Source organism: Pholcus phalangioides, unplaced genomic scaffold, assembly GCF_987345545.1.
Source record: "Pholcus phalangioides strain wild (caught in Gottingen) unplaced genomic scaffold, Ppha-v1.0 ptg000007l_1, whole genome shotgun sequence".
Classification (NCBI taxonomy): domain Eukaryota; kingdom Metazoa; phylum Arthropoda; class Arachnida; order Araneae; family Pholcidae; genus Pholcus; species Pholcus phalangioides.
In genome coordinates this window covers 8,084,110-8,206,005 of record NW_028301600.1, presented here as the reverse complement: position 1 = coordinate 8,206,005, position 121,896 = coordinate 8,084,110, and the positions used below count along the sequence as shown (strand labels likewise).

General features: G+C 35.1%; 1 protein-coding gene across 1 annotated transcript; it reads left to right on the top strand.

The window, feature by feature from the left end:
* Positions 1–571: 571 nt before the first annotated feature.
* On the top strand, positions 572–102,721 carry LOC149084886 (fragile X messenger ribonucleoprotein 1 homolog A-like). The gene is made up of 14 exons (XM_089232621.1): positions 572–771; positions 14,707–14,759; positions 20,590–20,686; positions 39,456–39,610; positions 45,826–45,891; positions 47,614–47,707; positions 54,961–55,077; positions 66,162–66,335; positions 75,659–75,737; positions 88,825–88,934; positions 94,920–95,000; positions 95,430–95,664; positions 96,068–96,214; positions 101,831–102,721. The coding sequence occupies exons 1-14, from the start codon at positions 661–663 to the stop codon at positions 102,187–102,189; spliced, it is 1,878 nt and encodes a 625-aa protein (XP_089088747.1). The 5' UTR covers positions 572–660; the 3' UTR covers positions 102,190–102,721.
* Positions 102,722–121,896: the final 19,175 nt, after the last annotated feature.

Sequence of the window (121,896 nt, the reverse complement as noted above, 5' to 3'; positions counted from 1 at the left end):
TCTTTAAAGAATAAGGAGTGTTGTTCTGGTGAATTGATGTGCTTTTTTTTGTTAATAACTGTATTCTGAATATTCGATGTGTATGTTTTCTTTTGTTAATAACTGTATGTGGAAATAAATATTCTTTCTTGTAGTCATAATTGTCGTAATGTAATTTCTGAGTTGAGAAAATAGTTTTATTCGTTGGTTTGAAAAATAAAAAGTCAAGTTTGCTTCGTTGAAAATACGTGGAAAACCGGGACACTTCTGCAAGGAAGTACAGCGGGAAAAAACGTGAATGTCCTTAAAAATACGGGACCTAGGGTCATCATAGCTTTAATTTGCAATTTCGTTGTAATTTAGCGACTGCTTGTAGATAATTGACAATGTCCCATATTTTTCGGTGTTTGCGAACCGATTCCCTCTTTTTTTTCCTCGAATAAATATAGCTTGTCTAGCCATGGATGGAAAAAAAGGACCGATCTTCCTATCCGGTCTCATCTCGATGAATATGGTCACGTGATGTTCAACACAAAACAGATCGGAACTACAACTTTATACAGGGCTGTAACTGACTGGACCATTTCCTATCCAAATTATACGTTGTGTTGTGAAGAACGGGTCTGAGTGAACGATCCATCTCTGGCATGTGTATACAAATTTGTATATATATGGAATACAATGGATGAGGTTTCCATGGAGGAGCTTTCTTCCAACAGCCAGTCCTCTGTTGATAAGATGGATGAAGAGTTGTCAGTTGAAGTTTGCGGAGAGAATGGCGCATATTACAAGGTATATAGAAACAAAATTTCCAAATGATATTACAGTATATATACTAAGAGACCATTGGTTCACTGTAATTTGTTAATTAAGACAGCAATTTTCGTAAATATTGCTTTGAATAGTTTAGGAATTTTTCAATTTTCATCATTTCTATAATCTAAGAAAAAACCGAAAATATCAATACGTTTCAAAGATAACTTCAATTCGATATATAACCAAGTGTATGGTAAATTATACATGCATGCATATTCATTAGTACTTTAGAAACTTATTTTCGAATGGGAACATTTTCATTTTTTCCCTTTGAAATTCACTTTTCAATAGTTTCTAAATCTTTGGGATGAGCTCCGTCAGATTATACAACCGGGCTTATTCCAACTGGAAAGATTTAGTAGAAATCGGTGTAAAAATAGTTGTTTTTATCAAAACCGAATATATCCACCTCGTTCGTTTGCTTTGGTATAACAAAGCAGTTGTCCGACTTGCATTAAAGGATTTTTTTTTTTTTTAAAAACACATTTTCAGTAGTGCATCCAAAGCCACATTTTAGAATGATTAAGTTTTTTATGCTATTAGCGAGAGGACAGTAAAAGTACCTTACTTGGCTAGGTGAAACTTTCTGTAGTTAATAGAAAGGTGGCATATAAATTTCTACTTTTTAAAGTAAATCAGCTCCAATTTTGGAAGAGCTATGGTATAATCCAGTGATTGACGATTTTAGACTCGCTAATCCAGCACATATCAGACCAGGGTATGCCAGATTGCTGAAATCACCGGATTACTGGAAGTCAGTTAAGAATATATACTCGGGCCATTTATAAAGAATATAAACTCTTTCAAAGACATTCAGTCATGTTTTTTTCTTCTGTGATCTAAGAAAACCTACCTAAAAAAACATGTGATCACTATCAAAATTATTAAAAGTATAAAATAAAATAAAAAATTATACAGTGAAACCTCGATATAATGATACTCTTTGGATAAAAAAGAAATATCATTGTAAAGGGATTATCATTATAATTTCAACAGAAGTTGAAAAATTATCATTGCTGAGAAAATTATCGTTATATCGAGCATTGTAACAAGGTTTCACTCTACAACCTGTTGTGTGTAGCCAATTTTTTTCTTTGCAAGAAAAATGCCAGAAAGCATAAAGAGAAGTCACAAAAATTGAAACGGAGTCATGCTTTCGGACGTTTTTCTTGCCCAAAAAAAAATTATCAACACATCACCAAAAAATGAATAATACTATGACTGTTAAAAAAAAAAAGATGATAGTGACAAAAAAAATAAACGTGCAATCTTGTTAGCATCTAGATTGAACGTCAGTTGACATTTCACCCTATTTAAAATGCAGAAACCATCCATACACTAGAGTTTTATCCGTAGTAGCATCACCATAAGCTTTCTCTAACATCCCAACAGTTTCTGCTTCTTTTTTTTTCTGGAGCAGGAAGCAAAATTTCTTAGACCTGCATTGTTCACGTAAGTCTGCCATGACAAAGAAAGGAACGGGCTAAACAGCTTCTACAAAAAAATTTACGTACGCCAAACACAACCTTTCCAAGCAATGCCACTTGGCACATTGACTCAGGATGAGTTGTTTTACACTTACCTAGTGTGAGAAACATGTACTACATATGCTCCGCTTGTCGTAAGGAGATTCCGATCACCCTCATAACATACTGGAGAAACAGTACTACAATACAATGTATACCGAACAAAAAAAAAAGCTCCTGAGAAATGTAATGCTAATGGACTTGTATAATTCAAACACTGCTCTAAAGCCTATTACAGTAAAACCCCTGTTAACGGTCACCCCTCAGATGCAGTCACCCCTGTTTTACGACCAAATAGAAATATCCCAGCAGAAATCTATTTAAATAATGTATTTCGAATCCGTGTTTAACAGTCACTGAAAGATAAACCACCCAGAAGGGGCCTCTCTCCCCCGACGACGTTCCAGGAAGAGGCTACCCACACTCTTTAGGGAGTCAGTCAACTTCTCAGAAACAAAAGTTTAAGCTTCCAATACTTGTGTTGAAAACATTCGGTGGTGATCCTAGAGACTACTTGGCGTTTTGGTCTCAATTCGTAAAAATTCACGAAGATGATGACATCGCACAAGAAGATAAATTCCAGTATTTGCTACAAGCTGTTGTTCCGGAGTCAAAAGCTGCACGTCTTGTACAGAGCTTTCCACCGACCAAAGAGAATTATGCAAAAGCTATTTCGCAGTTGAAGGACAGATTTGGAAGGGACGATTTGTTGGTCCAAATATACGTCAGAGACCTTCTTCAAATGGTCATGAGTTTTGCAACTTCAGGAAGAAACAAGGCAGATCTTGCAGAGCTTTACGACAACTTGGAAAGCAAATTGATGGCATTGGAAAGTTTAGAAAAAACAAAGGAGAAGTTTGCTGATTTTCTGGAGCCACTCGTAGAATCGTGTCTGCTGGAATCTATTCTCCGAGCATGGGAAAGAAACTGCTCTAGTAAAGATGCATCGGAAAGTGGTAGTGTGCGCTCACTAAATAAACTGATGCAGTTTCTTCAAAGAGAAGTTAGAAGTGAAGAGATGATTGCTCTAGCTCGCACGGGACTGGGTATGCAGAAAACGTTTGTGCCACAGAAACAGGAACCCCAACCACCCACCATTGCTGCGTTAGTTAACGCTAATTCTGATAACGGAGGTAAGCGAAATTTTACTTGTATATTTTGCATGAAAAACCATAAGTCGGCAGAGTGTCTCAAGGTTAAAAAAATGACACTCAGTGAACGGAAAAATATACTTGTCAAAAATTGAGCATGTTTTCGTTGTTTGAAAGTGGGACATTTATCTCGCAACTGTAAGATTAAAGTTAAATGCTTAAAGTGTGATAAATCCCATTTAGAGATTATGTGTCCAAATGAAGATACTAATAATGTTAGCTTGGATAATTCTAACAGTGTATTAAACACCACTGCGTTATCCAATCACTCCTTAACAGAGAATGCCTATTTGCAAACTCTTGCAGTGAAAATTTGTTACAATGACAAAGATATATTAGTCAGAGCACTATTAGACTCTGGGTCTCAGCGCCTATTACTCAGAGGATCATTGATAGCTTGAAGTTGCAATGGGCATCAATGGGGGGGGGGGAAAGGAGACAAGAAAAAGGTCTTGACATATTAGATTTGCAGGTGGGCGAGTATGAAATTGATTTGTTATTGGGAGCTGATGCAATCGGAAATATTGTAACAGGAAATTCTGTTGAATTAAATTGTGGTTTAATGGTAATTGAAACCAAGTTAGGTTGTACTCTAATTGGAAAGCAAAACCTTGCAGAAAATCGTTTCAGTGGTAGAGTGGCAACATCGTTACTTTCAATGAACTTAGATGTAAATGAATTGTGGAATGTTGAAACATTAGGCATTCGAGACCCTATAGAAAAAATGAAGGTAAACGAGGAGGTAGATAAAATAGTTGAAAATTTCAAATGTACTTTGTAAACACTTGACGAAGGCAGATTAGAAATAGATTTGCCATTCAAAATTGATCCTTCACAATTATTAAATAACAAAGATTTGACGCGTAACAGATTAATAAGTATGTGTAAATTCGCCGAGAAACATAATATGCTAATTGAATACCAATCCGTTTTCCAGGAATGGGTAAAAATGAAATTTATAGAAAAGGTTCCAGTAAACGAAATTGAGAATAAAAATTGTCATTATTTGCCTCATAGACCTGTTGTGAGAACAGATAGTGAAACAATGAAAATTAGACCGGTGTTTGATGCAACGTCCAGAGAGAAAGGGCAATTATCATTAAATGATTGTTTGTATACTGGCCCTAACATGATTGAATTAATAACGGACATTTTGGATTGGTTCAGATTTTATCCCATAGGTTTGTCTGCCGATATAGAGAAAGCATTCCTTCAATTGAGTGTTTCTTCCCGAAACTGGGATTATTTTCGTTTTTTCTTTCCTTCTAGCAATGAAGAAATAATTTACAGACATTGTCGAGTTGTATTTGGTGTTTCTTCAAGTCCATTCCTTCTTGCTGCATCTATAAATCATCTCCTCAATGATACGCAATCAGAATTCGCAGACGTTGCGCGACAGTTAAAACATTCATTTTATGTTGATAATTGTATAACTGGAGTGAATAGCCTACAGCAGCAAGAAAAATTCATTGAACAGGCTTCACAATTAATGTCGCGAGGCTGTTTTAATTTGAAAGGTTGGGAGAGCAACGTTCCCAATAAATTAGTATCTAAGTGTTCAGGAATCACGTTGGTTCTGGGTATTTTGTGGGACCTGAATAGAGACACGGTATCATACGAGTGAGGACTCGAATAACTGAACACGTAGACAAACCCTCATTCATATCGCCTATCTTGTTACCTGATAAATGTCCATTTACTCGTCGGCTAATTGAATATTACCATAGAGAAAACTGCCATGCAGGGACCCAAATTCTTCTAAGTATTCTAAGAGAAAAATTCTGGATATTCAGAGGGGTTGTAGGTTCATAAGAAGCGTCTTGAAAGATTGGGCTAGATGTAAACGATTTCAGGCTAAATCACTTAACAGTGATCCCGTATCACTTCCATTGGATAGGGTACAGGATGCTTCGGTATTCAAAGTTGTGGATTTGGCAGGACCCTTGTATGTTAAGAAGGGGGAAAAGGCCTGGATAGTTTTGTTTACATGCTCAATATATAGAGCTGTACATCTGGAATTAGTTTCTGCTCTATCGACCGATGCTTTCCTTCTGTCACTGTGACGATTCATAGCAAGGAGGGGAAGACCGAGGGTAATATATTCCGATAATGGTACTAACTTCAGGGGTGCTGACAATAGTTTCAGTACTATAGACCTGGAGAAAATAGCTAAATACGTGGCTGGTGGGAAAGGCTAGTACGCACACTGAAAGAATTGCTCAGGCGAACCTTGGGAAGAGCTGTTCTTTCTCTAGAAGAGCTGTCAACAGTGTTGTGTGACTGTGAGTCTGTCATCAATTCAAGACCCCTTACTTATGTGTCGGAAAGTACAGAAGATTTAACCCCCATAACACCCGCGATGTTTCTAAACCAAAACATGGTTTACGATGTGCAAGACGTTGATGAGTGCGAAGCTACCAGCCTCAGAAAGAGAGTCCGATACTGACAGAAAATGTCAAACAATTTACGACAGCAGTTTCGTAAAGAATATCTGGGTCTACTAATTCAAAGAAAGAAGAAACTATCATCAACCCAGTTGAAAGTTGGGGATGTCGTCCTAGTTGGGGACGATTCCAAAAAAAGAATGGATTGGCCTTTGGCAAGAATCACTCAGCTGATTCCGGGGAGAGATAGAAAAATAAGAACTGTCATAGTGAAGTCTTAATCCGGAACATTTTTGCATCCAATACAAAGAATTTTTCCATTGGAAATGCACGATAATGCACCTTCTAATTTGTTCTCTTGTAGTGACAAATCTTTTTCAGATCCTGATCTTCCCATCGACAACAACATTTACGCAGGACCAACATCCAGATTCGGTCGGGCACTCAAAGCTCCTAAAAGATTGGTCTTGAACTAGGTAGAAGCTGTTTTGAAGACTTCACTGCAAAACACTGGGGAGGATGAAAGATAAACCACCCAGAAGGGGCCTCTCTCCCCCGACGACGTTCCAGGAAGAGGCCACCCACACTCTTTAGTTTTAGTTTCAGTTCCTCTCTTTTTTTCTCCTTTTACTCTGTCTGTTTATACGTATATGTGTGTGCTTGTTGTAGACGAGTACGGGCATGCAGAATCATCCTCCTTACATAGATGAATTAAATATCAGTTAATTGTTATATGATTCAATACTTTCCTTATTGAGAATCTTCTTCCTATTGAAAGAAATCTCTATCAGTTACCCTCAGATTCTGTCACGGACACCATTTTCGTCATTCATTCCATTGGACTAAACCCATATACAGACACCAATAGCTGTAATTTTGGTTTATATCATGCTAATTGAATGACAGCACAAGCTCTAATATTTTGACCACTTTTTGTCTAATTTTCAATGAAATTTTTGCCTGAAGTTTTTGTTAATGTTTGTTAACTTTGATGCCAAGTTTGCTGGTTGTGCTTGTGTATTTTACATAATTTCACACTGTTTAATATACATGGCTATCTCTAATAATACTTGCTCTCTCTCATTGAGAGAAGAGATTCCGTAGAGAAAAAATTGATGCCATCATATATCTACAGTGCAAAACGTAAAATAGGAGTTCGGGCTGTTGCAAATGAATTCAATGTCTGGAGGACACGTATATGTTCCGTTTTGAAGCAAAAGGAATACTGGCAAGAAGAACAGCTGAAAAATAGAAAGCAAGCTAGAAAAAATAAATTTCTGAAGAGACAAGAACCTGCTATAGACACAGTTGTGTATGATAGGTTTGTTTCCGCAAGAAAAAAATATGTATTTCCGACCCGATTCTACAAGAAAGAACTTGAGTAGCTACTAGAATTAAATGACACATACACTTCATCTACATTCCTCTGCAGAAAGTCTAATGAATTGGTACATGCTGGAATGTGCATGTACCATTGTAGGCCTGTTGCTCTCTGTGGTGAAACTTTTTAACGGGTCGATTGGCTCGCATTCGTGCCTCAAAGTTGGGAACCTCACAAAACTAACTTCAGCCAACAGCCACTGTGGCAGCAGTGAGGTTTGAACCCGAATCCTTGCGATGGGAGTCTATCACTATGAACACTCGACCACCACAGTGGCAGCTCGAGAAGCTGCAGAACTTGGACTCGTCAGCTTTGACGCTGCAGAAGAACTTGGACACATCTACTTCCAAAGCTAGAAATGGTTGGTTGGATCGTTTTCTTGTGTGTCACAAAATTGTGCGGTGCTGATGATGAAGTATGCGAAGAATGAAGTAAAAAATTGCCTAACATTATAGGGGTTGCCAACAGCTAGTCCGCAGGTCGCATGCAGCCAATTTTTGAAAAAGAGTTAGAATACTCACTAAACATCAATTGATCATTTCTCCAAATGATGTAAATTCAGGTAATTTATGATGATATATATATATATATATATATACATACACACACTCTGTATAATATTTCTTTTGTAATTTTAATTTTGTATCCTATGTTGTTTTTTTTGTCCTATCAGTGCCCGTGAAAAAGGGCATTATTGTATAACTACTGATCTCTAGGAGGTGACATCACCTTCAGACGATAACCAACAGTAGGCAGCCTAAGGAAATAATAATAGCAGATAGAAAAAACTGCACACGGAAGAAAAAGAGCCAACAGGCTAGAAAGGAAATCACTGAAAAATGTTGCCAAAAGAAAAAGTTATTATATACTGTAGCTGTTCCGAAAATAAAATACTGTAAATTATACGCCTTTGATCTCAAATAATATTACATTGAGAGTTTGACAACATATTTCACTTTGAGACTAACTAATAATTTGTCATGAAAATTTGCCTAATTGTTGAAAAGATTCTGTGTGATAGCCTATAGATCGATAATATTTCTCATGTAAAGTGATTTATATCTTTCATGAATTATTGAAATAAATTCTTCCTACTGGGTCCAATGATTTCTCTTTATTTGAATGAATTTTTATGTTGAAAATAAAAGTTTTATGCATATAGAAATGTCTTGATTATATTGGAAAATCTTTCACAGTTTAACTATAAGAATTCCTCTCAGAATTTCATGTAAGGAACACTCATAAAATAGCGATGATACTGAATATTTAGATGATAGTTTGATATATCAATAAATACTGCTAAAACAGTTGTGATTTGGTAGTCATAATCACCATTTCGTCTCACTTGTCATCCTTGAAAATGATTGAAGAGACTGAGCACATCAATTTCATTGTGTTTGTATTTTTACTATATAGCTACCAGTCATTGGTGAGATTGTGTAAGTGGCTGTGTTGGGGTCTAAAAATATCTGAATTGTGAATGGTATCACTATTCTTTGATTGTTCTCGTGTAATTCAGCCGACATCATTATGTCCCTTCCTTATCACCGAATGAAAAAGATCAACTCTTATACTTTATTTGAGGCGTCAGTACAAAGAAAACAGGAAAAAATTCGACAAGGAACTATCTATAGTTGGTTGTCTTCTACATGTGACTCAAGGGTTTGAATGGGAAGGAGAGGTGCATTTTACAATATTTATGTTCATGAATTATTAAGAGGATTCATCCCCTTTAAAACTTAGGGGACTCGGGTACTTAATCCTTTTCACTGTTCAAGAGCTTACGCTGTATCTTTGTTATATTGCTAGGGGGTAAACCATGTCTCTTGACATTGTGATATTGTAATAATTTTCACTTTAATTTATAAATCTCAGTGATATCATAGATGCCCAATAATATATTGAATATCCAAAATTTTGTAAATGGATGCATAAAAGTTCAATTCATAGATCATACTATTGCATGCATCTCATAAACATTTCTCTGGGTAATTTCCAACAAATTCGTTTGCGAGAATATGATGTGCGTGTGCAAATTGTCAGACTTGTATTTTTTGTGCTATACTAGTGCTGCCATCTGGCTTCCACATTTTATAGTGAAAATGACAAATGTCTTGAGTTTTCATGGTGTATAAGTATTGCCTTAGTCGTGAACCTATATATATTGTATACTGTTCTGGTTAATGTCTCACATAAGTCCTTGAAATGAGCAGAGGATGAAACAAAATGCAGGACGTCACAGAACAGCAATTTTTAGTTATTCACAAGCAAAGATACGCACTAACCAAAGAGTGACCTACAGATTAGAGTTCTCGCATTGAGGATAAAGTCTAACTAAATTGACCACCCTCTTGTGATGGCATCACTTTTTATAGGTATGGTAGAAGCTTCGAGAAAAAGAGAGATTAGAAAAAATTCTGTTTCATAGTACTAAATTAATGGCACCACTTGACAGGCAGAAAATTAACCTTCGAGAAGAATGTGGATGTTTCGCATTGCACCTTCACATTTCTCCTTTGACAAAAGGGCATTACTGACTTAGAGGGGTTTTCAACAAAATGCACTTTTGATTGTGTAAATTGTGATTTTTTTTCACCTGTAAATAATCTTCGTAACACTGCCCCCTCCTTTAAAATAGGCAGGCTATACTTTGTCACTCACTGTGGTAGGGAGTCAGTCTGTTGAAGTGTGCCTAGTGATGCAGTGGTAAGATGCTTGTCTCTTCCACTACAAAGGTTACCGTCAAGGTACATGAGTCTGAATCCGGAAAAGACATCAGAAACAAGTTCTTTACCTACCGAGCCTGTGGCAACTACCGATGGATGGCGACTTTGTTCTCCATCCAACTCCACTGGTTGGAAATTGCTGTATGGCGATATATAACCAGAGTTGGTGTGCTGTAAAGTAGTCTGTTGAGGTGAACCTGGCCACCTTGCACTTTGACGATGGAGACCTTTGAATTCTAACTACTGTAACATTACCATTTAGGCCCCCGTGGAAATGGTCCTTATTCTAGTTATTTTTAATAGATTTTAATTTGTTTTACGTTATATTGTTTCCTGGATCAATCGGTGGGATCATGTGTCTGCCGATCGGCCGCTGTCTTTAATTTGGTTGCCAGATTCTGTGTTATATTTGTTACAATATTTTCTTTTCTCTCATGAAGTTATGTAAATTAGATGCAAGCTCAATACCACACCTTTGATCTTGGGATTGGTTCTGTCATGAAGCATTGTGGGAACGCTCTTGTATAAAAACCAGATAGAGATGTGCACGACTACTACTTCTTCCAACTTATTTCCTGTCTTCATTACTAAGGCGTCACGTCCTGTTGAGGCGCGAGCCAGATCGTCTCTCAGTTGAAACAATGTGTTAAATTTGGGAAGGTGTGCCTTTGGCATCTTACCCCTACTTCACCAAACACCAACTCTGGCCATATCGCTATATTGCAATTTACTGCCATTAGTGAGATGGGTTGGAAGTGAAGGCGCTGTCTATCGGTGGTCACCTCGAGTTCGTTAGGGAAATTAACTTATCTATTTCCTCCCTTGGGTTTGAACCCGGGACTCTGACAACAACCTTCACGATGGTAGATGAGCATCTTACCCGTCTCATTGCTTGACCTCATGTGATAATCAAACATCGTTGTGATCCCATCACCTGCGGATTGATTAGTGGCCAGACCGGCTACCCTTGGACTTCTCTTGATGTCCGCCACAAGTTTTCTACGCAATGGCTGACCTATAGTCTCAAAGGATATTTCAAGACACAAAATCGTCCAAACCTGGTATCAGGGTTTCTCCTACCATGGTGTATTGAAGACCACAGATTGACGGAGACATCTTGGAGTGTCCTGTGGACGATGTGAACTAATACGTGAATACCTGGACATAGCAGAGAGACCGTTCTATTTTATTGTCTCATTGTAATATTTGAGAGAAAAGGCTAACTGTGCTGTGATAATTATTTGGAAAAATGTTGTACTAATTATTAATAGTTAATAGAATAAATGTTTATAATTTAACTAAAGTCTTGTCCCATTCATTATTGTCATCCATTCAATGATCACTGGGGTTAAATTAATAAAGAACCCGGAAATGCAAGACAAACATTGCACTACCACATCATTCAGTTTCTTAACGACTCTGTAGGGTCCTTCACAAGTTGTCTGGAGTTTCGGGCAAAGTTCTTTCTTGCGCTTCGGGTTTCAGAGCCAGAAAAAGTATTTTTCCTTGAGGTCGTGCAATGGGGCCTTCACGTCATAGCAGTTCATCTTTTCAGAGCTGATGTTTATCCTGTCTCTGGCAATTCGATGAACATCCTCGAGGCGTTCCTGGAGTGCCTCGATGTATTCTTCCGGTGGAAAAGGAGCATTTGACAGTTGCCTAAACAGCAGGTCACCTGGCAGCCAAAGATCTCGTCTCATGAACATCTGTGCTTGTGAAAATCCGGTGCTCTCGTGGATGGCAGTTTGGTAGGCTAACAAGTGGTAACTTTGAGTCCCAATCTTGTTGGTTCTGCAACATGAAGAGCGAGAAGTGGTTCATGATGGCTCTGTTGAATCTCCAGACAATCCCTTCAGATTCTTGATGGAGCAGCGTAGTTAGTGTCTTTTCCATTCCTAAAAGCTTGCACATGCCACCGAAAACTGCTGAAGTGAAGTCTTTTCCCTGATCGGAATGGATCAGCAAGGGACTCCGAATCGAGACACCCAATTTTGCCCTAAAATTTCAGCTAGCGTCACTGCTTCTTGATCAGGAACAAGATACGCTTCCAGCCACTTGGTAAAATAGTCCATCACCACAAGTATGTACTTGTGGCCATTGTGAGTTCTGGGTAATGGTCTTAGGATGTCCAGGGCAATTCTCTCGAATGACGTACCAATGTTGTAGCATTGAAGGTGGGCTCAGGTGCACTTCATAGAACCTTTGCGAACGGCATAGGTGTCACAACTCCTATACCATTTTTCCGCATCGTTCCTCTCTCTCTCTGGATTTGTTGCAATAGAATCTTTTCACAGACCTTCTGGAGAGTCTTGGTTATGCCAAAATGTCAACCAGTCAGGCTTCTGTGCTACTCTTTCAAAACTTCTTCCACTCGGCCTATTGGTAGGATTAGTCTCTATCTGAACGTCTTTCCATCCTCTTGACTCCCATTTGTAGTACAGCATGCCATATTTCAGCTACAGAGTCCCATAGTGCCCAGTATCTTTTCATCGTCAGACTAGAAGAGGTGACGTCTTGTTGCATTGGTTTATTCTCGGTGGATTCCATTAAGTCAATTATTGGTTGAATGTCAGGATCTTTTAGTTGAGCCTTCCTGTTGTTCTTGCCGCTCCAAGGATCGTTACTTGAGATTTTCTTTCTCACTGTAGGGTTAAAAAAAAGGTTTCTGAATGCAATATTCACAGAGATATTCAAATTCCAAAGACAGAGGAAAGTTGGGGAAAAAACAGTGTTGAATGTGGATAAACTGTTTTAACTCATTTAATGCTGTTTTTCCCCGACTTTTCTCCGTTTTAGGAATTTGAATATCTCGGTGAATATTTCACTTAGAAACATGGTATATATATTTTTTTACATCAAGAGAGACAGAGCAACAACTTTCTAACTGGGTTTTGAGCACACGGGGACTGTATAAAATGTTAATTTTTTTATTTTAAAAACTAAAGCCCATTGAAACATGAATGACATGTCTGAGTACCATACGTTATTTGGAAACTTTTCTATTTGGGAGTATACTTCTAGAAACAATGGTTCGCCAGTAAAATGCCATACCCCCTGTATATTTTTCTTTAAAAAAAAATCTTTGGGTTTCTTGCTGTATTTCACTTATTTTCATTTTTTTAAAATTGCATTGATCTTTATTGTGATGGTAAATTTGTATATGCGTGTGAGACAACTTGAGAGAAGACAAGCTCAGCCGCAGTTCATGATCATTCCTTCCAGCGACCGTACGTATATAGTAAGATAAGCGTTCTCCTTTCCTTCATGCATCTCCTACACACAAGTACTCCTCTGGAAGGTTAGGGGAATGGCGAACGTACGATCCAGTTTGACATAAGAGTATAACGATAGGGTGAATAAAATCTGAAAGTATAAGGAATATATATATATATGAAATCCGTCCTCCGGAAGGGCTCGTGGTTAGTCTCAGTCTCTATGTCTGGTAAAGGTGGTAGTGGTATTGGATACACCTGCTGCACTACTCAATGCCCAAAAGCACACAAAAAGTTCTTTTCGCGGTTAAAATACCCCGCGCTGTTGGTTAAAAACAGTTTTTTTTGGGCAGTTCAGTGCGTCAGGTCTGGACCCGGGTTTCTTTGCACAGATATTGCCAATCAAGCCTGCAGAACTTATTACGGAGAGCATGTTTCACATAGTAGGTGCTCTGATGCGAAGAAAACGGGGGACTCTAGGGTTGCTAGATGTTAGTATACAACCCACAAGGGCATATGACGGGTGGGATTGCATTGAATTTTATGAATTACTAAGGAACTCGGCGAATTCACAAAGTTGCATGGGAAAGAGAGGGCTTGTGAGGCCTAAGCCCTTTGGTTTTGGGGCCTATGAGGTGCTGTATGATGAACATTCAATTGATATTTTTTTTAAAATAAACAAATTAATTTTTGAATTTTGTTTACCGGGCTATAATTGTTCTGGGGGTACCCCTCCCCATTTAAAGCTCAACATGCATCACTACTGAGAGGCTTCATGCCAATGTTGGCATGTCTGCATCCCCGATTCCAGATACAGTTGTAAGTTTTCTTCTCCTCTGTCAATCAACTGCTGGTGGGCAGAGTTAGCTTTTGTTCAAAGTCTGATAACAGAAGAGAAAAAAATGTTTTTCTTTTCCCTTTTTTAAGGTAGTTATATGATTAAGCTTACAGCATAAATAACAGAATAATTATAGTTTTCTTTTGTTTTATTTTCGTTTTTGGGGTGGGGCATTTATCAGAAAAAAATATTTTTTTTGAAAATTAGGTGGCAATTTCTAGAAGGTCAAATGATTTCCACTGTCGCAGTTATAATGTGATCAAGAAAGTTTTAAAAACTGCTTAAAGGGTTAAGTGAATGTTGCGAATGCTTAAGAATATAATTTTGCTATTGTCATTGCACATAATCACTGAGTCTTGATTAATCCCAGGTGCCAGGTCACCATGGCCACTATAAAATTGGTGATAGCACCTGAAATTTTATGTTTTGTGATTAATAAATTGGTTTGATGACAGCACAAAAATTCTATAAATTATGTCAATGCGTCTATTTACGTGGAAAGAGGTAACTTAGTGCTGGAAAAATAAGAAAAGCGCTAGTTTGAATAGTTTTTCTCAAAAAAAAAAATTTGCTTTGTTCCTTTGGCAGACGCATAAATGTTTTTTTGATTTGTCATGCCCCGATAGTCACAAATGTATGTAATTTTGGTATAGTATATAAGCTAGCTATTTTTCATAATTTTCTTTGTTACAGGCTGTTATTACAGATGTGTTAGAAGATGAAGTTGCTGTGAAATTTGAAAATGAGTAAGAATTAGAAATTTTATTTGAAAGATGAGACATGTTAAACATCCCTTTTGAAATTTGTTTAGTTTGAATTTTCTGATCCTAATATTTTTACTCATGAATGACAGTAAAATAATCTATTTAAACAAAAATATCTTATGGTCAAAGCATGATGTGGCTATTTTGCAGAAGTTTGTGGTTTTCAGCTGCATAAAGTGAAATATTGTTCCATCAATATTTAGAATTTTTTGATAATAAAGGCAGGAGGACCACTTGAAGTCTAAAGGTACAATACTTATATACAGTGGAACTTCGGTTAATGAGCGATTTGCATAATGAGCAAAAAGTTTTAACAAATTTTGATTTGATTAATGAGCAATGATTCACATTAGGAGAAAAAATTTTACACTTTGTTTATTTAATTTCACGTTATCACAACTGAGCTGAGAGTTTTTCCATCTTTCATCCACACATGTACTGTGAAATTGTGGGTAATATTCTCCCCTAGTCTTCGGTAGATATATAAAATTCTCGAGAATAATCTTTCGGAGGACTACTATTATAAATAACTTGAGAATATTCTTATAAATTCTTGATGAAAATATTCTCCTCTTATTCATAATATAGTTACGTATAATATCCTTGAGAATATTCTCTGGTAGGACTACTTGCATAAATTACTGGGGAATATTCGTATGGAAAATAATAAGAATTATTCTGAAGTTATTTATAATAATAGTGCTTCCTGAGAATATTCTCAAATACCCTCCTCGATGAGAATATTCTTCAGTTACCGAAAAATCTTTCCAGAGTATTATCAAGAATATATGCAATAACGTGTATTATAATAAATAACTTGAGAATAATTATATTTTCGATAAGAATATATATTCTCTAGTAATTTATAATACAGTAGACTCTCGGTAACTTGACACCCTAAAACTGTTGACAAACATGTCGACTTAAGCGGATGTCGAGTTAGCAGGGTTTCGCTCTAAATTTTTGTCCGATCATTTTTGTGTACGTAATTATACGCATTCAAAAAATTCGATTAAATAAAATGCTAATTCTCTCATTAATTTTAATTTGGGGTTGTTTCATAATAGAATCAAAACATATAAAAAAATTAACCTCATGAAAAATAATCAAGTATATTTGTTTGTTTTTCTTTCCGCAGAGAAAACAAAAATTCCACACTGTTCAGTTTATCCCGCGATTGTTCGGCTTTTTCCTGAGTGCGTAGGAATCGACGTATCACATCTACAGCTTTCAATGCATCATGGCGAGATGATGTAGATACTTCATCTGAACTGCAGTTTTTTGATTTTCCGATAAAACTAACGGTTTCAATTTTTCTATAGTTTGCAGCCAAAAGAACTGTCAAACGTGTGTTTTTACCTCCTTTACTTTTTTCGCCTTCGAAGGCAAGCGTTTGGTTAGGCGAAAAAATGAACCTGTCTCATCACAATTAAACACATCTGCATCTTTATACCCTTCTATCATTGGCTTCAGAATATCATTCTTCCAATTTTCAACAGTTTCTTGAGATGCAGATGTGCTCTCTCTGCAAACTTTCCTATAAACAATGTGATGGCGCTCTTTTAATCAGGTCAACCATCCACTGCTCGCTGTAAAATACCTTGATTGAGATTTTTTGCGAAATCCTTTGCTTTCTCTTGAATTAATGGTCCAGGTAATGGGATTGAGTGAGACCGAGTGGATTCAAACCACAAAAGAGTTGCTTCTACGTCACTGAAGTCTGATTTTCTTATGCGTTTTCTGCTTGGTTCATAAGATTCAAATACTCACAAAGAAATTTTCTTATTTTTGGCAAATGTTGAAATAGTGTTCCGTGCAACTCCATATTCTTTGGCGAGTTCACTCTGAGTTTTACCCGATTCTAGTTTTTTAATTTAAACTTTTGATTTTAAACTTAAAGTGTGATGTTTGCGTACAGCCATTGTATTCACGGCCATCGATAATCAAGATGACAACCAAATGACATATTCAGCGTCTAACTAGGCTTTAGCTCTTTTTCTTTTACTCTTTTTCCAAGAAATCGTGAAACTGAGTACCACCGAAAACATTCTTCACAACAGACGATATCAAAACTCCCAATAGATAAGATTTTAATCTAATTTTGGATGCGGACAATATCCACACGTTTTTTTGACCGTGAAAAGAATGAAAGACCTTTTTTGGAAACTCCACTAAAATGATAAGCAAGCCAACAGATTTCAAATATTCATTCTTCACATACACGCCCCCAATGCAAAAAAGGGACCCATCATAGAGAACAAAGGATTCTTAAAGTACCCCTGAACAATGTCAAAAAATTCTTATAACTGATAATAGAAGGCCAATTATAAAAACCAGTCGTGGTGAAGGGATAAAAATCGTAGTCGACTTAAGCGGAGTTAAGCCAAACATGTGTCGAGTTAGAGAGGTTTTCCTACATTGAAATTAGTATTGTACCAACCAAGGGAATAAGAGATGTCGAGTTATCCACGTGTCGAGTTACCGAGAGTCTACTGTAGTAGTCCTTTGAGAGAATAGTCTCAAGAATATTCCCTGTCCCCATATCTCTTCCCATCAAGAAAATAGAAACATTGGAGTTTATAGACCACAATATTAAAGTTTGAAAGCAAGAAAAGTAAACCAACATGGGGCTGAATTGCACAACTTTTAAAGAAATGTGAGTGATACAGAATTTAAGTGTGTGTGCATTGAAGAAAACAACAGTTCTGTATCTTACAATGAAAATGATTGTATAAGAATAGCTTCCTTTATCAATCAACTTTGGTTCAATTTCTTTTGTTGTGAACTTATTTCTGAAAATTTATCTAATTTTAAAATAATTTTTTAAGAAGGTTTCTAAAACCTTTATAACCAAACTTTTAAAACCTCTCGTCATGACCTGGAGAATATTCTCAAATTAAAAGTTGTCATTGGGGGTGATTATACCAAAAATTGTTTTGTTGTAAATGTTTTAGACAATGAAAACTGATTTATATTACACAGTATAAACAAAATTAGTAGAAAAAATTAAATTATTTAAAAGAAAAATGAATATTCTCGATTATTCTCCAATTTTTACATCCAGGAGAAAATGAATATTCTCATTCTCCGAGAATATTCTCACCTCACATCTCAAGTCTTCTGTCAGCGTGCTTAACTCGAAAAATGAACACCCCCCTACGAATGTGACTTTCGATATGAAACTAGATACATTGTAACCACGCGTATGTGTGCTTAAAGCATTTTTTTAATTGTACTTGGAGAAAACTTAATAAATTAATAACCTAATCTATTTTTAAACACCTCACTAGTTTTTAATACAAATACAAACACAAAGGCCACAACAGGCAAATTCCTCTGCAAAGTGGCAGAAAAAAGATGCCCATAGAAAATATGGATATCAAATATAACCAAAATATAGCAACCTAACATAAAAGCATGTATTATGAAAGAAAACGACTAATAAATAATGCTATAGGCTATAATATACTGCCCATAAAAAATATTATGGTTGTCTTAATCTAAGTATGAATAGCTTCTTGATTTATTCCACTATGTTAATCATACTTCTTTTTAAATGTGTCAATTGTGTTAGAATTCACAATCTCCAGAGGTAAGTTATTCCATTTATTAACAACCTTTGTGGCCACATCGCAATCATGAAAATGAAACTGAACTCATGACGTCATGTTATAAGATCTATAAAAGGCAGTGTGCCGATTCAGTTTTGCTCACGTTTGCTATCTCACTCACGATGCACTAAGTTGAGCACTAATCGTTGATTTTATGTTTATCTAAAAAGTGGTTAGATCCAGTTGTTATCTGCCGATAAAAAAATGCTATATAAAATAATTATTTAGTTGCATGTTGATTCTGTGGAACCACAACCCTATTAGAGTAGTATTGTTCTATTTGCCCTACTTATGAGTCTTGATATTTTGTATTGCCTGCCTCAGAGTTATTAATTCAATTTCAATTGTTGCTAATTTCTGTGTAACATAAAAGTGAAGTGCAGTAAACCCCCCTTCATTGTGAAAATACTCAAACTAACGACTCAGACTGATAGAAAATAATATTACGAGAGACTTACCATAATATGACCCATGATTCATTGCTTTCTATTTAAGTTATCAAATTTGTTGAATTAAGTTTTAACAAAAATCAGTAGTTGCAAGTTGTATTCATCTAACTGCTGATTATTTTCACTTTTCCTTACAAATTCTAATGAGCTTTCTGTCTTGGAATTTATTGGTTTTTCTTGGATGTTTACATCACCAGTAGTTTCAAATTTTTTTCCTGAAATTAGAAGTGACACCGGCCAACATCAAGTCAATGCAGGACCCTAACTTTAGGGGACACGCTGTTGGATATCTCTTATTATATATGACAGAGTACCCAAAAGTAACAGGAATTTATTTGTTTACAATTTTTTTCTAAAAATTCTTCAATTCTCTTGAAAGTACTACTTAGAGCTAAATACATTTGTTGAGTCTTTTCATCTATTGTTCAAAACATTTTTTAAATTCATCTGTTGTGATGCCAGGGAACGCTTCCATTGTTTTTGCTTTCACCTCATCCATGTTCACAAAACACTGTCTTTTTGGTCCCTCTTCATCAGGAATAAAGAAAAGTCACACAGAGCTAAGTCAAGTGAATAGGCCGGGTGGCACACTGCAATCATACTGTTTCTTGTTGGCGCACTGTGAAGAAAGTTTGAAATGGAGCATACTCATGATGCAAAAACCAGTCGCCCATCTCTCACAAATCTAGCCTTTTTTGCACATACTGTTGTGCAATCTTCTCAGCGACTAGCTTGGTTGTCAGTTGACATTTCACTTTCTTTGATATGCGAAAACCATCCATACACTAGAGTTTTATCCATAGCAGCATAACCGTAATCTTTCTCTTTTTTTTTCTGTAGCAGGAAGCAAAACTTCACAGACCCACACTGTTCACATAAGTCTGTCATGAACAAAAATAAAGAACAAGCTAAACATTTTCCACGGAAAAATTCATCCCGCACACAACTTTCCCAGGCTATGCCACTTGACACATTGGTTCAGAAGGAGTGGCTTTATGCTTACTTAATGAGAGAACCATGTACTAATGATACTCTGGTTACTCTAAGGCATGCCCGAGTAGCGCAGTGGTAAGATGCTCATCTTCCACTGTGAATGTTACCATCAAGGTCCATGGGTTCGAATCCAGGCATAGAACGTCAGAAGCAAGTTATCTACAGAGCTTGGGCGACCATTGATGGAGGGAGCCTTCATTTCCCATCCAACTCCACTGGTTGGAATTGCTGTGTGGCAATATATGACTGGAGTTGGTATGTGGTAAAGTAGTTACTGTAAGGCAATTTCGGTTACTCTTGGGTACGCCCCTATACTATGAAAGATACAGGATACAAAGATACCTTAAATATGTTTTTTTGCAGAATTCATTTTTGTAATTGAATGGAATATTAAATGTTTAAAAGGTGTTATAGCAATTTAAAAATTATTGCATAGTTTTGATCAGGAGTAGTATAGTGTGTGTGTGTATATATATATTTTTTTTATCCCGCAGAATATTGTTATATTGAGATATCACTGATTTTGGAAGATCTTGTAAACTCAGTTTTAATGCCTATATGATGAAAGGCGTCACTCTCCCTTGTTAATATGACAGATGTTGTTAATATGTGATGACAGGATGAATTTTCCTTTCCTGAAACATCAATATCTCCTCACTCAGCCAGTGTTATGTATTTATTCTGTTAATGCCTATAGTCTTTACGGCCTTTCTCTAAAAACTAGCAGTATTATGTGATGTATTTTAAAATATTTTTCAGTTGGCAACCAGCAACCAAATTCACATTTTCTCGTATTCGGTTACCACCAATGACAAAAGAGAATGAAAAAGAATTTCAAGAAAATCAAGAAGTGGAGGTAAGTTTTTTTGTACTTCAAATATTAACAAAATTCATGTAAAATACTGGAAAAACTTTAATCAAAAGATGATGATGATATATAGGATTCTCAGGAATTAAAATAAATTTCTTCAAATTTAAATATTTATATAGATGTTAATAGAAGTTTACTTTCTTGAACATACATTTGTGGCCTGTTATTAAAAACATTTTTTGTTGTATATTTCTGTTATTTAGTTACACAAATTTTTTATACCTTTTCGACAGTGGTGAAGCATCCAGCCATCTATAGATATGGCTATAACTAAGCAAAATAAGAATGTCAAATAAAATATTTTTATTATAAATCTGTAAATTTTGTTTATTTTTTTTTCTTTTTACTACGAAGATATTGTGAACGTGCTTTCATGTCACTGATTCATTTCATTCCCGATAGATGAAGATGATTGAAGCATCTTGAGTATTGAAAGACATGTATGGTTACCAGTCATTCTCATTTCAGGACATGTCCTCAACTTTGATAATATTTAAAGCATACTTATTCTTATACGTTTTTGGAAATGTCTCCTTTTTACAGGAATCTTCTTAGCTGTCATTGAGGGGTTGGTTCCAAAAATATGAATTGAAATAATTAAGAGCGGTGGCTCTCAACCTTTGCTCCATGCAGCCATGTGTACCTTTGGGGCTGCTCCAGGGAAAAAGTAATGAATTGGTTAATTCAATTAATAAATAAGGCTTACAGGGCTCCGCCATAGAAATTACATACTAAAAGGGGCTTTGCATAAAGGTTGAGACCTGCTGAATTAGAGGCTGGTTTTTTTTCCTTTTAACCTTTTAAGTGGCAATGACAAGATATCGCACCTCAATAAAAGCCCCTTAGCATTGACAAGCCCAAATATTTTGTGAAGTTGATTTCTCAGTGGAAAACTTTTCCCTAAACCTCTTAATTCCTTAATTTGCACCTGCTAAAAATCGGAAGAAAGCGTATTTCATTAAAAAAGGATTTGGCATTTTGATGGGGGGGGGGGGGTTTGGTCATTTCTAATTCCCGCTTAAAAAGTTGATGCTGCTCAGAGTTACTTGTTTGAGATTCACCGGAAAGTGAAATCCTCTAATAATTTTGTTACCAGGGTTGATAAGAATCTTGATTTAAAAAAAATCGAATTTTTTTAATTTAAATCAGATTTATTGGATAAGATTTCTTTTTTTATTTAAATGAGATTTATTATTATTACTTTTTTTCAAATTTTCACCTTAAAATATTAACTTATGAAGAACAAAACATAATCTAATTTTTATTTTATTAACAGTTAGTGGTTTAAATATTGTCTTTTTAAAAATATGTCTGAACAATATTAAATTCTTAAGATAAATGTACCTTTTAAGTACAGTAGAACATAGATTATCCGAACCAATCGGGACCGAAGGGTGTTCGGTAAAGTTAAAAAGTTCAAAAAATATATTTCAAAACTTAATTCGATAACGCAAAGGAATAAATTGAAATTCAGCAATAAAAACCTTAAAATAAAATTTAACTGACTTACACTGCTTTTTTCATTTAATTTTCAGAATATCACAAAATAAAAAAATAAAATGGTAAAACACAAATACATACATGCATGATAAATAACGCCTTCAAACCATTAAAAAAATGAATCTATCTTTAATTGCTTCAACTTGCTTATATGACATTTTGCAGCCTAATCCTGTAATAGTTTTAACATTAACAATTCAAGCAGGTCAGCGTTAGGCTGCGATTCTAACCATGCAAGACATTTTGTGAAACACACTGTTATGCCTCACTGCGTGTTCTTACATCTGTCGTTGGTTCATTTTCATCACTTTCACAGTCATCGTAATCAACTTAATCGTTTGTTTTTGTAAATATTTATCTATCATCCAAAAAATGATATCCTGCATCGTTACTATCAATTTTCAACCACTGAGACACATCGTCTTCATCACAGGACTGGAATACAAGGAGTTCCTTAAGTATATTTAAGCATTCTTTCGAATCTGAAAGACTTTGATCATTTTCAGTGGTTGCGTTAAAACCTTGGAAATACGGGCATAACTTCCTAAAACTTTGTTATATAGTGACCCGAGGAAGAGGATTCCAAGCTTCTGCCACCATGTAACAGCAGTCTTTCACATTCAGTGCTTTCACAAAAGACGAGATATTCTGTGAGGAATTCTTTTCCTCAATCAGCAATTTTTTTAGCAACTGCTTTCTGTACTGCCATTGCAGGCTCTCCAGTACACCCTGATCAAGTGGTTGAATAAAGGAAGTCGTGTTTGGAAGCAAAACAAGCAAATTATCCCCTCATTCTGGAGCATTGAACAGTCTGGGTGTGCTGGTGCATTAACCATCAATAGAACCGCTTTGCCTAAACCTTTTATTTTAATCTTGTTTGGACTTCTGGGACAAGTATGCATTGAAACAATTCAGCAAACAACTTAGAATCCATCCAAGCATTTTTCTGCAACAAATATTTCGCTGGTAATGAGCAAAGCAAACATTAACATTTTTGAAACATCTTGGATCGAGGCTTTCCCTACCACAGTTAGGGGCGAGCAATGTGTCCCAGATGCATTTGCACATGCAAGGATTGTAACACAATCTTTTATTTCCTTCCTTCCAGGAGTTTGTTTCCCATCAAAAGCTCTTGTTTCCACCAACAAGAGTTTTTGATGGGAAAGCTTTCCAGCAGAGTCCGGTCTCATTGCTGTTGTAAACTTGATCGGCCAGTAAATCTTTGTCTTTGACAATTTTTTCCAATTCCTTAACAAATTTGGCTGCATCTTCTGAATTCACAGAGTTTTTCTCCTTCAATGTTGTGCTGACGAATTCCATGTCTTGACTTGAAGCATTGCAACCAACCCACGCTCGCTTGAAAATGTTTATCACCTTCTAGCATTTCATTAAAGAGTTTAGCTTTCTACTGAAGCATCGGTCCATTTATCGGAACACCATCAGTTCTTTTTTGTACGAACCATGTGTCCAGCTTTTCATTCTCTGCCAATTCCATTGTGAATCTTTTTCTTTAGCCCTTTAGTGCAGTTTCCAAACTGGCTGCAAATTTTTTTATTTTATCTCAATTTTTTTTAAAAATCACTGATGGTTGCCACACCTAGTCCATATTCAGCTGCAAGTTTCCTCACACCATCACCCGCTTTCAATCTTTTCACAATTTCCACTTTTTTTCGATGTTGAAAACAATGTGTTTTTGTCATTCTGCACTTGAGAAAGACTAAAAGCGTTGACACTACTAAAGCTAAAGAAAGATTGAAAGATACCTGTTTTTAAGCGAACTATGAAAGATATCTCCCCCCCCCCCACCCGACAAAACCGTGTTAAGAACTGTTTTGTTGTCAAGAAGACCCTCGCCTCCTTTTCATTATGGCACACCCACAGGATTAAGATGAATTCGTAGACGAAAAGAAAAGATGACAATTAAATCTGTTCCTATTCACGTATTTGTTTCATAGCTGCCAAGTCTCCCGAATTTTAGCTTCATCGCTCGACCTCCCGAAAAGTTCTTAAATCTCCCGAATTTTTACGAAAATCACAAAAATCCCTAATTGTCCCTAAAAATTCCCTACTTCATTAAAAAAATCCCCGCTTATGAAACCAATCCCTAAGGAATTTCTTGTGGGGCATGAAGCCTCTTTTTTTTCCCTTTCGAAGTGACGTCACACGTCGTAAATGGCGAAATTCCCTTTTTAAGGAAGTTTTACAAACCCTCTGATGGTAACAAGAAAGTTGTGTGTCTTATCGTGCAGGGAAATGGCTTAGCAACCAATAGTCCTGGATAATATTCGTGTAATATTCGAAGTAATACTTTATAAAAATTACGTTTAATTGCATTTTTAATTGGGTTGCTGTATTTTTGAAACATATGACAACCATATTTTTATGGGCATCTTTTTATCAGCCACCTCGTTGGGCATTTTGCCTGTTGTGGCGTTGTATTTGTATTTGTATAATAATTGAAGATTCTAGTGACGCGCATATGGTCAAAATTTCTTTTGTTGAAGTTACGTACGTGCGATATAACAAAGCACGAATAATGATAAGCAAAAACATATTTAATCAATTTTAAAGATACCTATTCCGATGAATTTCCTTTCATCAAACGTTCCAGAAGACGGCCGACTTTTCCTTTTTGTACAAGTTGTGTTACGGACATAAACATCGGTCATGGGAAGACTGCCATCATCACTCGTGAAATGAAAAAAAAACATCAAGCAAGTGTCACAAAAAGTCAGTGTTCTTCAAAAATTGACTGTGTTTTCCTTCATCTTCCGATGATTTTGGGGTCATTCGCGCCGAATGTTTGTTCGCAGTGTTTCTGATTGAACACAATATTTATTTTTACATCATTGAAGTTTTGGCCTCCAATTTCACTTGTTTTTTGCGTAGGAATTTTATTCCCAAGGGTTTAACTTCCATGTGTGTAAAATACCTATTTTAATTTGACTTCAGTAGGGATTTTATTCCCTACGCTTTAACTTTTATGTTTGGAAAATCCTTATTTTATTTGGAAAAATCCCTATTGTATTTATTAGGGAGTGGTTTTAGCATAAAATAAGGGTTTGCGCGAAAATCTCCCGAATTTTCATTTTCAAAAGTTGGCAGCTATGTTGTTTGCTTGTCATTTGTTTATAACTACATATACACTGTACCCGGATTTGCTATTGTTTACATCTATAGCTCACAGGTACGGCATGTACAATTGTTTGGAAGTGGATTATTGTGCAATAGAACAACACTGTCGAGTTAAGAGATAAGAGGATTTAAGTTCCAAGAAAATACCAACTGTTGAACATTATTGACTATAGAAAACTGAAAATGAGTTAGGTTGAAAAGGTGTTTGGTTGACCGAGTTGTTTGGAAAATTGATGTTCTACTGTATAGAAATCAGACCAACACAAATTATTCAGACAATATTGAACTTGATAAATAATAAAATAAGTGCACAGTCACATACATGCCTCAAAGCAGAATATTCTGAAATCTGTGATGTCCGTCGCAGAATAATCAGTGCTACAGCATAATAATCTGGACTCGATTGTTCAACTCGATTATGGGAATTTTTATTGCAGAGCATTTCCAGTCAGCCAAAGGTTCCTTGCTGAACAATGTAAAACATTCTGCTTTGGGGCATATATAGAACAGACATTTATTTATATAAATGCAGAGAGGGAAAATTATTGCTGTAAAATTTGTTAATTTCAATCTTTATTAAGTTCAGGATTGATAAAAAAATCCTTATTTTTTCAAAAAAAAAAATTAAATTAAATTTTTATTATTTAATCAAATTTTTTTAAATTTAAATTCTATATTTGCTAATTTTTAATTCCAAGTTTGAAAAGCTAACTTATTAGGGGTATTGAAACAGTTTTCATAACAGATATATAGTTCTCGTTTTAACTCGTAGACTATATTAAGCTCTAGTGATCTTGCTTATGCAAAACAATTTACCACACCAATGTCATCTAAGAACAAATCATTTTATGCTTAAAACAGTACTGAAATTTGTACTTGGTAAAAAAAATCCAAAAGCACAGTCGTATTATGCAACTAACATTTATTTATTTTAATCAATTTAAGTATTTGGGAGAAAAATCTTAGTGTGTGTGTATATATATAGAATATATTACGGTGATACCGAATAAACTTTTCTTTGAAAAAGAATCACTTCGTATAAAAGTGAAAAATTTCTCTGTTGAGAATTAGAGTTGTGAAAATATTGTAAGAATTTATTATTGCTTTTGAAAAGAAACACATCTCGTTTACCAACTATGACAATTATTGCCACACTTCTACAAAGCCTGTAGTGACTTCCATTCCAGGGATAAAAATCTGTCTATACAGTTATTACTCTTTTAGAGATGGGACCATAGGCGGAGATAGATTTATAAGTCTGGAGGCATGATGATTATGTCAGTTCATATAAACGCATGTACATTAGAACATTCATTTCCACATTTGATGCTGGGTCCCCCATATCTCCGCCCATGGGCGAGTCAAATATTGAATTACTATTCAGCCCTTTTGTCTAATATTCGGTATTCTGCCTATTCAACCCTTTTGTCTAATATTCGGTATTCTGCCTATTCAACCCTTTTGTCTAATATTCGGTATTCTGCCTATTCAACCCTTTTGTCTAATATTCGGTATTCTGCCTATTCAACCCTTTTGCAGAATATCCAGTACGGCCAAATGTTGCTTAGGTATTCAGCTGAATATCTGTAAATTTAATTACTAATTTTTAAAATTATATTAATTGGAATTTTTTGCATAAATTTAAATTGCCGCTGTGGTGGTCGAGTGGTTATAGTGACGGACTCGCAATGCGAGGATCCGGGTTCGAACCCCACAGTGGTGGTCGGCTGAAGTTGGTTTTCTGTGGTTCCCAACTTCAAGGCGCAAATGCGAGCCGATCTCCCCGTTAAAAAGTCTCGCCACAGAGAGCAACAGTCCTACAACAATAAATCATTCAATCATAACACTTCACTCATAGTTAAAAAAACTAGTGGCAGATGGCAGCACTACACATAACAAGCATTACAGAGAAACAACAAAACTTCACGTCAGGTTTCACTACACGTACATGCACATTCCCGCATGTACCGATTCGTTGGGGGGTTCTGGAGGGGGGGGTGTGGGTGGGGCACATGTGTGGTGTAGTAGTAGTAGGTAGGGCCTCCAAAAAATGGCTCGGGGATCCATGATGTTCTTAAGTCAGCCACCTCGTTGGGCAATTTGCCTGTTGTGGCGTTGTATTTGTATTTGTATATTGAACTGTGAGGTGTTTATCTCCTTTGTGAGGTTATGTCAGAGTGAATTTCTGGGATAGGGATAATATGAAACTAAAAATAGAATCCTACAACAAGTGAAAGTGAGCATGAATTCCACAAGTGAAGTTAGCTATTGAAGGATGTATCTAGACAAGATTCTCTGATACCTCGGCAAATCAACGCCTCTGTTTACAAATTTTTTGGATAAAATTTTTTTCAATATTTTTCTGCCTCGGCTAACGATTGCAGATTTGACTAATGAACATTTTACATTTTACTTGATATGGATGCATCAGCTATCATAAAACAGATGCATCATGAGACAATTTTTTGTGCCAATCAATGAATTCAATGAGTAACTTCCACTTCAGTTGGTTAATGTTTTTGTACCTCAGAATTGCTTCCTAGATACCCTTCTCTTTCAGAGAGATTTTGAGCCATTTGATGTATAATGTATGATTAAGGTAAAAGAAAATGCATTTTAAAAAAAGCCTTAAAGTTGAATGGTTTCAGTGCATATGGCAATTTTTAATACCAAACTGAACAATGTGGACATTCTAGGAACTTATTTTTTTGTATCTGCATGCGTGTGCAGTGTTAGTAATTTTTTACAGTGTTTTATGAAAGTTGCTTTAAAATTTTGGGCAGTTCCTAGAATGAGTTCGACTATTTTCCATAGAAACCTGTAGAAAATCCAGTTTTGACTAATGAATGTTGCTCTGGAAAAAATTATCTTACTATAATAAATTATATTAGCTGAAATATTAGAGAATATTAGTTAAAGTGTCACTGTATTAAGCTACTGAAAAAGACAAAAGGAAAAAAGTACATCTAAAGAAGAAAAGAAAATGAGTTGTAAATTTTTTGTGATGCAATCATAGCTGAAAGTAAATAATGGATAACATTTTCTTAATTAGATGTGAAATCGTAACAAATGTGTTAGAAAAAAATTGATTCTTTAAAATACAATATTAATATATAATCGTTAAATTTGATTGTCAGAGTATCATGGCAATAAAATACCTTCCATTGCATAATTATAATTCAATTTCAAATCATTTAAAATTTTCAATAATTTTATTTTCAATTAAAAATTCTAATTTTTTTATAATTGTAATGAATTTTAAGAAAATTGATATTCAACCAAAACATTCGTTGTCCCGTCCGATTTAAGGGCTTCACTTTCTCCATAGAAAGAAAATTCTTGGAATAGACCCTTAGAAACCACTCTCTAAAATCATCTAATCTTCTGAGAAAAACTGAATTCTATCAACCTGACTCTTCACCCAAAAAACCTATCTTTATCACATTTATTTAAATATTAATTAATGTGGAAGAATAGATAAACTTTGCCTAATAACACTCAGAAAAATCACCAACTAAAAAGGCAAATAAAGGAAATTACGAAAACTCCTTAGTTCGTTTAAGGAGTTTTCGTAATATCCTTTATTTGCCTTTTTTGTTGGTGAATTTTTCTGAGTGATCAATTAATGTGTAAATAATTAAAAACATGAAACTTACTATCTCTTTAGTCTATTACATCATACTAAAGTTAAAGTTAGTTAACCAAAGTTTAACTAGGGCTTTGGGTAAGGGCAAAAATGTATATGTTTACCTTGATTTCCAGAAAGAAAGCATCCGATCCAACATGGTAAACTCTTTAAGCATTTACACGAGATTGGGATTAGGGTGCAACTTGCTGAATTGGATAGAATCGTGGTTAAGAGATAGGTCACAACGAGTTATGGTGAACGAGGAATTCTCTGGTTGCACAGGCGTCACAAGTGGAGTTTCTCAAGGAAGTGTCCTTGGCCCCATACTTTTTTCACTTTTTATCGATAAACGTAATCAGGGCATCGATGGGATTGCTAACAGATTTGCAGATGACGTGAAGCTAATGGGGGGTAATTGGGAATCAAAGCGATAGGCAGTTGCCCCAGACCAACTTAAACAGGATTGTAGCATGGGCGAATAAATGGAGCATGACGTTTAGTGTTGACAAGTGCATGGTTGCTAATTTTGGTTCGAACAACCCATGGTTCGCTTACGAGTTGAATGGTGTCACTATCCCGGATGTGACTAGGGTCACCGATTTGGGAATTCTTATTGACGAGCGGCTTAGGTTTTCTGAACATTGTTCAGCAGTGGTAATAAAGCGAATAGAATGTTTGGTCTCATTTTAAAAAAGGTCTTTTCGTGTTCTCCTAAAGTCATTCTTCCGCTTTTCCGAGGCTTAGTTCGTCCTGGACTGGAGTATGCTGTAATGTTTTGGAGACCATACCCACAAAGGGACATAGACTTGGTTGAAGGGGTGCAGAGAAGAGCTACATGTGTCCTTATTGACACACAGGGCTTGAGTTATGAAGAAAGACTTAATTTTTTGAATATGTTTACATTGGATGACCGCATGTGTCAGGGAGATATGATTGAAGTGTTCAAAATTTTCATCGGGATGGACCATGAATTATCAGTATACCATCAATCGACTGCACTTTTACAAGAAGACACCAGTATCGATTGATAAGGGACAATGCAAGATAATGGTGTCGCATGGAATTTTTCTCTAATACGGTTGTTAATAAATGGAATAGCTTACCCCCGGAGGTAGTAAATTGTAACACAATTGACACGTTTAAAAAGAAATACGATAAACATGTTAGGGTAAATTGAGAAGTTATCCATATGTAGAATAACAAGACAACCATAAGTATTCTTATGGGCATTGTATAATATTTCATCATGTATATATATATATATTGTTTGTAATTGCATTTTTAATTGGGTTGCTGTATTTTTGAAATATGACATCCATATTTGTTATGGGCATCTTTTTCTGAGCTATCTCGTTGAGCATTTTGCCTGTTGTGGCATTGTATTTGTATTGTATTAAAAAAATCATTATTTAAAATTGTTTGAAATATCAAAAGTACCTGATTGAAACCAGTGATTAAAAAAAAAATCCAGTGATTTAAATCGTAATACCCTGCTTCTTACACAAATACAAATACCACAACAGACAAAATGTCTGATGAGGTGGCTGAAAAAAGGTGCCCATAAAAAATATGGATGTCAAATACATATCTAAACTATATTAAAAATAGAGCAGCCTAATAAAAGCAATAAAAAACCAATAATTATGATAAAATATAAATATACTGCCCATTAAAAATTGTGGTAGTCTCATCTAAGTATGGGTAGCTTCTCGATTTATCCCAATATGTTTATCGTATTTCTTTTCAAACATGCCAATCATGTTATAATTCACAACCCCGAAAGGTAAGCTATTCCATTTATTTACTACCTTATTAGTGTTGTAGAACATAGCGTAAAATGGCTGTTGGCGTCTAGTGGCCATGCCATCACAAGCCAAGCTCACTCAACGAGAGGGAAATTAGTTTGGAGCAGCCGTGAGACTATGCTTTTTCTCTTCCCTTTTTTTTCTTGTTCCTCCAGCGATCAAGCGAGGTCTGTTTCACCTCGGCTTTGATAATCTACATCCTGTAGAAAAGGAAAAAAGATTTAAAACTAAAGTAAATGTAAAAAAATTTGGTTAGTGAGTGAACACATGAGTCACGTGGATCTTGAGGAATGAAAGGCGACTGGGTGCAGATGGAAGCAGATGATGGTACCGTTCAACCACGATCTTCAAGGACAGGCTAGGCTCTGTTGAAAAGACTGACCTCTTCCTATATGGCTTCATTATCCAGTCCCATGAGATGATGGGAAATAAGGCACACCTGTGATCATCAGTCCCTCTGAACTCTTCTCCATGTCAAAGAATTCAGCCCACGACTATGATATCTTCTACTTGATAATCTACCAGGCCTGGTATGTGCAATAGTTTAAACTAATTCATAGAGCTCTTAACTCTGATTCGCTAACCATAATATGCATTTAATCTTGTTTTATAATTATGTGGCATAATACAGTTATTTTAAAACTATCTTCTCTCCCGACTCTCTTATTAAATGTTTCAATGGTGTTGTAAGTAGATTTTTCCTTAGTAAACTTATATGATCATGAATTTCCTCCCTTTAATGGAGGGCTTTAACCCTCCACTGCATTAGAGAAAAATTCCTTCGACACCACAACCTGGAATTTCCCTTACTAAATGATACTGAGGTCCCCTTATCGAAGCAGTTAATTGACGATGCATTAATAACTGAGTCATGGTTTATTTTATCCATCCTGTTGAAACATTTAAACACTTCATTCATATCCCAATGACACCTGCACTCCCCAAAGCAGAATATGCCGAAATCTGCAATGTATGTCGCAGAACACTTAGTTCTACTGCAGAGCAATCTGGAAGAATTTTAAGAAAACACTATTATGTAAAAAATACTATTATGAGAACTTTTATTGCAGAACATTTCCAGGTAGCAGAGGGCTCGTTGCAGAACAATGCAAAACATTCTGCTTTGAGGCCCGCGCTCTTCCAATGTAAACATTTAAAAAAAATCAAGTCTCTCTTCATAGCTTAAGCCCTGTGTGCCATCAAGAGCATGCGTCGCTCTTCTCTGCACCCCTTCGACCACGTCTGTCCCTCTATAGGTATGGTCTCCAAAACCTGACGGCATACTCCAGTCCAGGATGAACCAAGTCCCAGAAAAGTGGAAAGATCACTTTAGGAAAATATGAAGAGACCATTTTCGAGAATGAAACTATTCAATTTTTGACCACTGCTAAACAATTCTCAGAAAATCTAAGCTACTAATCAATAAGAATACGCAGATCGGTGACCTTAGTTGCATCCGGAATAATAACACCATTCAACTTATAAGTGAAACATCGGTTGCTCAAATCAAAATGAACAACCATGTTTTTGTTGTTGCTAAAAGACATGTTCCATTCATTTGCCCATGCTTCAATCCTGTTTAGGTTGGTCTTGAGTAACTTCCTATCGCGTTGATTCCAGACTACCCCCATGAGCTTCACATCATCTGTGAATTAGCTTACAATCACATCGATACCCTGATCAAGTTTAGCAATAAAAAGTGAAAAAGTATAGCAGAGATGCCATACTTTTCAGGGAGGTGAATGATACCTCATTCAGGGAGAAGCAACTATATAAATAATTTATTCAACAACTCGCGTGCATATCAATACAGTAGTGTACAAAGTAGTAAAACCACTTTTCAATCTCGCCCGATCATGATACATGGTGAAGGGGGAAAGTTGAAGTTTTTCTCTTTTTCCTTATAAGAACTTAAAAAGAATGCATCCCAATAGTACTTTTGCAGCTATCTGCTGGCATTCAAAGATTTGTTCCTACAATATTGCGAATTCATATTTTTTTTAAATCGTAAAGAATTGAAACGCCTGTTTAAATTGTAAAACTTTCCTGAGATCGGGGAAAAAAATGAATCTGTAAAAACTCTCTACCTTGAATATCCGTAGTTTTGTCATCTAGCTGCTATGTGGTAGTCACCGTTTTGCATCGCGAAAATCATGGATGTGTACGTAAAATTGACTTTTGGAGGGGGCACAAGGAGATCTAATCACAGAAAGTTTGGGTCACTAATGCTGGAAAACAATTTTAAATTAACAGATAGTATAAAAGAAATTTTATTCAAATATTTTAATTCTCTACAAAAATATTTTTAATTTTTGATCTTGGGAGTGGGGGGGGGGGGGGAAAGAGGCCCCTTATGGCCTACCCCCAAATTTTACTTTTGATAAAAATCTGTGTTTAGAACTTGCGATTGCACAGTGGTAATCGGCTAAAAAATTGATTTTCTAAGGTTTTCAAATTTTGAGTTGGCTATTCCTTTTAAAAACTTCTGGTTGCCATGGCGATCACACAAATATACATAAATTAAACTTCAAATGCACGCATTACCAGTTTGGAGTATAGTTGTAGGGCTGCTGGGAGGGTGGAGGGTGGTGGCTCTAGTGTCCTGGGCTCTACTAGAGGGCGGGCACCAAATTCACCCTTTATAACTGCTTCTTCTACATTACATGGATGTGCCAAAATGTGGCGCTAGATAGATGGCACAACCTACTGAACACATAACACGCCAAATGCTGGGCGCACACACATAAGCACACTGTTAAGTTTCTCCAACACAAATCACATAAGCACACTGTTAAGTTTCTCCAACACAAATCTGACATAGCTCCCATATTGAGGTGTGAAAATATGTGGCAGTTAAATGGCAACAGATCAGAGCGGTGGACCATCAGGGAGAGAAAATATAATTATTTTACCAGGAAAACCAAAGTATGAATAGGGAATCAGAAGATAAGTGTCTGAGAGGAAAGAGAATCGAATTTGCTTTAAATTTGATCAGAAGATTTTGAAAGTGCTACGATCTTTTTAACGAAATATAAAATCAATCAAAAGGAAATTTATAGATTAATTTATTAGTAAATATATAAATGTGTGTCTCCAACTGTTAATTAAAGTGGATCCTGCTTATAACATTTTTCAAAAACCGTTGTAAAAAAAGTAAATAGGACAACACTTTAAACGGGAAATCTTAATGAGAATTACTTATTGTTAGGATCATAAAAATAAGTTGTACTAAGTGGAAAAACGTTCTAAATGGGAGAAACGTTATAAGTGGGATAAACTGTATATATTTTTTAGATTTATTACATGTGCGGAATTCCATACATTAAATTTTCAGTGCTGAGAAGCTTCTTTGCAAGCTTTTCCTACTAGTAGACATGAAAGTAAATGAACCTTTGGATAGAACATGTTTTTAGAAATGAATTATACTTGATTTTTTCACAGATACCTTCTCCTACCCAGAACATGACCCACTGCTCAGTCTCAATGAATAAATATAAGCAGGTGATCAAAGACCTGGCGCATGTTGGAAGAAAATTCATAGAGATGCTAGGGAATTATGGGGGGGGGGGCATAATTTTTTTCAAGATAAACTTTTTTTGAGAGGGACCCACTCTCACTCTAAAAGGACCCAGATTTTTCGAATAACCTGGGTCCTCCCAGGTAAATTAGAGTACAGCGGCATCTCTGGTATAGGGCCAAGGACATTTCCTTGAAGGACTTCACTTTTGACACCTGTCCAATTAGAAAAATAATGGGTTATGGTGAACAAGGAATTATTATATTAACGTTATCGCTTAACCACAATTTTATCCAATTCAACAAGATGCCCCTAATCCCAATCTCGTGTAAATGCTTCAAGAGTTTACCATGCTGGACCCGATTGAATGCCTTCTGAAAATCAAGATAAACAGCATAGACATTTTTCCCAAAGCCTTAGTCACGTGATCATAGAAGCAAAGGAGGTTGGTTACACATGACTTCCCCTTCCTTAACCCATGCTGGTTTCTGAACAACACGTTATTCTCATCTATCCACTTCACCAATTGCCTTTTGATGATAATTTCCCATGTTTTCAAGAGGGAGCTTGTCAAAAAAAAAAACTAGACTATAATTGGACATGGCTATTTTACTGCCCTTTTTAAATATTGGAACCACATTAACAAGCTTCCAATCTTTTGGGACAATTCCCTCAGCAAAACTACTCCTGTAAATCTGTGACTGGCCCCAACAATTCATTAGCACATTCCCTGGGGACCCTGGGATTGATATCTCCTGGTCTTTTGCTTGCACATACATTTTTTAGAAGTTTTAGGACTTCCACATCTTCCAATTGAATTTCATTGAGGGCTTTGCCACCCCAAGCCACACCAGTTCTTTCACTATTAAAGACCTGATGCAAAAAAGTCATTGAAAGCACTATAGATATCTACACATTGCTCTCTACCCTAAACCCTCCTGTCCGGGGGGAGGGGGGGGCAACTGTCCCCACAGATCCATTATTGACATACTTAAAAATGATTTTGGGTCAGAGCCAATGTTATCTGCTAACCTAGATTCAACTTCCTTTTACTATCTTTTATCACTTTTTTCAACACCCTTTTTTCTTCCACTTTTGTATTCTCTGAATGCCTTTCTCTTTTAAAGATAAAGATTAAGCATGTTATCCATGAACCATGGCAATCATTGTCATATCTATTTACACATTTGGTATGACAAAAAACAATGAGTAAAATTAATCAGTTTGCAAACAAGCAATTTATTGAATGCTAAAAGACTAAGTTTTTTAGATTGCTTGTTTGCAAACTGATTAATTTTACTCATTGGTTTTTGTCATACCAAATTGTACACACATGACCAATGTACACTTCAATCTGTCATTTCAGGAAGATAACCTAATTGTAATGCAAAAATTGACTGAGAACAGCGTTTTTCACAATAGGCAATATTGCCCCTTCCAGGCAAAATTGAACGCACTGGGTAGGGAGAGAATGGAAGCTACAGATACAACAGTGGATCCTGTTGGTTAGCTTAATAAGGGAGGAGGATGTTGATGGAAAAAAGTTATTCCTTTGAAGGTGGCAGTGATACGAGTAATTTTGAAATATTGTGGCCCTGAAATATTCTTAAATTGAAGCAAATAATGATGTCAACTTTTTTAAACCTTATTTTTTCATCATTAATCCTGTTCAATAAATTATGAAATGCAACATTTTAATGTCAATTTTTTTTTTTTTTTTTTCATGTGAAAAGGATATGGATTCTTTCTCTTTAACTGTTGCTATTTGCATATCAAATCTTTTTAATACAACAGTTGTATTGATAATTTTTTCAAATGTACTAAGTGGGAAGTGTAAATCATAATCACTCAATGTATTAACATCAGAGACCTGTTGGAAACTGGTATTTTATTATTTGATTGAGTGCAAATTTAACTATGTGAATTGATCCCCAGAATCTCTTAGACTTTAAAATGTCTCAATCAATATTTGTTGTATGGTCATGAAACTACATATTTCTGATTTCTTACATATCCTCCTATTTGTGTATCATTATATACAAATACAACGCCACAACAGGCAAAATGCCCAACGAGGTGGCTGAGAAAAAGATACTCATAATAAATATGAATGTCATATATTTCAAAAATACAGCAGCCCATTTAAAAATGCAATTTCAAACAATATGTATACATGATGAAATATTATACAATGCCCATAAGAATACTTATGGTTGTCTTATTCTACATATGGATAACTTCTCGATTTACCCTAACATGTTTATCATATTTCTTTTTAAACGTGTCAATTGTGTTACAATTTACTACCTCCGGGGGTAAGCTATTCCATTTATTAACAACCCTATTGGAGAAAAATTCCCTGCGACACCATAACCTTGCATTGTCCCTTACCAATCGATACTGGTGTCCCCTTGTAAAAGTGCAGTCGATTGATGGTATACTGATAATTCATGGTCCATCCTATCCATCGCAAATTTTGAACACTTCAATCATATCTCCCTGACACATGCGGTCATTCAATGTAAACATATTCAAAAAATTAAGTCTTTCTTCATAACTCAAGCCCTGTGTGTCAATAAGGACACACGTAGCTCTTCTCTGCACCCCTTCAACCAAGTCTATGTCCCTTCGTGGGTATGGTCCCCAAAACATTACAACATACTCCAGTCCAGGACGAACTAAGCCTCGGAAAAGCAGAAGAATGACTTTAGGAGAACGCGAAGAGACCTTTTTGTTCTTGGAGATTGCTTCTTCGTCAACATGTGACTCGACGACAAGTGGCTCTGTTATAATCGGGATCTCTAGAACCCTAACTCCTGTAACGCTTCGACCCCGAGTTCCAACCTTGCCCTATCTTAACACCTTTTACACTTGAAACTATCAGCTACTATACCCCTAGACCAGGGAAACCTCCCATCTCAAGCTCTACACAACACTAGTCGTGGTCGAGGCATACTAACACTATTGCTAAAACTAGATAATAATACTTAAAGAATAGGAAAATGAGAAACGTTAACAGAAAATTAAAATAACGTAAATACATTACAATGCAAAATATACATAAAAGATTTGTATGAAAAATTAAGTAAAATAAAATGTTCAACACTAAATCACGAAGAAGAAAATATATATGTATATAAAGAAGACAACACACCCAAAAAAAGTATTAAGCTACAAAGTACAATTTATACTTAGCTAGCTAATTCTAATATCTCTATTCCCTAACACTAAAACAATAAGGCCAAATGGAAAGAACAAAAATTACTGTGAGTACCCAAGAAAAAGTATGTACTGTTTGCTAACACTAACGTCCAAAAAACCTACAAATTTATATCAAAGAAGTGGGAAAAACACAAACCTGGCAAAAGTATAATGAAAAATGAAATGAGAGCAAGAAAAGAAAAATTAAGTTGATCGAAAATACACGACGAAAATTAAAAAAATTGAGAGCAATAAAAAAAAACCCACTTATCTTGCAAATCCAACGATGTGCAGTCCAAAAAATCTGGTGACAAAATCTGGTGACTACAGAGTAAATTAAACACAATCTAGAACAACGGTTCTCAACCTTTTTTGACTTGCGGGGCCCTTTCGGGTATATAATTTCTATGGAGGTGCCCTGTAGGCCTATTTTTTATTCATTCATCAAAGTTACTGATTTATTACAAAAATACTTTTTCTGAGTTTACTGTTTTTTGTATTTTTCTCGATCTGCCGCGGTGCCCCTGGAGAGTTCACGTGGAGCCCTGGTTGAGAACCACTGATCTAGAAGAATAAAGAAAACACTGCAGAATATGACCCAAAAATGAAGAACCATATATTACCATAACACACACACATATATATATTGTCATAATTAATGTTACTACTTGAACACAAGCAGTGCATTTTTTTTTTCCATATGCAGATATGGTAAAAGACAATACGTACGTAAGAAGATAATACGTAAAAAGATATACGTACTGGTTTGAACATCAATTTTTCTGATTTCCTGGCTATCTGGCTCCCATCTTCTGCCAATACAGGAATCAGGCCCAGGTTGCTAATGTGTAGAGTTTCAATCCCATTCTAGGAATTTCTGATGTTAAACTATGGGCCTTTTAAATTAAAAAAAAATTGCTGTTTAACAAAGCATTCTTTACACCCAGTCACTGGGCCACCTAATGCTGCTCAGAGTACCCCTTAAGTCAAGATTAGACCCTTCTAGCGAGATGAAAGATCTGGAAGACTTGCAAAATCCCTTGCAAATTTCCTGAGATCTGCTGAATGACCTGATCAATATCATGAAAACTTTATTTCTGTAAAAGATATTGTGACGAACCACTTGTCAAAACCTGGATGAGCATCACGAACAATCCAATGCAATAAGAGTCAAAATCTGAATTCTGAACAATTTAGATGTAATTTATATGGAATATTTTAACAATTAGATATGGAAAGTTTACAAATTTTGACAAAATTGATATCACCAAGTCATCTGTCCATTTCTCTGATCAGTGGGAGTCAGCTCGTCTGTTCTTTTTCTTCGGTAGGCCTTACATGATGAAGATGTGTCCTTGGGAGTTCAGGAACATGGAAGACTAGAGATATTCCAAAAGATGACATTGTAACTCCCCAGGTGGAGTTAACCAATGAGTGATGAAGTACAGCTGAATGCAAGTGAAGTTATAAGTTTGAAGAGACTGCGTTGTCACTGCTTCTTATACTGAAGAGGTGACCAATCACCATCGATTGCATCTCTAATTTGCATGTACTCCAGATTTCTTTCATCACCATGGAATCTCGATGCGGCAATGACATCATTTCACCATAAATAAACAGTCAGCTGAGAGTCTCTGGAGCAGTGTTTACCGATCGCACAGAATCTATGTACACCATGACGTCTGATGATGTTGGGCCAACACCAAATGCCCTGATTTGTGATATTTGAATGAAAATTATTTAATTAATTATAAAAATATACTTTAGAACACCTATTATGAATGGGGTGGTTCTTTTCTGCCCGACATGGGTCCGTACTGTTACAGTATAACTAAATACATCGGTATCTTAAATTCTTGAAATTAAAAAGTAAAAAGTATTAAATTGTTTATCAATAAATTAATGTGTTTTTATAAAAATACGAGATTTCTGAATACGTAACTTCATTTTTTTATTTATTTTGAATAGGTATTTTCTCGTGTAAATGAACAAGAGGCTTTTGGTTGGTGGCGTGCTGCTATCAAGATGTCTAAAGGTGGATTTCATGTAGTGGAATATGTTGGATGGGAAACCATGTACACAGAAATAGTCCCCAGCGATCGTATTAGGCCAAAAAGTACCAAGTATGATTTTTTTTCATCGTTTATCAAGATTAGTTCAAGAAAGAGATTTTTTTTTAAATACGGTATAGACTTGCATTTATCAGGTACAAAATCATTGGATTACAGGGAAGAGGTATTGTCAGTGACATTTTTTAAATATACAAACATTAAATTATAAGAATAAATATTGTAAGAAAAAAAATTAAAATAATAGCCATAGTAAAATAAACTAAATATACAGGGTGCATAGATAACAGGGTGTATGGTATTTTACTGGTGATCCATTGAACCTAGAGGCATACTGCCAATTAGAAAAAGTATCCAAATGTGGAGTACTCAGATAAGTCATTCATGTTGCAAGGAGTTGTGTGTGTGTGTAGTTATTAAAATAAAAATGTTAACTTTTTGTATGGATGCCCTGTGCTTTGAACCCAATTACGAAGTTGTTACCCTGTCTCCTGATGCCAAAAAAAAAATTCATTTCTAAGTGCAGTATTTACTGAGATATTGAAATTAGAAAAATGGAGGAAAGTTGGGAAAAACAGCATTAAATGTGGGTGAAACCGTTTGCCCATATTTAATGCTGTTTAATGAAATTTTTACCTTCCAATGATTTCAACGGCAATGAAGGAGCGATCGCCAAGGCAGGACTCGGACAATTCAGGAAATGCCTAAGCACTCAGGAGAAATAATCTCAGATCATGTTTAATTCCGGATACGAGAGCAAAACAGAGTGAGTGTTCACAATACATACACGGTTATAAAAAGAAATTCTCTCTCTCTCCCCGTCATGTGAATTCACCAAAACCAATGTGCTTTGAGACTCATTCTGTATTGAAATTAGCATAATATTTTGGACAGAAACTAGTTTACATATGCTTACATAATTTTATAATACTGACGGATTATGACAATCAATCTGGCATCAACACAATTGTAAACATTGAAGATCTGGCTAGGATCAACAAAATTAGGCCTATTGCAGATTGAGTAATTTCATGAAAGTATTGAGTGTAAGGCGGTCGATGACCCACCATTCGGCATGAAGGTAAATACTACACTTATTTTATGTATAAACATATTTCAAGGTATTTTAAACTACAAACCTATTGCACATCTATTACATTTTCTTTAACTCAGGTGGATGACAACTCACCACAGGGCTCCCACTGGCGATCTGCGGACCCTTCATGCTACATTGTGTTTGATTTTTCAGTGCTGCCATCTATATTTCAAAAGTGAAGTGTAAAATATTTGTATTGTTTGTAGGCCTGTTGCTCTCTGTGGTGAGACTTTTTGACAAGGAGATCGCCTTTTGCATTCACATCTTCAAGTTGGGAACCACCAAAAACCAACTTCAGTCAACCACCACTGTGGTTGGGGGTTCAAACACTGGACCTTGCGATGCAAGTTCATCAGTAAGACCCCTCGACCACGACAGTGGCTGAAGTCAAATTGGAGGCCCCAAGTATCTGTTTAACACCAACTGATTGAATATAAAACCAATAAATAGGAAAAAAATATTGGTTACCATCATGAATAATCCATAGCAACTGCATCCACATTTGGCTCTATATCCTTGAAAGTTACATTGCCAAAATCGCAGTGATATGTTGATCTCAGGGGTGCAAGAGCTGCGCCAAACAGTGCCGAAACGGTTCTCTTGCTACGTGGTGCGCCAAGGCGACGAATCCCTGTGCATTTGCGCCAATTTTTGTTTCTGATTCTCGGAGGTACCGCTAATGCATTGTAGTGCGTCAAATATCCGGAATTTACGAAGAAGCAGCATGAAAATTTTGTTCATGGGACACGTTCTTTCCGAGACACGGAAAAAGATACGGAGGGAGAAACTTCAATTTTTTTCACTTCCCACCATCTACCACAATTGCGTTATCTCGTGACCTTGAAAAGTAGTTCTACTACCTTGAAGTATAAAGTCCTATACTGTTATTGGTTAACCGGCGGGCTATCGAAGTCCCTGAATGAATATGCCGTATTTTCCGATTTCGGAGACCGTTTTTTCTCCTGCGGGTTATATACTGAAAATAACAGTAATTTCGCGGCTGCCAACCTGCATTCAAAGACGGCATACATCAAAAAGGGGATTGGTTTATTAGTTTAAATTACCGACATTTTTCGAAGATCGTTGGGAAAAAATTGGATCTGTAAAAACTTCATCTAAAATATTCATAGTTTTGTCATCTAGCCACTATGCGGTCGTGTGCTTATCGTCGGCGGTTGCAGATCGTGACAATTTCACATTGCGAAAATCCGGATTTGGTGAACAGGAGCGGCTCAAGGAAAAAAATTTCTACCCATGTGGAATCTATTTTTGGCGCTACTGACGACTTTTTTTTTGGTCAACAAAGCTTTTTTTCACCCTTTCAACTCCATTTGGCAACCCTCCTAGAGCGGCGCCCAATATGACCGCACGGTTCACCACTGCATTGGTGGGGGAGGGGCACGCTCTTAACAATAGTCAAAGGAAGGAGTTTGTACTAGGAGGATGCTCATTTTACATGACTTCTGTGAGATACCTTTTTTTATATTAATGTCCTACCTTTCCAAAACATGTTGTTGGAGGGAATGAAACATTTGCACCCTTTCTTGTTTTTCGCACTCCCTCTCGTGCATTACTTGGATGGTACGTTACTCCCTCACGTATTGCTGGGATGTTGTTCAACATTGTATCACCAACAGAACTATTAATTATGTGTGATGAATGGGTTGCACTGCACTGCAAAGAATTACAAGAAGTGAAATCAGTTCACAGAATAGATAGATATTGGGCAGACATATTCAAACTTTGTAACTTTGAAAGCAGCCCAAAGTTCAAAATTTTGCCAGTTTTGGTGAAGGCTTTTTTATCTTTAGCACATGGTAACACAGACAGTGAAAGAGAGTTCATTGTTAACAAATAAATAAAAGTCTGTTCGAACATTGAAAAATCTGTCCATCCAATACTTTAATGGAATAAGACATACAAAATCTTGTGTTCAAGGGCGTGAAAAATTTGAAAAAAATTGTCATCGAGATGTTGAACTTCTGAAAGCGACTCTGATTCGTAATCTGTTAACATGCTATTAGGTTGAAAAATTCTTTAAGTAAATAAGGTGTTCATATTTTTCTCGTTTTTTGCATTTTGCTTTTAAATTTAATAATTCCTTTAAATTCTGTGAGAAACTAATTTTTTTTTCACGTAAACCCTTATTATATTCCGCACACACTTTTTTTGCTATATCAGGATGAATAAGATTTTGGTGTTCAAGCAGCAGAAATTCTTGCTGCCTAGGTTTTTAGTATGCATGTTGCTTAAGTAGTGACAGATAAGATACTTCAGAAAAAATTTAAATTGATTGTAATTTGTGAAGGAAATTTATTTAGAATTATTTGTTTCAACCATTTTTGGCAAAACTTTTGGCATTTCACAGAAAAATTACTCATATTGCAGATATAGTTTGTTTTTAGTTCTGCTCCATTTTCAAAATTTCTGCTCCAAAAATGAAATTTGCTGCTCCGAAATAGATGAGGGGCACTTGCACCCCACTGTGATCTGTATTTTTTAAATTATTAAAATTATTTTTTAAATTAACAAGTCGCTGAAATTGTTGAGGAGGAATATTATCCCATCCTAATGAAATGACAGCTCTTAATTCCCTCAGATTAGAAGGTGGTGTTTTGGAGCTTTCAACACACCTTTCAACCTTGTCTCACGAATGCTCAGAAGGGTTGAGATCGGGTGACCAAGGGGGTCATTGAAGTAATTGAAATTCTGAATAATGTTCCTCAAACCAATCTGAAATAATTCCAGCCCAGTGGGAGGGTGCATTGTCTGCTGGAAATAGCCATCATCATCAGGAAACATTATGACCATAAACGGGTGCATGTGGTCAGCAACGATGTGGAAGTTTGGCACTAGCATTGACGGATGTTTCCAATTGAAATAAGGGACCAAGAGTATACCAGGAAAATGCTCCCCAGACCACGATTCTGCCTCCACCCGCTTGAACAGTAGTCATGTGGCATGCCGGATCCATGGCTTCATGCTGCTTGTATCACACACTGATTCTGCCATCAACATCATGGAGGTAGAAATCTTGACTCGTCACACCAGACAACCTTCTTCCATTCATCACGTGTCCAATTCTGGTGTTCTCTAACCCACAAAAGCTATTTTCTTTGTTTTTGCAGGGAAATCAAAGGGACTCTTGTTGGTCGCCGGCTATTAAAAGCAATTCGTTTTAAGATCCATCTTGTAGAGCATAAGGATATGCTTTGTTATGATTCTGAGTTGTATTGTGCTGTAATTTGTTGCATTGTAGCTCTTCTGTTGCCGCACGCAATGTGTGTCAGTTGCCTGGCACCTTTTTCGTTCATAAACAATTTCTGCTTACTATTCTACTTTCTGCTCAAAGTTTTTTGGCTTTGCTGCCATTCTTTGAAGACTCCAGGCTGTTGTACAAGAAATCCGAGAAGGTTAGCTGCTTCGGAGATACTTGAACCAGCCACCTTGATGGCATTTTGCTTGTTGTGGCATTGTATTTGTATAGTACGCCAGTGCACGTGCTGTATGAACGAGTCGAAGTTTGAGTGAGGGAGTTTTTCTTATATTTTGGCCACTGAGTGTATATCTTTTATATTATAGATTATATATATAATGGATAATGGATTTCTCTCTTGAATGAGTTCAAATTTGTATAGTTTTTGAAATCACGTTTCGTGTTATTGTATCTGGAAACGATATATGAAGAAACTCATGGGTGGAGATAGGGGACCTGGGGTCAATGCCCCGTCCCCATTTTATTTTTAACTGCTACAGATAGTTTTTAGTTTCTACGGATGGCTGTACTCAATTATGAAGCTACGGAAGTTGAAATAGTTATTTCTCCAAATATGTCTCTTTCATTTATATATATATATATTTTTTTTTTTAAAGAAGAATTCGGGCCTCTCATTATTATTTTTTTAAATTGTGTCCTTTACCAATATTTAATGTAATGATAAATTCGTGTACACATATGAGAGATTTCGAGAGAAGGCAAACTCAAACTGCAAAAAGGTTTACTGAGCCACAGAAGCTCTGATACGAAGAAAGCGGGTGAGGGTGTCTATATATACCAGTGTTTCTCTACCGTCGGGCTGCGAATGGTTCACCATTTTATTTTTACCAATTTATTTCCCATTAGTTCTGTATATGACCGGGCCTTTGATTCACAAAAAGAGAGAGAGAGACAGAAAATTCAACTGGGCTGTGGGCTTCCAAAGGTTGAGTACCGCTGATATATACAGTCAAATCCCATTTTAACGAATACGTTATAGTGAAAAAAAATTTGTTTTAACAAACACTTTTTCTAATCCACCAGATAAATTTGCATAGGAACAATGTGAAAACCTGGAATTCCTTTATAACAAAATTCTGTTTTAACAAAGTGATTTCTCCTGTCTCTTGTAGTTCGTTATAATGGGATTCGACTACAACCCACAAGGGCACATGGGATTGCATTGGATAATCATGAATTACTAAGGGACTCTGTATACTCAGAAAGTTGCTTTAGAGCGGGGTTGCTCATGTGGCCAGAACACCGGAACCTATGAGATGTTACATTTAAATTAAATTTCAATTAAAATAAAAAAAAATCAATTTTGAGCAATATTTTTTTGTTCGACTATGAATATGTTGTCCCAGGAGGTCCCCCCCCCCCCGAATGGCAATGCTTAACATTCATTACTACTCAATTTAGGAGAAAAGAAATCTGTAATTATACTTTTATTTTTTGTGGTGTAAAAATAATAAATTTAAGAGAAAGCTATAGCTGCTTTACTACCACAGGAAGTCCCATATACTGGGCAGTTAATGCATTGGTGAGAGACATGAAACATTTGAAACTTGCTATAAACTTTAGGTCCCAGTCTAATTAGCCCTCATCTGCTGAAAATGACAGCAGTGGGACAGAAATGATTCAAATAATAGTTTTCCAACCTTTTTGTCCCATCGCCCCCAATGCAATCTAACCCATAGAATCCTATGTTATATCCATAGCTTCTACCACCTTCCTAGAACTTTCCATCACCCCTCAGGGGGCGTTGATGCGCACGTTGGGAATCACTGATTTAAATGATCAAAAATGGTTTTTTAATTACTTAAATTTAATTTTTTTACTTATTGCATTGTTACACTTTGCTAGTTCAACTGTTTCTAATGATGAAGTTTGGCATTCTTTTTGTCTTCTTTTTAGTGCTGCTATCACAAAAGATACATTTTGTAAATTTTCTTTGGATGTACCTGAAGATTTAAAAGATTAGTAAGTCATTTGTATGTTTTAATCTGGGTTTATTTGCTTTATAATCATCCAAAATTGATACTTGGTCTCTCAGACTTCTTGCATTCAAGTACAAAAATGATTTATGTCCAGAATAATCACAACGATAAATTATCTAGATCACTACTACTATCATCTGATGACTGGACACGAGTAAGACTCACCCCTAGCAGTTGAACACTTGGTGTAAAAACTTCTGGCTGTGTAGACTCAAATTTTATTTTTAGTGTTGGCGTTCAAATGTGAAACATTTAAAAAATATTCAACTGTTGACTAGTTGCACTAGATTTATATGCAGGCTCTCAGCTTCATGATATGTCTGAATAGACATATTTTTTCACTGAGCAACCAGTAGTTGAGATTTGGTAACGAACCCAAATGTATCTCCAGTCAGCATGATCATGGTTATATTTATCCATGACGGTACTCATAGTATTTGGAAATGCATTAGGAATTAAGTATTTTTCCTGGTTGGTTCCTTCCGAGAATTAGATAATTATCATATTCACAGTAATACATATTACATATACAGTACATATATTTTCTATGCAATACTTCATGAATATTCATAAATAATTTGTGTTAAATTGTTTATGTTTACAAGAATCAAATTATGAGAAATTCCTAGTGTCTCGAGATCTGAGTGCTTTGAATCAGGGGTTCCTGAGATTGAGGAAAAACTTAGAAAATGTTTTATATATATGCTAACCAATGTGTGTGTGCCTGCAAATCACATATGGAGAAAGTCTTGAAATAGAACAATCTTATTTGACAAAGTATATGTTAATTGCTCCAAGTTGTCTATGGATCTATGTATTCGTATTTAGTCTTACCAGTTTTGTTTCTAATTGGACAGCTTAATTTATTGATTATTATTTATTAATGATTAAAGCTATCAAGAGGCATCCAAACTGAAAATGCTCACATTAGATGAAAAAATGAAACAAAGTGAAAGAGAACTTCGAGATAAAAAAAAGTTTTGAAACAAATTTTGAAAAATTTGAGGACCCTGTATTCTCTGAAGCAGAATATGTGTGGGGGAGTATTAATTAACAATCTTGGAAGAATTTTAAGTATAGAATTTTATGTATAGAAAACACTGTAAAGGGGAATTTTTACAGCAGAATATCTTCAGTCAGTTAAGGGGGCCATTGCAGAACAATGAAAGACATTCTGCTTTGGAGCTTGTATTATCCAAAACCTCAAACTTTTGAGAGTTGGATTACAGAGAATTAAATGTACTACATTTTTTTCCATGTATTAACACATGATTTGCCATGGCTATATGCAAGTCATTTTCAGTATGTCTTAACATGCTGTAGTCTCAACAAATTACACTATTTATTTCTCGTCTAAACAAGCAATTCTTAATTTAATCAATTTCTATTTCCTGATGAAGCAAATTAATTTTTTGCATAGAAAAACGGCCAAATATTTTATTAAATCAGATAAGTGAGGAGAAAAAGCTCACATATGTTGAGTTTTGCTCTTATTTTTAGCAATGATATTTTGAACTGAAACTATTTGAAATCCTTCTGTCTTATCACCCAGCCATTGTGCTATCGTATGGGCATCGTGATGGCTTTGTATCACAAAGCAGTAGGTTTGTTTAGTTTTGGCTAGTGAGTGAGTTGGCCTGTGTGTATTATTTTCGAAGTTAACACATTTGGTGAACCTTCTCATTTTTTCAATTTTTTTATCAAGTGCGAAAATGGATTCTGCTCATAAAGAATTCAAGAAAGCCATCAATGCAGCTGTGTGTCATTACTGTACTGAGAAGAAGTGTTTAATAATCATTGTAAGTATTTTTCACATTAATTTGAAAATGATAAGGTGAAAATTTCTGATAGTTACTTGTATTGGGTATAAGCTAAATACTGAATTTGGTGGTTCACAATAACATATCAGAATGTTGAAAAGCTCTTGAAAGTAGTGTAACCTACAAAACAAATTATTGTCTCTTTGAAATAGTGATCTTTTATTTTAAAGCTGTCATTTCAATTGGAAAATGACAAAAATGTTATGAAATTTCATTGTGATCGCAGAGTGTTCTAGAATTTTTTGTAAGCTTCTGAACATGTCGTCAAATAATTATTTTCATTGTATTTGTCCCCAGTCATTAGGATAAAGTATACAAGTTAGTTTACAATTAAATCACAAATTTACCATTAAATTACAAATTTTACAATATTTTTAATAAAAAGAGGGGGGGGAAATGATATTTGGGTAGGCACAGTAGAACCGTTGTTTATAATGTAATGAAGGAAGCTGGGACAAGGAGGCGAGTAATATCTCAATGCTAGTAAAATGCTCTCAACCCTATGACATCTCTTGACTGTCCGATGCACATATAGGGTAGGAGGTCCAAATATCGCCCACCAAAGCCATTAATTTAATTAGAGGACTAACTCGTGCAATTTGTCTAAAAATAGTTCTAATCTATTATCCAGATTGTTATCCAAAAATAAACTGAATTGCAACTCTAACACATAATTTTAATACTCTTAAAGCACTACTTTTTTCGACTGCAGCATTTTTCTGTTAAAAAAAAAGTGTTTCTAATATTGCTCGCCATATGATCCTAATATTGCCAATGCCTAAAATGGGTTGAAATAAAGTTCAATTTATATTATGATCATGCTTTCTTTGTTAAACGTGAAAATTAAGATGCAACAAAATTGAAAATAATACAAGACAGTTTTTTGTACTTTTAGAAATATAGTTAATATACCTTTTTTAACACTTTATCTAAATACAACATCAAAATAAAAAAAACTGCTTAAAACTTCAGGATTCTACACAAACATAACTTTGTTTTCTTTACTTTCCTCTTATTTCATTTTTCGTGAGACCATTTGTTTCATATCACACATTTCAACCATATTTCTCTATGACAGTTGTTTGTGTAGAGTCCATCACGAATTGAATATTGAACATCATGAATATCATTAACTCCTTTTCCACAACTGCGGTTGTTGTCAGTTGACACATATGGAGGTTCTTCATCATCATCTGAAAAGAAAGAAACTTCCTTACTTTTTTTGGAGCTGGTACCTTTATAGCTTTGCCTGATGTTTTTCCAGAAATTGACTGATTTTCAAGTGATAATTCTTTTCCCTTTTCTTATTTTCCAGAGACAAGGCAGGGTGTCTCTTGAAAAGAAGAGGGAGTCATTTCCTACCTGAACTTTTTTTTTCAGAAAATGGGTGATATGAATTATTTCTAATGGCAAGTTGAAATGCCATTCTTTTTACATCCTTTGTCATCCATAATAAGTTTTATCCATTTGTAAATAATACTCAACAAATTGATCTTCTACATCAGAAGATAAAGTAAGCCTTCGTCCTAGTGGCACATCACAAGTAACTTTTGAAGTTCATCTTCAGGTTTTATCACGTAGTCTTTTAATGTAGATCCAGGTACTTGAAAAGCTTTCGATGCCTTCAATAGTCCCATCTCTTTATTTTTTACCGCTATTACATCTCTTTCATTTCAATCTTGTCCCATGTCTTTCTATATGACATCTGAAAAAAAAACTTCTTCGAAAATTTTTGTAATATTGCCTAGGGCAATAATGGGAACAACCTTACTCTCAAACATGGTGACCTAAACCTTTGAAGTCGAATCGCAAACCAAGAAACAAACTACACTAAAATGTAGCCTATCATAGTTGCTATCACAGCCTCAAATGATAAAACATTATCATGTGACCTTATTGATTATACTTGAAGTAATGCAGAGAGTTGCCAACTGCTATTGTTTGTTTGTAGTTTCCACAGTTTAACTTACTAGAGTTATAGAAAGAACCCCCGATGTTACATAAGCCATTTTTATACATTTGATAAATGTTAATAAATCCAGGAGGATTGTAAATCTGTTGGAAAACTTTTCTTTAGTTTCTGATAAATTTTTCTTGCCGGAGAAAAATCTGCTGAAAGGTTTTGGCACACAGGAGATAAAAGTTCAGAATTAAAAAAAATAATAATAGTGTCATGTGATAACTGTTTTGGGTTTATAAGTGAAGAGGAAAAAAAATTTCCAGTTGACCTAGACTCAATCATACTTGTTATACCACTGTTTTTCCTTCCTTTTAGGATTGATGGGTTCGAAGGGGGAAGGGAGGTTGTAAGGGTGCAGAGTACAAAAGCCTCTGGTCGCTCCCAAAGTCTTCTAGTCAGATGGTCTTAATTTATTGCCAAAAACAGGTACTTGAAACATTTAACTCTTCTATGCGAAGGGTGTTTTACCATAACAATTTTCCCCTATAATGGTCTACATGAAAGTACTCTGGTTCTTCCTGGGGGTTAATAAATACATCTACTTTTGCTTTTTTCCCCCCCACCCATGTGGAGGGCCATGGGTCTGACTTTTGCTCTTTTTTTATCCTCCACCCACACAGTAACAAATTGCTGCTCCAGTCACTGTACAAAGTCACAAAGGAGGAGGGATGCAAGTTCCTCTGATTTACTGTTGCCTTGGAATGCTCTGTAAGCCATTTCCTGGCTTCTTTCCTACATCATAAGTTATCATTCCCTTCACATTCAAAGGGAGCTCAGCAAATCTCTCAAGAGTAACCAGTAGGGAGGAATGTTGTCCCAGGACTCCATGCTAATGGGGCATCAGCATCAATAGTCTTGAGGAGGCAAAGGCAGTAAAAGGTACTTCTAAAATCTCTCCTAACAACAAAAATGGTTTGTCCCCATTAAAAGTGTGTTGATAGAAAAACTGAACATGAAAATGTTATCAGAAAATTTTCCAGTGAATTGCTATAAAGAACTTCATCAGTGTGCTGATAAACATGGATTTTTCCATTCAATTCAAAATTTGTACATATATCTCATTTATTTTATTTATTTAATATGGATTCAATAACATAAAACTGCAAATCAACTATATCTTTATCAACTATTTTTTAGGTAAGTTTTCGAAAGTAAATCTTCAAGTAGTTCTACATATCCTATTTAGTTTCCAGATTTCTTGAATTGGATTTAGCGGATGAATGAACTTGATCACTAAGATAACTGTTAACTAGAGATGTGAGGTGAGAATATTCTCATATCTCTAGTTAACAGTTATCTTAGTGATCAAGTTCATTCATCTGCTAAATCCAATTCAAGAAATCTTGGAAACTAAATAGGATATGTAGAACTACTTAAAGATTTACTTTCGAAAACTTACCTAAAAAATAGTTGATCAAGATATAGTTGATTTGCAGTTTTATGTTATTGAATATGTTATGTAAAAATTGGAGAATAATCGAGAATATTCATTTTTCTTTTAAAGAAATTTTTTTACCAATTTTGCTTATATTATGAAATATAAATCAGTTTTCATTGCCTAAAACATTTAAAACAAAGCAATTTTTAGTATAATCACTCCCAATGACAACTTTTAGTTCGCAGAATATTCTCCTAGTCGTGATGAGAGGTTTTAAAAGTTTGGTTGTGAAGATTTTAAAAACCTTTAGATTAAAACTTTAAAAAGCTATTTAAAATAATTTTAATTTTCAGAAATTAGTTCAAAGCAAAGAGTAAAACCAAAGTTGATTGACAAAAAAAGCTATTATACAATCACCTTCATTCTAAGATACAGAATTGTTGTTTTTTTCAGTGCACATACATTTAAATTCTATATCACTCATATTTCTTTAAAAGTTGTGCAATTCAGCCATGTTGGTTTACTATTATAAATTACTAGAGAATATTCTTATCAAAAATGATGAGAATATTAAGTTATTTATAGAGTTTATTATAATACATGTTATTACAAATATTCTTGAGAATACTCTCTGGAAGGAGTATTATTAATATAACTTGAGAATAATTATTATTTGTGAGAAGAGAATATTCCCCAGTAATTTATAAAAATAATCCTTTCAGAGAATATTCTCAACAATAATATATATAACTATATTATAAATAACAATAGAATATTCTCATCAAGAATTTATGATAGTAGTCCTTCCAGAGAATATTCTCAAATATTCTCCTAAAGATTATTCTCAAGAATTTTACATCTCTACTGTTAACTATGAAAAATTAAAACCAGATTGTATTACTGAGCTTATTGCTAATCAAGTTAATGAATCAAATGTTGTATATTTATCAATATAACTTCAAGTGTCATACTGAAAAGCAATAAGTGTTTTTGTATTCACAAAATGTTGCTTTTCAGTATGATACTCCATTCAATTTAAATAATGAAAAAACAATGCAAAATGGGAGATAATTATTTTAGAATGATTTAACGATATTTTCAGAATCCTTGGGAACCAAATTCGAAATAAAATTAGGAAAAATATTGCAATTCACAAAATAGAAGAAAAAAATAGTGGGGGGGGGGAGGGGGGTTCATGTGGGCTGACACCTCCCCCTCGGGCTGATTAATATGCATTGCTACTGACAGCCTCCATCCAAATGTCAGCAAGTCTGAGTAATGAAACATGTTTATTAACTTTTGTACACGAAAATCAGAAAAAAATCCCAGCTAAAAGAACTCAACACAGGTGCATCTGGCTTCCACGAAGAACTACTGAAGGGGAAAGCATCACAGTTTTTGTAGTAGCTACCAGCATTAATCAAGAAGCAACTGTGGTAGGCGATATTAGGAACGTAGGTGATATATTTGGGCCCCCTACCCTATCTTACTTCTTTTGATCTGAAAGAAAGATAAACGAACACAAGTATCGGCCCTATGGGAGTAAATATATTTATTAATTAAAGAGTGAATGATGACAACTAAAAACTGATAAGACAAAGTTTTATGCTACTGATTTTTTTTCTGTTAAATTAAATGACAAATTGTTAATAATATAGAAGGGAGAGAAAAATAAAAATGTGTAAAAGATAAAAAGAAATAAAATTGACACTTTTGGCATTAACTGTCCACATAACTAAAAATGAGTTGTTTCCATTTAAATTAACCTGTTTTATTAATAATTATCAATTTGATATCAGGTTAAATTAAATTTTCATTTCGTAATATTTGTTTGAATTTTCTTAACAAATGGTTTTTTTTAAAAATATTTTCACATTCATTATTTTATTAGGACATTGCTTACTAACTGTAGTTAGTGAAACAAAAAGGAGTTGTTTGGATTTCAGAATAAAAAAGATTTAAAGAATAAGAGAAGAATTTAAAATAGATAAAATTTGACTTTTAGTAAAAAGTTCATAATTGATGAAAGAATGAGTCAGCGAAAAAATATTTTTTGAAGAATAACTGAGTAACACACTTCAGATGGTGTGTTGAAGTGGGGGGAAAGATAAAAAGATCTGGATTAAGTAGGGGTACTGATGAAAAATGAATGGAAGACTCCATATATATATATATATATATATATACACTGTTTAGAAAAATCTGGTATTGCCACTTCAGCAATTTGGTTAGGGGGAACAGGTGTTATAAAATAAGAAGGTAAAGGTAAAAATTTAAGGCAAAGACAGGATTTCCTGAAAATAGGGTTATTTGGCAGGGGAGAGTAGGAAAAGTAAACCTCTTATCAGTGATAACAACAGCATGCAACAAGTGCTTTTGTATGTATATACTGATGCACTTGTGCATTCTAAGGTATTTTTATTAAGTAGATGATTAAATACAGTCATGGTACTCTAAAAAAGTAAGAATTTGCGGCAAACTTAATTTTTTGTGCAAAAATTTGTTTGACTCAACCGATGCTGTACAGATGATTTGAAATAAAAAAATAGTTACATAAATTTAAGGAAGAAAATTTTAATGTTAAAATGCATCTCACAATTAAGAATCTCTCTCTACAGTTGTAGATAAAATCATTGCTGTAATTGATAGTGATCATTATTTAATAATGTGCGAAGTATTAGAGGCACACTGAATATATGTGCAGTTGCAAGACATTTCGATTGGAGTGCAGTATCAATTGAATTGATAGAGTAGAGTACATTTTTGTTTGAATTTGCTATTTTAGCCTAATGACCTTTTCTTTCAGTAACTAATTATCGATAATGAAAGGTGAATGTGCAATAGTGTTAGTCAAAAAGTTCATAGTCAAAGCAGAAAGCGATAGTATAAATAATTGAAAAAACCTGATTTTTATCCAAAGAAATTTTTGTGGTCTCTAATGACCAGTGTAACAGACTTGCCAACTGATGAATTGCCACACATAACTATAGAGCTACAGGAAATACTCTTATAACTATGTAAATCATTGTTTCCTCAGGTTTGTTTTATTTGAAAATATAAATTGAGACCATTATATAATATAAATAACTAAGTCCATTATGCAAAATGTTTTTTCTGAAATTGTGTTGATCTTTTGCGATGACTTAACAACTAACTCAAATTGTGAGCACTGCAACAGAAAGGATGGTTTTTAATAGGGACCTTTTCATTGGACTAAATTGAATTGCCATATTGTTTCTTATCATGAGTATTGAGTTTGACGGTATTGAAAGGAATATAGTGACAGGCTTATGACCTAGGCTGAAAGCAGAACATGATGGAGCAATCATTTCTTAATGGTGTGCGACAAGATCAGTCAGGGGTGCCAGCCTACTACCAGTATGTCCGTGCTTTTAGAGTGCCACCAAACTCCTAAAAATCAAGTTAGGATGCCATGAGATATTCATAATTTTACATGAATGTGAAAGAGTTGCAAATGTTTTGTGTATGCTAAAAGCAAATTTAAACAATAAAATACACTGAAATGATTGTAAAACTCAAATCCGTATTTACCTTTAACATGACGTCTACTATCATTGAAATGTCAGTCCCCTGGAAAAGTCACTAAATGTGGAAAGATCACAGAAATAAAAATAATTCACAAAATATGAGAGAAGGCCATCAATTTTTTTACAAATCAATTTATTTTTTTTTACTTGCCGAGCTCCATTGCTAGATTTTACCCCAGAAAATCAAGGCCTTTTATTAGGTGTTCACTGATTCCCTCAATTAGGCAGGGGTGGTTGACTAAGATTAATTTGCCAATGTTATAAGTTTTGAACTATTGTTTAAACAGATAAGCTAAGCACATCTATGAATTTTGATTTATTGCATTGTTCTTTTTTTCCCCTTTAGGCTAAATCTGAAACTGCTAAAAAACGTGCATCCATGTTATGTGATATGCATTTCCGCAATTTGCGACAGAAAGTCTTGTTGTTAAATCGTACTGAAGAAGCAGCACGACAATTAGAAGCAAGTTCCTTATTTCAGCCAAATATTTTTTTTGTATCATTCAAGTAAAACTTCCTTTGAATATTTCCATTCATCTTTTTCATGACACCAAGTGCCGTTTTAATGTTTATTTTTTTATTCAAGATCTAACATGAATGGAGCATGTCTTTTAGCGTTGAAAAGTGCACAGTTGCTCATTTTGGTTCGAACAACCCATGTTTTACCTACAAGTTGAATGGGGTTATTATTTCAGATGTAACTAGGATCACTGATCTGGGTATTCTTATTGATGAGTAGCTCAGGTTTTCTGAGAATTGTTTAGCATTGGTCAAAAATCGAATGGAATGCTTTGCTTCATTCCCAAAAGGTCTCTTCGCATTCTCCTAAAGGGATCCTTCCACTTTTCTGGGGCTTAACTCGTCCTGGATTGAATCATGCCATCAGGTTTTGGCGACCATACTTAGAGAGACATTGACTTGGTCCAGGAGGTGCAGAAAAGAGCCGCACATGCTTTTGATGGCACACACAGGCATAAGCTATAAAGATAGACTTGGTTTTTTTTGAAAATGTTTACATTGGAAGAGTGCAGGTGTCGGGGAATATGATTGAAGTGTTTAAGATTTTCAACGGGATAGATAAAATGGACCATGAGTTATTAATATGCCATCAATCAACTGCTTCGACAAGGGAACCTCAGTATCATTTAGTAAGGGAAATTCTAGGTTGTGGTGTCGCAGGGAGTTTTTCTCTAATTGGGTTGTAAATAAATGGAATAACTTATATCCAGGGTGGTGAATTCCAACACGATTGACACATTTAAGAAAGAAATATGATAAACATATTGGGATAAATCAAGAAACTATCCATACTTAGATGAGACAATCATAATTTTTTATGGGCAGTATTTTATCATAATTTTAAATTTTGATTTTTTTATTGCCCTTATTGGGTTGCTGTATTTTTGATATAGTTTAGATGTATATTCAACATCCATATTTTTTATAGGCATCTTTTTCAACTACCTTATTGGACATTTCGTCTGTTGTGGCCTTTGTATTTAAAGTAGAGCAGGAGTTTGGTTTAAACCAAGTGGTTTTTTCCAAAAAAATCATATAAAAGTGGCCTAAATATATTTTTTCCCTTAAAAAATATCATGGTGGTTTATTATTAGCCAAAGGTTTTATTCTTACCAGATTTTCTATTCTTGGGGTACATTTTGATGGTATATCAGAGTTCCCAGCGACCTGAAAAGTCAGAATCAGAAAACGGTCAGGGAAAATGTGAAATATTTGTCAAAAAGTCAGGGAAAACTTGAAGGGGGGAAAATCAAAGAGGATAAATCTACATTCAAGTGGTATATGTTCATTTTTTTTCCATAGAAAAATATTTTTTAGATCCCCCAGGAGCATCAAGCTTATATTACTGGAGGGAACATCCAGCTGTGACATCGAATGCGAGGAAATGATGATGATGACATTGAATGCTGTGAAAACACAGTTCATGCCTGGCAATTTCCCCATTAAAATGTACAGTTCAGTCTGTTCAATGCTGGAATTACTTCTTTCATTAATTTTGGAATTATATATCTCCTTGATTCTGGAATAATCTTTCATTAATGCTGAGATTATCTCTTTCATTAATGCTGGAATTATCTTTCATCAATGCTGAAATTATCTTTCATCAATGCTGAAATTATCTTTCATCAATGCTGAAATTATCTTTCATCAATGCTGAAATTATCTTTCATCAATGCTGAAATTATCTCTCTCATTAATTTTGGAATTATCTCATCAATGCTGAAATTATCTCTTTCATTAATTTTGGAATTATCTCATCGATGTTGAAATTATTTCTTTCATTTATTGTTTTAAACTCCTATTTATGCCATAAGAAAATAATGGGATATTGTGTGTGTTTTCACCGAGTCATGTGATCTTCCGGCAAATGATGTTGCGGCCAACGTTCTCAGCACTGCCAAGGTGAAGACCACTGATATCATACTCCCTCCAGTAATATAAGCTGGAAGAGAAAAAAAAATTTTATCAGCATTTTCCTCCAGATCTCCTGAGAGAAATGTCTTATCAGTTGAAGGGTGGGATTTTACATACTGGAAAACAATGTTGACCAAGGTCACTGAATCTGCAGTCTGAGTAAATAGATGAAGGGATCTAAAGGAGAGACCCTCTTTTTTTTCCATTGTTGGAAACAAAGCCAACACCACCTCTAACTTCTTTTCTATCTCTTCTGAAAAAACATTTTATCCTCTTGCTTTTTTTTCCTGCCTGTGGGTAGAGAACCTTTATATCATATGTTGAACGTGACAGAGTGTATGTGCTTTTGGTTAGGGAGAGTCGGGGAAATGATCGAGCAGATTTTGCTGGGAACCCTATATATCTTGAAATGATATAAGTGATTTTTTTAAATCATGTATATATATTTCATATGAAGTATTAAATACCACATTTTCTAACCTCAGGCTATATTCTAATCATGAATGAGGGTTCACACATCTAAATGTAGTGGTGTATTATTTCACAGGCTTTTTTTCGTTCACAAGAAAGCAGCAACAGTAGTGACTTCACTATCTTGCTAGTGGCAGGTGGTCTTTTGATTCAATAAAGACACCAGCTGCCCCTAAAGGACAAATACCAGTGTACTGGTAATTACATTACCTCACAGACATTTTCAATTTCTTTCCATAAGAAGCAGCACATATCTCATTCTTTATATCACTCTCAGGCTTAATATTCAAGTATTTTTTTGATAGTTTCACCATTACCCCCCCCCCCCCATTAATCAAGGTTCTGCTGTATAGTAGTAAGCGATTTATAAAAAATAATCAGCTATATACAGGGTGATTATAATTAAAGTTTGGATTCTGAAACACTATGTAATAAGAATGACTCGAAAATTTGCATGGCTATGCCTGAAGCAATGGAATTTTCTTTGGTGAAAGAAAAGAAAAATACTTGAAGATGTGCAAGTAGATGATGCTGTACTTGACTAGTGGTACAATTTATTTTGTGCAACCACATTATTTTGGCATTTCAACATCATAGGTGTGTGGATAGCACAACTTTTATGGAGATCCCCCTTGCAACACCGGCAAAGCAGCTGCTAAAGAACCATTTTAACAGGATGACACGGCACCTGGTCACGACGTTTACCTGACCTTAATCCTTGCAACTTTTGGCTTTGGGGGATACCTTTAACTGTTATGTATAGTGGTCGGTTTGCAAACTTTGGTGAATTGAAAGCACATCTACATCATTACCATGACATACTACTACTAAACCACACATGTACTTCGTCCATATTCCTCTGCGGAACTTCTAATGAATTGGTACACGTTAGAATGTGCATGTTGTGAACCTAACACGAAGCTCGTTTCTATGTAATGCTTTTTATAGTGCTGCCATCTACCACATATTTTTTGAACTATGAGTGAAGTGTAATGTTTGAAGACTTTACCGTTGTAGGCATGTTGCTCTCTACGGTGAGGCGTTTTAATGGGGAGATCGGCTTTCGCTCGCACCTCAAAGTTGGGAACCACAGAAAACCAATTTCAGCCAACCACCACTGCAGTGGGGTTCGAACCCTGGACCTCGCGATGTGAGTCCATCATTATGACCACTCGACCACCACAGCTGCTGTTACCATGACATACTCTGATTTATTATTGAACAAGCATTTTTGTGCTTCCATCTCATAGCCAGAACATGGAGGACAACATATTTAACATTTCTTGCTTGAGTGGTAATTGTTTGTTTAATGGCTTCATTTTTGTGATGTTTTCATGAATTATGTAATCGTGCGATGCCAAGTGAGTGCTATCGTTTCCATTCTGCAAGCAAATTTCCCACGTGTTTGATGAGTACAGCATCATCTAATTTACATTTTTAAGTACCCTTTTGCATATCATTGCTTCAGGAATATTCATGAAAAAATTTTCAAGTCATTCTGACCAGCAGTTCTTATTTTACAGTGTTTTGGAATCGGGAAAACGAATCACCCTGTATATTGTAAATCACTGCTAATTAATCTGCATTAATTATGCTTCATTAAACACGTATTTACCAAGTTTTTATCAGTTTTTGCAAAATAGCTTCCTAATGAAGCATATTGAAAGTAATAAGAAAAAATCTTTATTACATGGTTAATAATATTAGGAAATTTAAAACTCAAACTAATTCCTCAAGTTAAGCTATAAAATGATTAAAGCTATAAATTGTGAAACTTGGTTTTTGTTAAAATGTAAGAAATGTTTATAGATTAATTAATATAGGAATAGTTACATTAATAAACATTTTATTTTAATTAATTATAGGGCTGGTCCAATCAATCAATTAATTGGTCAGTTAATTGATTAATGTTAAAAATTTTAATTGTTTAATCTACTCTATCATTTCCATTAAAATTCTATTAAAATCTGCTTAAAAGTTTGAAATTTAACTTGATTTGCTCAACCAAATCGATTGGATGTCTTAAATGATGTTTCTACATAGTGTTTTGGATAAGTGACTATATTTAAAATTATTTGAATCAATATTTTTATCACATTTTTTGCCACATGGAAATGGAATTCGATTCCACTCTAGTTCAAGACTGAAATTTATTGTCTCCACTATGAAAATTTGTTTTTCCTATTTTCTTGGCAGCATCAGATCCTCTACTCACATGTACTAATCAGGGGTAGTTTCTATGTAGTAAAACTAGCAACAGTATAATCTAAAGTAGTTTTGAAATCAGTGACTGATATAAAATTACATATTTTAAAAAAAAAACTCCAAGATCCAAGGGAAGAAACTCCACAATTTGATAAAATATGTTAAGCATTTTAAATTGCTTGAAGTGGGCAATCAATTAATTTCTTAGTCTATGTATTCCCACATTTGTTTACATCTGGCGAATAGGTGCATGAAATAAATAAAAAAATACTTTTATAGCATCAATTTATATTATATAGTTAAGACAAAAAATTAGATTAATTGGTCAATTAATCAATTAAAATTTTTTGATAGATTCCTAGCCCTAATTAATTATTAGAAGTTTGAACAATTTTTCAGAAATTTTACTGTTTTAATGTAAATGCTATTTAAACAAAACAAACTTTTTCTGGTTTTTTCAAAAACATAACTTTTTTACCAATCCTAGAGTAGAGTTCACTTATAACATACTCCTTTAAGGATTCCAGAAATGTATGTAAAAACTGACTTCCGTGGTATGTACACAACCATAAATATTTGTTATGGGCAGTGTATATTTTATCATGTATATATATAGTTTTTAGTCTGTATAATTGCACTTTTGATTGGGCTGCTTTATTTTGGAAATATATGACATCCATATTTGTTATAGGCATCTTTTTTCAGCCACTTCGTTGGGCATTTTGTCTGTTGTGGCAGTGTATTTGTATTTATAAGCAAGGTCATGAAATTAGCTTAAGCAGCAGTTACATATATTCGTAAAATGCATTATTGACATTGTCACCTACAAAATAAGAGCATACACATGAGACATAGTCATTTATAAAATAAACTTACGCAAGACATGATCATGTATCAGCATGTTGTTAAATTCAATATGGCATGAATATCGTTTTTGGGTGATACCTTCTGAAGAATTTTAAAAATTCATTAGAATGCATGATACTGTATGCATAACACATACTTATATATTGATTTGCTGCTTCAAGACGGCAACAACTCTCAAAATTCCTTGTTTTGAGATATCAGCATTTTAAAGATTCACTTGTATGGAACTCAATGGGAGTTGGCTCACATTAAATTGCAGTGGGAAGTGTGTAAGTGGTGTTAGGTTGTCATGGATATTTAGATGCATTTTCCACCATTCTCATGGTGTGCATAGCTCAAAAATACAATTTTTGTGTTTTTGCCATCTTGAACCAGCCTGTTGATATGTATGCCAGAGGTAAAAGGCACCATGTCACACAAAAAAGAAATTTTACAGGAGAGCATTTGAAAGATTTTTTTTTTTTGTCTTTTTTTCAGTTTGCTTGTTTTATAAAAAGTATATCTGTTATGTATTGAAATAAGATTTATAGGTGTTCTATACCTATAGTGCAGTGTTTCCCGAAGTGGGCGATACCAGTTTCAGACACCATTGGGGGCTACGAGTGGACATAAGGGGGCGATAAGGAGGACGAGAGGAAAAAATAAGTTGTAATTGATCAGTAAAGCCTGTGCTGTTGCAGATTTCAACACCATTTGGGGATAAGAGGTCCAGCATCCCCCTGGGACTGGTTTTTGCCCTCACAAAGATGTGGTTGGTTCTGGTTTCAGGGCCCCCGAGACAATTCACATTTGTTTTTTGTTTTATAATTTCATTACAGCAGCGGACCGTCAAAGAGCCTAGCCTCGGGACCCTGCGGCAGGATATGTGAGGAGGGAGGGCCATCACTGTTCATTCACCTATGGCTATGGTCTTTTTGTATGTTGTTTTTTATACATAATGACATTCATGTCATCACCCTATGCAGTGGTTGTCAAATTTTTGTTATCCGCAGCTCCCTTTACCCTAGGCTCCTAGTAATGGTTATTATTTGCGGCTTTCAGGAAAAGCATAGTAGCTATTGTGCATTCATAAAAGAACCGCTTATGCACAGATGCAGACATCAATGGTCAACAGCTTGTCTCAACACCCTTGATAGAGGTTGGTGATGCCCCTAGGAGCCACGACGCTCACTTTGAGTAACACTACCATAATGGAAACATTTTTTAATGAATTTGTGCAGGTTTGTGAATTACACAAACCCAAGGATAACATCTGTGTGGAAGTGCCAAAATATAAATTACAGACAAGTAATATTGAATTTTTGTGTTAAGAAGTCTCACATTGAAAGTGCTTTTGACACAACGAATGGTTCAAACATACAGATCAAGTTCAGCCACCGCATTGAGCAATTTGCCTGTTGTGGCCTTTGTGTTTGTATTTGTAATTTCAATGGTGTCTGAAAAGAAATAAAATTAAAGTGGAAGATGAAGTTTGTTGAATCCACATCGTAAGATGTTTTTTTTTCAAAATTTTTGTTAACTAAATCTTATTATATTGACCGACTTTCATGACTTGAGTAAGACACTTGGGTGGTACTATCTCTTCATGCTTATCAAGAACGTATCCGCACTGATTACGACAATATAAGTACCAAAATTTCACTTTTATCCTATCTCTGAAAATAAGCATAGTTTCTCCTCCTAATATTCCAAGGAATGTATGGATAGGGATACACATACACACGTTCCTTCAGCATCGTATGATCGCAATTTCTTCTCATGATGGCGGCAGTTTAGTAAAAAGTTAATTTTTTTTAATTGAAAATTTTTTATGGTGACTTATGTAGTGTTTTTCCTTGAAAAAAAAAAACAATGCATGTTCAGGGATTGATTCAACTCAATTCAAAATTGTCTCATTACTAATTATTATAGTATATTAATAGCATTACTCATTGATATAATTATATTATCAGTCATATCTCTCTCAAAGAATTTTTCGATTGTTTTTAAGTTTAATTAGTGTGGTTTCATCTCAATGTTTTTCTTTCAATGTTTGAGCTGAAAGTGGAAATTTGTTGCAATCTAACGAGATTTCTGATGTGTTCATAAAACAATGGTAAATATTCAATGAGATTCATTCAGAATTTGAATATGTTAAAAAAAATAATTGAAATGATTCTTCTCTCCCCCTCCCTGTTGATGCTTGCGAGTTTTAAGAAAGAAGTGAGAGTCCTGCGCATATATTTGAAATTATGCAAAATTACATTTTCTTTAAATTTGGACCTAAATAATATTGCAGTAACATTGGTGCTTCGAAAGATAAATGACAGACAGCCAGAGTTCGACTTAGACTCAAGGAGGTCCTGGGCAAAAGGGAATTTTGGCCTCTCTGACTTGAGTCCAAATATTTTGGCTATCTTGTGAATAATGCCTGGATAAATGTTTTGGATAGGAAATTAATAAAATATCAGACATCTTTTTTTTATTTGTTCATTACCTTGTTACATTGCTTGGCAAGAACCCATTTTCTCCTGTGGAACCATTCATGCCCGAAATATCATAACAGAAAATATAAAGGAATATAATAAGAAAATATTCTCGTCTAATTCATTTCAAAATTTACTTAAAATAACAACGAATGTCTCACAAGTGGCTCGATTGATAATTTCAAAAAGTAATTTATTTTAACGATTGAATTTTTTCTCACAATTTTTTTTTCACAAACTTCATTGTTGAACATTTCGAGTTAAAATCATTTATTAGTGTTATTGCTAATCAAAGTGAATTATTATGTACCACATTTCCTTAAATGACTAATTTTGCTCATATGAGAAAAGTAGTCATTGGTCAGAATGCCCACGCGAAAGACACCCTTGATTCTGGCCACGGCGTCTGACTTGAAGTGATGTGACATATTTTTTTTTTATGTGCGTAAAATTTGGTAATCAAAACAAGTGGAATTCCCAGTCAGCTTGATAATTGTTGTATTTACCCTTTGAAGATGGCACCTATAGTGTGTCGCTTTAGGAATTCATGGCTTTTTCCTCCTTATTTGCCTTTATCCTTGGCCCCAAAGCAGAATGTTTAGCACTGTTCTGCAATGAGCCCTCGGCTGATTGGAAATGTTCTGCGGTAAAAATCCCCAAACATGTAATAATGGGTTTTTTGTGCACCTAAAATTCTTCCAAATTGTTCTGTGACGTACATTGCAGATTTTGGCAAAAATCCGTAGCAGTTGGGAACTCTGCATGTGTATGTGTATATATATATATATATATATATATATATATATAAAATGCAGCCTTTATCTCATCAACTGTTCATTGTAGAGGTATGGTTCCAACTTAAAAAAATGGTTAAAGTGTATTCAGAAATCATCTTTTACCAGTTCTGAGAGTGAAAATACAGTATGTAACAAAATAAAAAAATCTAAATTTTTATACAATCCCCCTGTCGTGTAACTTTTAGATAGAAAGTTGTTACCCTGTCTCTTCTGAGCCCAACAAACTCATGCTGATAACTACAATATTTGCTAGGATATGTGACCTCAAAAATTGGAGAAAAGTTGGGAAAAGAACAGCATAAAAAGTAACGTACAATGCTCATTTTCATCATTTACCAGGTGTACAAGTATGAAATGCAGATTTCAGAAAACAGATGGTGCACCAATGCAGTTTGTGCTATAAAGATTTGACACTGCGCCATTTTGTTGTGTCATCAACAAATGTCAGATGCGCATGAGTGATAAATTGGAAAAGTGTGTGCATAGTGTTGTATTGTTGTGTTCAATATGTCGAAAGTTATACTGAACAAAGAGCATTCGCGGACAGCATTAAGTTTTTTGTTTTCATTTGAAGAAAACTGCTGCTGAATCATACCAATTACTTCGAGAAGCTTATGGTGAACATGCTCTATCGCAAGATACGTGTGAATGATGGTTTCGGTGTTTCAAAAGTGGCGACTTCGATGTTGCAGACAAGGAACATGAAAATCGCCAAAAAAAAGATGTGGAATTGGAAGCATTGTTGGACAAAGATGATACTACACAGACACAAAAACAACTCGCAGAGCAATTGGGCATTAGTCAACAAGCTGTTTCCAATCGCAATGCCCCATGACAACGTGAAATGCTCCTTGACAATGTGCAATGCTCCATCACATACAGCAAAAGCGGTTCGCGGCACGTTGGAAGCACTCAGCTGGAAGTTCTACCCTATGCGGCTTACTCACCAGACTTGGCTCCTCCCTATTACCACTTGTTTGCATTGATGGGTCACACACTTTCTGAGCAACGCTTTGGTTCGTACGAAGATGTGAAAAAATAGCTCGATGAATGGTTCGCAGCAAAAGGGGAAGATTTTTACTGGCGTGGTATTCACAAATTTCAGGAAAGAGGGGGGGGGGGAAATGTATAACAAGCAATGGAGCATACTTTGAATAAAGCATTTTTTATCATTCTTCCGAATTTAACGTGTTTTTTTTAAAAATAAATCCGCATTTCATACTTGTACAACCTGGTATATATATTTTTTTTCAAAATTTTTTCTATATTTAATAATGCTAACAATTGATGCTTTGTTAATGCCATTGACTTAATCTGATTGCCTTCTTCAAAATTAGTATGTATAAAATTATCTTAGCATATTTCATATATTGAAGCCTGTAAAGGCTACTTCATAGGAAAAGTTAATTTATTATACAAATACTATGGCCACACCAGATAAATTGCCCAACTAGGTGGCTGAAAAAATTTGCCCATTAAAAATATGTCAATAAGTTAAGTATAACCAAAATACCCCATATGAAAGTATATATCACTAAAAAAAATTGATAATACTGAGAGAGATAATACATTTATTGATAATACACTGCCAATAAAAGATTGTGGTTGTCTTAACTAAATATGGATAGCTTCTCGATTTATCCCACTATGTCTATCATACCTCATTTTAAACGTTTGTGAATTGCGTTCGAATTCATAACCTCCGGAGGCATACACTGTTCTATTTATTGACAACCCTATTAGAGAAAAAAAACCCTGCGACACCACAACCTGGAATTGGCCAGTACTAAATGGTGTCCCCTTGTCAAAGCAGTTGATTCACAGTGTATTAATTACTCATGTTCCATCCTATCCCTCCCTTTGAAAATTTTGAACACTTCGATCATATCCTCCACCAACACCTGCATTCTTCAAATGTAAACTTATTCAAGAAATTGAGTCTTTCTTCATAGCTCAAGCCTTACGTGGCAACAAGAGCACGTATAGCTCTTCTCTGCACCTCTTCAACCAAGTCTGTTCCTCTATTGCTATGGTCTCCAAGATCTTATGCGTACTCCAGTGCGGGATGAACTAAGCCTCGGAAAAGCGGAAGAATGAGGGGAACGCGAAGAGACCTTTTTGAAAATGAAACTGAGCATTCTATTCGCTTTTTTTGACCACTGCAGAAAACCTAAGCTGTTCATCAATGAGAATTACCAAATTGGTGACCCTAGTTACATCCCCATTTGTATGACAGTAACAAAAATTGAAGGCTTTAATTATCATTTTGCAAAATTTGTGTTATATTTTTTCATGAATATTTTTTTCAGAGTACAAAACTTCATTCAAATCCTGGATTTTATGAACAGTTCAGTGTTCGAGAAGATTTGATGGGATTAGCCATCGGAACCCATGGTTGCAACATACAGCAAGCAAGAAAGTTAGATGGCATAAGTGGGATCGATTTGGAAGAATCTACATGCACATTCAAGATTTACGGAGAGGTATTTATCTTCCAATATCTTTATTTGTGTGTGTGAAAATTTTTTTCACACTTGAATTTTCATGCAAAAAAAGTTTGACAAATGCAGTTAATTTTCATTACGAAAGAATCACTATTAAAAGCGTTAAGAAATTTGTCCTTTTGGCTGCTTCTTTTTTATATTAACCAATACAGGTGAGGTCTCATCATTGAACAATATAACTCTTGAAACCAAGCATGGGCTTGCATGAAAATATTGAATATCATTTGTTAATAGTTATTTCTTGTTTAGCTGCATTGACATTTGTTTGCATTGTGTTAATTCATGGTTCAAAATGTTTAATTTTTTATTCTGGTAGTGTATAAGCATTGAATTCTTTCATATTATAGTCAACACTCGTTATAATGACCCCACGTTATAGTGACCATTCCATTATAACGACCGGCAGGATAAGTCCCAAATGTTTTCATATATCTGAAGATAATCATGTATGTTTATCTTCAGATATAACGACCCTCCCAATATAATGCCTGTTTTTGATTGGATGAATATTAAGTGTTGACTGTATTATTAAATTCTGTCTTAATAATCTAACAATGCTGAAATTTTTTTGCCCAGAAAACAAGTTATAGGAAATTTATTGCACTTCTTTTGGTGTGATTTCCCTTGTGGTTACATAACACAAACAAAAAGATCAATAAGAGTAAGACTGTGAACATCGTTATATTTTGTGAATAACATTATATTAAACCAGACAGTCACCTCAGGCGGTATCACAATTGAGAGTGCAAAAATGCTATTGTACCATATTTTTTCATGAGCAGGTGAATGTCCCAAGAACTATATAAGAATGCTTTGAAGTATAGATTGAACTAGATATCAGGTTAAAGAGGATGCAACAATTGATCAACGCATCAGGCTATGTTGAAAACAGAAAGGCAACCTTGGTGAGAGGTATTTGTAGCAATTGTTGGGACTTCAATTATATACATACTGAGATACATCAGAGGCTTTATTTTAGCTAAGTAATGGTCATTTTCTTAAAAGTGTTAAAACTCTTTGCTGAATTTGATCCTACAGTTTTTTTTATGAGCATTTAAAAGTTTTCAAGAAGTCATAGTAATACCCAGTAAATACAAATATTAAAAACTGTATTACAACCTCTTTAGTCCCTGCATCACCTGTGGGAGACACTAAACAGCATTTTAAAAAAGTTTCATAGCTAAATGAAATGCTCACAGAGACATCAAAATTAGTTCTAGATGTTGCACACATTTGGTAGTAACTTATTCATCTGTTGGCAGAAACTAGTTTTAGGCTGTTTCACAATTAAAAATAAATGTAAAAATTACCTTGAGGACTACGGAGGATAATTTAACACTCAACACATGACATTGTTTACTGTAGGTAGTAGGACTGGGTAATGAATCTATTTACTTATATAATGAATCACAGATGTAAGGCCTACGTCGATATCCCGATTTTATGATTTTGAACATGGCAATGTATCGTTAATTTCGTTTTATGTTTAATATCGGTGAAATCTGATGTAACAACATCAGAGTTTAAATGCTGATCCGATATAACGAGTGTGAGGGAGTTGGTGCGCTCAAATTTTCCAAAAAAACTTTTCTAATTTTTCAATTTTCAAATACTATGATCTTTTCTGCATTTAACTCTGTTCAAGTTTTTGTTCTGCCTATACTAAAAATATTTTTTAAATATTTTGATATAAACTACACTGGCAGGCATTATATATGCTAATGTTTTCCACTAAAATGTTTTTTCTCAAAACTAAGTTTTTGTTAGTTAAGGAACATTTTTTAGAATACCATTCATTCAAATGTCTTGAAACTTTGTGTCTCTCTCAACACTATGGTGATATATACTTTTAGTGATTTTAATAAAAAAAATATTTGTTAAGTTTTTATGGTACAAAATATGGGTAAATTTTGGGGATTTTTGAAAAACTTCCATGTTGAAGTTAATTGTTGGTTATTTTTTTTCTCAAATTTTAAAATCTGAAATGCTCTTGTTAAATTGTATAAAAGTATCCGTATAGTATTTGAGAAAATAATTGAGTGCCTATATAAAATGAATAGAAAATTTGTGAATGTTCCTTAAAGGAAGGAGATTTTTCCCATAGGAAAGCATGGGAAGCCAAGGTCTTGCACCAACCCCCTTACGTGATGCTGTTACATCAATATCGCCGATATAGTGCACTTGCGTGATATTGTCACATCAGTCACCGCCTATATAGTGAGTGCGCTTGCATGATATTGTTACATCGATATCTATGATCTAGAGAGTGCCCTTGCACAGTATTGTTGCATTGGTTACTGCCGATCTAGAGAGTGCCCTTGCACAGTATTGTTGCATCGGTTACTGCCGATCTAGAGAGTGCCCTTGCACAGTATTGTTACATTGGTTACTAGCTACGTTGGCTACTACTAGTGAGTGCGCTTGCGTGTCATTGTTACATTGATATCGCCAATATAGGGAGTGCCCTTGCTCAATATTGTTACCTGTACTTATTTAGCGATACATTCCCAGTTAATTTTTGTTTCCCAATGTAAATTCATCAGACCGATGACAATAATGATATGACAAAACAATTTTTCACTTATAACATTTATTCAACTGAATATTAGAATTAAATTTTCAACGCAACAGTTTCTTCTCACCTGGTTATCAAAGTAAGTTAAATATTTAAAATTTTATAGTTAGATAGTTCAACAGTTGGACATATTTCACTATTTCCAGATGTCGAGGCATCTCTGACTATATGATCGCAGCTTTGTCACTTAATACTAGTCCAACCATCGACATCGGTGCGGCCGAAAAATGGAGGGAAGGGTCCTAGGAGGACATCGACAGACATCGCTCCCCTATGGCAAGTCCATGTCATTTGAGATGAAGGTATACAAGGGGGAATTCTGGTCAGGCTACTGGTCAAACCACAAGACAATGAGCAAGAGAAGAGATGGAGTGACCATGATGTCAAAGCACACTGAGAGACATCTGGTCAGGCTACCGGTCAAACTATAAGGCGATGAGCAATGTAACTATACTATTAACCCCCCCTCCCCCCGCAGAAATAGTCCTTGAATCTAGTCATTTTAATATGTTTATTTGTCCCCCCTTTTACCTCTATTTCATTTCCTGGGATTGATCCACGAGATCATGTGGCGCCATCGTGCATGGGTGGAGATACGGGGGGGGGGGAGGGCCCAGCGTCAAAGGTGGAGTCGACTATGTATATGTGAATTGACAATTGACATCATCATCGTGCCCTCCCAGCAATAATGACCGTTCACCCCCCTTCATAGGCAGAGATAGACTTTCAAGTCTATCTCTGCCTATGCCATCGTGATCGTGATCAGCCATCTTGTTTAAATTTTTGACTGTTACCAAAAACCATGTTCTAATGTACAATAGTAGTATTTTGTATGCAAATTAGTTCTATTTCAGTTTGTCTTTCCGATTGGTTCTTAGTATAGCGCATGTGCGACATCCCAGCATAACTACCCAGGATTCTGGTCTGGCGAAATCGGTGCAATCGATACACAATAAGAGAGAGACACATGATTTCAAAGAAATTTCTAGATTTTAACATAAGCAAATTTATTAATTCTTTAACAATTAAATACAGGGTGATTATAAAAAAACTATCCCGACATATGGGCCCCTAACTATCATACCATTCACAGAAACTGAATGAAATTTTGGCATAAGGTATTTTGATGTATGCGCTCAAGAATGATATGGAAAACAACAGTGTCACTCTAACAGTTACGGTTACAGTGAGAAAATTTCGAAAATATCAAATGGCAACACCAAGTTTTTTGTATTGGAATGTGATCTCCATTGTGAAAAACCCTAAATAGCGTTTGAACGGCAACTGTAGCATGAAAATCACCGGCAGTAGATAGGCTAAAAGTGAGGACAACCAATAAGGACAGAGAAGCAGCATAAAATAAAGCATTTTATTGTGTTTCACAAATTTTCCACATGACCTTGTGGAGGACTAATCAGGCTGGGATCTCAGCCGAAGAAACGGTGTGACGAATGAAACAAACATTAATGCTCTGGTGCACGGCAAAGTCCTTTTTACTTTTTCCTTGCCTAGCTCCGGGGATTTTCGTGCTACAGGTGCCATTCCAACGCTATTTAGTGTTTTTCAGTATGGAGATCGCATTCCAATACAAAAAACTTGGTGTTGCCATTTGATATTTTCGAAATTTTCTCACTGTAACCGTAACTGTTAGAGTGACACTGTTGTTTCCCAAATCATTCTTGAGCGCATACCTCAAAATACCTTATGCCAAAATTTCATTCAGTTTCTGTGAATGGTATGATAGTTAAGAGCCCATATGTCGGGATAGTTTTTTTATAATCACCCTGTAGGTTACAAATAACAGAATTATTTCTCAATTGCATACCGTACACCAATGCAAGTCTGTTGTCTCATCAATCTAGTCCGACTGCAAGAGTTTGACCATCTTTATCGGGTCACACGAGCCGTGACGTCATAGACCTTGACGGAAGGTCACGATCCGAGACGAAGCCTCCCTTGGCGGCAAGAGCTGCAAACTCAATGCCCGAAATGACGATGGGAAGCAATGATCGATGCGGAACCATACGACGGACGGATGAACGATGACAGGAACCGGGAAGACAACGATTGACTAGAGACGTGGCATGATGGGTCTGGAACCAGCCTGCGATGTATAAGCACCAGTGAGACGAACTATTTCATTCTTCAGATGACTCACCCAAAGGCGACCACCTTCACCTAAAGTGATGTATTCTGAGTTGAAAGGCGAGGACGAATGCGAGCTAATGCGAAGTTACTCCGGGTATTTATGCCTATAAAAGGAAGAACGGAACGATCCAACTCCTGGGACCGACCATCTCAGAAAAATACACATCAGAGCACAACCAGTAGGAAAATATAACAGCTAATTTACATAAATAAATGACAATAGATTTTTTTACAGGAACTTTTATAAAAATAAGAATGGCAACAACAATAATTTAAAATGGCAATGTGATCAAGATCGCACATTTTACCAGACTTTGAGCAATGAAAATATCACAGACTAATTGAATCAACCGTGTACGGTTATAAAAGGTAAGAAAACATAACAAATTCTATTAAAAATTATACAATTACAACTATATAAACATGTTTCAAAAATAAGAGATAGAGGCAGGTTTGGCAAATTCCCCAATGGTTCCTAACTATTTTTACACATGCTGGGAACCTTTTCTTTATATATACCAGCAGTCTGCTAGGTACGATGTGATTCCATCTTCGAAACAGGTATCTAGTCATTAAAACATTTTGCCTAGTGGGACGTACGCCTGGTAAACTCTTTGCACTCAGACTTGACGTCATGTTTGACATGTGTTGAACGTCTCTCACTTCATGCCTCGGCACTGATTGAGTCACTTCGTCTCATCGTCTTATGTGTTGACTGGTAGCTTGGCCGGATATGTCTTGGTATGTTTTTGACATCAGCCTGATCACTCTGCCTGTTCTCCAGTGGTTTGACTGGTAGCTTGACCAGAGTTTCCTGGTACACCCGTATCTATGCCTGTCAAAGTCCTCTTCATCTCTGATCTATCGCCACTCCTGTGTGGACTTCTAGGTGATGAAGTTACGATCGTATAGCTGACAGATCTCTCGACGTCCGGAAATGGTGAGAGAGAACCATATTTTTGAACATTGTTAAAGATAAAGTACATATTTGTTAAAAATAAAACTCTAACATAGATTTGATAATCAAGTTAAAACAAAATGTTAACTGTGTATGATCAGAATAATTGAATAAATATTTTAACTGAAAATGTGATGTGAATTAATTGTTGTCATCTGTGGTGCAAAATTTGTATTGGGATAACTTAATAAATTAATTGAGCCAGGAATGCAACAGCTAGATTAAATGAATAGTTGCACATTCAATATATGATGGCAGAAGAGAGGTTACCCGCTGTACACCTCAATGGGCGAAATGCCTTGGTAAATGAGTGCCTTGACAAAATAAATCTGAGTGTGTTACTTAGCATACCACTGGTATTTTAAGAGAAAACATTCCCATCATGCACTATGACAGGATCCAATTGAAATGACGAATCAAACGGCACTGAATCAACATAAAGTTTTCTGACAGTCAATTTCTCATTTACATCACAACACAAGACAAAAATAACACTGTAAAATAATGCAATACAGAATCTGGCAACATTCAGAATGTAAACATGACAGTCGATCGATCCCCAGATGTAAAACAATAAAATAAATATAAAAAATGACTAGGTTTAAGTACTGTTTTCACAGGGACCTAATGGTAATGTTACATACCACCAGTATAATGAGTGCGTTTGCACGATGTTACTACTACATCAAATGCTATTAATATTAAACATCAAAGTTGAAATGACTATGCCTATATATCTCTTTTGAGCAATATTTAATATGAGTGGAATCCGATGTAGCAACATCAGAGTTGAAATGACGTTGACGTTCTTTACAGGAGGGGGACACACTGGGAATAAGAAAAAAATTGATAAATTTAGTGTTTGTCGGGTATGATTGGATTTGGGGAGAAAAGATATTCACTTATTTATTATTATTTTGAGAACTCTGCCTCACATAAATTACAATGTACATTTTCAGATTTCTTGTATAATGTTTCAACACATACACATGAGCATGGCGGATCTAGAGCTCGTTGTTGGGGGGGGGGGGGGGGGCTGATTTTACAAATTTATAAAAATTAGTCATTCTGAATGAGGTAGCCATACGTTGTGCATTTTGTATTTTCCGGGACAGTACTGGCCTTTTCTGTTTTTCAATTGAAATTTTCTTAAATTTGTTATTCAATCAAAAATGTTGATACAGCTAATTTTCAATGGATTGATTGAATGCAATATTGTCTTATAGACATTCCGAAAACTTCATGAATTATCACAGTTTGCTTGGGATAGGTGATCATATATCTGCACCTTCACGTGAGTTTGTTAAAACAGTTATACTGTAGTAGATTTCGAAACAATGGGTGCCACGGCACCGGAATCAATGTAATTTTATGGGTGGGGCAGTTGGTTAGAAGATGCAACAAGTTGGGGGAGGGGCTGCCCCCTCTTTTAATTCGTCAGTGACTGGAAGGTAGGAGCAATAATGTATGCAGGATTTTCTCAGGAGGGGGTTCATATTTTTTATTTCTTCCAAAGGTTTTTTTTTTTCATTCTCTTACTAAAAAGAAAGCCACTATAATCTTGGCCTGCCTCTTTTTTGCTGCCTATGCCAGTGATAAGGTTGTGAGGTATGCTTCAAATTAAACTATATTGAAGATGATGGTAGGGCTTCGATTTCTAAATGGTGTGCCACGGCATGTAGGGGTGCTGCGATATTTGTGCTGCAAATATTCTGCGGATAGTTTTATTAAATAATGTAATGGACTATGATTATGAAACAGTGAGTTTGTGTATAGTATACATATACTCAGTCACCCCCCCCCCCCACACACACACACTGGGATCATTTACCTTCTTATCGTTAGCATGGCATATTGCAAGGCTCTCACTTCTCCTACGTTTTAGTAAAATGTCCTGCTTTTCTAGATTTTACCTTACTTTTATTAATTTTTTTCCAAATATTGTCGAAAAAAATTGGTGTAACTTTTTTTAAATGAAAAGGAATTCGAAATATTGCCAAGTAACACAAATGTAGTAGATTGCAATTAATGATTCTGCCAAAGCAAAAGTTGTATAATTTTTCAGGTTATTTGTGGGGGTTGTATGAGAGGCTATGTGGTTTATTAGTTTTTCTTTTGCTTAGTTTAAGGTTTCGAAAACTCATTTTGTGCCAATGTTTTGAGTAATCATTAAAAGCTTCTGTCTGGATAGAAAAAATTTTGTATTCACTATTTCACACACATGGTCTTGAACTATTTATTCATTGTATAGCAACTAACATTAATTATTCAAAATTATGGTGCACACTTTGTGTATAGGTGAAACAACAGTTTGCATAACAAAACAGTTCTATACATGAGCCTATTTTAGGTTTTGTAACTTTGATGCTACTCAATAGCATTCTATTGTTTTCTGTATTTTTAGAACATGAAGCATAAACAATGTTTACAAAGCTTTGCAAAGAATTAGAAATGAAAATACTTAATTTGTTGAAAACAATGACACTGGCATTGAACAATAAAATGTAAGCAAATCCCGTTAAGACAGGATTGACAATGCAGTAAAACCATGTGGTTCACCTTGACTTATTTACATTGACTTTGTAATTTACAAATTTTGCACTGGAAGTGGTTTTGAATAAGCGTCATTCCTTGATAACTTACATGTCTTCATAATTTGTTGCTCATTGTCAAAGAGAGTTGACAGACTGGACTTTGGAAGACTTCTCAAAAATATAGATGTATATTTTGAGGGGAGAGAGAGAAAAGAGAATTATCTGTGGTTTCTAGTATGCTGTTTTGGCCCAAAACTGTTTTTTTTTAACTTGTCTTGAGGGGTTACCCTTCCCCTTGTCCTACTTTTTCTAATTTTTTTCAGTCAGAGCTGTGCATATATCGATACATCATTATATCGTGATGTTGACAATGTATCACGATGTAAAATTTTCAATATCGCCCAGTCCTAGTGGGTAGCTTACGTGAAGCTATTGCTAATTCTAACAGGCACTTAAAACAAATAATAATGACATTTGAAATCATATTTAACCCTTAACTGGTGTGGTGACGTCTCGACCCCACACACTACTCATCCTATCATCCCTTGAGAAAGAAATGCACCTGGGCCATCTTATTTTCAGTACTGTCAAGCTAGTTGTTTACTTGTGTTTGACAAATTTATTATGATATACTTTTTCCTCCCTCTATATCATTGATCAAAGTTTCCGTGGAGTGAAAATGACCCCACCACACCACTTGCTTAAGTCTTTTTTTTTTGTGTGTCTGACAGCCAGAGTGTTCAGATTGAAATGGCATCTTTCCCTTCAAAATTTGACAGGAAAACTATCTTACTATATTATTATTTATACAGTAATTTTTTCATCACATGAAGCAAATCCAATACAGCCACTTTTCAGGGTGAACGTGACACGTTCTGCCAAACGAAAGGGGATGATAGATGAGCCGAAGTGGAACATGAGTCACCCTTCAATATATATGCAACATTTTATGAAGATAGATTGAAAATTGTGTGGATGTGTGTATTGAGAACATATGAGAAATGAAATATAGATGTAATGAAATCTGCTATATTGCAATCAAATGGTGTTAATATTTTCTTGATTTTTTTTCATATTTTATGTGCAGAATGAAGAAGCTGTAAAAAAAGCTAGAAGCATTTTAGAATATGCAGAAGAGTTGGTACAAGTTCCTCGACTGCTTGTTGGTAAGTTATGATTTTTTAGCCTCAAGTTTCATAAATGTAATTAAGGGTTAATTATACCCAGTGTCCATTGTAACCTTCGGCAATTTCAAAACACATTTTTTCAAAGTGAGAAATAGTAGTCTATTTGTTTATCGCTCACACATTTAATTTCTATTTGAGACCAAAAACAATTAGTGTAAATGGAGACCTGGATGTACGATTGAGTTTGGATTGAATGCCCATTTGAATTCATTGAGTTTAATGAAAATATCAGTGCCATATTTCTCTAAATAGTTCTTATATTGTGCTGTTTGATCAATATATAAAAAACTATTGGAAAAACAATATTAAGCCTATATCTGTTTTTTTATGTCTTAAACAGGGCTTGACAAATTGAGAAAAAAATCTAGGTGCCAACCAAATATTTTAGGAGCCAACTGTATTCCTTTTGCCCAAGTAATTAATCATGCACAGAAAATTTTAGACGCCAATATGTGAATTTTTTTAGTTGCTATGGTGAGACCTGACGCTTGTCGAACTGTGGTCTAAACATGTTTTATACGAAGGTTTCAACAGCTAGCTGATGCAAAGATGAATTCAAGAAAGAAAGAAAATTCAACTGCCCGTGCGAAAGGGTGTGAATTTAATAAGGATGCTGAGCAAGTTCCTTAAGCATATCTCCATTTATTATCAACAGATTGTCAGCTCTGATGGTAATGTAGAGTTGCCTCCATAACCATTGGGCCTAACTCCCCTTCTCCCAGCCTTCTTTCTTTGGGGATCTAATGCATCATTATACCTATTTATGATAAACTGTTACTTTTGTTCATAAGGACTTTGTTCTGCATCTTTATTTTATGATTCAAAATGTGTTTAGACATTAAAAAAATAGATGTATATTTAATGTTATTTTACTAATAGTTGGTCCCTCAGTGTAGCAAAATGTTTTCAGTGCCAACATGGTAAGCTGGGTGGTGAAAATCATAAAATTTAAAATTAAATACTTCTGCTAATATTCCACTTAGAAAAAGGAAACATTTTTTTTTAGTATGAAGAGATAGTCTTGAAATATACTGAGAGAAATTGAATTTTCTGGATGTTATGCCAAAACTGATATTTAGGAAGAAAAGTGATTTGTCCCCTTGCATACCTGGCAAGTGCGCTAACGAATGCACCAGAGACACACTTTTCAACTCCTTATAACATGCATTAGTAGCATGAAGCGCTGATACCATCTCTTCATATAAAAACTCCAACTAGGGCGAAAATTGCTGTAGTTAAGGAAGGTTGCTATGACTCCACTCAGCGGTTTACGCTGCTAATGTGTGTTATAAGGAATTGAAAAGTGTGTGTCTGGTGTATTGGTTAGCGCACTTGTGTGTGCCCGCTATGCAAGAGGACCTGGGTTCAATTCCTGGAGGAGACAAATCACTTTTCTTTCCAAATATCAGTTTCGGTATAACATCCAGAAAATTCAATTTCTCTATTTTTTTTACTCATTATTAGTGGGGAGATTTTTTTTGATTCGTGGTTTCAGGCTAGAGGTACCATGTGTTAAATTTTGTAAGTTAACACCTGTAACAGCCCCTTCAAGAATAAACAAATACTCTGCATATATATATCTGTATGCTGGAGGTAAATTTGCAGTACTTTCCTTTTACTACACATAGGTATAGGACACTAAGTCCTGAGAGAGAGAGAGAGATTCACTTTTATAAAAAATAAAAAAAGCTCCCTATATAGACATATTACAAAAAATTTTAAACGGCTTATAAAATTTCTCTTTTGTGGCATGGTGCCCTTTACCTCCAGCATACAAATATAAATATATAACATATTTTTAATTGCTGCATCATTTCAATGCTTTGAAAGTCTCTCTTTGAAATCATTGGTTCAAAATGGGTGTAGTATCAAAAGGGAGGTGTATGAAGACTTTGATATTGATGTGAAGGCGGTGTATCAGTTAAAATTAGACATTAATCACACTGCAAATAAATATTCATAATTCCAGGTTCTTATAACTGGCCCTGTTTATTCCAACATCCATTCTTCAATTCAACACTTTAAAAATTACATATTCATTTAATTCATGAAAGGTGGCAAGTTGAGAAGGAATTTTATTAATTACTCACCACTGCCAGGAGGGTCTTCTTCTGTCGCTTTTCACAGTGGCACTGAATACCTTTTTCTCCTCTTTTGCAAGGTCTCATCTCCTGTCGCCAATTCACTGGCCTATCGCCAAGCGATACCCTCTTTTGCGCCAACTGGCGTAGTGTCGCGCTTACAAACTATCTTACAAATTATCCCTTCTATATCACTATGCATCCTGTATAGGGTGGGTCGAAGAAAATGAAGTTTTCATTTTCAAAACGCTATAGTGTGGAAAGTTGCCTCCTTTGAAAAGAAGAACAATGCCATAAAAAAATTGAAAATAAAAAAAAATTTAATTTAAACATCTTCCAATCACGCATCATCAGAGTTGTCAAATTTGCTCCCCAGGTAGATACCCCTGGGCTGGATTTTTCTGGGGGAAAAATTTGTTTCCAAAGAAAATTATGAAAATTAAGTGGAAGATGGCCTGTGGTTTTAAGCTCAACATTCATCACTACTGAGGGGCTTCATGCCATGTTGGCATGTTTACATATAAGGGGACCATTCAAATATTACATCGGCGTCGGTACGGGTTTCTGGATTTGCTGAATTTTTATGACAAAAGGGGGGGGGTTTGAATGACGCTTACGTCATCCAACACCCGAAAAAAAAATTTTCGTAATGACATCTTTACTGGGAATGCCAAAAACAAGAAAAACCTTTCCCAAGTTTGAGGGTACCTGAACTGACATTCTCTTTCCCCCTCCCCCATTGATAAGTCCCCTATAAAACTCTTTCACTAGTAGACCACTATAGATCTACAGATCTCCCATCCTGTCTCACTTATAGAAGGAAGTGGGGGTCGGTTAAATTTTTGTGTTCACTCAGTGCGTCACGTGCATTGTTCTTGACTCCTGCGCATAAGTGGATGCATGCTCTTTGAACAGGAAGGATGTGGTTCACAGAGGGTGTGCTTGTTGATTGGGGGTGGGGCTATCTACTTTTGTCCTGCTACTTATGCTAATAAAAAAGTTTTGTGGATGGTGGATCTCCTCCGTCCGTACCATTTATGCTGTGGTATGATGTGGCAGAGAAAACAAGCTGCGATGGTTTTTGGGACAAGCACAAAAACTACTAGTAGTGAAAAAATTTTCTTGCATGATTAGAAATCTGTGACCGCAACTGGTTTGTGCAAGGTAAGATATTAAAAACGAAGCAACCATTTGGTCTATTTATTTATGATTTCCCTGAAATACTTGATCATGCGTGGTGCAGGCCCACCTTCCACTTGGAAAAAAATTGGTAATCATTGGCTATATAAGACCAGACATCCGCAATAATTTCATTAATCACACCTGATCAATCACACTCTCTCACCTGCTCAAGTAGGTTTTGGAACGTAAATCAGCTATGATTTGATGAGTGGAGTGAACTGTTACTTACCGACTTCTTTTCAGACACCAACAGTGTGAAAACTTATAATTGACTGATCTTAGATTTTCAATGTGTGTGTGTAAGAGTGAGTGACCTCATTAATTTTATAAGGATCAGCATCGATAGTCCAAAAATTGATAAATTTGACCCTGCATCTAGTGGAATATCTTATCGGGGGATATAGGAAAAATATTCTGACAAAGGACGGTAAAACAAACAAGATTGGGGAAACTCTGTTCTAGGTTTTTCATCATATCAACAGTCACAGAAGTGATAAGGCAAATTCAGACGATTTATATTAAAAATTTTTGTATTCATTACGATTTTTTTTAAAGGGAATTATGTGAATAATTGTTACTCGAAGCTATTTTAAGTGTGATTAATGATGAGAAATATTTTTAAATGAAAAAAGTAAATCTAGTATATATATTTAGTAATATTTTTCCAGCATGTAAAATATTGATTCTGGCATGTATTATTGAAAGTTGCATGCCTGACAGAACATGTAAATTTTTGGACATTTGTCCAGACCTAATCTAATACCAGAGGAAAACATAATTTGGTATTTCATTTGATCGCGTGAATCACAATTTTATTTATGTACCCACTTGCACCAAATAGAAATTGATTTTATCTAAGCACTTAACTTTATGTAAGCACAGCCTGGCGGCTACCCAAAAGTAACAAAATAGATGCAGACCTGAAAAAGATTTTAAAATTGTTTGAAAGCATTGAGTTTTATTGATTAATGTGTGCTATATATGAATGACCATCTAACAGGACTGGCAGGGGCATTGGAGGTGTTTTGAACCAGTGAGTGCTCATCTTGAGCTTTATACAGCAAAACCTGTATGAAGCAGAACATCAACAGACTGAAATAATATTCTGTTTTAGACAGATTTCCATTTTATAAAGGTGCAAATAAAAGCACTAATCATTGAACAGACTATTACACCATACGTGTACCTCGTCCATATTCCTCTGCGAAACTTCTAACCAATTGGTACATGTCGGGATATGCGTCTCCATGTTGTGAACCTAACGTGAACCTTGTTTCTGTGTAATGCTTGTATAGTGCTGTCATCTGCAACATATTTTTCGAACTATGAGTGAAGTGTAATGTTTGAAGATTTTACCATTATAGGTCTGTTGCTCTCTGCGGCGAAACTTTTTAATGAGAAGATCGGCTTTTGCATTCGCATCTCGAAGTTGGGAACCACAAAAAACCAACTTCAGCCGACCACCACTGTGGCGACGGTGGGGTTTGAACCTGGGATCTCGCGATTCGAGTCGGTCACTATGACTACTTGCCCACCACAGCGGCTCATTGAACAGACTATATTTTGATTCCGTTTAAGACAGGTTTCCGTCTCATACAGTGTCCAAGACAGATTTCACTGTATTTAGGAAATTTCAATTTCTGAATGAATTCTGGGGGTGCTGAAAACTATGTCACAAATTACTATGTGTGCTTGAGCACCCACAGCACCCCTGGTTTCAACGCCACTGAGGACTGTGTCATCAGTTGTAATTGGCTTTACTAGGTTTCATTTGAATACAAATATAATGGCACAGCAGGCAAAATGCCCAATGAGGTGGCAGAATTAACTGTGTCACTGTGCCAAAATTAACATCTTGCACCATTCTGCTCCAATAGTGTATTATCGTGTTTTTCTGTGCCAAATAATGAATTTTGCTTCAGTATGCCCGGAATTTTGGAAAGCACGGCAAAAAATTTTATTCCGCGAAATTATTTTTTCTGAGAAGAGCGTGTTTTATTTCCTCTGTATTTAAATTCACCTTATTTAAACTATCGGCCCCTCATCTGGCTTTCCATTGCGAAACCCTGATAATATCTGTGATCGTGCAACTGAAGATGGTTTGCAATGGTCTTTAAGCTTTAAAGTGCTAATGTGAGTCAATTTTCATTTTAAAAAAAAAAGTCCTCACTGGAAGCAGCAGAAATTATTGTAGTCGATCATCATTGCGCCAAATCCCGATGTTTAATGAAAAAAAAATTGTTCCGGGAGTAAAGGAGCAAGTCTGCTGAATTATGAATGCCAATTTAGAAACTTTGCAGAAGAATGAGCGTTAAATTGCCAGTTTTGCAGAATAACGAGTGTTAAATCGCCAAATAGTGAGTCAGATTGCCAATCTCGCCAAATAATGAGTGCTGAATCGCCAAACATTGTGTTGATTCTTCCGAAATTCTCTCCCATTTTGCAACAATTTCTTTCCAAGATGCCAATTTTGCAGAATAACGAGTGTTAAATTGCCAAATAGTGAGTATCAGATCGTCAATCTCGCCAACACCCATATATTGAATATCATTATCTCCCTTAAAAACCAATGCGAAAAAGGGGTGGGAATATACATGGGAACATGAAGGGGTTGCAGCCTTTCCCCCAAGCATCAAAAATTTGTATGGTTGATCCAAATACATTTGAGTATATATGTATTGTATTGACATCATGCCCCGCGAAAAGTTGCAAAAGATTAAAATTGATTTGTTATCATGTTTCTATTATGTAAATTCACTCGTGTTCCACCATTTCATTAAGACACTTCCTATTTTATTAACACAAACCCGGAAAAGAGGTCGAGACTCAGTTTGGGAACCACTGGTATGAAATATGAAAAACCATCCAGCATGGTTCATTTTGTCGAATGAGAAAAGAGAAAAGGCCACCAAAACGTCACCATATTTTGCTTTTGGTATGTGGTAGACACCATGAACACTTAAAATTCTTAATTCCATGGCTGTATGGACTCATTAACATTATTCTGCTAATCATGAAGTTTTTTTGCACAATCTGTTCAGAGAATTTGTATTGCAAGCTTCAGTCATATTAGCCTTGTCAATGACTACTGTCTCTGAGTCACTAGGAGATGCAAAAGTCTAATAAAATTGTCACATATCCGGTGTGTATAATGAGAAAGCCCAGAATTATGAGGGGAGTGTATAACTTTTCTGTATCATCTTTTGGTAGAAGTATGTCAGAATTTATGATGAAAATGTGTGATAAGTATAATAATTCATTCTTTTAGTCCAATTCTTGATAGAAGAGAAAGATAGATTGGCCTATTAGAGGAATTTTGTTGACATTATAGCAAAAGCTTAATAATTTTCAACTCTATTTTTTGTATCTTTACCATTAACTATTTGATAATCGCTTGGTACAGCGATATTCTCGTTATAAGCTGTACTCATTATTATTATATCGTTCACCAACAACAATTTTTCATTCACCATTCATGAATCAATTCCTTGAGCCTCTATTCGACCCATGCAGCTCCATCAGTTGCCGAAATAATTGCAGGAAAATTAAGAAAATTTTTTTTGTCTAAAATTTCAAACTATAGGTGTCATTGAATAGACTGATTTGTTAAAGAAACTAATTTTTGATGCATTGCATTTACTAGTTGGGAACCAAATAAGAGAGCAATGCATATGTATGAGTTTATGAAGAAGTGGAGCCTATGGGGTAAAAGTTTAATGACGAAATTTCCTGTTATTCACCCTGTCATTTTTGGCAGATTGCCAAAATGACACACTGAGAGTTGGGTCATTTTACTGGTGCAGTTTATGCAAATACAAATACAACGCCACAACAGACAAAATGCCCAACGAGGTGGCTGATAAAAAGATGCCCATAAAAATATGGTTGTCCTATATTTCAAAAATACAGCAACCCAATTAAAAATGCAATTAACACAAATTATAAACAATATATACACATGATAAAATATTATACAATGCCCATAAAGAATACTTATGGTTGTCTTATTCTAAGAATGGATAGCTTCTCGATTTACCCCAACATGTTTATCGTATTTCTTTTTAAACGTGTCAATTGTGTTACAATTTACTACCTCCGGGGGTAAGCTATTCCATTTATTAACAACCCTATTAGAGAAAAATTCCCTTCGACATCATAACCTTGCATTGTCCCTCACCAATCGATACTGGTGTCCCCTTGTAAAAGCAGTCGATTGGCGGTGTACTAAAAGTTCATGGTCCATCCCATTGAAAATTTTGAACACTTCGATCATATCTCCTCGACACCTGCGTTCATCCAATGTAAAAATTTTCAAAAAATGAAGTCTCTCTTCATAACTCAAGCCCTGTGTGCCAATAAGGACACGCGTAGCTCTTCTCTGCACCCCTTCAATCAAGTCTATGTCCCTCTGTAGGTATGGTCTCCAAAACCTTACAGCATACTCCAGTCCAGGACGAACTAAGCCTCGAAAAAGCGGAAGAATGACTTTAGGAGAACGCGAAGAGACCTTTTGAAAATGAGACCACAAGCATTCTATTTGCTTTTTTGACCACCGCTGAACAATGTTCAGAAAACTTAAGTCGCTCGTCAATGAGAATTCCCAAATCGGTGACCCTAGTTGCATCCGGGATAGTGACACCATTCAACTCGTCAGAGAACCGTGGGTTGTTCGAACCAAAATGAGTGACCATGCACTTATCTACGCTAAACGTCATGCTCCATTCATTTGCCCATGCTGCAATCTTGTTTAAGTTGGTCTGGAGCAACTCCCTATCGCTTTCATTCCTGATTACCCCCATTAGCTTCATATCATCTGCGAATTTGCTAGTAATCCCATCGATACCCTGATCGAGTTTGTCGATAAAAAGTGAAAAAAGTATGGGGCCAAGGACACATCCCTGAGGAACTCCACTTGTGACGTCTGTCCAACCAGAGAATTCCCCGTTCACCATAACTCGTTGCGACCTATCTCTTAACCACGATTCTATCCAATTCAGCAAGTTGCCCCCTATTCCAATCTCGTGTAAACGCTTCAAGAGTTTGCCATGCTGGACCCGATCGAATGCCTTCTGGAAATCAAGGTAAACAACGTCGACATTTTTGCTCTTACCCAAAGCCCTAGTCGCGTAATCATAGAAACAAAGGAGGTTAGTTACGCATGTCTTCCCCTTCCTGAACCCATGCTGATTATCTGACAATACATTATTCTCGTCTATCCACTTCACAAACTGCCTTTTGATGATAATTTCCAAAATTTTTGAGAGGGAGCTCGTCAAACTCACTGGACGATAATTGGACACAGCTTCTCTACTACCCTTCTTAAATATCGGAACAACATTAGCAAGTTTCCAATCCCTTGGGACGATACCCTCAGCAACACTACTCCTGTATATCTGTGCGACTGGACCCAACAATTCATTAGCATATTCCCTGAGGACCCTGGGATAGATATTATCTGGTCCTGGTGCTTTGCTTGCACATACATTTCTTAGAAGATTTAGGACCTCCACGTCTTCTACTTGAATATCGTTGAGGGTTTTATTACCCCATGCAACACCCGTATATCGAATATCATTATCTCCATTAAAAACCGACGCGAAAAAGTCATTGAAAGCACTACACATGCCTACATTGCTCTCTACCCTAGAGCCTCCTGTCGAGAGGGGGCCAACTGTCCCCTTACATCCATTATTGACGTATCGAAAAAATGATTTTGGGTCAGAGCCAATGTTATCTGCCAACCTAGATTCAACTTCCTTTTTACTATCCCTTATCCTTTTCTTCAACAGTCTTCTTTTATCAGTAAACAATGATATGTCACCTCGTCCACTTTTATACTCCCTGAATGCTCTTTTCTTTTCAAGATAAAGGTTCCGCACGCTATCCGTGAACCATAGAGGATGTGATGTACAAACACGCTTTTTTCGAACAAAGGGTATGACGTCGTGCAAAACAGAGGACAGCTTCGTACTAAATTCTTCCCATTGACTTACCACCCCTACTGATTCCAACCGGTCTTTGAAAACTTCCGCTAACCATCTTCTCAAAACATCAAAGTTAGTTCTCCGAAAACAAACAACGTCTTTTGTTATCAACCTTACCCGAGGAAAAGTTACAGTGAAATCTGACGATACGATGATCACTGGAAGAAAACTCTTCCCCCACCGAAACATGTTCAACTAGATCCTCAGAACTAGTAAGAACTAAATCCAAAATAGCAGTACCCCTAGTGGCTTCTGATACATGCTGATACAAAAAATTTTCGAGCACAAACTTAAGAAAGTCTCTTTCATACTGATTTCCAGATGAAAGGTTCTCCCAATCAATACCCGGGTAATTGAAATCCCCTAGTATGAGAACCCTCTTTCGCTTACACATGTAGGAAATTTCATCATGCATTTTGGCGATATAGTTTTGATCCCTATTCGGTGGATTGTAACAAACCCCAACAATAAGCTTATGACGTCTTTTGTTCTCAAGTTCAACCCATATGGTTTCAATATCACTTCTCTGTATGTTACACTCTCTAGCCTTCAAACAGGATTTCACGTATATCAACACTCTTCCCCCTTTCCTATCAGATCTATTTCTCAAAAAAGTATTGTATCCTGAGATGTGTAAGAAAGATTCATCCCCATCGTTTGCCCAAGATTCTGTAATGGCTATAAGATCCAAGCCCTCCACAACTATCATAGTTTCTCAAAAATCTTTCTTATTACCCAAGCTCCTGGCATTTATTAAAACACATTTTAATTTGCCCGGTGATTTAGTGTCAATCGAGAAGCCATCCAAGTCAGAAGTGGGTAATTCCCCGTCAGTACTGTTGTGACAATCGTAAACCTCCCAGACCCCCCTCTTATTTAGATGGATCCCATCCGAACGAAGCCACCTATCGGTAAATGTGGGAAGCTCCAAGAACGTGACCCCAAGTATGGAGCAAATGTCCTTCAGGCCTATATTGAATTGGTGGATCCTACTCCTATATCCCCTACTACCCCTTGGTAGCACTGTAATCACTGCCACATCTGAACCCCCCTCCCTAGCGGATAATAGTAAATCCCGGTATTCTGACAGAGACTCACTAATATTCGCTCCTACCTGATTTGTTCCCACCCACAGAATCACCCGCAAGGGCAACTTTCGGCGATGAAAAACGTCTCGAACGTTGCCAATCTTCCCCCCAGGAAGACAACAGCGCTCGAAACCCCGAAAATCCCTACACACTCGGTTCCCAAGTTCCCTAACCATAGAATCGCCGATGATTAAACCCCTATCACTATCCCCCTCTACCTCATCCACGACCACCCATTCGCCCTCTAAAATGTCGTTGTTCGGGGAGATTGCTTCTTCATCAACAGGTGGCTTGACGACCAGAGGCTCCGTTATAACCGGGCCCTCTAGCACCCTAACTTTTTCCCGTAAAGTTTCGACCTCGAGTTCCAGCCTTTTCCTATCTAAGCACCCTTTACAATTGAAACTATCAGCTACTATACCCCTAGACCAGGAAAACCTCCCGTCGCAAGCTCTACACAACACTAGTCGAGGTCGAGGCATACTAACACTATTGCTAAAGCTAGATAATAATACTTAAAAATAGGAAAATGAGAAACGTTAACTGGAAATTAAAATAATGTAAAATACATTACTATGCAAAATATACGTAAGAGATTATACGAAAAAATTACATAAAGTAGAATGCTCAGCACTAAATCACGAAGAATAAAATAAATATGTATATAAAGAATACAACACCTTCTAAAAAAAGTATTAAGCTACGAAGTACAATTTATACTTATTAGAATTAGCTAACTATCTCAAAACACTAACACTACAACAATAGGGCCAAATGGAAGGAAAACAAAGTTATTGAGAGTACCCGGGAAAAAGTATACACTGTTTGCTAACACTAATGTCCAAAAACCTACAAATTTATATCAAAGAAGCGAGAAAACACAAACCTGGCAAAAATTCAATGAAAATGAAATGTGAATGAGAAAAATAAATTTAAGTCGATCGAAAATACACAACGAAAATTAAAAAAAAATGAGAGCAATATAATAAAAAAAAAACCACTTATCTCACAATCCAACGTGCGGTAAAGAAAAAAAGAGAATCACAGCAGAATATGACCCAAAAATAAACAACACGCTAAGTAAAACTCACGAGAACGAAGAAAAACACAAAGAAAGACACAAAACCGTACCAATGTACCTCTGTTATATAGAATTTTTTTTGGCCAAAGAAAAAAAAATAGTTTCAAAAACCTTCATATCTCTAGAAAAAAGTACTTCTAGAGCAGGGTGGCCAACCTATTTTCAAGCCGTGCTACAATCAAGATTATTTTCAATGTTTGTGCCACTCTACAAATTTTAAAATGCAGACCATATGTCCAGTTTTTACACGACACAAGTATTCTTTCCGTTCCTGCAAAATATTGTTCGGCTGTCCTCTTATGTCTATAGAAATATTCATTTTGTCACTTGAGTTCTAAATTTTTTTTATTTTTAGTCATACATTTGATTATTGCAATGCAGAGTGTGTATGTATTCATATATCAAAAGAAGTTCATCTTATTTTACCTACACCATGGTGAACATAGACACCGGAACCTGAGGACTTAAAGTGCTTGCCCTCTCACCCAATAAACTTTGTAAGAGGGCTTAGTTTACGCCCCCGTCCCCAAGACTTCATGATTATACAATGCTATTATGTTATACAATGCATGTCCCCTAGGCAGACAATCCTGAATCTCGTACACATGGGATGTCCAGCCACTATGCCCAAAGATAAAAAACCAAACAAACGCATTGAATGAGAAAGGCATCAAATAGTTATTATTTTAAGAGTGTCTATCATACTAAACATAGGTTTGGTAGCCTACAAGATCACCCTATGCATAAAAAGGGATTGTTTAAAAGTTGGAGAGAATTTTTTTGATTGAAAAGTGTGAAATATAATTTCTTTAATCTTCGAAAAACATTCATGTGCCACTCCTGATACCATGGCATGCCACTTGCGACAAGGTCACCCTGTTCTAGTGTATGGGACTTTAGTACTAGAATGTTTATATCCATTACAATTCTGGGTGGGATGACACATGTTCATGTGTAGTTTTGTACTTCCGCCTCTTTTATGTGGACAAAAATGACTTCTGCAATGGCATATCTAGCCATCATGATGGTAGTTAAGCATCTGTGCCAGTTCCTCCCTTCCTACAGCTGACTATTGTCTTCATTTAATAAGTGGAGCTTCAGTTTTTGATGACAGCAGTGACATCTATTGGTATATTTTTGAAGTATGTTTTCTTCACCAAACAAAATTACATTTCTTCAGGAGTACTCATGTAAAATTTCAGGTCATTCTGATCAGTGGTTCTTACTTTATAGTGAGAGATGCAATTTTTGTTACAATCACCTTTTGTACATCAGCCTAGCATCATAGTGTTGTACTGCTGTAATGAGTATAAAGGTCATGCTCAGGTGACTGATTAAGAGATAAAGGCATGTTTTTTTTTAATTCATTCCATTGTTGATTATGGTAGAAACCACAAAGAAATAATTAAGCATATGAATATTTTGATTTTGATGTGGAAACTATTTTTTTTTTATTTATACTCTAATACCAACACCATAAAATTCTATAAAGTAACAGCATAATTATGCCATATTTCAAATATAAATTTACAGTAGTACTTTTGTTTCAAAAACTTATGTAACGGTATAGAATTATATACAGTATATGTTGCTATGTAAAGTATGAATTTTATACAATATCCCATGATATATATGTTTTTTCAAAATTAGGTAAAGTTATTGGTAAGAGTGGTCATATAATTCAAGAAATGGTGGACAAATCTGGTGTTGTCAGAGTGAAAATAGAAGGCGATAATGAAAATCAAACACCTAGAGATGAGGTGGGTCAATAAATTTTGAATTGATACTATTCCAAATCAGTTTAATAGTGAAAATTCCCAACAATTTCAATTAGTAAAACTTAGAAACAGGTATGAAAATGTGTTTACCTTTTTTATTCCAAATGCTAATTGGAAAAAAAATTGATGTAAAGATAAATCTCTCTACAACAATATCTTTCGAATCTTGTTTGAAAGTGCTTTAATGCAATTTTAAATTCCCCTTGATACAAACAGAAAAAAGATGCCCATAAAAAATATGGATGTCAAATATAACCAAGATACAACAACTCAATATACACTGGTGTAAGAAATTAAGAGAATTTACAGACTTGGTCGATTATCTCTAGAACTACTGTACCGATTTTAGTGAAATTGTATGTACATACATTGATGCAATACAAAACAAATAACCATTCAATAATTGTAATACACATGCATGATCGTGCGTAACACTTGTTGGAGTTGGAAGGTATGAAACAGCGGTTGCAGAATGAACAAAAAAATGGGTTAATAGATGGGCTAATAGGGGGTATGGTCCCCTCTTACAGATATACAGGTCTCGCAGCGTGATTTCATACTTGAAATAAGGCAGTTTATCATTTCCTGTGGCAATTGGTCCCACTCGTTCAGCAACGCTGTTTTCATTCCCTGGATGGTTCCCGGAGGAGGGTTGCGAGTTTGAATTGCCCTCCCCACAGCGTCCCAGACATGCTCTAGAGGGTTAAGGTCTGGAGATCTGGCTGGCCAATCCATCCAGCGAATATCCTCACTCTCTAGAAAATTGTCGAGCAGAAGAGCTCTATGTGGCCTCGCATTATCATCCATTAAAATGAACTCAGGGCCAACTGCACCCCTGAAAAGATGAACATAGGGCTCCAAGACCTCATCCCTATACCTCACACCAGTCACAGTGCCTCTTTCAAAGACATGGAGAGGTGTGCGGCCATCCAACATGATGCCTGTCCAGACCATTGAACCTCCTCCGCCATAATGGTCAATTTTGCGGACATTGAAGGGTGGGTGGTGGGTCCCTGGTTCTCTCCATATGAACGTACGGCGAGAATCGGTGCTTAGGCTGAACCGGGACTCATCAGTGAAGAGAACGGTCGCCCATTGATCCATACTCTAATCTCTATGCTCTCTGCATCATGATAAACGGATTCTCCTGCATAGCTCTTCTCTGCGCCCCTTCACAACCAAGTGTATATTTCTCTGTAAGCATGGCAGGGGTGGGAACTCTGCGGCAAAACTAATATCTTGCGCCATCCTGCTCCAATAGCATATTTTCGTATTTTTCTGCGCCAAATAGCGAATTTTGCTTCAGTATGCCCGGAATTTCGGCCAAAAATTTTTTGTTCCTGCTAGCCACGAAACGACTCTTTCCGAGAAGAGTGTTTTATTCCACTGTACTTAAACTATTTCCTTATTTAAATTATCTGCCCCTCATCGGGCTTTCCATCGCCAGACCCGATATTGTCCGTGATCGTGAAAATGAAGATGGTTTGCAATGGTCTTTCAGCTTTAACGTGCAAATGTGAGTCAGTTTCCGTTTAAAAACAAAAAGTCGCCACTGGAAGCAGCAGAAATTAGTGTAGTCGATCGTCATTGTGTTAAATCCTGATGTTTCGTGAAAAAAATTTTCATTCCGGGAGTAAAAAGGGCATTTCCGCCGAATTACGAATGTTAATTTAGAAACTTTGCCGAATAACGAGCGCTAAATCGCCAATGTTGCAGAATAACGATCGTTAATATCGGCAATAATGAGCATTAAATCGTTAATATCGCCAAATAACGAGTGCAAGATCGCCGATCTCGCCAAATAACGAGTACCGAATTGCCAAACATCGTGTTGATTCTTCTGAAATTCTCTCCCATTTTTCAGCAATTTTTTTCCCGAGTATAAAAAAATTGAAAACTTAAGAGAATTTTTAGCCCATTTGAACTGCTGCTGTTCGAGGCAGCAAATAGTGCCTTCAGTAAGCAAAAATCATCTTAAATAGATGGGTGCAAAAAATTTTATGACAGCCGCTCTTTCAAACAGGGTGTCAAAAGCCTAAACCACCAAAAACAAAAAACAAGCTGATGAAAAGATGTTTGATAACAAAAAACAGTGCAGTTCAGTGATGGTAACTCGTGGGAAATTTCCCATATTCGTGGGAAAAATGGGCCAAAATTGGTTCACATGGGAAATTTCTTGGCAGTTTGGAAAATTTTGAGAGTTCATCAAACAAAAGAATTTTTATTGAAAAAATATATATAAATGCAAAACAATACTTTTCTTATAATTTTAAATATTTATATTGAATATTATAAGCAATAATAATATTATTTCTTATAATTCCTCATTATAATATTAATAAATATATTATAATTTTAAATATAAATATTTAAAATTATAATATATTTATTAATATTATAATTAAATATTTTCTTATATTTTTAAATATTTGACTGCATATTTCCACCGATAGATTGCAGCACAATTTTCAGAATGTGTGGGAAAAATTCAGTCGAAAGGGAAATTTTTGAGGGGAATTTTGCTTGACGAGGTTACCATCACTGGTGCAGTTGTTTTATTTTGAAAAGGGTTGAGGGTTAACGAAAATATTCTTGTTATTTCGCTGCTCCAATTTATAAATATCTGCTTTGAATCCTGAATTTGTTGCTCCAAAACTGCTCCGATCCTGAATTTGCTGCTCCAAAATGGACTTTGTCACTTCCCACTTCTGGGTATGGTCTCCAAAAGCAGAAGGATGACTTCAGGTGAACATGATGAGACCTTTTTAAGAATGAAACGAAGCATTCTATTCACTTTTTGACCACCACTGAACAATGTTCATAAAACTTAAGCCGCTCGTCAATGAGAATTTCCAAATCTTTGACCCTAATTGCATCCGGGATATGTAATACCATTCGGCTCATAAGTGAAACATGCATTGTTTGAACTAAAATGAGCAACTATGGACTTATCCAAACTGAAGGTTGTTGAAAGGTGGGTTCGTGAATGTAGGAACTCAAAGACCATTTAACAAAAGAAATTAAAGGTTACGTGACTAGAGAATGAATGCATCGAACACATCTGAACTTGTATACATTGGATAATTTGCATATTCAGTCACTTGATGTTGCCAGAAAAATCACAACACTTTTCCACCCTAGTTGGTGAATTCATCGATACCATAACACTGTGGATGCACAACAGTTCCTTTGGGTCTTTGACGAATTTCTCCCAGAACCTCATCCTTCAGACGGTCAACAGTCAGTAGGCATTGGAGACAATGTCTCTTCTGCTGGACTGTGCCTGGTCTGCGATACAGCGGCAGTTACTTTGATATCCACAGATGGACTTACATCTTCAGGTTGTGGCAGAGGAACTTGAGACTCTACCTTTTCATTTTGACCTCCTTGAATCATTTGATTCACGTGACATTTAACGACAGTTCTGTTATTTGTTGCAGTTATGTATGGATAGCTGTAGCATGGTCGCAGGAATCCAAGATGGACCTGAAATAGTATAGTTTCTGATCCTAACTAAGTCATTTGTGCAGAACACTCTTGTTAAACAATTACAGTTTTTCGTGTAGGTGTCCAACTCCCCTGCTTCAACCTTCTTTTTGCAGTGAGATTGAGATGGAGATTGTCGAGAATTATGCGGAGCCTCCTTCCCATGAGCAGCTCTGCATTCCGAACCTTTTTCCCAGTTTATGTATCAACAAAAAATCGTAAGCATTTAAGAGCAAACTCCACCTCAGCATTCGAGAAGATAATTTCTCTTTCATAGGTTTGTTTTTATTGAAAATTCTCAAAATGGGCTGATGGTCAGTGACTATTGTAAATGAATGACCATATAAGGAGTGATGAAACTTTTTACTCTGAATATTAGGCCTAATGCCTCTTTATCAATTCGAGCTTAGTTCCACCCCATGGAAGTTAAGGTTCTTGAGGCATATGCTACTGTTGCTTCGGAACAATCTGGTAATTTATGTTAATGATATGTACTAAAATAAAATTTTAAAATACGTGAAGCTAAAATATAAGATTTTAACCAGCATCATGAAAAAATTCGGTTAAGCATTAGCACATAGGAAAAATCGTACTCATATGTGACAAAGAATGCCTACCCCGCAGCCATCTGAAGATGATCAGCCATCATCACAGCATGGGGGAGAATTAATCCCATTCTTCATCAAAACATGTTGAAAAGTGGGTTCGTGAGTGTAGGAATGCAAAGAACAACTCATGATAAGAGTATAACAAGTTATATTTAACAAGAGGTAGTAAAGGTTACATAAGTAAAGAACAAATGCATTGAACACATCTGAACACCAAACTTATAAACACAAGATAATTTTCATAGTCAGTCACTTCATGTTCCTAGAGAGATCACAACGAAGGTCATGCCCATACTGCAATTATATTATAGTTTGTCTCTCTCTCTCTGGAGTATATCCCTTTCGCTTGGGTTCCCGACTACCCCATTACCAAAATATCACAAGATATGCTCAAAATTCTAACCTCTTTCATTAATACAAGTGCAAATTATTTCTACCAGGTTTGTGGCCACTTTTCTAAGGGTTAGAGCACTTACTTTTTTAATCTCTAACTGGATGTTGTTTTACAATTTGACAACAGAATTTTCGGTGCACTACATTTTGGAGTTTATTAACCCAATTTCATCCAACAGACTGTTATCTGTAAAAAAAACAGAATCAAGTTTCTCAGTGCTATTTTCATAAATGAATTATCTTAGCCATCACTTATAACAATAACTTCAATGTTTAATTTGATCAGAAGCTTTTAATCCTAGAACGACACAATAAACATTAAACTTTAATTTTTTTAGAGCTCTTTGAGCATTCCCATACAACAAATCCATCTGTTATGCCATCTATATTACTCTTTGAAGGTATGTTCAAAATTTAATTCTTTGCTTTGTGCATTTCTTGGTAGTCTAGTAGAGATGGATACCCACTTCTCCTCTGGTCTCCAACATTTCCAGTTTCTCAAAAACATCCAAAATGGTGCACTAATTGGAAAATTGTGATGTTGGGTGCAGACACATTAGAAAATTTATTATTGAATGACTCAATAGTGGCTTCAAATGAATAATTTGAAATATCATAAAAAGATAGCCCATCTTAAAAAAAGATCTGCTTTTGGGAAAAATCATCTTGACCACATGACAAACTTAAAGCTATTGATAGTATCAGTGTGCATGAAAAATGAAAGGAAAAGGAAAAAAAAAAAGACTTCTCATTTTTATCAGTATTGTGCTGCCTTTTATAAAAAAATTACATTTATAATCAGTAGAATTTTAAATCTTAATTATTTCATAAGTTGTGTGATCTTTTGAATAATCCTGTGCTACCCTCATTTTTGGTGTCATCTTGCAACATGAGTTGTTGACATTCCTGCTCTAATGAATATTACTCACAATCATGAGGGGTAATTTCACTAAGCTAAGCTCTTAATAATATTACTCTATTTTAACTCTTCTGTGTTCCTGGAACCCAGGTTGTAGAAAAACCTGAATTTCTCTTAAATAAGTAATGTTATAATGGGATTTAAATTTATAAGCATCTATTTCTAAAAAAAAAACATGTCCCATATTTCAGACTCTAGGCTCATATAAGAAAATTGGGATGTCACATATATGCCATGAAAGTTGTAAACATGTTGAAGAATTTCCTTAGGATAAAAGTCCTGTTTTTTCCCGAAATGGTGTCATATTTGCAATATTTAATTTGTTTCCAAGTTTTACAATCTGAATTTCGTGGTTACAACCAACATTCTGTTGTTGATTATCAAATTACAAAAAAATGCCTAGTCCCACCACCAGTGTATTTTGAATTACCTATTTTTTTGAAGAAATTAAATAAATATATATGCATTAATGATTGTTCTGAATTAAGATTTTGAGATCAAGTTTGTTAAAAATATTAACATTAATTTCTCATTTGACATAAATTTTAAAATATTTCATAGGTGCCTTTTGTGTTTGTGGGAACTGTGGAAAGCATAAGTAATGCAAGAGTTCTGTTAGAATATCATCTAGCTCATTTAAAGGTATTATTTATTTGTTCAATGTGATTTTTAATTTATGGGGACTTGACAGTTCATTCTAGTGAAATTTTAAAATTAAGATGTTTACAATTGTGAGGTGCTGCTCAATTCATCAGGAACAATTTCAATTTTTAATAAATTATGACCTTGAAAAATATAATTTGAAAACTTCATTGCAAACGGGAGTTTTTTAATAAGTGTGATATAGTTTATTTATGCTTCTTTCGTAGCTATTATATTTTGTCTGGTAATGATGAAAATGAAAAGTACTGTTGAGACGCAGCAAAACCTGCAACATAGAGCCAATAAAAATCATTTGCACATAATTATTGTGAGTTACTATATACTTTAGCAACATTCACAAGGGCAATAATTAGTGAAACAGATTTTTGTTTTATATTTATTTTAATCGTTCTTTTGTTTATATCTCAGGAAGTTGATAAGCTCCGCAGAGAAAAGTTAGAAATTGACCAGCAGCTCAGAATTAAATTTAGTTCAGTGCCAAATTATGTCGCACCACGTCGTATGGGATTTGACAGACCATATTTTGAAATGGAGAGAGGACATGGAAGAAGTTCTAGGATGCCACCTCGGGGACGAGGTCGTGGAGGACGAGGTACATCTTCAGGTCGTTGGAATGGCACAGATTCACGGTATAATAGTTCAGGTATTTATTCAATTCAAATTTAGCATCTCTTTTTCAGCAATTATTTTGCAAATTAAGTTAATTAAAACTTTACCTTATTAAGTTTTATTTGCACTTATTGTATGACTAAAATTTATAACATGAAGTAATCACTATCTCAAAACTGAAAGCCCTTATCGAGTAAAAGTATAACCATATGGGATGCGAGTATTTAATTTTGACTTTTCCTTTCACTCATTCTATGGAGATTACCATATCACTGACATTCAGTTACAGTAATTTTCATATATACGTACTTGGTGCAATATAAAAAAATAAGAATTGATGATGAAACAATAAATTAAGCATGTTCATGCACCATGAAAATTTTTATTACCAAATATCACAAGGTTTTATTGAACACTTGATATTTAAATCATTCTAGGTAACCATCAAAGAAACTCTCTTGATGATGACATTTTGAATCTTCCTCCTCGACAAAGAGGACGAAATGATCGCAGACGCATTACGGATGAAGATGAATCTGTATTGGATAGTCATGAAGCATCTAGCATTGCTAGTATGGATCAAGGTACATTATCCTCAGAAATCCTTATATAAATTAAAAATAATTTGTTAATTTGCAATAAAAAAATATTTAGTTACAATCAATTGCACCAAAAATCTTTTTTCACTAACTGTAACTGTTGGTTTTGTCCAGGGAAAAGGTCCACTTTAATCAGATAGTGTGTATTAAAAAGAGGTTTATCATGCTCCACCTATGGACCTTTTCATATTTTAGGTGTTAACCTTTTTACTTACAGGCTTTTGGCCATAAATTTGGACAGTGTATAGTTCAAGTACCAAAATATTGGTATCTTTGTCAACGTGTAGGAAATACAGGGGAAAAAACATGATTGAAGCAGGTTATTTCTTCATTGTCAGTCACATCCACTACTTTTCTCATATATATGTATATGTTTGTTTAAAAAAAATATAACATCCCAGAAACTTGTGAGGTGCAGTTCATGAAATTCTGAAGTTGAAATGCACAAATTTACAGTATGGCTATAATTTTCATTTTCTAAAAGGTTCTTTTTGAGTATATCAGAGGTAAAAAATTACATTAAGTAGATTGAAAACATCCTGAATCACTTCACTTTTCCTCTTTGTTTCAAAAAATTAGAACATCTGACTTGAAATGGATTATTACATGAATTTTTTCATGCAAATGAACATGTTATGTAATTTGAAGTAAGTCTATTTGAAGTCAAAGCCGTACATATCTCGGAGAGTTTAGAGTTACTTGTATGGCAACGAGAGAGTTATATGATGGTTGATGTTATGGAGAATGAAAAGTAGTATCGCTCTCTAAAGATATCTCTCTATGATCTTGCCTCTACTTATTTAAAAGATACAAAATAGAACAAACATTGACCCGATCGAATAAATATTGTATGTCTTCCTTGGTTGTACTGGTAAACTTAGAATATAAGATATCAGGGATTGGGGGGGAAAGGGTGTAATTTTTCTTACAATTCAACTATATTTTGTCTATTTTTTCTTTCAATTTTATTGTGAAGTTCCAATTATAAATGATTGGCCGTGTTCAACCAGGATCTGCATTCCCTTCATATTTGCAGAGTACTGAAGCTGTAATCATCATTATATATTGATTAATTAAATAATCCATTAAGAATATGTAACCCATTAGTTCATTTTGTTTCTAATTGTGACATTACTTAACAGTTTGATGTTAGTGAATTAACAGAGTACACAAATTTGTTGTCTTTCTAAGCATAACAATACAAATCCGATTTCTCCTTGCAAGTTCATCTTCAATAAGAAATCTAAAACTTCTTAGTTTCTTTTTAGTTTAGATAGGGCATTATCTAATCTACTTATTACCATTCCAATCAAAAAATGTTCTGTTTATATAAGTGTTTTGCAGATTTTATACTTGTAAAATACAGAACATGATTTGAGTAGGAATAACTGCTGTAGACTGTATTACAATATTTCTACCTGAACTACGTACATACACATTTCCTCTTGAAGTGCAACCTTTTTAATCATTAATTACAAAACTTATAAGTTATCTTGTGCACGTAACAAAATTAATATCAATCCCACGGTATCCAGAGATTTCCTATGAGCTTTTTTTTTTGGTTTTTTATTCACCTTATCAGTAACTGCGGTTGCAGGAGTGCAAGAGCTGCACCAAACTGCGCCGAAATGGTTCTCTTGCTACACAGTGCGCCAAGGCGCCGAATCCCTTCGCAATTGTGCCAATTCTTGTTTGTGGTTCGCGAGGTACCGCTAATACACTGTAGTACGTCAAATACCCTTAATTTAGGAAAAAGGAGCATGAAAATTTTTTTCACTGGACGTGTTCTTTCCGAGACACGGAAAAAGATACGGGGGGGGGGGGGAACTTCAATTTTTTTTTTCACTTCCCACCATCTACCACAATTGAGTTATCTCGTGACCTTTGAAAGTAGTTATACTACCTTGAAGTATAAAGTCCTGTACTGTTATTGGTATAACCGGCGGGCTATCGAAGTCCCTGAATGAATATGCCAAATTTTCCGATTTCGGAAACCGTTTTTTCTCCTGCTGGTTATAGGTTATATACTGAAACTAACGGTAATTTCACGGCTGCCAACCTGCGATCAAAGACGGCATACATCGAAAAGGAGATTGGTTTACTCATTTAAATTACCTAAATTTTTCAGAGATCGTTGGGAAAAAATGGGATCTGTAAAAACTCCAGCTAAAATATTCATAGTTTTGTCATCTAGCCACTATGCGGCCGTGTGGTTATCGTCTGCAGTTGCAGATCGTAACAATTTCATATTGCGTAAATCCGGATTTGGTGAGAACACACAAGGGTGGCTTGAGGAAAAAAATTTCTACCCATGCGGAATCTATTTTTGGCGCTACTGACAATGTTTTTTTTTTTTTGGTCAACAAAGTTTTTTTCACCCTTTCAACTCCATATGGCACCCCTCCTTGAGCAGAGCCCAATATGGCCGCACGGTCCGCCACTGCATTGGTGGGAGAGGGGCATGCTCTTAACAATAGTCAGAGGAAGGAGTTTGTACTAGAAGCATGCTCATTGTACATAACTTCTGTGAGATACCTATTATATATTAATGTCCTACCTTTCCAAAACATGTTGTTTTGGAAAAAACTTGTTTTTTGCACTCCCTCTCGTGCATTGTTGGGATGGTACGTTACTCCCTCACGTATTGCTGGGATGTTGTTCAACATTGTATCATCAACAGAACTATTAATTATGTGTGATGAATGGGTTGCACTACACTGCAAAGAATTACAAGAAGTGAAATCAGTTCAGAGAATAGATAGATATTGGGCAGACATATTCAAACTTTGTAACTTTGAAAGCAGCCCAAAGTTCAAAATTTTGCCAGTTTTGGTGAAGCTTTTTTATCTTTAGCACATGGTAACACAGTCAGTGAAAGAGAGTTCATTGTTAACAAATAAATAAAAGTCTTTTCGAACATTGAAAAATCTGTCCATCCAATGCTTTAATGGAATAAGACATACAAAATCTCATGTTCAAGGGCATGAAAAATTGGAAAACAATTGTCATTGAAATGCTGAACTTTCTGAAAGCGACTCGTGATTAGTAATCTATTAACATGCTATTAGGTTGAGAAATCCTTTAAGTAAATAAGGTATTTATATTTTTCTTGTTTTTTGCATTTTGCTTTTAAATTTAATAATTCCTTTAAATTCTGTGAGTAGCCAATTTTTTTTTTTTCACGGAAACTCTTATTATATGCTGCACACACTTTTTTTGCTATATCAGGAGGAATAAGATTTTAGTGTTCAAGCAGCAGAAATTCTTGCTGCCTAGGTTTTCAGTATGAATGTTGCTTAATTTGAAAAGAGTCTAATAATTTTTATTTGTCATTTCAGTAATGCACATTTTATTAGTGACAGATAAGATAATTCGGAAAAAATTTAAATGGATTTTAATTTATGAAGGAAATTTATTTAGAATTATTTGTTTCAACCATTTTTGGCAAAACTTCTGGCATTTCACAGAAAAATTACTTATATTACAGATATAGTTCATTTTTAGTTCTGCTCCATTTTTAAAATTTCTGCTCCAAAAATGAAATTTGCTGCTCCGAAATGGATGAGGGGCACTTGCACCCCTGTGGTTGCCTCATCTGAAGTTGAGTCATTGCTTCAAAATTGTTAACCACTCAATATCACTTGAATTAACTGAAAAATCACTGTGTTCCAGAAGAGCTTCTATTTTATGAAGGACCTAAACAAGTGTGATAAACATTTCCCATCTTCATATAATCACATTAATGACAAATTAAATGTGGGTACAGTGAAACCTCTCATACAATGGTAACCTCTGACCAATGCACATTTTCATGGAACAGAGCGCATCTTGTTCGATTGCCACTAACCCTTTTAGACCTGAACATTCATTTTTTGGAATTTTCAAAATGTTTTTTTGTAATTTTGATACTCAAAAAGTGCATTAAAAGCATAAATGTCAACAAATCTTTATTTTTTCAAATTTTCATTTTTTTTTCTTTTTGTGAAGGAATAATTGACTTCATGAAAATTTTTCCAGTCAAAATGATGCAGGCTATATTCATCTTAACGTACAATTTTTTTGTTAAATTTTATGCAATAAATCGCTCTTCCTGGAGGCCATCTTAAAAACCCACGAAAAGTTCAATTTTAAGCTGCCCTCTAATGAAAGCCCCAAAAGATCATATTCACCATATTTTAACTCAAAACTTACACAATCCTTTAAGTCAGGACTGAACTCTTGAGGTCAAAAGAAAAAATTCTACAGTTAGAAAAGCAACCCACATATTTGTAGCAACAGGGTATGATGAACAAGAATTTCTAAACAATGGCCATTTTTGAACATGCCTTCAATACAGTGGATCCTGCTTACAACATTCAAATTTACAATGCTTTCCTGCTTAGTGTGACTTATTTTTGTGGTCCCAACACGTACTGATATCCATTGAGATTTTCCGTTTAAAGCGTTTCCCTGCTTACAACGTTTTTTTTTTATCACGAATAACGTTATAAGCGGGATCATCTGTATTTGTTCTCAAAAGAATTTTTTTTGAACTCTAAAAAATTGGATACAGTACAGTTTCTTTGCCCTAGATCAGTGGACTCCAAAATGTGGTTTGCAGACTCCTGGGGGTGCGCTGGGTGTATTTCATAAAGAATAATGCAGAAATCAGTGCAAATATGGTGAGTGACTATGAAATAGCTCATCCTTGGTTCCGTTGTGTGCCCAATGGGTCCTTGGTTAAGCAGTAATTGAAAACACTGTCCTAGATAAAAACAAACAGGTTTTTGTGCACCAGAAGATGAGTCTGGTCACTTGAAGAATGTATGCCAAGAAGAGACAAGAAATATGTTACCATACTATGTGGTTTCTTTCAAGAGATTGTTATGTTTTTATCAAAACCAGCTGCATTTTTCTCATATCTGCTTGCTTCATCTATTCATTCTTATAAGTTCAAATAAAATTTTATTGGTTTTAGCATAAACTTCATGGAAATAAAGTTATCATGGATAGTAGTGTCATTGTTGTACAAAAAATAGCTAATTAAAGTATGGATTGCTATAATTTTACATTTTATCAAAAAATATCTATCTTCCAGAAATTCCAAACCTTTTAACAACAGTAACCTCCCAATGATGACCACACTTTCGAGGTCCTGTTAGTGGATATTGTTGGGAGGTTTCCAATGTAGAATACTTTTATAAATATGTTAGTACCAAAATAGTATATGAAATTTAAATAAAAAATTGTTGGCAAAAAAAATTATGTGAATAGATCAAATTATTTCCTGTTAGTTTATAATTTAAAATGGAATTTAGTCCTTCGTGCTAATTGACAATTTTCAGTTATGATCAGCAGTTTTAGGGAATGGTATGTGACAACTTGTAATGTCCTGAAAAATTTTGTTTTTGTCACCCACCTATAGGATTCCCTGTTACCTTCATCTAAAAAATCTGATAAGAGATATCTTATTACACGGACATTTTCAAGTTTCACATTTCAGTTGTTTGTACTCCTATGCAATCTGAGTTTTTTTTTTCTATTTAAAATATTTCTTTCATGTAGGAGTTTATATTTTGTGACCTATAAATAAATTCTCTAGAACTGTTTCTTTACTTGTAGAAAGTGTATCTTCAGTTGAAGGATCAAAAGTTCGAAGGAGACGGAAGAAGAAAAGATCAAAATATCAAGAATCAAATTTTGAAGAAAGGTACAGAAACATGGATAGGAGGTTTTCTGAACCAAGGGATATAGGCAGAGCATCTTCACAGACATCTTCTGACAGATCACGCAATGGCTTTCAAGGTATTGACACCAATAGTGATGATATGAAGGAAACAAACGGCGAAGGAAACAAACAAAATCCTGTTACATTTTCTAAACCACAAAAAAACATTCAGCATGTTACAAGATCTAATTCAAGCATAATTGATGACAAAAATGTTTCTAATGGCTCTCATGTTCTGAATGGAACTACTTAGTTTTAAAATGCTTTAGAAAAAATTTGTGTGCGTGTGTTTGGTGCTTACTAGTGAGGGCTTTGTTTTATGTACAGAAATGTTCTATCGGTTTATCATTTAGAATTTCTGTAATTGTTTTGAGCTTTTTATAAAGATTAAATGCAACATATTTCAAAAGCATTTCATGCTTTAAACATTTATAAAAATATGTGAATATAATTCAATTCATTAAAAACATTTGTATTTTATGTTTGATAAGTGTTCAAAACGTGTAATAATTTAAAAATTATTTATGCTTTTAGGTGCCTTGAACTTGTTTGTATAATTGTTAGAAGAAAACAAGCAATGTGCCTTATGATTGTAAATAAATTTAGCAGATGGGGTGCACTATGCTATATAGATATGCAAGTTAAATGTATGTTGTTTAGTTATAAATAATTATGGTTTAAAAATTGTTATTAACCATTAATTGAATTCATACATTTTAATAAGAGTTGTGAATTTATGCCAAAAATGTATATATATAAATAATAAAAAAAATTAATTTAATTCTTTTTTGTAAGCAAAAGTTGTTTATTTTATAATATATTTATGTGAAAGGTTGGAAGGTAAAAACTTGAAGTACATTTTTCCCATTGGATAATTTCTCATCGTCAAGGTAGTCTTCAGTAGCTTCTCTCTCCTATTTGAGTCATTGTAAATAGTTTAAAGTTTTTGTGTTAGCATTACACAAAAGTATAATGTAGTAAACACTATTAATGGGGGAAAACGCCTAACTGCATTTGATTCACATGTTTGAAAAACACACAAGTCTCACACTCTCTTGTGCTGTCATCTGGTATTCGTAAAGTAATTACACAACCTTAATACTTTAAAATGCCAACACCCAACAACGTATGTAAGTGATGTTATGGGGGTTAAAAAGTTTGTGGTACTTTAAAGTACTGAAAGGGTTAAAAATTAAATGCTGAAATAGTTGTGCTAGATTTCATGCAAAATTATTTATTTATTCATTCAGAAAGTGATTTATTGGGAAAAGGGGGATCAGCTCCAAAATTTAAAAAAATTTGCTCTGTATTTCGCTAGAGATACCGTATATACTTGTGTATAAGCCGACTCGTATATAAGCCAACCCCCCCCCCCCCCCCCCCACTTCAGGCCCACCAAAACCGCAATAAATTGAAAACCCGTGTATAAGCCGACCCCAAAAAATCCATGCATTTTAGAGAAAAAAAAATCATATATTTTCATAGAAAATGAATAGCTTGCGGAAATTTACTACAGAAAATGATTCAAACTTTTTAAACCGTTTCTTCTGAGTCTCCAAACTTGTCGTAATTCATCAGATCCTCACAGGGTGCGGCATTTTCGTTTTTATCCTCATCTGGGCTATCATTGCTATTGTCATTTTCAAAGACGATATCATCTTCAGTTCCGTCCATCGCATTGCTGATGCAACACTTTTTGAAGGATCAGCGGAAACAGAATTCCACACCTCATGTACCCATTGGCACACTAGGCCAATGTCAGGTTTCTTCACGGCACCACTGTTTGTAGTTTCTTGATCATCGGAACTCATCCATTCAATCCACAAATTCCTCAAATAGTCTTTGAGAGGCTTGTTGATTCTCACATCTAAAGGCTGTGCAAACGACGTTAGCCCACCTGAAATCAAAGCCAATGATTTTTTCGATTTCTTTGCCTTAGCTTTGACATTATCGGTTCTGTGGGGTTTGAACATATCCCATACCAATAATGCGTTGGTCGATATTTTGTCATCAAAAACTGACCAGAGTATAAGCCGACCCCCCCCCCCCCCCAACTTGAGGAACGAATTTTTCCACAAAAAAACTCGGCTTATACACGAGTATATATGGCATTTTTGCATATTAATAGAACTGAATCACATATGTAGAAAACAAAACTGAAAAAATATATTTTTTGACATAATTTGAAATTAAGCATCCACAGCCCTTTTATCTTTTTCAATATGAGAAAGATGAGAGAGAATTTCAGTGCAATTTTTTTTTTCTATCATCTTATTTTTTTTTTCTAAACCATTTAACTGTGCAAATATTTGGAGATTTGCCCCTGCACAAGCTGAGAAATTCACTTTTTTTTCAGCAACAATTAATTTATTTTTATTTTGTAAAAGATGGATGATGCTCAAATTCAAATGTTGCACAGCTTAAATAGAATTTTAAAAAAGGGGGATGCAGCATAAGCTACTGATTCACAGTGTGCATCGCTGTTCCTAGGAGAGTAGTGATGAACTGTTGATATTGATTATTCTGAAGCAGTTCTTTGTTAAAGTATTCTGAGGTGCCGCAAATAGACATTGGCAGAGGCAAGGGAGCCATGTGTGGTAAAGTTTGAGAACCAGTCATATAAGCAAATTGGTCAGAGAAATAATGAGCTTGAAAAAAAAACTGGAACATGTTTTTAAGAACTTCATCTCAAGAAAGCCATTAAAACCACCGAGATAATTGAGCAATCTACTAAGGCCAACATCCAAAAGCGATGAAGCAGTTTAAGGGTTAAAAATTAGAGAAAATTATTTTTGTATTCTTTTTTTACTTACACAAATTGAAAAGAGGTTGAATACATTTCTTCCAACCAGATTAAGTTGGGTACACAATAAGTGTGCTTGGGATTCTTTTGTGCCAGGTTCATGCTCATAAGCCAACACATCTGACTTTTTCCCTCACTTGCATGCAAACTGGTTGTGACCACAGTACCATAGCTTTGCACAGTATAAGATTCTACAGTGTACCAACTGCAGGTAAAATTATCACGTCACTGATTTGCTGCTTGTTTTGTAAGTTATCTTGTCCACATTTCACGCAAGCTTGACAAATCATTCGAGTACAAGCCTGAGTGTGTAATTTGGTCCTACCTTTAGAATGAGTTAATGATTTGATTAATTTCCTTCAATTCGAAATGCTACTTTTTAAAGGTTTAGAACTACAAATTTCACTTGAAGTGGTTTCTCTGTGAAGAGAACAATTTACAAGAAATTTAACCCTTTGACATCTAGACTGGTTTCTTCATATACATAGGTATAAGGTACACCGAGGTAAGTGGAACCACTTTTTTCTGTAGTGCAAATTCAACCTAGCACCTATGTTGGAGAAGTCAATGAAACAACTTGAAAATTTGGTCATAGGTTTTTTTTGAATCATGTTTTTTTTTTTTTTTCATGTCTAATGTTTTAAATTTATTTATTTTGTACAGAGTTCTAAAGATTAATTTTATTTTTTAGTGGTTCGTTGATTCCACTTGCCTCCTTGATGGGGCAAATGCAACCCAAGGCAGATTGTTCTTTAACCCTTTGAAGGGCAGACATTTTTTAAAATCCATGTAAAACAATGTAAACAGATGATCTCACTATGAGGACTGTTGTGATCTGGCAACACTCCAGACTAATCTGCATATCAACACAGAGCTGAGCTCACGGCTAGTACCACACCTACCTTGAAGCATATATATTGTCGCGAGTCGAATGTGATCACTACTATTATTTCTGCTTAACTATGTAACTTACTATACACTTGTTATTGTTATAATGTAATGTTAATCATGTAATAAATTCTAGTCAGTTACAAGCATGGTCTTGCTGTGTTTCGATCTTTCCCCCACTACAAGGACACTGTGCTGGAAAGGGTTAAAATCATTCGTAAAATGGAAATGATTCATAAATGAAAGAAGTGCTAACAAAGGGGAAACTTTTTCATTCAAATCATAAAAGCCCAAACATTTTATTATTCTGGTACACAAAATTAATTAATTACCTGAGTATTCAGAAAACTCACAATGTCAATTAACAACTTTGGTATGTAGAAAACTGCAATTCAGTAACTACCCCACCCCCCGTTAAATATTAACCAACATTATATTAGGCAAATGGGAAGGGAAATGTGAATTTTCCAGGCTATAAAACTTGATAGATGAAGGAAATGACAGAACTTCATCACTGCCAATCATACTTTTGTCTTGAATGTTGGGCCATCGAAAGGTAGATGTAGTACCAATTTCTCTAAAATTTGCATCTGGCATCTGATGAGTTAACTTCGGTTAGTTGCCCAACTAACTATATCTCTTCTATCTCTATCTTTACTGACTTTTTTATTTGTGAGGTTGATAAGAATGCAGTCATCAACCTTTGCTTCTGGAATGGTTTTCAACACTACTGTACACTGAAATAACTTTAGTACAAGCATTATTTTCATATTTAAAATTATTTGGTGGGCTAAGTTTTTGTGCTATCATCACGTTCTTGTTCTAGAATTCACTTCAATTAGTAGAATGTGCTGGGGTGCTTAAATATATTCTGTGTGAGTGTTGTTTTTCTGATTGTTGCCGCCTTATTTCTTCTATTTAGTGATTATCATAACTTTTTATGGAACCTCTTAAAACATTGATTATTAAAAATCGTATGTTAAGTGAAAACAAAAACATAATTATTCAATTCATAATTTTATGATTGATTTCTGTTTGAATTACTTCTGTATGTTAATTTAGTAATGTTTTACATAATGAAATGTAGACACATTACATTTGACAGGGTAACATCAGGACATAATTGTCTAAATTTTGGTAATTTTAGAACAATTTTGTTTGTTCTGACCTTTGAATTCTAAGTTAATTGTATGCTGAAGGCATTAAAATATTGGAAGTGGCCAAATGAAAAGGACAAACTTTGTCACCCTGTTACGAATTCAATTAAATAAATTCCTGTACCCCCCCCCCCCCAAAGCAGAAGATGCCAAAATCTTTGAGGTACGTCGCAGAAAAATCAGTGCTACTGTAGAACAATCTGGAAGAACTTTAAGAAAAGTGTTGGTAGAGAAACACTATTATGAGAATTTTTACCGTCTGAGCATTTCCAGTCAACCGAGGGTTCATTGCAGAACAATGCAAAACATTCTGCTTTTGGGCCTGTACCCACAAAAATTAGAGGGGATTTGTTTCTAGTTGACATGAAGAAATAGGTTTAATTTAATCTTAATAATATTTGTACGATTTTCACCTATTTTTGTGTTTCAATGAAACTTGGTGGAATAAGTAAATTTTCAATCTTTTATAACTTCCCATCATTGAAGAAATATTCTGTTTCCATAGCTTGGGGGTAGAGCACTTGTCTGGCAAACGAGATACTGGGATTCATGTCTCTGTGGAGGCAGAGATGGATTTTTTTTCTAAAATCATCTCCAAATATAATCAGTCTTTTGAGAAATCTTGTAGATATTATTTATTAAAGTTTGCCGCATGCAAAAGTGCATTCATTACAAATTGTGTTTTTCTGCTAAATAAGTTACATAATTTTGCTAATTTTTGAATATTGAAATTTAGTTGAACAACTAAGTGGTTATAGAATAAAGATTTAAAAAATTTAGATCTGTTTGCCTCTATGTTTTGCAAGAATATTCTTGGTGACTAAATTTTTCGATAACTACAGTGGATCAGATGCATTGTTTGAACCCATTCTTGACTGCTCTTCTGATTTTCAATCAAATTGCATACAATTTTTGCTATGATTAACTGATTAGTTGACATATCTGAGTAGTTCCAAAAAATTAGAAAATATAATTCAGTTTTCTTTTATACTGCAATATCTAGATTCACACAGTGGTGCCTTAACGGAGGTGGGCCTGGGGGCTTCAAGTCAAACAGGGGACCCTTATTAGAGAATATTATTTATTTTGAGATTAGTTTTCATTAGATTGGTAATGTGAAAATGTGACTTTCCATTTTCAGTACAAAAAAATAGACATCTTATAATTAAAAATATGAATTTCCATTAATTCTGAAATTATTTTCTCATCAAATATGAATGTTCAATCCTGAAAAAATTTTAATTATTCATAAATTTTCATGAATTGTGAAAATAACTTTTTCAACAAATTCTGAAATTATTTCTCTGATTAGTTCTAAAATTTTTACTTTCATTAATTCTAAAATTATTTCATTCTTAATTATGAAATAATTTCTCTCGTTAGTTCTGAAATGTTTTTCCAAAAGTAATTTCGAAACTACTTCATTCACCAATTCTAGAATACATTTTTTTTAATTGAGAGTTTTTTTTTCAGATTTTCTATAAATTCTGTAAGTATTTAAGCCTCTTCATCGGTGGGCCACTGCAAAAAGTGTCAAGGGCCCCACGTGGCTCGCCAGCCATGCAGTAGAACTGTCTTGCTACTGTGGTGGTTGAGTGGTCACAATGACGGACTCGCATCGCGGGGACCTGGGTTCGAGCCCCACCATCACCACAGTGGTGGTCAGCTGAAGTTGGTTTTCTGTAGTTCACAACTTCGAGGCGCAAATGCGCGCCGATCTCCCTGTTAAAAAGTCTTGCCACAGAGAGCAACAGGCCTACAAACATTACAAATATTCAATCATTACACTTCACTTCTAAAATATAAATGGCTGCACTGAAAAATCAGACACAACACTAGATACACACTCAGACTGTTAGGTGCATGCACTTACACTTATGGCACAACTCACTAGGTAGTAAATTGCCCATGGCAATAGACCTGAGTTGTGCTAGGTTTGAAAGAAAGGAAGAAAAAAGAAAAGTAGAACTGTCTTTTTAATGGACAGTTTCTCTAATTCTGTCAAAGGGACTTCAGTGTTGTTTCATAGTTCATTAATTTTTCACAGAACAATTATATCCATTCACCAAAATTTATTCATACAAATGCAAGGGCCACAACAGGCAGATCGCTTAAGGAGGTTTGATCTGGCAACACTTCTGACTAAATTGCATATCAACAAAGAGCACATGTGGCTTGTGCCGCGGCCACCTTGAAGCATATATATTGTCACGAGTCAAATGCGATCACTACTATTACTACTACTGCTTAACTATATAACTTAACTATGCACTTGTTATGGTTTTAATCATGTAATAAATTTAATGTTAATCATGTAATAAATTCCAGTCAGTTACCAGCATGGTCTTGCTGTGTTTCTATCCTTATCCCACTACATTTTTGATGACATAAATGAGATTGAATTGACGGAATTTCTATGACATGGAAAAACCATTTTTATTATTGTCAGTGTTCTGAGTTTTTTTTTTTAAATAAACTGCAAAAATGCCTTGTTGTTCGGCTCTGGAAAGTTCAAATTCAGATAGAAAAAGATTTCCAGCATGATAAACATTGATACAAGAAATTGATCGTGTACTGCATTAGCGCCAAGTTCTCACTGAGAAACGGAGCTTGCCTGTAAGAAGCAAGTGAAATTTAAATATTTTGTGAATTAAATTTTTCAGTCATATTTGTGATAATGTTTTTAAATAAGAATAACTAAATGAAAAAAAGAAATAAAAAAATTGGTGGGAAATAGACGACACTTGGCGCCATAATTTTGTGTTGTGTTTAGGCATTAGAGTTACTATGATTTTAAAATATGAAATAATTTTCCTTTTTTATTCTGTTTGATTTGGGAGAAATAATGCATGACTAGAGGATTTCTGACTAACAGAACTAGTTGAATCTTGAATTAATCTTGAAACATTTTTGATCGCTCACGTGTTATCTGTTCCAAGTTTGGTGAGTTATTGCTGTATAAGTAGCAACCTATTGCTATGTTATTGAAAGAATCAATAACTTCATTTATGTATTGAGGGAAAATGTTTAAATATTACAAATATGTTTATTATATTATTTTTAACACAACGTGAATTAAAATTAATTGCTAATCAGCTCTTGAATCGTGCTTGATTCTTTTTTGAGCTTTATCAATTTGACGACTTATCACTTGTAGATTGAGAGTAATCAATCGATTTTTACAACAGGCAATAAAATTATGTGCTGGTTAGTGATCATTAATTTGTGTTGCTAGTCAAATTTAATATTAACATTTTAGTGACCAATGTTCCCAATTGGGAACATCATTTTCAATAATTAGAAAAAAATATTTTTTGTACATGAAAGCACATGATATTTTTATAAAAAAATATATTTATAAAAATATATTTTTTTCCTCTGAAGGTGTGAGATCTCAAACTTAATTTAGAGAACAAAAATTTCATATATTTCAGCACTTATTCCAAAAATTTAATTTTTTTAAAATCACCCATTTTTAAAGAAGAATAAAATTTAATTTTTTCTGTTTGTTTTTTTTAATGTTGTTTCTATGGACAGGTCCAGAAAACATACAGGAAAAAAAAATTTCATGAATTTTTTGACGTATGGTTAAACTGAAGAATCAGAAGGGGAAATAAAAGGTAAAAGTAATAATCTAAATCTCTGAATTCGTCTGTTAAAAAGTTAATTGAATCTGGGGTAAAATCTTTTCAAAAAAAGGATCATCTTTAAAAAAAAAAAAAAGGTGTCTTTTAAAAGGAAAATTGGCTGTACATGCTAGTCATTACAAATCTGTACCGTGTAAATGAATTGAAAATATATACCATTATATACTGTATATTCAGTCATGAATTTTTAGCAATATGAACTTGTCTGACATTATTTCGAATTAAGATTAAAAAAGGTTGTGTGCTAATTTTTTTTTATTATATCTTCAAATTACATGTAACTGTATTGTTCACACTGGCAGCATCCAAACATATCAAACTGCACAGAATACAAGATACTGTATTATAAGGAAAGTTATAAAGATTCTAAAGCTAAGTGGAATTTTATCTGAACATCTTTTTCATTGGTGAATGATCTATTACTGTTTAAATTTTGTCTGATATGTGAAATTCGGTGGTAAAATTTTGATAGTAGGGTCATTCCATTTCAAATCACCCGGCAAAATGCCAAAATGACACCCATAGTCTCCGATTTCAATGATTTTTTTTTTATTTGTTGCATTTACCATCCTTATTAACCGTATGAAATATTATGTGCATATCTCTAAAACTTTTTGAGAAAACAAATGTTGAAATTTATCAAAAACTGATGCAGATGACATTTCCGAGGCTCAATTTTTAAGCGGCATTGTTTGAGAAAATAAATCATAACTGTTTCAATTTTCAATATATTCAAGTGAAATTTTCACTGAAGTGTTCACAAAAACATACATAATATGAATAAAAATAATACATACACTTGCATTTGAAATTTACATGCAAAAAAATTATGTAAACTTTGTTTTTGTGGGATTTTTCGTTAGAAAAAATACAATTTTTCAAACGTATTTTTAGACCAGAGGCACAGCAGTTACCAAAACAACTTTTATTTTAAATTTCTCCTAAATATATGAAGTAAAATACTGGAGAAAAAAAATAATGGTTTTTTGACCGTTAATATGTTTATTCTGGCTCGCAACACAAAATTCATCGAAATAAGACTGGATCGTTCTGATTTCAAATCATTCAACTAGATACTGAAATGCAACCCATCATCCCAGATTCCAATTATTATTTTTTATTTATTGCTTCTACCATGCTTGTTGACCATGCACAGTTTCATGTACATATCTCAAAAACATTTTGAAAAAAAAAATGTTTTCTAACCTCACGAATGAAGTCTCTTAGGCTAACCCCATTCAAGCAATATTATTTGTGAAAATATATCATAACTTTGCAGATTTTCAATATATTCAAATGAAATTTCCACTAAAATGCTCACAAAAAAATGTAGATTATGACTAGGAAAAAAAATTTAAACCTTTGCATTAAAAAATTAGATTGCAAAAAAATCGTTGAAATTTAATTTTTGATTCTTTTTATAATAAAAACACAATGGCTCACCTTTGCTTTTTCATTTACAAAAGCTCTCCTGTTTTTCTCACGGCATATCCAGTGACATTGAACTCTTTTTTTTTCCTTGTTCCCATTTCTTAAAGCAGGGGCCAGAGTTAAAATTTGCCCCTGTTGTAATGGGTAAATTGAGTCTTATTTCTAATTAACTTTATCAAAATATTCATATTTCCTTTCTGTTTAATATCTTCATTATGGTAAGTGTGCTTTGAGATTCATTTTCTGGTAATTCTTCAAAAACTTTACAAACATTTGATTTTAAAGTGTTGTAAGCAGATGCAACTTTTCTTTTGGCATTGTTTGACTTGCACTGTGGAGCTACCGTATGAAGTTTAATTGGTGACTCTTCTATGTTCTGTAGAGATGAATTTATTTCTTTAAGTGCTTCTTGTTTAATAATTGGCATTTTTCCAAGTTACTTCTCTACATTACTATCACTGTTCATCTCTTCACAGTATTCAGTTTCTTCATTTAATTTATTGTTGTTTATATTCACTGCCTCTACAGGCATGGCATATTTTTCGCCCTGGAATTGATTTTGTACAACCGTTTATTTCATTTATACATGAAAAATACAAGTTTACTATCCTTAAACCTTTTGTTATTTTTTTTCTTATGACATTTTAAAGGATTAAAGCATGCTTCCGGATATATTTCATACTTTGAGAAAAAAGCTCTATGATGCTTAAACACACAGTAGATAAATGTTCAGAACTTGCTCCATTCCTCAATATTGATGTCCGATGGGTCCAATGATGTAATGGGTAACAGATTTTACACTTTTGCATAACACTTTTTATGACAGTCAGATCCAGTTTTTTTTCCAACACTATAAATTTCAAGTGTCTTTTCTGACATTTTCCTTTATTTCCAAAATGATATAAAATATTTAGCTCAAATGGAAATTGTGTTATCATAAGAAAAATTTGCTAACCCTGGAGTAGGCTACTTTATGGAGCACATTCTCTGTCTTCAGCAAGATCATAATTGAGACTTGCATCATTGGATAGGGGGGGGGGGCAGTTTAGTTCCAACACTTTTGTTTTAGTTTTCACAATGAAGCAGCAGCAGTGACTTTATCATCACCTGCTGGGATGATAAAGTCTTATAATTAAATAAGACACCAGCTGCCCTCTGAAGGACAAAGACCAGTGTGCCATAGTTCATATCTTCACAGAAGCTATTATTATTTTTTACAATCATCATCACAACAAGAAACATCATATCTTATATATCACCACCAGGCATTATATACATTAGGTTTTCAATTCTACTCTCTTCCATCTGCCTCAGCTACAACAATTAGGTTGTAGCTGATAATTTCATTCTTTGTGATTTAATGCCTCATATTCTGGCTTTTTATCAGCAATTTTAAATTATTTCTTGGGAAAAATATGTAGAGGCTTGTGTTAAATATTATAATGTAGATTTTTTTTCACACAAGTATAACCATTTCATATTTATCATATACATTAAATATATGTTTATTAAAATATATGCTGTAAAAATCAAAGTAATTAAAAAAAAAATGTAACACTGTTGTGGTAAAATAACTTTATAATTAATCACGTTAAAAAACTTCAAAAATTAATCTATATATATGATTAATATTATCTGGATTTATCAAATACAAAATAATTCTTTATGCAAAAATATATCAGATGGCAAAAGTTTGTCTTTGTTGCATCATAAGAAATATTTATGGATCAATTAAAAGTGAAATTAATTATTTGGAATTTGAACACTTCTAAGAATCTGAGCATGAAGGTTTAATTTGAAAAATTATTTTATTCCCTCAAAACCTTTTTTTTCACCAACTCCCATTTGACACATTACATTAACATTTCTAATTATTTCATTAATTCATTTAATCCTAGAATATTAAAATTTATTAATTGTTTTGAATTATTGCATTAACTACTCATGAAACTTAATTTAATGAATAATATAGTATATAATAAACTGTAATAAATGTATAAGCGTACATGAAAAATAAAATATAAATTTCTTTTTACTAAGCATGAATCATTATATTAATTCAAAATGTACAAATATAATTAATGTAGTCATATAAGTACAATTGTTTTGTTAGGTACTCAAATGTATTAACTGTCAAAATAATGTTTACTTTTCTAGTCTTCTTAATATATTAATAGGATTAAATTTAAATAAAATTGAAAATTCATGCTGTGCATCCAAAAAAAAGTGTTTAAAAAATTGTGTCAAAAATAAAAAAATAAATAAATAAATAAAATTTAAATGACTTTTTCCCTCTAAGGTTTACATTTTTTCTATTCATAATCTGCATTTTTTTGTGAGCATTTTAGTGGAAATTTCATTTGTATATATTGAAAATCTGCAAAGTTATGATATATTTTCACAAATAATATTGCTTGAATGGGGTTAGCCTAAGAGACGTCATTCGTGAGGTTAGAAAACATTTTTTTTCTCGAAAAGTTTTAGAGATATGTACATGAAACTTTGCATGGTCAACAAGCATGGTAGAAGCAATAAATAAAAAATAATAATTGGAATCTGGGACGATGGGTTGCATTTCAGTATCTAGTTGAATGATTTGAAATCTGAACGACCCAGTCTTATTTTGATGAATTTTGTGTTGCGAGCCAGAATAAACATATTAACGGTCAAAAAACCATTATTTTTTTTTCTCCGTATTTTACTTCATATATTTAGGAGAAATTTAAAATAAAAGTTGTTTTGGTAACTGCTGTGCCTCTGGTCTAAAAATACGTTTGAAAAATTGTATTTTTTCTAACGAAAAATTCCACAAAAACAAAGTTTACATAATTTTTTTGCATGTAAATTTCAAATGCAGGTGTATGTATTATTTTTATTCATATTATGTATGTTTTTGTGAACACTTCAGTGAAAATTTCACTTGAATATATTGAAAATTGAAACAGTTATGATTTATTTTCTCAAACAATGCCGCTTAAAAATTGAGCCTCGGAAATGTCATCTGCATCAGTTTTTGATAAATTTCAACATTTTTTTTCTCAAAAAGTTTTAGAGATATGCAAATAATATTTCACACGGTTAATAAGGATGGTAAATGCAACAAATAAAAAAAAAATCATTGAAATCGGAGACTATGGGTGTCATGGCTGGGTGATTTGACATGGAATGACCCAGTAGTTTGCTTTATTGCTCATGGGCTGCCATAGCGGCACAACTTAAAAATTGATATCTTTGAGTGATGGCACACACATTTTAACCTTTCAAAATAACCTCTATCCCAGCAGCAACAGTGGTATATCGAATAGTTCAATGTTTTACTGTCATTTTCATACTGTCAATGGTTTGTCATTTCATCAAAAGGGGAACTTCAAACTCTTATCTCAAAATTTGTTTTTTGATTATCTCTATTGCAGCTCATGAGTGATATACACAGTAAAACCTTGATATAAGTATATTCTGGGGACCAGGGAAAAAATATCAACATTATCGGCATTTTTTTTTCTTTAATTTCAAAGCAATTTTATTTATGTAAAGAAAAGATTGGTAAAATGATACATTGTGTGTGTTCTCACAATGAACTGAAAACTACAAAGGACACAGCAAGATCCCATACTGGTTATTACAATGAACAAAATAATACAATTCATTATGAAATGCCCAATAGAACTTTTTTTTTTTTGTGAACAAGACATTTCCAAATAAGACTTGAAAAAATACCATTGTACAAGGATTTGTCATTATATTGAGTGCCGTTGTAGCGAGGTTTCACTGTATATAATCATCAACAACCATTTTCAATCCACTGCTAGATGAAGGTCTCCTCTAAATTTTTCCATTCTGCTCTGTCTGATGCTTTAGCCATCCAGTTGACTCCTGCCACTTTCCTGATCTCGTCAATCCATCTTGCGTGGGGACGCCTTCTCAGACGTTCAACACCACAGGGATACCACTCTAGAATACTTGTGGTCTATCTGTTGACCTGTCTTCTTGCAATATGTCCAGCCCATTTCCATTTCAAACATTTGATTATTTCCATGATATCATATACCTTTGTGTGGTTTCTTATCCAAGTGATTCGTTTTCTGTCTCTTCTTGTGATGCCTAACATACATCTTTCCATGCTCCTTTGTGTTGTCTGTAGCCTTTGTATCGTCTTGCTTGTAAGTGTCCATGTTTCAGCTCCATAAGTCAGTGCTGGTAGCACACACTGGTTGAACACTTTTCTTTTCAGTCATAATGGCATATGGCTCGAAAAAAAAAAATTACAGTTTTTGCCAAAAGTGCTCCATCCATCCTGATCCTTCTGTTTATTTCAATAATGATTCCGTTGTCCATGGTGATTTCTTGTCCCAGGTATACATAGCTTTCTACTTCTTCTATATCTGTGTTGTTGAGCAAGATTGTCCTCTTCAACGCAAACGGGTTGAACATAACTTTAGTCTTTTGCAGATTCATTTTCAAGCCCACCTGAATATTTGCCTTCGCCAATTCTTTTATCATTCCTTCGAGTTTGTCTGGATTACTGCTGATAACAACAATGTTGTCTGCAAAATGCAAATGGTTAAGAAACTCTCCATTTATTTTAATTCCTTTTTTATCCCAATCCAGTTTTCTGAATACTTCTTCTAAAACAGCGGTAAAGAGTTTTGGTGAGATAGTATTGCCCTGTCCGACTTCTTTTCCAAGTTTAATTTTTGCTTTTCTTTTATCCAAATGAATCGTTGCAGTTGCTTTGTCATATATTTTCTTGATGATATTGATGTAAGTCTTCTCTAACCCAATTACATCTAGAGCTTTAACAACAGCAGATGTGAAGACAGAGTCAAACGCTTTCTCAAAATCAATGAAGGCCATACACAATGGTAATTCATATTCCTTATGCCTCTCTATAAGTTCCCTGATTGTTTGGATGTGATCCATTGTACTAAATCCACTTCAAAATCCTGCCTGTTCTTTTGGTTGAGCTCCGTCCAATTTAGATTCAAGCCTATATGTCAGCACTTTGGTGAAGATTTTATAAATTACTCATAGGAGACTGATTGGTTGATAGTTCTTGATATCCTCTTTTTCACCCTTTTTGTAAAGAAGAACCATCATTTTGTTATTCCAATCTTCAGGCACATCCGATTTTGTGAGACAATTTGTGAACAAGGCAGCTAGCATACTGGCAAATTCTTCTCCTGCTTCTTTAATAATGTCTATTGAAATCCCATCTTCACCTGGGCATTTGCCTTTTTTCATACATCTTATAGACTTCCTCTTTCAGCACAGGGGCTACTTGTACAAATTCGGCTTTATTTTCTTTTCTTTCTGCTTGCTCCCTTTCCTCTGTCCTGATCCTGTTCTTCATGTTTGTATAGAGTATTATAAAATTCCTCAGCAATACTAATGATTTCATTTCCATCTTTTGTGATGGTTCCATCTTTCCTTTTTAGTGCAAATATTTCCTTTCTCCCAACACACAGTTTTCGTTTCGCTGATTTTAAGCTCCTATTATCTTCCAATGCTTTCTTTACATTATCGCAATTAAACTTCCTGACATCTTCTGTAATCCGCTTTCGTACTGTCTTGCAAAGTTCTGCATATTCCACTTCTGATTTAGGGTCATTCTTCTTAATCTAAAATTCTCTCCGGTCTTTCATAAGTTTCTCTTTGTTTCTTCTCCGGTTTGATTTCTTTTTCTCCAGTGACTTCTTTTGCTACTTCTTTTAGGGTAGTGGTGACATCTTGTTCATCCTCAGTGGTATATATACACACGTAATGAATGAATTAACATACACTATTCTGGAAAATAGGAAATGTACTATTCATATGATGTAAACACCACACACACACACACTTAGAGGGAGAGAAAATTTCTTGGATGGGCATTGGCTGTATACAAATATATATATTTCTTAAAAAGAATTAATGTGTATTTGTACTCTAGAATATCCATTGTAATGTAGTGATGCTTTTATGCATTTATTCAGAAGGGGGGGGGGCAACCTTTTTCCAAGGGCGCGGTAACCCAGGTCGATAAGACACTCACCTGAAGTACCAAGGGATGTTTAGAGGCGTCTATAGTTTGATACCCAGTTCGTCCTTGTCAGAAACTTTCCTGATACAGGGGTACAACAGAAACAGCAATATCACTACAGAAAAAGATTGCTACCGCAGGGAGTCCCCATCAAGTAGTTTGCGCATCAACCTTTTGATGAGTATAAAAAAAACAAGACTGCCGTTCAGATTCGGCAATAAATTGTAGGTCCCAGTCTAATTAGCCCTCGTGTGCAAAAAATGATGAAATGATAAAAACCTTTTTCCAAGCCATGCTGCAATCAAGATTATTTTTGATGCTCGTGCCACTCTATGAATTTTAAAACGCAGACATCTCATTTTTACAAGACACGAGCAATAAAAATCTTTGTTACCAGTTTTTTAATATTTACAGGCTTCACAGCGCTCCTATTTTTTAGAAATGTCCTCCTATTTTCCTACTTTCGCCGCTATCATCCTTTTTTACCCCAATTCCCTCCTCTTATTCCTATTTTATCCCTCCCTTTTGTTTACAGCCAATATCTCAAAACGAAAGTTCTGAGAAACCGAAAATGTCATTACTTTCCCACTCCCTCTCTTTTTGATGTGTTTTATTCACAATTACAACAGGCTAGTGAAAAAGAAGAGGAAAAAGAAAAGCTTTTCAGTTCCAATGGAGTAGGGGACAACGACAAGCATGTCTTTTCGCTGCCTAGGCTTAGTCAAAATGCTAAAAACTGAAGTCCTGTGGGGAAAGCAAATCTTTTTCCTAGATCCGCTGCTGTAAATAAGAAGGGAAGGTAGAGGGACAGGCTGTTGTCCACAAGAGTGATTCCATGAGAGATTGTTTCTCTCCTGGCATCCCGTAACGAGCATTAATCCCTAATGGGATAGAGCCACATCTGGGTGAACTCAGTTTTTTTTTTAACCTACAGAAAATAACTTTCGGGTGTCTTTATGTTAGGGATCATTAAAGTATTATTTCAGCATGTATGGGGGAGGAGGGGTTTGGATGGTGCTTATGTCATCAACCAAAAAACCCTTTATAAAAATATGAAATAATATTAATGGCATCTTACTCTGTGTGCCAAAAACAAGTAAAATCTTTCCCTAGTTTGTGGGCACCTGAACTGACATTCTACCTATTGGTAAGTCCCCTACAGAGCCACTTTAGTGAACTCTAAATCTTATGCAGCGCAGATCCTTCAAGTGATCTGGAAATGTTCTGGCCACTTAAGTGCTCTAGAACTGTGCCACGCGTGAGTCAAGTGATCCGCAATTATGCCATTAATCACTTAAGTAATTTGGGAATGTGCCGCGGGTAACTTGAGTGATGTAGAACCGCACTGGGAGCCGCTTAAGTGTTCTGAAACTGCCACATGTCACTTAAGGGAACTTTAAATGTGCTACGGATCGCTCAAGTGTTTTGGAACCGTGTCACGGGTCAATTAAATGATCTGTGAATGTGCCACGGCCTACTTAAGTGATCGGAAAGTGCCATGGGCTGCTTAAATGTTCTGGAATTGTACCACGGGTCACTTAAGTGATCTGTAAATGTGCCACTTAGTTCATTTTTACAAAATTTAGTTTGAGGTTGCAGGCCACATCAGATAACCCCCAGGGCCACACTTGGGCCAAGGATTTACCATATATGGCTTAGAGGGTGGGTCGCAATGAATTTCATAAAAAGACATTTCCAGTTCCTAGCCTTTGTGGTGTCCCACTCATACGACCCCCAAGAGCCAAGTCAACGACCTCAAGTGTGTCACGTGATCCTGAGTACTGGAGACGACCGTCGTCTGGAAAACAGAAGCAGAGAGTCACTACACACGAAAGCGTGAGGTTCAATATTTCTATGTCTTCCTTTTTATTAACCCAGATAACCATTATGTGTCGTCGTAATAAATGTTTATTCCGCAGCAGTAACTGTGTGTGGTGACTCCGTAGTGGTGACCAGCGACGTTAAGGAACATTAACCATCAAAAAAGTCCATCTTCATTGAATACTTCATCTCATGCATTTTCGAAAATTTTCTTCTTTCCGAGCCTCCATTATGTCTGTGGTTACTACGGCTAAATTCTTCCCTCAAACAGGCCCCTCTCGCCCACGCACTTCTCTACTGATGTGACCTCCTCCTCCTCTTCTCTTTTCTCTCTCTCCCGTTGGAGCTGAGCGATGGTGGATGAAAATGCTCAAGTTTCGAGGATTGGACTTTGACTACCTCCCTTTTGGAAATCCAATGTACAACTATGGATTCAACAGTGCTTTTCTGCTGAGTGGAATCACTAACAATGACGCTAAGTATGCAGCCTTGGTCTCTTCCTTGGACGAAGAATGCCTGTCTTACGTCTCGGATCTGATATTAAATTCTCTGGCAATCAATCGATATCAAACCTTGTCGGATCACCTCATAAAAGAGTTCTCCGCGACGGAACATCAAAAAGTCAAGGAACTTTTGAACAAGTTACAGCTGGGTGATCAAAAGCCAAGTCAACTGCTGTGGAAGATGAAAGAACTCTCCGGCAACAAAGTCACTGACGAGTTCTTGCGGACCTTGTGGATGCAACACTTACCGCAAAATATTCAAGCAGTGTTATCGGTTTCCAGTGAGAAATTAGATCAACTTGCTGTGCTTGCCTACAAAGTGGCTGAAGTCACTTTCCAAAATTACGTGTGTCAAATCCAGCCATCGTCATCACAATTGTAGTAGACTCAAGATTGAAACGATTCATTATCAGCTATTGAAACGCTTACGCAACAAGTGGCAGAGCTATTGGCTACTGTGAAAAGACTCTCTAAAGGGAGATATCGTAATAACTTCCAACAGCGATAAGCTAGGCGCTCAACATCTCGTTGAAGTCGAGCACGAGATATCTGCTTCTATCATGACAAATTCGGTGAGCAAGCCTGCCACTGCCGTCAGCCCAGTAAATACCAGAAAAAAATTAAGACCTTCAATCATTGCTGGTGTGATGGAATCAGGCAGCAAATCCAGCAGGCTCTTTGTGATTGACAGAGTTACGGGTGAACGTTTCCTTGTTGACTCTGGCAGTGAAGTTTCTGCTATACCACCTAAGAAAAATTCATCAGTACTACATCCCAGTTTCCATTTGTTTGCCACAAACAACAGCAAGATTCTTGCTTATGGTTAAAGGGTCAAGAAACTGGATTTAGGTCTCCGGAAACCTTTTCCCTGGACATTTCTCGTAGCTGACGTCACTTCACCAATACTTGGAGCTGATTTTCTCAGCAACTTCAACCTAATCGTTGATGTGTGCAACCGACGACTCATCGATTCGCAAACATCATTACGGGTATTCGGATCGGTCAAGCCCACAACACAATCTTCCGTCACTACAATTGGACATTCTGAATATAGTGCTTTAATTCAAGAATTCCCGGTTGTCTTCAACCCTTCACAGATCGGTGAAACACGTGACGCGGTACCATATCATCACTCAAGGACCACCTGTGGCTTCCAAGCCTCAATGTCTCAATCCAAAAATTCAACAACAGGTGAAAACCGAATTTGAATTCCTTTTGAAGCAAGGTATTATTCGGCCCTCCAAAAGCCCTTGGAGCGCACAGTTACATATTGTGCCCAAGGCAGATGGTGCTGTACGTCCTGTCAGTGATTATCGTTGTCTAAATAGTGTTACGGAATTTGATTCGTACCCGATATCACATATTCAAGACTTTTCACAAGAATTGCACGGTAAGTATTTTTTCTAGACTAGACATCTTCAAGGCATACCATCAAATTAGCATTGCCGAAGAAGATATCCAAAAAACCTCAATCACTACCCCTTGGGGTTTATTCGAGAATACGAGATTGAGCTTCGGTCTCGTAAATGCCGCTCAAACTTTTATGCAGTTTATGCATGAAGTATTACGAGGTTTACCATTCTGCTATATATATCTTGATGACATTCTATGCTTTTCTGAAAATGCCGAAGAACACAAAATTCATTTAAAACAAATATTCCAACGTCTTCAGCAGTATGGGTTAGTTTTAA

Coding starts and splice junctions, on each gene's coding strand:
- LOC149084886 (XM_089232621.1), top strand. CDS start 661: ATGGATGAGGTTTCCATGGAGGAGCTTTCTTCCAACAGCCAGTCCTCT. Junction 55,078..66,161: donor AAGCAGCACGACAATTAGAA/GCAAGTTCCTTA, acceptor TATTTTTTTCAG/AGTACAAAACTTCATTCAAA. Junction 75,738..88,824: donor AGTTCCTCGACTGCTTGTTG/GTAAGTTATGAT, acceptor TTTCAAAATTAG/GTAAAGTTATTGGTAAGAGT.